At 37.5% G+C, this 144179-nt stretch overlaps 1 protein-coding gene across 1 annotated transcript; it reads right to left on the bottom strand.

The window, feature by feature from the left end:
• Window positions 1-27009: 27009 nt before the first annotated feature.
• Window positions 27010-140315, bottom strand: LOC124165930. Its single transcript, XM_046543468.1, has 7 exons — window positions 139775-140315; window positions 97212-97558; window positions 85810-86219; window positions 55192-55405; window positions 41239-41491; window positions 35031-35167; window positions 27010-28908 (listed from the first exon to the last, which is right to left on the bottom strand). The coding sequence occupies exons 2-7, from the start codon at window positions 97453-97455 to the stop codon at window positions 28796-28798; spliced, it is 1371 nt and encodes a 456-aa protein (XP_046399424.1). The 5' UTR covers window positions 97456-97558; window positions 139775-140315; the 3' UTR covers window positions 27010-28795.
• Between the last annotated feature and the right edge of the window lie 3864 nt (window positions 140316-144179).

The following is a 144179-nucleotide window of genomic DNA, read 5'->3' as shown; positions in this document are numbered from 1 at the left end:
GACTGGTGGTACCACCCCGATCCTTTTTAAATGAAGAGTGGGCATTAGGCAGAGTTCAGTTATCATCCTCTTCTCAATAAGGCTCAGTTGGGAGGCAAGATGTGGCGAACGGACCCCAATTCATTAGCATCGATTTCCAGTTCCCCAAAAGGCAGTGGAAGTTAAGTGAGGATGCTCAATCGGAAGGAATTTTAGGGTCCTCTCGGAAATGATAATAAAAGCCTCTATGGGCCTCAGGTTATGGGAAAGAGGGCTTCCTCGCAATTCCATATTCCACGTTCCGGAGGAATCCTTTTTTTTTATTTTAATATGCTTTACCATTGGCATTCCGAGGGGAGGCTCTTACTAGGGGGTAGCGATGGGAGAAGCAGGGTCCAGAGAATATGTGGAAGGGTGCCCTGAAAGTTTTGCAAGGCCCGTAACGTGTATCTCCAACATCTTTCTTTCTTTCTCCATCCTTGTTTCCGCATGGAAGCAATGCGTGCACACATAAAAGGCGTAAAAAAAGGAAATCTTCAGAGGGTTATCGACGGTAGGAAGGGGAAAGAATTGACAGTTATTTGCTCAGACTGAGACCCATGGGGAGGTATCAGCGAAGAGTCCGCAACGTAATGACGGCCATTCTGAACCTTTACGATCCGCTCAGGTATGTTATGCCTTGTACCGAGTGTATTTCATGAATTCCGTGGGCGCATCCCGAATTTATTCTTTTGTTCTACCATTATAAAATTCATGGCCGATAAAATGATATTCCATGTTCATGCGCTTTTTTTAGCTCACTGTATGAACAATCTTTATATCTAAGTGTTATTATCAACTAACATAGGTTCCTAAAAAAAGTTAAAGACATTTGTCAATAAAGTACCAAGGTAATAAGTATTGCTTAAAAATAGGTGTAAAAATGAGAAATGCATTCAATTCTCGTATTACAATGGCTGCGTTAGAGTAACTACCTGTAGTACAAAACTTCCACTAAGCTCTAATTACATGATTGTAAAAGTCTAAATGACTGACAATGCATTTCAAATAAAAATATTGTCAAGAGCTATTGATTGAGTGTTTTGTGTAAAAATTGGAAATGCGGTTATATAATATGTGGTATGATTTGTGATATGTTATGAAAACTATCATTGCTAATAACAATTAAACTTTTGAATATGTTCATCTAATATAGGTCATAAGTTTTCTCTTTAGTAATTTCAAAAGATTAACCTTGAAATTCATTGAGCTACATATTATAATATCTAACGCATTTGTAACATAGAAGAGCAATAAGTGAATTTAAACCATTATTAAAATATAGATCAAAAGGTGTTAAGAAATTTACGATAAAATTTTTACAATTATTGAATAAATCATTCATCTGTTGCATGAAAAAATCTCGAATATCCGTTTCAAAATAATTGTTTTTTTTTTACATAAAATAAACAAATTTAAGTGACCATTATGCAAGTGGAACGTTATTCATTTGAAGTCAAATTGCATGGAATGCCCGAGTAATTCAAAGTGTCATCTAAAATACTTCACTCCGGAGGCAAAGAATGCAGCCAAACAGACGCTTAATCGCGTCACAAAATAAATCACTGGGAAACGGGAAAAATATTAAAAATCCCTCAGGTTGCCGTTTCCGGAGAATTTGAGCGAGTAATTGGTTTTTGAGATTCAATCAGTGCGTAGAAAGAGCCTTGATATTATTTTATCGGTTAGCTTAGTGAAAAAAAGCGGTATTCTCTTTTCACACAGGAAATGTGCAGGACTTTGCTAAATGAATCCTTCATAATTGGAAAATCAGACGAATGCCGTAATGCCATTTCAGTAACTTCAATTTATTTGAATAGAGAGGTATGTTTTAGCGACTTTTTTTATAAATATTTATGACATTGCATGAATTAGAATGCAAGGAATTTAAAATTTAACCAAATATCAAGGATTATTTGAAAAAAAAGTAGGAGCGCAGGGTATCATTTTAAATGAAGATTGATATTTATGTTGTCTCCCTATGTGTGCAAACATTTTTCTTCTCAAACAGAGGAGTTACCGCATATGAATACAAAGATATTGCCTACCTTTGCAAAAATTATTCTTCTAAGACAAAGAAATTACCGCATTATCTGTAATAATAAAAACACGTTGGCAGTGGCAAGATAGATAGAAGCGCTATTTTAAGCCCATGTTCAATGCAGCATAGTTAAGAGAAGATCTCAAATTATGAAAAAGGTGTAGATTGTGGATATTTTTCCTTCCAGTAGCGTACTAAAAATATATTATTGCAAGAGTTACAGGGTCATATAAGTTTTGAGGCAAAAGGCGAAGAAGTGCAGGGAAAAACACTTTCAGTAACTAGGAACACGCTATGAATTGTTTACCCCAGAAGCAACCATCGTGTAGATCACCATCGCAAATTCAAGATTTTTTCTACATGCTACCTCGCAAGGGGATGGACTAGGGATAAGCAAAGGCTTAGGCAAGATAGACAAGGGATGTACAAAGATTTCGCTCAAGAATTGAACCTGGGACCACTTGAGCAGTAACCAAATGCTCAATCCTCTAAGCTACTCCGCTCTCCAAACTGTTTGCAGCAGATCTTTAGAAATTTAATAATCTGAAAACATTGTGGATGCCAAATTAAATTTTTTCCCTTTTTATCAGAAAATACCTTGGTATCTTACCGTGTATTTTTATCTTCTTACTTAGAGAATTTTATGTTTATCAAATTACTAGGTTGCCTCTGTAATATCCCGCGTCTGAAATGGACGGTTACATGTAATAGTCTTGATAACTGAGTTACCCATTTCTTATTCCACAAAGTGAAAAGGTTAGTTTTTCAAGGAACATTTTTCCTTTCAAATTTAAAAAATACATGTTGCTAACAGTTCACACATTATTTAAGCAATAAAATTACGACATTATCGTTTGAAACACGCCATTTTTACTAATTGCGGCTCATCTCCAGCACGATAATTCTTACTGTTTTACTCTGTGCTCATGTGCACTCATTCCCCTGTTTACCTCCTTACACTGCAATCTTCAACCTTTCCCGGCTCTCAACGCTTTATTATTTCTCCTCCAAAAGGCCTCCGGTTTAGTGTGCATTTCCTTCTCTGTGATGTCTTCCATCAACGCAAAAAATATGTATGTCGAGCGCGAAACAATGCCCCTCTTCTTTTTTTTTCCTCGATCTACCTCGCGGAGTAAAACGAAAGTGTCTCTTAGGAGGTTGATATTATATGCGGATGAAAAGCCACGCTGGGTCTGAATTAAATTCACTTTATGGGTGTCGTTTCAGTTAAGAGGCGTGGGAGCGAGACCCGTAAAGGAATGGAATGGTGGTGGGAAAGTAGTAAGGTTCTCTTTCGTTTCTTTGTTTTTTTACGTCTCAGGGAGATTGGAGGGCTCGGAACGATTTTCTCGCGAGTGTATTCCCCATTCCTCAGCTGGTTCAGAACTATAACCGCAACCAATCCTTCTCCGCTCCACATCACGTGTTATGTTTATGAATAATTCAGAACACCTTAAGAAGCTTGCTTCACATCTCTGGATGGAATACCGTGCATACCTGATATTTCAATGTGTACTTTTGGCCTCCGCGGTTAAATTCAGAAGGTTATTTTCCCCTTTGAATTTAAACGAGGTTTGCACCCAAAATACTCCTTTTTGAGTAAATGAATGTATTGCAAATATAGCCTGAAGTATATAGTCTGACAATAAGTGAAAGAGTCTGCAATATCTTATTGAGAAACTACATAAAATGGTCTCAAATGTACCTTGACGCTGGAAAACTTATAGAAAATATAATATATATATTTTTTATTTATCTGCATTAATTTTTTGCTACAATTTTTGGCTAATGTATACCACAAAATGAAATGCAAAGAACTAGGATTTTTTTTATGATTCTAGATGTTCCTTATTCAACCATCCTGGGATTGAATTCGGGAACAAAAATTTTACATGACCATGCATAGCATAGCACTGAGATAAAAATAATATGAAATATAGCATCAATAAATCCTTGAAATTATCATTATATCTTTAGTGGATACGGAATTTAAATACTTGAAATCCACTCATCGCGTCAAGAATGAAATGCATAGTTGCCAATGAAGAAATTAGGGACATTAACCGTTTCTACAATTGACTTCAAAAACTCGGGTCACACGCTTACTGCAACCAAGTCTAGGAAAATATTTTTTCTTACTTAAATTAGAACCAAATTATGATAAATATTAGTATTTAGCTGATTTCATAATACCTGAAGGTAATAAGTCAACGAAGAATCAAATTGAAGTAAGCATTTAATTCATAATTCATTTTCCATGCTTTTACACGGACAAAGAGATAAAACACAAGTATGGCTAACGTATTTAATCTAGGATTTAAGTTCGTGTATATCATATATACCAATAAAAAAACTAATCAAAGGTCGGGTATTCGACATAAGGTGACCTTCGCTCACAAGATTTCCCAAAATCTATATGATATTAATGCAAAATTCAATAAAGGAAACACCAATTTCCGCTTGCAACTGATGCAAACTATGATGTCTCCCAAAATTCATAGTGAAAGAGTAGAGATTAATAAACATATTTAAACTAAAATATATTTAAACGCTATTCAAATAACACCAATTTATGCCAAGCAAGATACTCGTGGGACCTTAGAATAAAATGTTAGGTAATATACTGGGGGCTTTCAATGGCAATATTTTATACGCGGATTACGTCTCCAATTCCGTAAATATAATACTGGTCAGGGGCATGTAGTAAATCAACCTACGCTGGAAATTCAATAGTTTTCCAAGATTCCATTAAACTGTAACTTCACTATTTACGCAATCGAGTTGAAATTTTAATAAAGATAATAGTTCAGAAAACTTGTTCCGCCCGTTGCGCAACGCGAGGACTATTTCAATTACGCCCCTATGAATTACACGTGCACTTAACACCCGTTAGAGAAGAAAAAACCTTGATTTGACGCTTAAAACGTTTCCACTTTCTTCCAGACCCAACGTCATTACTGCGAAGTAAGCACGTGCATTATGTGGGCGATCTTCATGCTAAACTCTCGTAGGCACCTACCCCCACGGAGCCGTTTGTAATTTCCTTCATGCGCCATCTAGCGGATTTTATACACGTCACTCTCTTACCAGACTCACTCCTGTCAGTGCCTCCCACTTGCTTCTGAAGTTGGACGGTTTTAGTTGCTAATTTTTATATGGCTGAGCGCGAGGAAATGAAACACGGATTCAAAGAGATGACTTCTAGCTTAACCACGGAGGCGTAATAGCCACCGAATACGCATTAAATATGTTAAATGAGTCATTTCGGGCAGGTTATTAGGTTATCTGAGAAAAATTTGACATTTTTATCGCTAATAAATTTGAAAGACCTCCAAGTAAGATCTTTGAATATTTTAGTCAATGCTTTATCAAAGAGTCCATTGCGGTTCACTGTTGGATATTTAAAAATAAAGTTTTGTATTCTGTGTCTCGAGAGTATTTTACTCAGAATAAAAAATGGTGGGTAATATGCCTATGTAGATTTTTGAGATCCTCTCACGCAAAGTTACTGCATTACCTGTGTACCTTTAGCCGCATCAGATCGTGATCAGACGTAAAACTTCGCGGAGTCAGTAAATTATGGCTACTAGAGCCACGCCACTCCATCAACCCAAGGGCCTTATATGGTTTCATATATTTTATGTCACCTCTGGTATCAAATTATATGTTTTATTATTGATAAATTTCGATATTGGCATTAACCTGACCTTCCTAAAAAAATAATTTTCTTCTGGAGTACTGCTGAGGTCACATTGACACCATCTAATTTTCACCTTTTCAAGATTTTTGTCTCTTCGTAAATATAGACTTTAGCCATTCAGACGACGAATTATTCTCGTAATGCCATATTATTATTTTCTAAGTGATGATATACCTTTTCCAGCGATAGGGGTCATTTTGACCCACATGGAAATTCGCTAATACATAGTCAAACTAAAATTATCGTATTGAGGGGAAATTTACTTTGTTCACATTAGGTAATGAATATCGTTGAACGCCAATATACCCGGAAATAAGTGGTTGATGAGTCTACACAACTAGACAAGCATTTTGAAGATTTGCAATGATCACACAATGCCATGAGGCGGCGCAGTGCTGTTTTCTTCCTGGATTAGCAGTCAGTAAAACCTGAATGTCTTGATAAGCAAAGGAGATGAAGACTCTTTCATAAGCAAAATTACCAAAAGAATACTTTTTTAGTATGCTCGAAGGATATTGTAACAATTTTGCTCAAAACTCCGTCTCTTTCTATATTTTTTCACTATTAATGATTATTTTATTAATTGCCTTGATTTTCTGGAAAGTTTTAGCTTTTGAAGCCCAAAAACTCTAGAATTATTGCATCACTGGGACGCTTTAAACTATATACCTAACACTTATTTTAGTAATTTTATTACGAATAATTTCAATTTAACTGGAAAGGATCCTCTTCCATTCATTTATCAATTTATTCTTAAAAATACCCACGAATTTATAGACGACAGTTGAAGAATCCTTTGTTGGTCAAAAACTCTGAATGAGTTTCATCATATTCCTTATGGAGTACCTTTTAAAAGACCTTTGTCAAAGACAGAATACGGGGAAGGGGAATTTTTTATGAGTCTGAGGCAAAGAGATAACGAATGAGGATAAATGAGCTTAAGAAATGGTTTTTGTGTTGACAGATTTGTATGCCAATGGATGCGGGTGACAAGTTTGAACCCCAGGCGATCTGTTTCCCGCAGTTAAAAGCAGGGCAAACAAATGAAGGAGAACGAATTTCGGGAGATGCCTGACGGGAAGGGAATGTGAAGAAAGAGGCGGACTAGGTTTCCTGAAGTTGTACCAATTGGAAAGGAAATGTGACTGATTGTGTTAGAATAGCTTACAGTAAAGCATAGCCAAAATGATGGCATAACCTAAAATAGTATCCCAAGATATTTTGCATTTTCCTTACGGTGACAAAATCCACTGTTTCATTGCTCTTATATGCTGAGAATTCCAAAAATATGATTAGAAAGTGCATATTCAGATTAAGGTCCATCAAGTCTAAATAGGTTCATTTCCATTTCTACATGAATTTTTACACAGTGAGGTAGGTAGTTTAATTTGTACACACATAACAAGGACTTCGATATAGGAAATTTTCCTCTTCAGAGCTAGTCACGTGTGTACTATTATTTATATATTGTTAGTGAGCTTGTAGCAGACATGGTATAAAAACAATTTTATCTCTTTTCTTGCGGAATGGCTTTTATTCCGAAAATCGTTGAGAAAAAAGAGAAGTGAGGGAAACCGGCAAAACTCAGACAGCCGAGTTACAATTATGTTGTTGAGGTTGAGGAGATGATGTTCCGTGGTGTTCCTTGAGTTACCCTTGAGTTGCTGGTACAGCCGATCTTTCATTGAAGCTCTTTCTGAAGTGCTGCAATGCCAGAGATTTGGGATCAACATATATTAAAATACAACTAAAATCGTCCTATATTTATATTCAATCTTGGCCGGAGAGTCTTCCTTGATCGGCTGGTTTGTGCCTTTTGCGGGAAAATTGGATTGTCCTCAGTGTCGGCTTCCAGGGGTTTCTCAACAAATATTTCGTGTCACGATTGAAGTTATTTTCAGAATTCGGCAGCAACGTTCACAAATGTAGGGTGGGAAATCCTCATCTCTTGTCCTCTGGAAAGATCTCCTCCTGCTGTTGATAATGGCAAAGGGAGTGAAATGAATTAACGGGGTAAAGGAGGAGTGCCTATTGTGAGGAAAGTGAGAATATGGGTAGCAGGGAAAATGACCAACACAAGCGTGAGAATGGAATTCTCAGCGTAATTGACTCGCCGTGAAATTGACAACGTCTCCTACGCAAAGTGATCTGAGAGTGAGCCTGTTTTCCCAATCGGAAATCGATATTTCGATTACGCTCCATGGTTAGAAAACAGTTTAAAAATTGAGCTAATACTCCATATAATAACTGAATTAATTAGGAATTTATGATGGCGAAAGTCTAACTGATAGAAGGGGAAAAAATTAGGTCTAATCATTTTTCGGAAATTTCGAGTAGTTTACTTTTTGCCTGGTGTCCAATTTTCAGAAAGCCTAATTACTAAGGAAGAAACGATCAAATGAATTAGATTAGGTAGACTGCAGAACAGATAGATTTAAGATGTCGTTTTTTCGGGATAATAAAGGACTGAAACAGTCCAAAAATCTACAGAGAAGAAATCATTCGCCTTCACCGGCAATCAAGTTCTTTAGTTAAACTGCCGAGGCAGCGTTATCCCCTGGGTAAATTTGAGGACTATACCGGACAAGCTGGTATGGACTGCTGAGCATATGATGCCACAAGCAGTCCAAATCGTGCGCACAGCACCGCAGCTGGATAGCAAATCCCTAACTTTGAGCACGAAGAGGTGTTCGCTCTTGACTGATTTAAGTATGCCGGGACCGTAATTTCAACCCGGAAATCGAGGGATCTCCGGGTCAAGTTCGAATCCCGGTCAAGGCGAATGATTATTTCTCTATGGGTTTTCTGCACAGTTCGTACATTGCGGGTGACTCCGTTAAGTTATCACAGTGGCTAGTCCCGGTATACTTAAATTGGACTATAATACTTGCGGTAGTTTAGCTCAAGGATAGCGGGTCGCCGTCAAAGAGACCAGCTCATAAATCCCCGGTGACAAAAGGCCCGAGACAAAACTCCCGAGACAATATCCCCCCGGCGACAAAAGGCCCGAGACAGAATCTCCGCGGCGACAAAACAGCCGAGATAGAATCCCATGGTGACAAAACTAACAATCAAAATAATAATTACAAAGAAAATATAAGCATTGATTGACAGGATACTGCGTGATACAATGCCGCTAAGGTTTATCGATAGTCAAAAGGGCAAAAAGTTATTAAGTTAAAGCTTTTGTCATCAGGCATTTTGTCACCGCGGGGATTTAGTCGCCGGGCCTTACGTCACCGGGGATTTTGTCGCCGGGGTTTTTGTCGGTAACCCAAGGATAGATTGACTAAGCCTAGGTAAAATAGACTCTGCTTGTATAGTAAATAAATTATTATATTTGTAAATAATAGCTTTCTTCATGAATTTCTTAGTATGCTATAACTCATGCACGAATCACTTACTACGATAACTTTTCGTTTTCCTATTGCTAACTAGCGGTTTTGTTATACGGCTCATGGTCTGGCTGATCTGCACTTGCGCTCATGCGAAGACACCAAAAAATGGCATGATTCGTGTGTAGCCTCAAAAAATGAACACTTTTACCGCTACGGTATTGGCCTCTGCCACAATGATGGGGAAAAATTGTGGCTAGCGATGGACAATACTTTGAATGATACATTTATAACCATTTCTTCACGATAAAGTTGTATTTTCGTTCAAAAACAGTGGGAACTTAGTTGTGCATCTAATATATTTTAAATTAACCAAAATTTTCAAATTTATATTTATAAAAAGTCTAAATTAAGCAGTCACGTGAGATAAAATTACGGAACTACCCGCGCCGGATCATATTGACCCATTATGGAAATATTTTAAGTAATAGCGGTCACATGATTTTAAATAAATCTGGGTTTTATTGAAAAGAAACATAAACTATGTCCCAATCGTATCACAAATTCTGGTGACGAGTCCTTGAGCAGTATTTTTCAAGACGAAAACAATCGCGTCGGGTCAAAACCCTTAATTATGGTACACAATGCACTAAAGGAGAATGGAAAGAATGGTAAAAGTATATTATGGGATTGAATAGGACGTAAGTTGCTAACATATTTAAATAAATATAATTTTTATTCATTCGAAAAAAAACTCTTCGTTCATAAAGATCCGAAACAAGTACTAAAGGATTCACAAATTATGTAAATCTATAAGTTTGGCAGTGGTGGAAGAGATGACGAAAGAAAAACACGCCATTTCAAGCTTTTAGCTTTGCATACCCTCACTCGTGCCGGCGTAATCTCAATTTTCCGTGATAGCCCGTCGGTCCCATTCACCTCGTTGAATGTGATCCTCCCAGAGAAGAGTAGCAATCACTCACGATCTAGCGTGATGAGGTTTTGCCCGTCGGACAGCGGCACTTTGTGTGAGCAGGCACGCGTGTAGTATGTGTTTCGCAAAACTCTCTCTCCACGTGAAACCGCGGCGGCGTGAAAAGCGTTTCGCAAACGACGATTCACTTTTGAAGGTCGTCCTCCAATCAGACGCCCTTTGGTCACCAACGCGTAATGTCCGCCACGGATTCGGCCGCACTGCGTACTAAAAATAGCAGTGCTCTCCAAGTGCGTGGGACCCGATACCAATACTACGTGTCAGTAACTCTGAAACCTAAATCCCCGTTTCCATAGTACCCTAGCGTAACTTGACTCCATATATCCCCCTGGCTAGTAAATAAAATATTCCACTAATAACACCTACGACTGTGGAAAAATCATGTAATAGATTTTTGAGAATTTACTCAGTTTAAATATTTGAAGATCGGAAGGTAGTTTCAATACAATTTTCTGCTGAAAGCCGTAATTTCCACTGTGGTACCTAACTGAAAAAGTGCTAATCACGTGGCACTAGCTTTATGAACGTGACTAACATCGAATGATAAGTGTTGATAGATCACAATATTTTAATTATTATAAGGCGTTCTCGAGTATAATTTATTTTCTTATAAAGATGTGGAGCGAGTAAGGAGGGAAATGTGGTCGTAATTATATTTAATAAATGATTAAATATTATTTGATATGTTCATTAATGCTTAAAATTAGTTCTGAGCAGCTACTTAGACTGGAAGGCTTAAGGGACAGATTTCAACGCAAGAAACATTTTCTTGATTATGAACCACATCTAAGTGATTAATACTTCAATTTAGTTCCGTAGAAAATAATTATGTATCGACTTTTACATTTTAATTTGTTGAAACTATCCCATTTTAATCTAAATTCAAATCAGGCTATTTCCAATAAAGATAATACTTGACCTTCATGTCATGAATGATGCAACTTGCGTTGATTTTCCCCCACTTATTTCGAGGATATGTATGTATTAAGGCCGGTGTATTGAAAAAAATAGTAGTAAATTATCCAAGGTGGACACCTCGCGGGAGATTCCAATACTCATATGTGATAGGCGGCGTTCATAGAAGAATTCGGAGGGGAATTTGGTCTAATATCCGCGGATACCAGCCAATTTGATTCATAAGTTGCATATGATTGAAGGGCCAACATTTTTTTTACAGCTAATACAATATTAAGAGAGCTAGAGGATATTACTGAGATTGACGCTAACTTTTCATTCAACGAACAATAATCAACAAAGAGACGGTGGAGCAGCTGTAGCTATGTGACCTGCCGACTTTGTTAAGCTTTGGCCAAAAGCTTACGAGGTAATCTCCTTAATTGCGGTGTGAGGGACAGTGAATTGCAGACGTATTGAAACATCAACGGACTTGTCATAGTCAATCAAGTTCAATGATATGGTGGTCGAGTCATTCTGCCTACTATGAATTGATCGCTTCACTTGTTAAAAGGTATGACTTAACTAAATTTTATGTGAAAAGCCCTCTCTTAAAAAATGGATGGTCCACATGATTTCATATATTTTTATCAAAAGTATCTTTGCGTACGACGAAAGAAGACATGGGTGGATCGCCAGTTAACTGAAAAATACAGTGAAATATATTTAAAGCCACAAAAATTTACACTTACAAAAGTCGACACAAGTGCAGTTTAGTAATTCAGCATCATCATCATTATAAGTCAGCAATTCTTAGGCTAGTTTGACGCAGCTCTCCATTCTTCTCTCCTATCCGCTATCCTTTTCATTACGACGCATTTTTCTCTTTTACATCCATTATAAAGTGTCCTATGTAAATATTTGGGGCCGTTCCTTACACTTCTTCCTTTCCTCCTGTCCTTTTACGTTAATTATATTTTTGCGCTCTCCGAACATTATTGGACGGGTAACTCGCATATTGGTTACTAGCTCTCACCTGTCCATCCGCCAACAATCGGGACAGAGGGTTTAGTATTCTCCATAATATGCACACGTTCGGAGAGCGCAACAATATAGTCATGCATATTACGGAGAATACAGCTCCAGCCTATATTCGAATGGCTTTTTCTCAGGAACGGGAAATCATAGAGAAAAAAGTGAAATGACAATTTTGTAGATAATTTTCTGATCTACAATTTTGATTTGAGCAATTTTCATCATGAAACTAACCGTTTGGCCAAAAAATGCAAAAAACTCATTTTTATGACCTTTGACCTTGAATAAAATTTTTTGCACACACGGGATCGATGTGGACTTTTCAGGATTTCATGGGAGTGGTATCCTTGAGGTTCATGCAAATTTTCAGCTTGATGGCAATTTATGTAAGGGTACCCCTATTTTTTGGGCTAATTTGACCGGGCTATAAGCTTCTAGACCTTTATATTTTTTTAACAATGGGGTATTGATCCATTCCTGCGATGGAGAAATATATTTTATGGAGCGCAGAGATGAGCAGTCTCCCGATAAGACTTCCCTTATGCCGTTTGCTCTTAATTGGGTATCCTCGCAAGGAAACATATATCATAACATTTTAGCATGCAGCTCTATCCAACCAGCAGCTTTATTTAGTTTAGGGTTTTAAGCAATAATGGGCAATGGCATCGCGTCAAATAGTTAAGTAATATTGAAGCAAGGATTTGAATTAATGAAGGTACTGAAATAGGTTTGGTGGAAAAATGAGCATTTGAGAAAGAGAAAATATTCAGCGTTTGGGAAAGGAAATCAGTATATTAATTGATGTAAATACATGCATATCAATGTTAAGACACTGTTCATTCAGTACAAACAGGTAGAGGAAGTAATATATTGTTTTTTTAAATATGGATGGAAAAATATATTACTTGTAAATATAGGTTTTATTAAAGGGTTAATCACGGAAAAACCAATAAATGAGGATGTGATCGGTAGATAATGCATTTGGATGGTACAAGTGATAAAGTACTGATAAATCATAAGACTAAACGTTTGTTTTTTGCCCAATGAATGGAATAGTTCTCTTTAGATAGACAGCTAGGTGAGAATTTATCCTAGAAATGTGTCGCGTATGAACAAGTTATGGAAGAAAACCAAATAGTTTGAAAAGGAAAATTGAAGAACATTAAGGAGATACGAAGTGAAGCTTTGCGCTTTGGATCAATACCCTAATCTGTCTGATAAAATGGGGTAAAGAGCCATTTCTGCGTGGGGGAAAAATGTTTTTACTGCGATGAGCAGTCTCCCGATAAATCACATTCAGATGCTCATACCCTTTCACAAAACGGCCAGAGCCCCAAACAAACGCCCGCCACTTAGGGGCCGACCCTACCTTTTCCCCATTCCGCCGCTGAATGGCGCGGCGAACGGTTACGCTGACGCCGGCTATAAACCACCTCCTGTCTTTCGGCAGTTCTCAATAGAGGTGGGAGTTATGGTTCATTTTGGGGATACAGTTCACGTGATTCGATTCATGAGAAAGATTGTTTTCTTAGAATCGTTCATATTGAACAAAATTTTAGGAACAAACGATTATTTACTCTTTGATCCATATCGCATGCGAAGTGGATACAAGTGATTTTAATTTCATCATATCAGGGTTGAAAATGCAAAGAAATGAGTTGATATCAGTTCACGACGAAAAAATTTATTCCTTTCGCCAATCAACCTATATTGCCAACATCCAACTCACATTTAAACTATCGTAAGCAAGTATATACCTCTGTTCCCACAAGAAAGTTCCTATTCACAGGTATTTAAATTCATATTCTGATACACTTTGAATATATTGCTAACATTAATTGTTCATTAATTACGATTAATGTTAGACACATCCCGCTGTTAGCTGCATTGCTCAATTCTATGGCAGGGCAATCATTCACAACCAACCCTGCCGGATTTTGATTCGTCGTTGATCGACTTCAAAAGACAATCATGATTGAATAAATAAACGGTCGTTAACACTTACGACTTTCGGGTGCAGCTGCGTGTTACGCGTTGTCTTGCAAGCTTTCGCGTCCATTGCAGGTCGTAAAAGCTTTCAAGACAACGCGCAACACGCGGCAGTACCCGAAAGTTGTCGATATTAATGAATCTCACTGCGAAAGCCTACGTTCCAAACCGTTCGTTTGGTGAAGAAAATCCACAAGGCTCTTTGTGGGAAAAAAAGGGAGTGGTAAAAGAAAAGTATTGAGTAGGGAAAAATAAAGAAGTAACCTAAATGCAAATAGCAAGAGGTTAAAACTAAAGGCTTTTCAAATTTATTTTCCTTTCCATGTTTTTCAGAGCCTTTTATTCTTCGTGTTTTACCGCTTCTTTGCCTTACACTCTCCAATAATTCTCTTGTGCCATTCATTTTATTTGCATGCCAGAGTGTACTACCTTGGGGAATTATTTTTACTCAAATTTTGAAGTCTATAGCCCATGCTTGGGATAGCGACCTAACTTGGGGCGATAGGGGACATTTAATTTAGTATTTTCATTCTAAGTTGGTAGAGGCATTAGAAAACAAGGGTTTCCCAAATAAGGGGACATCCCCAGCTTGGGACAAAACAAAAAATAAAATTAAATAGAAAAAAAAAAATAATAATTGTGGGTTAAAAATTCCTTATTTGGCATATGCAAGCACTCTTAAGAGTTTTGTTCAGCATTTTCGGTTTGCGGTTTTTTTCCTACGGAACTCTTATGTTAGAACTTAAAATCTGCCCCAATACTGACATTATTCAGTTTATTCCAATGAATCGTTCATTTTGGACGGTTCATTCGCGGACGACACAACTTCAATCCACTACAGCCCCCGGAACAGCGGCGGAATGAAGATTAAAACCATTTCACGCAATTGCCTCTTCTCCCCTCTGTGATATCTCTCTTTGCCATTCACGTGCGAACTTTTTTCCAACGGCTTTTCGCGATATCGTTTTAACGGGCGACGCATTGGCCGCCGGGACCCGCTCGTCAGGCTGATGCGTGACTGTGGCTGTTTATATATAAATGTTTATGCGAAGAGACACCCGAGGGGTTGCTCTGGAAAGGACAGCATAGAATAATTAAAAAAAAGAAAGGCCGAGAGAAGGGGTCAGTGAATGTGTGCGTTTTGCTTCTGGCGTCGAGTATTGTGGGCTTTGGCAGATGGCTCGACAAAAGACCCGCGGCGGAATATAAAATCGTGGATTGACGGAATTTCATAAAGGTTTGGCAACCCTCAGGCAGGTGTGTTCCCGCAGGTATAAGCGTATCCGGTTAAATGGCGCCTCTAAAATAGTTATTGCATCAGGAAAGTCCAGGTAAACTGGGAAATCGTGCCAGCACATTCCTGGGAATAAACAAAATAAACACATTTTGAACTGATATCAGTTCAATCTTTTCCCCAAATCCTTTCATAAAAAGTCCATAATATTCCTGATTGATTTCATTAATTTATTTAAAGTGCTTCTCTTCTCAAGTTTACGTTGGAATAATTTTCACCTCCCCCCATTCCGTTCTTTAATTAGTGCAAAATGAAATTTATATATCTATGTTTGATGACTCTATGATTTATCACTTTAACCTATTTTAAAACTATTTTTACATTAAATTTTCAAGGACTTCCTCATAAAATTAGAAGACAAGGAGAAAATTCTAATTCTATTTAGCATCAATTAAAAGACCTGTTGTAAATGGAGTAAGTAAGGGAAAAACTAAGCTGTAAAAATTTAATGCACCACAATGTGGAATGAATATATTATTATTTTTATTTTTAATTCTGTTTAGATGAAACCGAAAAAAGATTACCAACCATTGTAAGAGGAATATTTTCATTAAAACATGTTAAATAATTTTTCTGCATTCTTTTACATTTTTTCGTAAATGGGATTTCCGTCTGTTATAATTATTGTTATATCATCGTCTGTTATATTTTCCGTTGATTATTTATTTTACGCTTAGATACGAAAGTTGCATTATTTTTTTTGGAAAAATTAGAGAACTAAAAATTTCCAATTGGTTTTTTTTATTTTAATTTTCATATCTGGTAAACACGTGTTTTATTAAAATGGGTAATTATTAAGCAGCCTCTCTGCAATAAAACCTCAGAAAAATTATTTTACACAGTCGTAAATATTACTTCAATCACTAGGTTATATACTCGAAGCATTGTTTTTTAATTCTTATATTCATTCTTGTGTTTGCCCTTCTATGATTTTTATCTTATTTCTCTTACGCCTTGTTTTAACATCAAATTAAAAATGAAATATTTATTTGTTGCTTTCCAGTTTACGGAACTAAAATAGGGGTGATAGTAGTGATGATATAGCCTTCTGAATTGAAGGTTTATTTACCTGCGCAAAAGACATATACCGGAGGTCTCGCGCGCGCTCTCTTTCTGGCCTGTGTCGACTAATGAATTCTCCAGCACCTGTCCGTGAAACACGAAACGATTTTCGACATTGGATCAATGCCCTATTTTATGAAAATATTAAGTGGAAGCTCTAGCGCAGAGGTACATTTATTTTCCATTGCTAAAATTTTCTTTTTAATTTCTAACTGTTAGTACTATGATTAGAAATATATTGAGGCGATCCACGCGCAGAAAATATCATGGATCGGCTTTCTTTCTGAGGGTGAAAAGTCATTAAACTCATTGAGCAAAAAGCTAATCCTACAATATGCTTTTATTTTTTACTAATACCTTTCCTCTCTTATCCGATTCTGGCAACAGTTTCTTTTAGCTATCCCAAGAATATTTCCGGAAATTGCCATACAATTTGTTTTCCTAAAAAATATGTATCAACCACCAGTAGCTACTATCAATCACTAGTAAAAGTAACAGGGATTTTCTAAGTATTCCTCAACCCGTCAAATCATTCGGAAAGATTTTTGGATTGGTTTGCTCTCAGGTCCATGCCTTATTTTCGGGGTCTCTGGACCACTGTGCAGAGAGGCTACTTAGGCGATCGAAAAAATTTCCCATAACCTTGCCCCTCCCTCGCTCGTTATTCCGTTTCATTTGACTTCACGTTCTCCTCGGAGTGGCGAACGAGCGATATCAAGGTATGTTTTTTTCTGCTCTTGACTTTCCACTCGGAAGGGCGTGAAATCAATTCGATGAGTTTCCAAAAGTTTAACATTGCTTCCATCTCAGTTATTTCATGGCGTATTTTTATCGGGAATGAAAGTCAATTAATGACATCTGCCCCACCAATCGGGTATGCGTACGGTACGTAAAAATTCGGACGTGGATATTTGGAAGATATTACGTTGTTATGTTTGAGCACAACAATCGTTATTCTGATGAAAAACCATCGTACTTAATCAGTTATTCATCGTAAAATAAAATTTTATGAAAGCCTTCAAAACGATAGAGGTAGGTACTCCAAAATGTAAAATTAAAAAATGACTTTACTTTCTCATTATTACTAATAAAGAATATCTTTAGGATGGGAAAAGTGACACATTAATTTTTTATATAGATATTCGCAGAGTGGAATGAATTTTACGAGATGCGAGTTTCGTTTCTCCTGCCGGTAATATCGCCAGGGGGCTGAATTAAAAGTTCATTTTTCGCACCAGTACACGCGAAAATGGTATCTGTACGCATTAATATTTTGTGTTGTTTGGATAAATAAGTTGTGAAACGAAGGAGATGTTCATATCATGAAGAGCATATTAGGCATATCTTGAGGCATGAGGTATTCGACTTGATATTTTTTGTAAATTAATGCTACGAAGAGAACTTGGAATTATCTTCTGATGTGAGAATATATCATGGTTTGAGTTAAAATGATCAGCCGTCTTGAAAAATTATTTAAATTTGTGTCTAGCATTAGGATACTTGTAAATGATATCGGAAAATTACACCCTCCCATTTTAACTGACGTAATGTTTTGTATGAGTAGATGATAAAATATTGAAACCTTCTCTTTCGTGATTAAAGTGCAGCTACACTATAAAAACATGTAAGGGAAAGGTACGTGATTCGTAGAAAATTGCAACTATTAAATATAAATCATTAAACAGTTTTACACGGTTACTATAGAGCCATGCAGGACACGTGCGAGGTGTAGATTACTTGAGAAATAAAAAAATAGGTATCTTTTACAACGAAAAAACAACTTCACATTACGATGTCACTGTGCTACTGAAATGTCAATTGAGGAGAAATGTTTTGCCGAATAGATCGGAATGAGAATTTTAATCATAACCTAAACACGGATAGGCATAATAAAATTAAGGTCAGTGCGTTTGCCTAAGAAAATTATTTCTATTATTGTTACATCGTTTATCGTAAGTGGTGGGTGGGTGGGGTGGATTGGCATCCAACTGAACAATTTCTGGATTCCCGTTTTGAGCAGAAACTCTCCTCAAACTCTCCGACCTCCCTCATTACCCTAGCCACACCCAACCCACCGACTTGAAAAGTATATATTTCAACCTGCACTGGAAGCAGCCGAATCACCTTCGAAGAAGCGGCCAGCGGGGGTCACGAAAGGTTGGGAGATAACTTGTAGGTACTACGCGCTAAGACCAGGAAAAGTTTATTTAATCAACCATGCGCAAAAGCCTCAATAAAGAATTAAAACGGGTATCAGGTAAAATATTATGTTCTGTTAAGAAAACAATTTCCTATGAGACGCACCAGTTCAGTCGCTGAGGTGGTCACTGGGATCAGGGGTTAGGGATTAGGGATTGAGGTCCCAAGTTCAAATCCCGGGTGAAGCCTAAGGATACCTTAAAGCAAAATCCCCGAGAGAGAGTTGGCCCACTGAACGGAACTGGGCTTTCTACATTGAATGCTTGATATATTTGTGGTTCACTTGCTTGTCGCTTAATTTTTGTACATCTCTATCCACACCTTTCCGTGTGAGCCCTCGGGTTGAATAACTGATTTTGGATGAGTGATATTTAATTGACAAAAGTTAAGATTCAAAAATTCCGCATGTTCGCGTCATACGTTTTGCTGATAAATATTTGAACATTCTAAATATGAAAGATCGTAACACTGTCACACTCTACTCACGATAAATTCAGAGATAGAGTGCTATGCGTGGCTAAAAGTAGGATTGCAACCGCTCCACGTTCTTGTAGAAACAGGTTGATGCTCTATTTAGAAAACGGAAATAATTTCGGAAGAAATTAAGATATCGATCCCGCAATCCAATTTCTATCCTTATAAATTGAACACCGTCCATTTTGTTTCGAGGGGAACATCTTGATGAACTAGTTTCGCTGTATAATGGTCCGGGACGTGATAAATTCCTCTACGGGCGCCCTCACACATTACAAAGAGTTTTCGCGGAGAGAATGGATGCCGGGCGCGGCGGTCGGAGCGCGTCCCTTTAAAGTACCGATCGCGATAAATATGTCAGGTAAATTGCGGGACGCCGGCTGTTCAGGGGTTCATTTTGGGCCCTGGCGATGACAGGGGAAGGCGGGGATTGGATTGGGTCGAAGAGGAATGAGGCATAAGGCTCTGAAGCCTAGGTCGTGTAGTCTGTTCTCTTTTCGAAAAGAGAAACCCTGGGTTGGAATGTTGCACCTCGATAACGACCAAATCTATTGCACAACACATTCTCAGGCTTTAATTTTGTGGGACTAAATTGCGATATTTAAATATTCCTTAATAAAAGAGAAGGTCTCTTTGTCTGTCCGCCGTGCATTTCCATGCTTCTGCACGGATTGTAACCGAAGTTAGTGGATTAGGATCTCATTCTCCCAAAGCCCGTGGTGCAGGTTTTAATTGTGCCCAACGCGTCCTTCGCGTCGTTTCCTCACTACCTACCGTTTTTACGTAACGTAGCATTCCAAAAGATAACGCATGAAGTTGCCTATCAGATTCTCGGATAAGTATGAAATTATCCCATTCGAAAAGTCTTTGTAAACTGAAATCATTAGAAAATTGGTCATTACGATTCAACGGACCAAACTAATTATTGAAATACTCTGAATGCAGCAATAACCGATTGCATAACTTTTCATACTAATCATCAAGAGTAATTAATCCTATATTGTTAGTTTAATAAGATATTGAAATATTATCACTGAATTTTACGATATATTTCAATATCCTACGTTACTATTATTGATAACTCCAACCACATCTTGCCACATATCATCTATATTCATATAAGAGGGCGTCTGTTTGTCTGTCCGCTATGCATTTCCATGCGGCTGCACGGAATGCTGCACTGGCACACACGTACTGCTACTACTGGTTGTGTCCGACGCGTATTTTGGGTCGTTTTCTTATCGCAGTTTATTGCGTCACTTCGTACAACTACTGTGGGTACACATCCTGCCGGGTAGGCACACCTCTTGACCCAAATAGATAACATAACTGAAAGGATTCTACTCTTAGATATTAAACCTCTTGGTGCTAACATTTTTGCTTGTGCAAACCTTTTCGGATATGCATTTACACGACGTTTTTGGTCTATTGTATTCGGACACATATAACGATCAATGTTGTGGAGGGGGGTATAAGGTGAAGCCGTGCACGGTATTCAGAAATCATTTTTACATATGCATACCATCGGGTATAATACCTTCAATGTTCCTTTACCCAAAATTTTTGTCATTTGACCATGACTTCCAAGTTCTAAATTTCCTACATCTTAGGGTACTATCGTTATCCGGCAACGCCGGGTGGCCTGCTAGTATAGATATATATCTATTTCTCTAGATCCTCAGAGATTTTTATCACCACCGAGGGTTAAGTTTTATCCTCGGTTGGTAAAATGAATGTCTCTGAAAATTTGTAAAGTAAGTTTCTTTTTAAAAAAATTATGGAATTAAAAGGACTTGCAATAGTTAACAGGAAATCGATTTCCGATCCTGGGTGTTGACTGCGTGGCATTATGTTCTCGGACCTCGATATGTTAATTCTTGCTACTCCTTTAAGTATGGTATTTTGAGTAGATAACCTACACTGTTATTAGTAATATCATCCTGTGATGGCGAAAAAGACTTAAAGAATGCTAATTATTTCAAAATATCTTGGAGAGAGGCAGACTTTCGATGATTTCAGGAGAATTCTTGATCGACTCGTGAATTACTCAAAGAAAATTTTTTAATGTTGGACATGGTCATATGTGAATTATTGTTAGCCAGAAATATGCCGCTTTTCTCATAGCTAGCCACTGATTATTATGACGCTCCTGACATAATATTATTCCTATCTGTAATACTATTGTTATGAAAGAGATGTGGCATTTAAAATAATTCTTGTGACTATAAAAATAGATACGTTTCTCAAACTCTGCCATAGTAAAACTGTATGGAAGATCATTTTTTTATTGTGTTCTGGTCTTAATTATTCAAATTTCCGCCTCTAATAATGCTAATGCTTTCCCTTAGTGCATAGAGATTTTAAATTTAAATTCAATGATGTGAGACGAGATATAAATATTAAATTTTATTTAACACCTCCATGAGAGAATGACCGTATTAGGTAGGTATATTTGGAAGCGCAATTCTCGCGCTTCGCGTAGGCCGACCAAATAAAATAGGGAGAGGTCTGTGTACCTCTGACGTTACAGTTGTTAGTCGGAGAACAGCAGAGCAGTGGAGAGGGTGAGGGGACAGGGGAGGAGAGTGAGCTTTTCCAGACGTCATTTTAACGCCTCGGGGAAATGGGAGCCCAATTTCATTTTTCAACGCTCGTTCGTTGTTCTCTTGTTATTTTTTATTAATTCGCGCCAGTTTCATTAACCGAAATAATCCGTGTTCCTTCTATCATATCTAGGGTCTCCGACCTCTAATTCTTTCGTTTGGCCTTGTGGAAACCGCGATATTATTGCCTTACACGCGTGTGTACAAACATGTGTATCAAATTGGTCTGCTGATTTTTTCCGCATTCATTTTCGCACATTCAATCGCTCAAAGCGTGGGAAAAATAAATTTTCCTCGCTCAAGAGTTGCTGTAACTGACAACATTTATTGGATTTCAACGAATCTTAAAGTTACCGAGAATTATCACTTCCTCTAAGTTGTCCTCAAAAAGCAACCCGAGCATCAACATATCTATTTGTCGCTTTGATAAATTATTCCACCACAGAATGAAGTGTCATTTACATCCACGCGTTGTACGAAGACTTATTTCACCTTCATTGCTAAAATTTCAGTGCATTATTATTTTTTACTCTATTCCACACCATCCTTGATATTCTCCAATGGTATTCATGTATTTGTTACTTTTCTTATCACCGCTTTAGTGTGGATTATTACTACTTCTTTTTGGTATGATTCTATTTAGTTTCATGTAATTTTTTCATGAACCAAATGATCAACGTGGACTATGAGATCGATATTAACCGATCGATTCATTATTTTATTTTTAAAGCGAATACTGTGATTTAATTGACATGGCTCATGGTAATATATCGTTCAAGATGATCGATTTACTCATGAACGACACAGCCCTACTGCAATGATATCATAGAATTATATGATTGTGGAGACTCAATAAGCAAAGTTATTCAATTCATAAAATGAAGGGAACACAGATATTTATTGATAAACACCATCAGACTTTCCCATTTCCCCACTCTATTGTGGGATGTTTCCTCTAATTCATTTTATCGCGTAGTAATTTAAATGCTAGATTTCGTTACGTTACGTAACGTTACGTTACGTTAGTGCATGCTACGCATTATCGTGTGGAAACGTGCAGACTGGTTACCCAAAGGTCCCGGCGGCAATCAAAGGGCCCTATTCCTTTCTACTCCCTCAATGCCCTTCTTCTAAAGCATGCTTATTTTCTCTGTTTATCAGGTTTTATCACTCACTCTAATATTAGTGCGAATAAGTCTACTTTAGGCAATCAAATATTTATCGTATAGGCGTACATAGGATCGTAAATATGTGCCCTTGATCCATTTTTTCATCGTTGTAAGTTAAAGAGAACCTTTGAGTTAGCATATTTTAATGATAAACAAAAAACAAAATAACTAAACTTTTTAAAGTAAAATTCAAAGAAGTAATCTTACCAGTTCTTCGGGCGTCACAGCAAATATTTCAATAACCACTATCTTGTCTACCTCAAAAGCTAAGAGTCTTTCAAAACTGGCGAAGGTTAGTTAAAATGGGAATACTTAACTGAAAAGGAAGTGGGATAGGGCTGTCATCCCTGATAATAACAATGTTAGAGCGTTGGCGGAAGCGAAATGAAAGAAAGGCGGGCCGTCACTACTCCCGGTCCGTCGCGTTTTCTTTCGTTTTATGGTTCCATGTAATGGCAGGGTCCAAGGAGATTGGAAGGAGCTGAAAGAGCCTGCACGATGTCGTCCCGGGCCATCGGCCTTGGGACCTCGCAGGATTCTCATTGCAACTGGGCTAGGTTAGACAAAAAATTGTTTGGACTTTCACTATCATTTTTAATAAGACATGTATAGTTAGCTTTGTAAGCAAATAGGTTGCCCAAGGTCCCTGGTAGTAATGCGGCAAAAGGGGCTACTAAAGACATATTTCCCCTTAAAAAAGTAAAAGGATAATTCACGTGATTGAATTCATATTGATTCTAGCAACAGTTCAGTTCGATTTCAGTTATTATCTCGTATTTAAAGAAAATTCAATTACAAAATACTCGAGTACACAGAATGATCAGCACAAATGCATTATACAGATACTGGCCCTGGGCCCTAGTAAGGCCGGGGACCCCGGTGGGGATTTCCGCCCATCCACCGAGGCCACTCTGTCCCCGGAAGCATGGTCGTTCCAATGGAGCAGATGAAGATGTATTGCTTAAAAGCTTTCGTAAAGATGAATTGCCAATCGCTTCTGACCCGGGGCTTTGGTCCATAGTGTCTCCATGGGGCCGCACACCCAGCTCCAGTGACATCACTCCTTTTCAGTCGACCTTCTTCGAAATATCCGCCTCTTTTCCCGCTCGAAAAACTTCCGAATTCCGTTTTCCACTGGGGAAACTCGTGCTCCAAACTTCCGACTCGCTCCTGTGCGACAATCGGACTTGAGAACAGGTCTCCGATGGGCCATTAGCGGGCTCGAGGAACGCGTCACACGTGATACCTGTGACCTCTGATTCAAATCCTTCACGAACGCCAACTTTAGAGCTTGAGTCACCCATTTTCCAGGACGTGATCGAGGTTGCGAGCTTGAGCGCAGTCAGCCTAGTATACAGGCTGGTCACGATATTTTTAGAGAAACGAAAATTGGGAAATTTTCACCTTAATGCGTGTTAAATATAGACATAATATTATTTGTTGGTAATGCTGGGACATTACCTTTACATACAAAGTGGAAACTTTTTATAGACTAATGCGTGGAAGATAAATATATAATTATGGTAACCTAAATACAGATCCGCCTTCTAGTTTACGTAAAGCTCCTTCAATTTTGTAAATGTCGTTGTAGGTGATGAATATAAATGAAATATATGATTATTATTATTACCATTACTATTAATATTATCTTTTTTCCTTAAATTTTCTTCAGTTTTTACTGTGCTGTTTAAGTGTAAAAAGCAAGGGTTCTCACCAAGGTAAATCTTTACTGTTGAGAAATTTTCTCGTAACAAGTCAGGTTGAAATTATGGCAGCCTTTTGCAATTTGACGTATGTATTTGGATGAAGGTTGAGTATTTTGTAAATGTTTTGGGATGATACCGATAGCAGAGATGATAGTTGGAGCTATATAAACCTGTTCCATATTCTATATTCTTTCTATTTCTATTGCCAATTCTTAGTAATTATTTATTTTTCCGGCTGTTGTCTTTTCGATGTTATGCGACATTGATTCAGCACTATCAGCTATTAACAGGTTCTATATTACTTGTCAATCAACATTATATCTAGTGTATTATAGACTGTAGTTTTATCTGTAGGTACCTCATGAAGGTGATTTTATACCTTGAACGAGTTTAAAATCATATAGAATTTGATAGTAAAATGGAAAAAAAGTATAGCTGGATTCACAGTGATTTCTATGATAAAAAACTGGGATTCTGGGAGCCTGAACAGCATAGTGATCTTTCAGTGGATAGGAAAGGCAATTAAATGGTCCGTTGTGCGATTTTCAGTGCGGAGAGTATTTATAATGAGAATTATTGAGTATTTTCACCGCTGTTCACGCAGAAAGTTGAAATATTCAATCGAAGCGTCGCAATTTTTTTAAAGCCTAACCATAGCTTAGTGTGGAATTAAAAGATTTTCTCATTCAGGCCTTGACCTATGTAAATTCCTTTCTCCGACTGCCACTAAAATGAATTCGACAGATACGCGCCACTTTAAATTCACCCCTGTTAGTTTCTTCACTACAGCTCTCTCCCAAAACACAAACCTTCCATATTCCTCACATCTTGTGCGGTCTGCGATGACCAGTTTTCCTGCTAATCTGATGGCTTTCCCTTTCCCTTATAGCCGCGAGTCATTGCTTTCACTTTTCAATTATATGCAGCTATTCTACCTTCTCTTTGTAGTGATATTATCGCAAAAACGCTCCTTTTGATGAGCAATTGCTTGAATGTTGTGTCAATATTTATTCAAGCAACAGAGATGATTGAGGCTTGTATCACTTACATTAATTGATTGACAATTTGTGACCTTTACATTGGATAGGAATAACTGACGATACTCTAGATACAAATTAAGAGCTTAAATTCTTACTTGCGATCAAATAAAGAATAAGCGTATTTTTTCCAGTTACTGTGTAAATCGACTCAAAAACTAGGAGAAACCGTTTTTGTTTTCTTGATTTAAGATAAGGAGACGTTTTTCTTGGAAGCTTACCCCTCGAATGAAGCATAAAGACTTAAAGGCGTCATGTCCCAAAAATAAGTTTGTTTGGAATGCCTTAAAAAAACTATTTTATTAGAATTTACTGATTGTTGTATAGCGAAAAAATTTTGGTTATTGCGGTAAATCACTGATATCACTCGTAGTTATTAGGAGTCATTAGGAGTGTATGCTTCCAATTTTTCTTGCCCGTATTTTTTAGCAGTGCATTTTAAAAAATTTCATATTCTAGGACTAAAAGCCACATTGAGGAATGAATTAAGAGGTCTCATCTCTCCCTATTATGGTCCAAAATATTCTTTTAAGCTGGGGATAAGTTATTGGTGTAATTTTACTTGAAAAAAATCCACGAGAAACATGAGATTCATCGCATTATATTTGACCGTACCAAATCGTGTTTAAAATATTTGGCTGTATTTTGTTGTAAATTTTATCGGATACATCATCTACAAGGACCAAAGTTTCGCCAATAGATGCGCTCGCCCTGTCTTTCTTCTTATTTATGTAATTCTATATCGACTGGGTTGTCGTAGATTGGTGGTGTCTCGACCTATTAGTACTGCTCCTAGTGTGTTTGGTATCCATAGGTTTCCCTGGTTTGTCAACAAACATTGCGGTAATAAGTCATAAAACATCTTTGGCTTCAAATATTACTGTTACTAATGGAATTATTAAACTTCCTCAAATTCCAGTGAAGCATGTCTTACCTTTTGTAAGATCCTATTAGATTTCACCGAGGCCATCTACCAGGTAAGGCCTGAAATCTTTCAGCATAGGTCAGCAACCATAAGATTGGTTTGACGCTGCTCTCCACTCAACTCTCAATCTTTGTACACCTACATTCATCATATGTCTCACTTCCTTCTTATATTTCGGCCTTTTCCTTTCTGGACAACAACTTGTCCCTCGAAGGTTGTCTCCATCCGCCTTGTCTCCTCTCCGTGGTATGATGGGAAGGTATCCACATGCCACGATATCAACATGAATAAATTTTACTTGTTCAAAGTTTCCCTTTCTCCTCAGCAAAAGATTAAAAATGTTTAGTCCAAGCAAAACCTAACCGACTATAATTAAAAGTATAATATCCACACCATCAAACTCATTGGCTGACTTTTTAACCGTTTATGGGAAAGGGTTTATGGAAGTTTACCCTTTTCATTATCATGCTGGAAAAAAATTGAAAGTTTTTTCTTCATCTTAAAAGGTTCATTAGTTTAAAAAAAACTATAAACTCGTGATATTCAATTTATTTGCCGTAAGATAAAGATGACATTTGTTTTGATAATAAATACACATCGCTTCTTAAGATTGAATTTACATAAAAACCGTGAAATTTGATTTTTAAGTCGTTAAATTTATCTTTTTGTACCCACACAAGTGTAAAAACGTAGATTCAACAACATTCATTTTCTCTGTGACAACCACTCTCTCAGTAAGAAGTGTGGTCATTAGAGCTAAGAACTTACATAGTTTTGTCAATGTACAACACTTAGCGGTTGAGATATGTTGAGATAAATTGTAAGAAAGAAACGCATCTGAATAATCTGAGGCTTAGTAACAGTGGCTTTGAAACCAGAGAATGACTTTTTTCGGTAGAAATTATTTAACATATCCTCATAGTAAGATTTAAACCTTTTTGTTTCCTCTTCTTACGAAATTTAAATTCATTAATTCACTAAATTGAGTTTTCATGATCAATATTGAAGTGTTATAAAATCTCACACTTTTTGCTCTTCATTAGTCCCTAAATTTTTGTTCTTTTTCCCATAAAATCTCATTAATTTTTGGTTTCAATATTTCTTTTTTTTTGTACTTAAGGGCTGTTGCTAATTAGTTATCCTCTTCATTGAAACTAGTGAAATTGTATCCCCCACTCTCAGTATAAATGGTGCAGTTCCTTTTACCTGATAATGTATAACTAATCAGACTTATAATTCAGGCATGGTACAAAAATACACTTTCACCCAAACCACTGTTCGTTCTACACTGACCTTATTAAGCTACAGAATAAATAAAATCACATTCAGTTTCGTTGGCCTGATGGTCACCACAATGTAGGATTTCATGAATGAGATCTCTTGCCATATAAGTGGTCTACTTCCACGGCAGAAACGTTGCATCACATGAATATGTCGTACAAAATAAAAAAAAACGAAGCATCAATAGGTGATTCTTCAAAGAGTCCACAATAGTTTATTTTCTTCAATTCTGTCTCTTCTCAAATTAGTTTTCACTTTTGATGGAATGGACCCTCTATTTCAGTCGACTAATTTTAACAAATGGCATGACAAAGAAAAGGTAAAATAGAAGCAATTCTTTCCACTTTCATTCCCATGCCATGTATTGTTTGGCAATGTTTAACATTAGTTAACTTAAATGACGTTTTTTAGCACTATTTAACAGCAAAAAATTATGTGGAAACAGAGGAGTAAGATTTTTTTAGTGAAAAAATTAGTTCCTTTTTAAACAGCATCACTAAATTTCGACCTCCACGAATACCGTGGAAGCTGAGAATCTCTTGTTCACATTCTTAAAAAGTAGAAACCCGAACTCATTTCTTATTATATATCTAAATCCATTTCCTTCAATTTTTATCACACGTTTCAGATTTGCTTATCCAATGGGCTCTTAAAATGAAGTTTCTGTGGCAATTTTTTAAAATATCAAACTGCATCTCAGGAGCACAAAATTCAGGATTCAGAACCTTTCAATTCCAACAGAAAGGCATACGAAACTGTTGTCTCTCTATAAATAAATCAACGTGGCAAAACCCCGAAGAGAATACGATCAATACGATATTATATTTTTCAAACCAGCATCACAGGCCACACACTTTAATCATTTGGTTTAAAGGTACTTATTCCAACTATATTTTTTTTCTTTCACGTTTTCCTGATTAATTAAAAAATTTTCTTACTGAGTTGGCCACCAGTCCTTCAGTCATAACGCTTAGAGTGACCGTTTCTTGATTCTAATTTGATTAACTCTGCACCTCTAACATTCTGTTCTTTGGATGTGTCACCGTGTTAATGTACCAACTGACATAACCAGACACAAAAGATGCAACAGTATGTTCACTGCTCCAAAAGGCACGGTTGAGTTTCCATACTGCACAGCTGCCGGAAGCTCACCTGAGAAAGAAAAAGATAGAAATATTAAATTTGCACGGTTAAGGCTTAATCATAACTATTGGCGGCCCCCAGTCACCAAGTCACGGCATCTTCACAGGTTTTCGTATCATTAAAATGATCTACCTTACCCAAGCACACACCAATGCCCCCTCAGAATACCGTCGCTTTTTATCTACGACTGCTTATTTTACGAAAGAACCCGCTAACCTCTATATCTAGAGGTCGACCCGCCATCCGCAACCCCGTGGACGCACTCGGTGGCGTTAAGCTCCTTCGCGAGTAGCTCATTTATGCATTTAAAATTTCTTATTAAAATTTAAACGGAAAAATGTAGCATATCTACTATACCGAGTGACGTGCAGTAGGACACTGCAGGAAGCAGAAACGTGACCACTGTTTATTTTAAATTTTTTATTGTAATATTAAATACTCATTTATGATGATAAATAAAAGGGCAAGGTGTAATTTAATGAGGCTATCAATTAATTTTAACACAAAGAATGAAATATTAATAATAATTGCTACCAGTCCTTCTAGGTAGCCATATTACCCCGGGCCATTTAATGTTAACTCAACAATCAAAGCCTGAAGAGAGTGTCGGAAGAGATCAGCAGGGATTCTTAAAATATAATAATATTTTTCGACCGTGCGTCCCAGTCTGGAGGTAGCCACTGCAGTACTGGCCTTGGGAAATACCTTGATTGACAGATGATGGGATATGAGCCTTTATAGCAAACATATGGAATATGAGCTGCAATATCTTGTACATTATCTTTTTACCATTTTTATCGCCGATTTTCATTCCTATTCTAAGATACTTTTCGAAGATATAAGATAAAATGGCGGAGAATGATATTCACCGAATTTTTCAGTTTGTGTATAAATATAATATCCGTCATCAAATTACTTCGGGATATATTCAGCACCATTACAGAAAAAAATTATTTTATGAAAAGTATAAACTTTTTATGAAACTCTCAAATTGAAAAGTTTTGATTTTTTTAACTGTAGACTAATTTACGGTTGGGTGGATTTCTGGGTTCCATCCGAGTTGTCATTTTAATAATATTTAGTCATATTTCTACGTACTTTGGAGAAATTCATTTTAGGAATATAGAAAAATTTGCTCGACCCAATCAAAATTATAAGGTTTATTTTTGCCGGATAAATTGATCCGCTCAAATCCGTGTAACGAATGTACTACTTAAGTATTTATGAGCATTGATGTAATCTGGGTAATTGGATGATGTTTTTCTCCTGTGACTATAGCATATGGTGCCGAGAGAGGTTTACCAAAGGGAATGAGATATTAAGCGTATTTCACTTTTCGTTTGAAGTTAACGAATCTCTCTCCACCCCTTTGATGTACAGCCGTAAGTACTCAAAATCAGTGTGTGTTTTTCTTACTTCAGTCATACCGTAATTGCAATGCCTCGGAGTCAGCGTTCACCCGGCTCCATTCGTAACTATTTTCCCCGCTTCCTATGTGTGACGTGTGTTTTTCTTTCAGGTGGTTTGGAGTTAAGACTACACTTGTGAGTTCCTTCTCGAGGTAGTCAACCGAGTGTCAACGCTTTGGAGGCCTATTTCTAGGCCCCATGAATATTTATTTATGCCTCCCTCGGCTTTAATTTCTGAGCGGCGGAGGATAACTTGTGCTTCATTTGTAACAACGAAAGTCACTGAAATATGACTTGGCGCACTCACGGTGAATGATATTCAGGACTTTTCCCGGGTTTTCAACAGGTTTGATGTTTCCATAGTCCCCAAATTTTCCAATGAAACCGCAGCGCTGCACCTGGCTAAGACGTGTAAGTATAAATAAGTATAAATATCTTCCGATCTACCTTATTTCCCTGAAGATAATGCCCGAGTCGAGACATTGGATGCTATGGAGATACGAACCCTTTAAAGACCGAACTAACTTACATACTAATTTTTAAAGATTTTTTTGCATATCCTAATTATTTTGCAACTAATTAAGAGATATTATGAAAGAAAACCCGAGCAAAAATTTTTAAACGTGTTTTCAAGCATATTTCCAGATGGGAACACCCTTGGGAAATGGGAAAATAATCCGCAATCGACCAAAAAACAATGTTTAACAATGTAATATATACTCTTTTGAATAAATGAACATTTGTCACTGGAGGTCGAGTGTAAGGGAAAATATCGAATGAACCGTATACTCACTACAGAGGTGATGAAAATGACCAATTTTTTAAAGTTATAATTAACGACCAATATACACACAAGTCATTCGATTCGCTTTTAAAAATAATTCCATATTTTATTCATATATTAGAAAGCTTTAAAAGTAATCACAGATTAGAAATATAATTTTCATGATTTTTTATAAAGCTGTTCCCAAACGGGACCGCTAGGCAGAAAACGGGTAACTTGGCCGGAAACGCGATAGGAGTTCCCGAAACCTAATTCGCTTCTCGCATCACCAATATCGACTTCTGTCGGCTTTAACTCGTCGTTCTATGTTCGCCAGATATTTGATGCATGACGTTTTAAGTTCGTGTAACTGAAACTTTACTGGACAGTGCAAAAAATATTAAAAAGTTATCTTAAAATTTTGCATGCATTCAAATTATGACACAAGTGTGTACACGAAAAAAATTTTAGTACTTAGAAATGTATTTTATTAAGAGCTTCTGCAGTTTTTAATTAAGTTTTATTAAACTAAGTAATCCGCGTGCCACTTCTTTAGGCGTATGGCGGGAGGGGATCGTGATAGAACTCCGGCTGTTTTCAAAATAAATAGTAAATGCAGGTATAAAGTTGTGCATAGCATTCATTTAAGTTCTTAACTCCTATGCCTATGTCTTTGGAAAAACGTCTCTTTTAATTTATCGTTTCCATCGGACCTAGTAAAGAGGTTATGTTCTAAAAAGAGCCCTCTGTGTCGCTCTCAAAGGTAATTATTGTTAATTGCTCAATTTAAAGACGCTCGTTAGGAAACTCTTATTATTTTATTAAATGTATTAAATATGCCTTGCACGTACCCTCTGTGTTTTCAGCTGGATCTCAGCCTTTTTCGAGTAAAAACTGTGTAGCACACACTATTCGTTTGTAGCAGTTTTCGACCCACTGTGTACACCAACTACACCTTCCCATGCATTAGTGATAACTATGCGATATTAACGGTATAAGAAAATAGAATGGGATCCAGGCGTGAATATGCAATTTATTTATTTATTTTTGTACAATTTTTCTAATGAAAATGTGATACACAAGTTAGGAACCTGTGGTATACTGCTGATAATTTGTCGTGTCGGATACTTTAGCGGTGGCTAACAGGGAATTATGTAGATGTAGAAAAAATTAACCAGCATCGGTAACCAATGTAATAGAATGACGGTTGGTAAAATTAGAGAGTCAAAAATGTTATTATATTGAAATGAAAATCTTGCAAAATACTAAAATTTAAAACTTCAAATAGCATTAGCATTCTTGATTTTCGCAGCGATTATATGCACTAGTATGAACCATGCCCGGGAGTTCGTTGAATGGGCATTGAATACTCAAATGACAGACCGAACGTAAGATTGAGACCAGGCAGAAAGAGCATAAAAGGGTGCTAAAGGCAAGACAAATAGCAGTCTTCAAATATCGCTGATCGTATCATTTCGTGGCCAAGGCAGAACAGCCTCATGGAGGAGGCCAGTCTTTGTAAGAACATCTGCCTATTATCCATGGATAATTAGAGAAGCAATCGAGATTTCTAAACAGCCTCTACATTTCAATAATCACGATGATTCGAGCAATGCGCAGATCAGATATTTTCCCAAAATATGAGCGTGGCAATCAGCACTTGGTATATTTTCTGTTATTTTTTTAAATATTCGATTTTTATAAACCTGTTTTTTTACTTATATTTTTTAACCAAAGGCAACTATGGTTAGCATTCCAATGGTCCGTAATAAAGGGATGAATCTCATTCAGTCTCCTTACGACGAAATGAATACGATTAAGCATAGAAATTTCATTCCACGCAACAGTCCATCCCCAAGTGAACAAAATCCGAAGACCCAATCGTGATGGAGTGGAATTTTTCCATATTGCAATTACAAATTGCAATTTTCTACCGTTGGTAACATCGGAAACTAGGTCGGAATAAATTTTTTTAGCCGAAGAAAATTGCTAGTGTAGGTATACTCCAACTTCCGAAAATGGTTAAATCTAGCGCAGCACTAGTATCCATTGCAATGGGTTGATTCTTATCCCCAGCCCCTCACTGCAAAGGAAATTTCTACCTCCAACGCTAGACACAGCTCCAGGATGGAACTCGGTTTAAATTGTGAGTGGGGGGATATTAATTTTCGAGCCATCAGCTTTTCAAGGAGATTCTCAAAACCGAGATTTTGGGGCGATGGCTTCCATTACTCGGGGGAAAGTGGTTATTATGCATGCGCATTACGATGAAAGGCGAAAAAGCCTCTTCCCATACGTGGGCCTGCCTACTCACCAAAAACTGCTTTCCAACCCTCTTTAATTTTTTACTCAGGAGGCATTATCAATGCCTCGCAATTCCCTTTCACTTACGAAGTCCTCTTTTCCGTTTAGCAGATTTTTTTTTCTGTTTCGCTTCGCGATACCGGGATTTCCTTTCACCGACCACTCATGCCTTCCTCCGTAAAAATCATAAAAGGGGTAGATGCATGCCGCCCAGGGGCGCTAACACTTTTACACCGATACGACGCTTGTAAGTTTTTTAAAAAAAGGGAAGGAAAACGGGGAAGTTAGGCTTGCTTTATTTTTTTAGAGCTCTCCCGCTATGGCTGTTATCTTGGAGATGCATCACCTGAGTTCTCCCAGGTCTAAGACACAGGCGGTTGGGCTTATGAAATGCGTACCGTACACACTGGTGACTTTGACCCAATTTTTATAAATTATAGTCATCTAAAATTAACTTCATTTTGCAAAATTCCACTTAAATAATTATTACATTCTGTTTTGCTATGGCCTATCTGTGCATTCATCATTTTTTTTTAATATTCCGATCTCTGTTTTTTTTCTTCGCATTTTTGTGTTCCTTTCTAGAGCAAATGTATCTTTCGTCATTCAGGTCATTCACTTTAGTTGAGATTGAATGGGAAAACGTACTTAAAGTAAAAGTAAGTTAGTTCGTAAAAGTTCAATAAAGAGAAAACCTTTTTGTGTAATCTCTATAGTTTTTCTTATCGGCACTAGCCACACTTCATTAAGCATAGCCTGTAATAATTATTTGAGTGGATATAGCTGGACTGCTATAATTAAAATCTATAATTATTACAGTCGACTTTTGCTGCACTATATCATTATCAAGACTGGAATACATAGTGACCATTTTTCACCTTTATTACGGTTTATTTAGGGTTCTCCGTGGAATGTGAAAGATAGGGGAATGTTATGGAAAAGCGAGGTCATTAATAGTTAGTGCATTATTTTTAACTGCAGAAACAATATCTATTTGTTCTAAAATATCCATCCTGGTTCCTTTCTTGTCTTTGCGTACCATCTGGTATAAAGTCTGCCTGATATCCTTCTGCCAGGATGCGGGCTACAAACTATGTTTTCTTACCTTTTTTTCATAACCCTTGCAAAGTACTATTAATTTTCAGTTAAAATAACGGAAACTAACAAAGAATTGACCTTTACAATCAAATTTATAACTTGTATATATATGCCCCTTTGGTCCGTACTTTAAAAAGGTTTCAAACACTAATGACGGCTTACTCCGGAGAAAATAATTTTCTTGAAGCCTCAGGATTCATAATGAAAATTCATAAAGGTATTTCATGTGATTTTTTCTCGGGGAATCAATCCCTCCCTTCCCAATCTCTAAGAGGCAGCCTTGCACTCAACATGGAAAATGGAGATGATGGCATAACTCCCGGTCAAAACATACTAGAGGTTTAATAATCCCGCCATTGGCTCTTCTGAAGGTTAACCCAGCATAAGGAGTCAGTCAAATTTTCAGACTTAAAAAGTTCTGCCATTTCCGTATATCGTTGAGAAAGGGGGTTAAATTTCACGGCTAAAGATCACTTACCTCTTTGTCCTTGAAATAATTGCCGTTAAAATATAAATACTGCTAATAAAAATACTCAGACCGTTAATATTATGCTCACCATTTAAGATATGGATGGAGACGGTGGCAGATGCTTGGCCATCAGCAGAGCATGTGTAGTTACCACCATCGAACTTCTTTGCAGACGTCAGAGTTAAGGTGACGGATGCACTGAGCCCATCAGCGCTTGAGTTCATCCTGGAATACACGAATTCATTTTGATTAATTATGAAGAAGAATATCTTCTTTACTAATGGAAGTTATGTTGAGTTCATTAAGAAATATTTGTACTATTTCATTGCGTTAATGCTAGGGTGTCCCCGTCGTTTCCCGACCGATCCTGGTCGCGTACTCAAGGGAATAAAGTAATTAGACTGGATTCCCCTGAGAAAGAGAATCTACTGCTACACTATATTCCCACGAAAAACAACTATCATAGATCGGTTGAGGCCAACCAAACATTGACGCGGGTAATAAGCCCAAAAAGATTTAAACACCACCCGCGAAAGCTTTGATGACTTAAGTGATGGTATATATTAACCTGAAAATAAAAGATTAGCTCTGCATATAACAAGGTGTATCCTCTGTACGCAGTCACGCGTATGGATGCAAATTAGTAAGTGGGACGTTAGAATTTGCCGGGATTCAAACCCGGTTCTCTCGATTGCAGGTTAAGTATGCTACCAGTTACAATACGGTTCCTGAATAGTGACAAAGTAAGGTATGTTTAATGGATAGTGGCGTAGTCAGCACGACCTCCGTCTCGATAAGCGATTTTTTCATGCCAAATTTCATCCGGACGTCTTTGTAATAGCTTGTACGTTCCAGGGTTTTAGTAAAAAAGGATGACTTTTGAATTCTTAACATTTGATAAAGAGTAATGACCATTATTGTACAGAGTATATTTCGGTTATTTGGTCTACATTTCATAGAGACAGACACTCATTTTTTTAGTTTTCAAGATCGGAAGCCAGTTGAGGAAATTGAAGTTTCTTAGCTTAATTTCAACAAAATAACGGTTTATGTGGAATATAAATTATTTTTCTGTGATTTAAAAAAATGAAATGTATTCCATGGAAGTTACGACAAGTAATATGTTTTAAAATTCCTGGTTACTTGCGATTAAAAGGACATATAGTATTAACGTTACCCTTGTATATAAGTTAAATTTACATTTTATTAATAATTTTACATGTTCATATTTTCACAAAGTATTTACAAAATTGTTAATGAGCACACCATGCTGAGTTTTCAAGGAAAAGGGAGCAACCCCATGTGTCTTCCTAATTGATATGCATCGCTTGCTTTATTGTTCTCATTATATTGATTTAATTGGCTGCATTATTTCGCCATTTCAAATGCTTTGCTCGGTAAAAATAATATCACAGTTTCAAAACATACTCGGAAACCAACCTCCTGATTCAGTGGCGCCGACTCCATGGGGCCTGAGGGTGCCCGAGCCCCCTCAAAAATTCGTTATGGGTGTGGGGAAAAAATTGTCTGGCTTTTCGATTTTCCCCGGAGTGCCCAGATATCGAGATTTGAGTTATCAGGGTTCTAACGTTGATCATATGACTCTTCTAAAATGCTTAAAAAACTTAAAACTCACTACATATAAAATTTTCCAGGGCAAGATCCCCGTTTTACCCCCCCCCCCCAATATTTTTTGTAAGTCGGCATCCCTGTCCTGATTTACTTCCTAGGTATCAAATGTTTTTGTAAAAGCGAAATGGATATAAGGAAGGAGATAATGTAGGCCTTAACATGCGATGGAGTGTGCAAAACATGTCTATTGTCAACAGAGGTATTGAATAACCAGCGAATACTGCTAAAATCCATGAAGAGGGCGTAAATCGAGATCTTGATGTAGTTAGGCCGCCTCATTTTTAGGTCCATTGTAAAACCTCTATGTCCACCTCAGCCTGGTCCCTTATAGAGTAGTAGTAGAAGATTGATTTATGCTGCATCTTTGGGTTCATATTAATCGGCTGTCGAAAATGCCCGATGCGAGAGGATTAAAGCAAAGCGATCCATTCATTAACACTATTTACTATATTATACTTACAATCGCGAGGAATGATATTCAAAAGTTTTGCATTTGATGGATTAAATAATCGCAAATATTAATGTGGATTATCACCCTAGCTCTATTCTCTGTGGGGTTCGGATTAGGAAGCCCATCAGTGACTTTTGTGAACCCCTTCAAATGCGCGGTCAGTGGCAACACCGCTGAAGCCCGATTGGAGAATCTTTTTGAATGAGAAGACTGTTAGATGGTCGTACTGTTGCAATTAAGACAGTATTAGGAAAAGTTTTGTTTTTTAGCGATAAGTCTAGTTATTTCCAAATATTAATTGAAACTTTCGTGCTTCATTGGTAAATTAGTCCTGCAGTGGTTCTACTATGCCTCATTTTTCTGTAAATTTTTCTCCTCCGATGCCAAAGGCTAGGTGAAATGATCCCTTTCCACATTACGACGTATAACTATGAAGGTTTTGATGGCTTGAAGGTCGGGAGCGGGTTCGGTTATTCCTTTGAAAATTGTGAGTTTCAAAACTGGCCGCCATGCAATTCTTACATTTATTTTATCACTTTTTTATGAAGTGACATTCTTTTCTGTTTGCTTGCCTTTCCGGGAAAAAAATGAATTCTCTCAAATTTAACCTAGTTCTCGATTAGCTGCCTCGGCCAATTATGTTTTTTTCCCAATCTTGATATTTAGTGAATAATTATGCAGTTCTATCGAGAATATCAATGAGGAAATATACAAACGCGGGAAATTACCGGCATTGGTGGAGACCTCCATGGGTAGTGACTAATTGACCGTCATTGGTAATTGACATAGGTAGTGACCAATGATCGACCCTTCAAAAGTGACTTCCTGAAGTGAATGGTGAACAGAGATAGACATCACCGAGACGACTGAATTGGGCATTAGTAACGGGAGGAACTAACTCAGTTTCAATCCTCAAGGTAATAAATACTGAAGAAAAAGGCATCCATTTGCACATTGAAGTGAATATATTGAAATTACTTGTGGTCAAAAGCATAGGAATTGGCGACAAGTTGAATTAATAGCTCCGACCGCTGCATTAATTATTGAACATTGCCTAATTTACGGCTGAATTTATATAAGGGATGACACGAGAGAGAAAGTTATCGGGGAAAGCATGCGAGTGTTTTGAGGGCACAGATTCCCGCTGGGAGCTCAACTGCGTCATTGGAAAAAAGTTTGGAAAGCCACGAATGGCGTTAAATTTGCATGGACTGCTACATTGGGGAAAAAATATTGAATTCGGCTAGCCTACATGTTATTGTTTTCTTCTTGTGTCTGCTTCCGTTGGTGTTACGTTTCGACTCCATGTGTTCAGCCCAGCTTCATCGAAAAATGAGACAAATCTGAGATCCATAGTGATAAATATTGTATCACATACCACGATACGTGTACTTGATGTTCCTGTTAATTTTAGGAAGCTAGGCATTGTTTGCCATGCATTGGTGCTTAATACAGTTAATAAAATAGGATTTTTTTCTTGTGTATTCCTACGTCTGCTTTGCTAATAAATATTTTTTATATTTTTCAAATATTATGCTGCATTCTTAGATATCGATGTTTCATGTAAGCCTTCATAACGTTTGTAATTTTTCCGACTTTAATATATCTGTAATCAATAATGTACCTAAGGGAATGTATTTTTACCATTAATGTACCTACCACTTGCACTGGAATAATGAATTTTATTTTCTATTCCATTCCAATAGGTTGTAAGTTACCGTCAAAGCCCTTTTTCAGATCATATTTTATCTACAATTTGAATTAAATTTTGGATGTATTGTTATCGTCAAACTGCATTTATGTACTCATATTCTCGTTTAGGGTGCTATCTTCCCACCCTGATGGTCAGGGTTCAAATATCGACGGAATTAAAGATTTTTCAGAGACTGCCCTATCTCTGCTTTATGCATGGCATTTTAAGTGCACCTCTCCGTCTGTTTAATGGGTCACTGAGCCAAGGTCCCTCTTGGAACCTTTCGTTTAGAGAGTGCCAGATTTTTATCCATCCTTCTTACCTTGCCTTTCCCTCGTTGCACAAATGACCTTAGCTGTCCTTCGCCTCCTCTAATGTTCATACCATACTGTTAGAGGCTGAGCGTTGTGCTTTTTCAAATGAAAATTTGTATTCGTTAATTATATTTTAATTGCCCTACATGCCACCATGTTAATGTTGGAAGTGTAACGCAAGGAAGTTTTAAAATATACCTATAGCTCTTGTTGCAGGAGCAAATAATGAAGACAATATTCTTGACCTATGTCTTCCGTGCCGTGCGTTTTCACTTTCGTAGTAGTGAAGGCTTACTTCTGTTTTATTCCTTGCATGCGGTCGGCGTAGATGCATGCCGCTTTACCATGGCATGCTTAGGAGAAATGAACTTCATGTGATGGTGGACGCCAATATCACTATCCGTACTTCTCGCTACCACCTCCGAACCATTTGATTTTTAATGAGGTATTTTTTACGCTAATCATCGTTACAGCAAACTCGAAGAATTCACATGGGAATTCCAACAGAAGTGTTCCGTGCACTAGGTATTAAATAATATATGTATTTTATAGCTTCCATATCACCAAGATTTTTGTTAGCAGAAACAGTTGATACTACCAACTTGTCTCGACTCGAAATTTTTCTTTCCTTACCTCCGAAGCATGTTCTTCCCATGAAAAATATGGCATGAAGTGAACCATTTTTCCTAACTATAGGAATTGTGAGTGGAGGTTCTATTCGTGGGTGAAAAATATATATTCTATTTTTTCATGGATAAGGATAGAACTTGCGTAAAAACCTCTCGTAAGGGAGCTTCAAATCATTACGGTGATTCTGGCGATTTTTGGACCCGTTCTCCCCCTTAATGAGAAATCGTGAGATTTGTCTCGACCCCCTTCCCCTCCCTATATAACCGTCAGGGTGGGAAGATAACCCTCTATCCGCCACGCTAACGCGATTCTCTTAATGCTGCAAATTACCGTTACGCATCCTGCCATAGGTAGGAAAGCTCAATTCATATTAATACACGGTTACAATGAAAGATTGGTGCGGCTTTGAAGATGGTTTAAATGAAAACAGAATAATTATCATTCATGCTTTATTTTTAATTTTCGTCTAAATTCACGTGAGATTATTCAAAATGCGTATTTTCAGCGTAAATACGTTAATTTATGCTTCATTGCTTTGGATTTATTTAAAAAAAGTTGATTAAATAGTTTTATTTAAAATAAGTGAAGACTAGTATTTAAGATTACTAAGATTTGAATCTTACTCTGTTTCATGCGGAAAAAAATACGTTAAATTGCCGGGACCCTTTCTCTCCCCCACATGAGATTGGATAATAATCGGCTAAACGCCGCCCCTCTAAACGCCTCACGTAATTAATGGATATCCACTAATGTCTATTCTCATTTTGTAGCATTGAACTTAAGTTGACGTCGATGCAGGCTGTGCTGTATGTAAAATGGCGGAAAAAATGAACACAAAGCTCATTGGCGTCTGAATGCGGCCAGCTCAAGAGCTACCTGAAGACATCTGTCTTGCAAAATTTTGCCCTCTTATTATTCTAATGCAACTTGGAATTTTCCAACCTCTTGCAACAGAGAAATTCAATCACATGCTTTGTTTGGACCTTATGGTTGGGGTGAGTGGAGGTTGCGATGATGGATCTATGAGTGGAGGACTGGGTTAGGGGCCTTCGGTGGGGTCGGGGGTGGAGGCCCTTGGGTGACATGACTTAGTGCGAGGGCCGCACGCTCAGAGACAGAGACACGGGGGCAGTGTTCGGCGTGGCATCAGCCGAGAAGCATCTACTCTGTGATGTGAACCATTTCTATTTGTTAATACAGTCCACTAAGTATCTTTACGCGTTTTTCATTCTATTAAAGTTACCACCATTGGACAAGTAGATTTGAAGACGCGTATTTAGTATCTAACATGCTTCCAGTCCCACAATCTTTTTGGGATTGAAACTCAGCCAGTCATGAAGGTATTTGCGTATTTGCCCAGAGGCATTGACTCCACGCGAGGGCCTTCCGAGAATTCTATCTCCCTTGTCTTATCTCGCGAGTCACTATTTTGCACCCAACCCCTCCCAACCGCAAGGGGATGTCCTGAATACTGCCGTAAATGCGATCAAATCTGCCACTTCTCCCTAGAGTACCCAGCCCCATTGCATTCCGTTTCTCTGCACTAGGTCCTCCGTTTGACCCTCGGGGCGCTCACCAGATGCCTCGGCCGCTCGTGTTGCGCGTGATGGCTGCGTCACCGTGTCTCCACACCACTCGGCCCGCGGCGTTGGTGGCCGCACCGCGCGATCCGCTCTCCGTTCCTCCGTCTGCGTCCGCCGGAGGCTCTCCGCTACCCTCCTCGCGCTCCAGCTGCGTCGCCAGGCAACTCAACTCTACCTGGCTGCCCGCCTTGTAGTACCTCTCCAGCACCTCGTGCCCATCCTCATCGACGATCTTCACTTCTGGAGCTGCAATGAGAATCGAAGAATGGGGTGAGTGATAATTGCTTTAATTGACAACTTAGTCCAGTCCACACACTTTAATTATAGCCCTAATTCCTCTATAAAATAACACCGAGTGGTGACATTGGCTGAGGTGTGCCAAATACAGCGTGTTGAAAAGATAAAGTTGTTTATACGATACATATGTTTACGCGTGAGTAAATTTTGTAAAATCAGCTCGCATGCGGACGAAGATGTACCATCATTTTCAGTGATATGTAGACACCCACTGTAAAGCGATTGCGCAGCGACTATGTTTCTCGTTGTGAACATGTACTCTTTCATCAGTTAAAGGGTCTAGCCTGTTAAGATAGTAGAAAGTACACACAGATGTGTTGAAAAAAAATTTACAATTTAATCAAAAATTATGTGTTTCCCCAAAGTTTCGGGCCCTAAAAATGGATATTAACTCCAAAAAAATTGAAACACGGGTTTTCATTTTTTAACCTTATCTCCAGTTTTTTATTTGCATAATAGTTTTTTAAATTTTAAAAGGTATATATATCATTACATTCTACCATTCTGATTTTTACAAACATTTTTGACCAAAAATTAACTTTTGCATAAGTTTGAAATTTTGAAAATTGGATTAAAAATTTTAAGAAAGTTTCGGGCCCTAAAAATGGATATTAACTCCAAAAAAATTGAAACACGGGTTTTCATTTTTTAACCTTATCTCCAGTTTTTTATTTGCATAATAGTTTTTTAAATTTTAAAAGGTATATATATCATTACATTCTACCATTCTGATTTTTACAAACATTTTTGACCAAAAATTAACTTTTGCATAAGTTTGAAATTTTGAAAATTGGATTAAAAATTTTAAGAAACAATAGACACGCCAAAAAAAATATATGTTGTTACCCCTAAATCAAAGTATAATCCTAATTTTTATCGGGTTTTTAAAATTGGTGAAACACTGTCAAATACACGAATAACTGCTTTGCGCCATTTGCATCTACGTATTCCAGGAGAATATTTGATTTGATTGCTGAGAGCAACAATTGTTGATCAGTTTGTAATATTATTTATTAATAATAAAGATTAACATAAAAAATGCCTATTACACTTAGATTAATCGTAGTTATTGGTTAAAACCATACTGTTAAGCTTTAAGTTCGTCTTCAAGCTTCGAGAAATACAAAACGTTTACCACACCCACACCAAATGATACGTAATAATTTGAAGCTTGACCTTTCAGAAACAGTTGCAGGACGTAGTTAACTAAATGAAGTAAGTTTACGACCATAATGAACTGAATGAATGTTTAACGGCCTTCCAACTGCATGATTCAAAGCTGTGGAATTTGAAAGTATATCTCCCGGCGTTTCCCAGCGTATATTCGGACGTGGTAACGGCCTTCCCAATGAGTGGGAGTGTCGCCTGCGTGTTTGGACCTATTCGCTTCTCTATAATTCAGAAATGAGCGTCACAACGACGCATGAAAGGGACAAGTTTCACCTTCAGTGGCGTGATTAGGATATTGTTTCCGGGAGGAGGGTCATATTGAATAGAACTCCACAGGCCCCGAGTCATAGCAGTATGCATATGTTTAAAATTTTTGTTTTTCACAATTTTTTTATTTTTATAAATATGAAATCTTGAGATTTAGGTCCCTTTGTACCCCATCCCTCCCAACCGCAAGGGGATGTCCTGAATACTGCCGAAAAGGCGATCAAATCAGCCACTTCTCCCTAGAGTAACCAGCCAAATGCCATCTCCATGTTTTTTTAAAAAACATTTATCCCGACGTTTCGCAAATTTTCAATATGAAAAATTGAGATGTATCACTAAATATATTTTCAATAAAACATTAACTAATGGATTTAAAATTGAAAAAAACTAACTCATAAAAATGTATGAGGTATATATTTATGTAATAGTTTACTCAGTTAGTTCATATGCTATTGAATAATTAATATATATTTTCATTTATTGCATTATAATATATTTTACATAAAGCATCTATAGCAATTCTTTTATTTCAATTTTTTGTGTTTTTTCATATATATAATAAAAAAAATACATTCTGTTACTTAAATTTTGGTGTTATCCAAATAGGAAATGCAGTTTTTATGAATTAGGTGGCTAACAAGTGCACAGAATGCCGTGCATTTTTTAAATTACATTTTTTGATGTGAAATACTATTTTTTAGGTATTGAGATATTTGTTCTTTGCAACAGTCTACACAATCATAGTAAGGGATTCTAGACACTATCTGACATCTTGAACTAATTTTGCAACATAGAAATATTGTATTGTAGAAAAACATAACTAAAAATTCTTGTTACTGGAAACTAATTTTCTTTTAGTTCTTTTGTTCATGAAGCTGAAAGCGAATTATAATTTGCATAAAAGGAGTCATGGAGGGATCTACTCCCCCAAAACTTCTTCCCCTTGCTTTAATTATGCCACAGATCATCTCAGAAAATTAAGGAAATGCTCTTAATATGTACTGGTTTTCGAGAGTATTGTAGCCACAGATTGAATATTATTTAACGTAATTCAATGAACTTTATTACAAATATTAAAATTTTTCGAGGAATTAAACTTTTCAATATTGCATAGTTGTGTCTTGCTGTTTATCTAGAAGACACCTGGACATTTCTATCAAAATTTTGGGAAAAATAATTTACAGTTACAATGGCATACATTTACTGGAAATAAATTTCCAATAATAAAATACTGCAAAGAGTTAAAAAGTTATTTAAACGAAGTTGAAGGATTGCGTCATTGCTGTTTCTTGCTACCTAACTACGGCAGCAAATGTAATAAAAAAACGATTGAATTTCTTTAATTTAATATTGTGCTGTGAAATTTTGAGCTCAGTAGCCAGTCAATGGTCCCCACACAGCTAATGTGCGCAAATTGTTAGTTGAATTTATAGCTTACGGTTTTATTTTCTTTATTATGGTATCATAAGGTATCAACTACTACCTGGTTTGAATTCAACCTGCAGCGTCTGCGTTAATGTTTGTCCTGCTTCGCCGATCCAGACACGTAACCAGAGTAATTAATGAGTTTCAGCAGTGAATTACAACACATTTTCAGGACTTTTCTCGAAAACTTCATACGTCGGGATGGGGTTGAATCAATTACAAGGGTCATTTCGATTATTGACGCTTGATCAATCGTCGAGTGGATCCGTAAACATGACTAATTGCATCCGGTTTTGGACTTCAATCACAGTTGGCAGTTGATTCTTGAAATTGATAATAGCTGAAGAGATTGTTCGTGCTTAAAGGAAGTTCAGATTAAAAGTGGGATATTGACTTCCAGTTTCCATCTTTTTTAACCAATCCACTGTGTTTGTTTAACCAATGGGGAACTTGCATGAATTTTTTTTATTTCACAGGCGGACAGAAAATTATTTTCTGAATACAACAAAGAAAACCGCATGTATATCTGAGTTTTCCTTCGCGAGATATTTAATGATAAATATAACGAATTTTAAAGCGCGGGAAAAACTCCCTCACCCCCCAAGCCACTGCCGACGAAGCCTCGATGACGTCAAAGGTGCCTAAACATCACGCGAAGCTATTGTTGTGATTGTTTATAATAGTTGCCAGCAGTTGTGAGAGCTTCGTTTGTTAGACGTGTTGATTATTTTATATTTAAAGATAAATATCCGACGATAGAGGCTTGGAAGCCCTCATATTTTGCATTATTTATAATATTAATATCTGAGTAAGGGCATAAAATATAAAACTGGAGCAGTTAAGCCAAAAATTCTATAATACCTAAATAACATCGTTGTAGGAGTCTGAGCCACGGCCATTGGAAGGGGGATACGTTAATTGTAAGTTGATGTTATCGACGGCATATCATTCATTTAAGTATGTAATTAGAACAATTTTGATGTTTACTAATGTCCGCTTAGCTTTTATATACAATAACTTCATCCGTTTATTCGTAGGTACCGGAGAATTCGTCGTTTAGGACTGTCTGTGCTTGTATTATGGGGTGAATTCCAGTCAATGCAACTTTTGCTCGCTGATTGGAGACATCTAGGAACATTTTTGTGCCAAAATAGTGTTATTTTCAACGTGACATCTCCCGTTAAGCTACTGCTAATAATCACAGTGCCAGTGGTTGTAATGCACAAAGTTTGACAAGGTTGAAAAATATCGGCCAAGAGTTATCAGTGTTCCATCTTGATTGAATTGTAAAAAGTGCTATTACGCTATCGATAAATGTCTAACAGTAGTGTAAAAATTGTCAGTGGCGTGGCGTCAATTAAAACTGACAGTGAAGTTTGTTATTCCATTATTTCAATGAATAGTAGTGAGAAAAGTCACCGGTGTCACTTGTGTGGGCTAATTTAAGGGTTTACATCAGTGAATAAATAGTTGTTTTCATCATAACGAGTTCTGTTATTGTAAGTTGTGCGTAATGAATATAAGAATGTGACAGTGACTTCCAGTTTTTGATAAGAGTATTTGCCTAATTCCCACTATATTTTTATGGTATATGCTAGTATATTGTTTGTGGATTTACCTATATTATTGAAATAGGTTGTAGCTTGTGTGTATGTTGGCAGCGGAACCGATTCGCGATCTCACATGTGGATTGTGTGTAGACTGTTTTGCTGTGAATTCGTACCGTAGGACGGATAGGACTACCTTCTCCGCTAATTCGGCGTTGCCAAATTCAACAGCACAGATTACTCTAATGTCAACAGCACAGCTTACGATCGTTATCCTCCAGTATTACAAGTTTCTTTTACATCTCCATTTTTCGCCGACGTATAGAAATAATTTGTCTTAACAAATTCCATCAGGGTCGTGGCATCAATTTTTGGTGTCCTAAAAAAAGGCTGGTGTCCTAACACCCCATGCCACACGCCTTTTAGGCGGCTTGCGGGGTATTATGTAGATATAGATGTATTTTAGGTGTACTATTCGAACGAGTGGCAACGTTATCATCCATTTTTCTGATAACTAAAACATACGAAGTGAAACGCTTGTACTTCATCATCCCGATGCCGCATTATTAATATTCCAAGTAATAATGTAGGCACAATAGCAATAGGAAAACTTGCCCAAGAATAACAGAACAAAATAAAGTGACGATGAGCGGCTAAATACTCACTCAAAACAAATTTTACACCATGCGCTCAGCGTATTTCCCAACTCCCTACGGTTGTTTAGGCACCTATGACGTCACGCCTGGCCTCGGCAACGCTCGGGTGTCTTCGCGCAGTGGTCGGCTCAGAGAAAATTTTCTCGATTTTAAATGCAATTTTTTTTATTTATTTTGATGTTGAATGGAGAAACTGAAGGTATTTTTGCGAGCTAATGTATCCATTTGACTTATTCAAAATAGTTTTTAGAGCAATCTACGACCCATGCAAGTTCCTCATTTCAACCTCGGTTGCGTTTTGGTTTCATGTAAAAATGCTTGCTGCCTCGAAGAGGGCTGAGGTTAGTGTGGTGGCTAGTGTTAGATTCCCAGTGGGTCCGGGTTCAATTCTTGGCGTTGGCGGAGTTTATTCAGAGATATCCGGTTAAATGTGGCCCCACCCTTTCCCGAGTGCTTTGTTTTGGGCACATAAAGCGCAGTACTTAGTCCGCCGGATAGGACGCCGGGATTTACTCCATCCTACCTTTTCTACCCTTACCCCAGAGCGAAATTTACCTGTCGGTCACCTCTTCCAAATACTTTAACATACCTTTCGTGTTTTGTCCTTTTTGTGTAGTATTTTGTTTAAATCTTAAACTGTCGCCAGGAAACTTTCGGATTCAGTTCACCCCCATTAATATGTTCCAGTATTTCAATCACGATATTTTTTCATCAGAGAAAATACTGAGGCAAATTTTAAAAAATTTAAATGCAAGAAAGAATTTTCAAAGACTACTAACCCAGAAATTTTCCAGGTGACAGCATTATTAATAAATATGTACCGCGTCGTAAAGTACCAGCCGAGTAGAAATGATACGTCCTCTTTAAGAAATGACATGACAGGCTCTATCCAGTACGTGGGTCGCGAGTCCGGCAGTGGCGGATCTATGGGGGGTTCTAAGGGGGCTATACCTCCCCCTGGGGTATCCAATTTACACTAGATGGAATTGTAATTTTTTCGGACCCCCACTTAGCCCCCCCCCCCTTGTCCTTACACTGTATCTGCCACTGAAGTCAGCTACCACTATAATAAAAGACACTTACCTCCCTTATGCCTGTAATGACACTATTTCAATCAACGGAGACTCACAATGAAGAGCGGTAATCAACTCAGTCATCCGCAATCACGGACGGAATGTGGCCATTGACTTAATTGTCTCGTAAAAAAAGGGAGAGCAATTTTAGCGAAGTATTTTAAGTCTTTCTGCGTTACAAACATCATGGCGCTCTCCTCTCCATCCCTTTCCCCGCCCGGGGCTGTTCAAAAGCGGCGCGTTAAACCTGACAGTCATTGAGAATGTGACGGAACAATTAAAGCAGTGTGACGCACGTTACGGGAGAAGCCACACTCACGCGAGAGCGAAACGTAAAATGCCTTTCCTCCCTTTCACCAATCCTTCCCAATGTTTCATTCCTCACTCCACCTTGAATGCCATTCTTCCCATGAACCAAACTCCTATAGCCTCGCCCTCTCGCATCTACGGTTCCACTTAACCTCACCTCGCACCCCGCATTCTTGAGGAAGAGGCAAATTTGCCCACCAGTGTTTAAAGCGGGCTGATACTCGGTGCTTTGCCGCCTCAGCCCTCCGTGGGGGGCTGATGGAATAACCCGAGAGTCGCGGGCGGAGAGGAGGGAGGACGTTTGCCTGTTGAGGGATGTTGAGGCGGGGAGGAAGAGAGCTATTCGGCGATGAAGGCAAATGCCTCGGCCGCACTAAACGTTGATAGGCGCACAGGAGGATTAGGTTGCCACCGGGCGACATACAGTGGTACTCACGCTTGAGACCTCCAAAACGGTTTCCGTGTTCGGCCACCGATGGGACGACCAGGAGCCCTATTCAGTAACTAAGTCTCCTCGTTTCCGTGATTTCGGAATCGAACTTTCCGTTTCCGTGTCCGATTCCGTTTCCGTCACTCGGAAGCGTTGTTACGCTATCCACTATGCTTCGCGGAATATATTCCGTGCCCTCCCCCCTTCTTGGGCAGAAGAGGCGGAGATTGCCGAAGTTACTGATGACGTATCCTCACGGAGCCAATGGCTGATTATCGTCCGGCAATTGTTTATCATACCTTTGAAAATGGAACGCGGAGGAGGTAAGTGAAAATATGCTAATAATATGCTAATATGAGAAGAAATATTAATGTAGTATGGTATATTCAAAGTTTATGCAATTTCTTGCTGATCAAACCATTTTCCCATCAAATAAAATATTTTGATTTGGTTTGTTAACCGAGGAAGAATTAATATGCCTTAATTAATTGGTATAGCATATTTTTAATTGACAATAGTAGATTTAAATATGTTGACTTATTGAATAAGAAACACATTTTATCAATGTTCAAATCTAGCAGGTCGAAATCCAAACACAACGTCAAATTCGAAACAACTGACTCCAAAACAAATTGATTAAGTAACTTAATTAATGCATTGTTGAAAAGCGTCAATGCCTTTAAAGGCATTTATTTATTTATTTCAATGGGATAACACCATTTCCCAAATTGGAACTTATTAAGAAAGTAACTACAACTTGAACAAAAACAGGCATTGACTTCTTCGGTTCAACTGCAACTTTATTTAATTCCAAACTTCGTTCATAATCATCTATTTACCATTGTATTTAGTACACATACCGTGCCAGTATTGCAAATGATTTGAGATTTCTTACCAGCTTCTACAGCATCACTTTACTGGTAAAAATATTCCATAACTTACCAGCTGGCATATCACTTTCCGTTTCCGAGAAACGGAAAGTCACTTTCCGACACCCTCCGTCATTTCGGCCGCTCTCGGACGAGTTCCCGTGACGGAAAGTTCGGATAGACCTTAGTGAATAGCTCATTCCGTAATGATGACGTCTTTCCGAGAACCAACCACGAACTATCCGAGAGATTGTCTTAGTGGATAGGGCCCCTGGAGTAGGCCCTATTCCGTTCCGTTTAGTCTTGATTTTCGTTGCTTATTTGGGCGTATTTTTATCGGTTTTCAAAAATGTACGAATCGCGAAGATACATGGAGAGCGATCCGTTTGTTACCAGTACAGTGGCCTTTTGGTAATCCGGCAAATATCGAAAAGAGCTCGGTCGGATTACCGAAAACGTTGGATTGCTGGAAATCATTAATAATCACTAAATCAACAGCTATGTTTTATTGTATTAAAACGTTTTTATAATGTATTTATTTTACATTGCATTAGTACATTCACGCAAATGTAATGTTAAAGCAAAGTAAAACTACAATTAAGGAGAATTAAACTTGCATTTAAGTACTGCATTATTTTGTATCAACTCTAAATCACCAAACTACCCGCTAGGTGGCTGCATGTATAAAAAAGCCGGATTACTGGCTCATCGGGAGAAGTAAAGTGCCGGATTATAGAGGGAGAATTGTATCTATTTTACAGTATTTGCTGTGGTGAGGAATAATAATGAAATGTTGCGAATTTGGTAAATCTTATATAAAATTTGGATAGGAGCCCTAATTGTGGCTTTTATCTTCGTGATATTCGGATGGCTTTATCCGTCAGCGACTCGAGTGACGACTTTTACTAATCCATTTAAATGCGTGGTGAGTGAGAACAAATCTAGAGGCCGCCATGACATCAAATCTGAGGAGGCTTGAGGAAATTCCGAAAGATTTGAGAGAGCTGCTGCTTTAATGTCGGCAATGGAGAAGAATCAAACACTGGTCACGGACGCAGCTCATCGGAGGATTGAAATCCTATCAATGATATAATAAAGTTTCACCATTTAAAAAACGAATTAATAGATGGCCTTCGTTACTTTTATTCCTTTCTATTCTTTTATATTTTATGCTTCCATATAAATTTAATATGTAAATTTATTTCCTGGATATAGACAGTTACTTATACCACTTATTTTATAAGAGCGCGACCCGGGTTTCAATGAGTAATCATCATCATCAGGCGCTAATTATAATTTGTTTATCTTGTTGTTAATCTTGTTGTTACCTAGTTACTTGATGAATTTTAAAACGGACGCCAGAATAGGTGAAAAGGATGGGTAGAGGTATTCATTTATAAGGGTACTATCTTGATTTTCAATAATTTTTAAAATTTCTAACTGTTCCCTAGAATCCAGTTCTCGGCGGTCATTGCAAAAATTTAAAATATTCATTTTAAAATCGCTTCTGTGGCAGTTACATATTAAGTGCTTAGCAAAATTACTCTTTTCATCTTTATTATGTTTGTAAGCACTTAAATTTTCTTTTTTCCTGATTTCAAAACTTCTTCCTGTCTGTCCCACGTATACACCATTGCAATCGCTGCATTTCAAAGAATATACTCCACATCTATCCAATCGGTCTATATGGTCCTTGCATTTAACGATCAGTCTCCTTAAGGTGGAATAAGGTTTAAAAGCCAAGCGGAATTTGTCCTTGGGTAAATGATGAGCCATTTTCAGAGAAAGTGCATCGAGGTACGTCACTGTGCACCACTGCTTCTTTTTATCCTCGTCCGCCGAAAACATTTGGTCGATTGCCAATCTTCTCTGTTTTTTTTAAATCAGTTTATCTATTAAATTTTGAGAATAACCGTTGGCAGAAGCAATTTGTTTAATGGTGATGATTCCTTTCTTAAAGTCTTCTTTGGAAAGTGGTATGCTTAACAGGCGATGAATCATGGAATGAAAAGCCATAAGTTTGTGTGAGTAATGGTGTCTTGAACTTGCTGGGATGACATGATCGGTATAACAGGGTTTCCGAAAAATGGAGAAGGAATGCCGGCATTTATCGAGTTTGATTGTAAGATCCAGATAATTTAAGCAATGGTTGGAGTCTCTTTCACAGGTAAATGAAATTGTAGGATGGATGTCATTCAAAAAACTCAAGAACATATCCAGTTGCCGATCAGTTCCATTCCAAAGCACAATAATATCGTCAACGTACCGGTACCAGTATACCACAGAATTTAGTAGGCTATGCCCTGAGCTAAAAATTTTCCTTTCCAAACTATCAACAAAAACATCTGCCAGCAACGGAGAAAGTGGTGAGCCCATAGCGAGGCCACTACTTTGTTTGTAAAATTTACCATAATGGTGTATACGTGGGACAGACAGGAAGAAGTTTTGAAATCAGGAAAAAAGAAAATTTAAGTGCTTACAAACATAATAAAGATGAAAAGAGTAATTTTGCTAAGCACTTAATATGTAACTGCCACAGAAGCGATTTTAAAATGAATATTTTAAATTTTTGCAATGACCGCCGAGAACTGGATTCTAGGGAACAGTTAGAAATTTTAAAAATTATTGAAAATCAAGATAGTACCCTTATAAATGAATACCTCTACCCATCCTTTTCACCTATTCTGGCGTCCGTTTTAAAATTCATCAAGTAACTAGGTAACAACAAGATTAACAACAAGATAAACAAATTATAATTAGCGCCTGATGATGATGATTACTCATTGAAACCCGGGTCGCGCTCTTATAAAATAAGTGGTATAAGTAACTGTCTATATCCAGGAAATAATGGAATACCACATAGTTAACCAAGAGTTAGTGAATTTTGTATGTAAATTTAGCTGATATCGATAAAACCATTGATGCTATTTCATTTTTTTTAATTTAGCCATTCCTTAACGTATTTAGTATGCAATAATGAAACTAATTTTGAATTCAATGGTACAATGTGATTTTGTATTAGCATTTATCAAACATGATGCCTTGTAGATTTTTGTTTCGATAGGTGATCGAAAGTGAAATTTTCCATGATCAATTTAGCTCTTAAATTAACATTTTATAATAATATTTGATGACGCGCTTAAAATTACGATTTTCGTTACCTTTCCCGAAAAAATGCACCTAGTGTACGTATACTGTCAAATTAATAAGGAAAAGAGACCCCTCCTGGAAGGACTCGTTAAAGGTCGTCAATGGCTGTGAGAGGTCATGAAAATTCCCTTTCCGCGCGACCCAGCTCGAAGGAGGGTAAAGAGGGTTTGATAAGGATAAAGGGTATCTGTTGTTACCTTTCCCGGAAACTATATTTCTTTCTCTTTTGTATACCCACTTAAATGAGTAACTGCACTTCAATAACCGAAGCATTTTCTTTTACGTTTATGGTTCCGATAAATATCCAATCCCTAGCATCTGCACTAGCGTGATGCGTTAAATGGCCGAGTCGATCTATCCATTATACTGCTAATGTCCTCAGTGTAGTCTTTTCGGGCAATTATGATTATATGCTGCGCTTTAAATGACGATTTTAAGAATAAATATTAACAAATTTGAAAAGTAGACCGCAGTTTGAGCCTCAGGGTCCCGCGTCATGAGTAGCTGAGCCTTATCGCAAATATCAAAACATCCGTCTTTTCCGAAGACCCGAACTTTTTCCACGCTATATGCTCATTATTCCTAAAAAAAACAATGTCTTATATACACTTTGATGTAAAATTATCGAATTACATACTTCGTAAACGGAAGATAATGTCTACGTTGTCAAATTTCAGGTGAAAAACGAGTACACCATTTTCAGTTGCATAAACAGTCAAAACCTACAAAAGTCTGGAAGTAAATTTCCTTTCCGTTAACTTCGCCCCCTTCATTCTTCTCCACAGGCAGATCTCGAACGAATTTTATTTTAATCCGCATTTTCAGAGATAATTTCCTTCTCAGTAGAGGTGGTTCCCCATGTCTGTAACGTAGGTGTTTTTTAACAGGACACCATTTCGTGGGATACCTTTCCTTTGCCTCCTACCCTTCTTCCCATTTACAATGGACATCTCTAAATATCTAAAGGGGTATCTGTAATCTTTCGAAATACTTTTGCCAGTTTAGCTCAAGGTGTTATTTTAGAGAGAAAGCCTTTCTGTTCCGGTAAGGTTGTAGACCAAGGGAAAACATATGATTACAACGCATGATTGTAATTCGGTGTGTGGTTTTATAATGAACTTTATTTGATTTAAACAACATAGGAAACTCACAAAATAGGGGACAAAATTTAGATCGATCTAGAAGAATTTTATAAGCGTCTTATTTACTGGTCCTCGGCCTTGCCGCCCCTACTATGGAGACGTGAAGTAGGGCCGGGCGTGGTTGGAATAATTACTTCGTCGCAAGGGCGGAAAAAGGCAGAAGTTTGGCCGTGCATCTTCCCATATCTTGTTTCCCAACTTTCGAAAGTGGTTCAACTCCATTTAATGGAGCGGACGAGTGGCACCCTTTCCGGACGGGGTGATACATTTTCGTTTTTAAGGCACAAGTTGCTACGTGTTTTCAAGGTGGCTCGTAAAAAATGGGATGTTTTGTGTCCGTCTGCTTTGATTCGTCGGTAAGAACATGATCACGAACATTCATCTTCTTAAAGGGAAGGCAGAGTATATAGTACTAGCATGGTATTTTTTCCTGAGATTGCCGCTCAGAGTGAGTAAATTTTTAAAGTATCTCTGGACTTGCCCTCTTCAAGTTGGCAACTTAGCATATTTTTTTCCAACGCTACGTGAATGTATCGCAAGCTTCGGGATTTTATTTCTCCATGTCTATTTTAAATATGTTTTTTTGTACTTAAAGCACACACTTAGGTCATCTAGGGTCATACTGAGACCTTTTTGCTCAGTATTAGCATGTAACCATTGGCCTTTTACGAAATGGTTCGGTTACAAATAGCAATTGATGCTAACGGCCATCCATGGCCTGAATAGGGGCCACCCACCCTGTTAGGAAATGCGCGACCTTCAGATTAGCAGGTGATGACTTGACTCCACTGCCGGAAAAAATTTCTAGGGGGTGCTGAGATTTGAACTACGGACTTCGTGCATACGATTTTGCATTGTTAAATTACTCCAAGAATAAGTTAGACGAAATTTTTCACAGAAAATTCATATTAATTACAAATACTTATTATATGTGACAGTTTGATGGCCATTTTTGGCCATCACATCACATCAAAGAATTTTCACATTCATTGTAAGCTGCTGCTTTTCAATGCTTAAAATATTGCCCCGTTTTTTTACTTGGTTAAAATTTGAAGCCACAATTAAGTCTCGACATATACCGAATCTGCGGCTACGGAAAATTTACTGTTTTTTTTTTTGGACCATAATTTAAGAAAAAGTCGTATGTATACATTTGTTTTAAGTCTCCAAGTATAAACACGCTCGTTACGAAGTATTTCGAAAGTATTTTTAATTAACGCTGTACCTTCATGATTATTTTTATATTTACTCATTTATTTTTTGCTGATTATCTTAGGGTCTTGTTCATTCTCAAAGGTGAACAAAACTTTAATTTTTGTGCGCTAAATGACAAAAACTTTATCTTTACTTATGCTTGGCTTTGGAGATCTGTATTATGCATAATGCATGATATGTTATAAGTGTGCCGTCAAAACTAAATGCCGTCTATATGCCTTCTTTCTCGTTCAATCAACTACAATTTTAACCTAGATCTACTCGTTCGCATACAACATAAGCTTAGATCAGAAAATGCATATGGCACTACTCAATCCCTCTTCCAAGTTTTCTGATTAAATTACAAAAATATTTCTTCAAAGCTTATAAAATAATATGGAAATTTTCTCTACTCACCTGTGACTCGGAGAAAGATCTGCCGTATCCGAGGCGGGTGCGTGGCAACTTGACATTCGTAGAGTCCTTCATCCCTCCTGGTTACAAACAATATTTGAAGCCGCCAGTTGCTTGGGTAACGGTAGGCTAGGGAGAAACGCGAGTCACTGCTGTAGGCCTGCAGGCCCACGGTCAGCAAGTGGATGGCATCATTCCTGCGATGAATCCAAGTCACCTGCAATGAAAATAGGCCAGCGTCGAGAAATTGGTACAAGCTCGCCTTACATGTTGTCATTTTGGAATATAGAGCTTCTACACATTTCAATGAAAAGAACAAAATAAATAAAGGAAAAATCAAATTAGAAAACTATGCATTAGATATAATTGGTAAATTTCTTTTTTGGCACCATGAAACAAAAATTTCAACCAATACCTTTAGGGTAAATAATTATTTAAAAAAGCAAAATAAATAAGACCTGCGAGGAATTCAATACTTTTCTTGCGGAATAAAAATAAATGAGATACACACAGTCCAAAAATTCTTCCTTGAGAGAACTCATTGTGATAGATGATGCAAAGGATGGTTCTCGGAAGTTTCATGTCAGTAATTTGGGCTTAACGTTGATGAGTGAGTGTATCAACCAGTCAGTCATGACACGTTGCTTTACATGCATCACTGACTCGTTCCTGTTTCACCCAAAAGGTTGTTTTGATTAAGTTGAGAACACCTCTCTGAGAACTCTCTCTCTGATACAACACCATAATAATACTAAGGGTAGGGCAGGCCACTTCCTTTCCGTAAGCCACCTCGCGATTCCGGGATTTCTCGTCAGGGGCCTTCAAAAGGCTTAAGCCGGATTAGAATAAGGGATAGTCAGCTATTAGGTAAGCTTTAATTAATTACTTAAAATTTGTCAATAACAAGGCATTCCAGGAAATTAACGTCGAAAAAGCCAACGGTGTAACGTAGACTCCGAACAGCCCCGGCAGGGACTGTACCTCCATCGCATATTTAGATGCGTGACTAGAAGCGCGGGAAAGGCACTTACATAGAGTGATATTTTTGTGGCAGAGCTAAACTCAGTCTAACTTTTATATCTTGTTACTGTCCTAACTTATTGTGCCAATTCAATTATTATTTGAAATTTTTAAGCATTTGGAATAACATTAGTATTATTTGAAACACAATTTCAGTCAATTATTACCAGATAAGAAAAGAAATATTTCGTCGTTATATACAGATTAATTATGGCAGCATTCGAGAAACAGAAAAAATATCATGCTTATTCTCACGGGTTGTTATACGTGCAATTTCTCTTTCATATAATCAAGTTTATTACATTAAATGATAGAGAAGTGGAAAACTATAACCAGACTAATAGTACGTAAAATCATTCCAATCGACGAGTATATAATAACGACAGGCTAGAATATTAAAGAAAGTCATGAAAAAGGTTTCATGAGTCATCAGTAGCGATAAATTGAAACTATAACAATAATTATAAGGAAATTTTCGGTAATGACCAAACGTATGACTTAATTAAAAAAATGATCATAGTTTGCCATAAGAACATTAAAAAAACTTGCCCTCTAGTTTCAAATAGATGACAATCGAAATTCCGATTTTCCTTCTTTTGTACTTCTTTTTCTAGAATGGCCTAATCCCTGCGGTATTCTTAAGGAAGAAACTGCTTACGTTTACAGACATGCAATACCACAGGGAAGTATAGGAACAGACCTTTGCTCCATCGGGCTTTATGATAGATATTGTTCAACGAAATATTTTTAATAATATCTGCAGTTGACGATATTCGGGAGAAATAATTTCTAATCCCGGTCAAGGTATAAGTTTTTTATTCCGTGAAAATGTAAGGTTATTCCTCCAAAATGGTGTGAGGGTTTAGAAAATGGGCTTAAAAAGTAAAAATTCTACACAAATAAGACACGATAATGCACATTATATATCAGCCTGAGTTAGCCTATCCTAACAGCATTCTTATTCAGATTCATTTGCAACTACGGAATGAATATATAAGGTTAATATTATGTGATTCTTAAGCCTTAAATTTGCTATTGGGCGATGCTTGGTTAGTATTAGTTGACTTACTTGAAAATTTTCACCAAGATCCTTCGCGACGGATGATCATAAATTTTATTAAACTAACCATAACCGTTGTATGTAGAATTCTAGCATTAATTGTCATCGTTAATTTTTATCGTTACGGCCACATTTATTTAGAAGTGGTCTGTATAGGCATTTGTTTCAGAAATCTGCCTGATCATTAGAAAAAAAATTAATAAAATGTTTGGGTACTGCCGGCCGTAGTTATTTTTAACAGATTTTGATAAAACTTCACAATTGAGATTCCCTCATAAGTCCACACCTTTTAATAGGTTTTAGAGAGATTAGGCCGTTTTATAGAAAAAAAGCATCAATAAAATTAGATGTTCACGAAAAAAATATCTCGGCTTTAGGGTCTTAAAGAAAAGCAGTTGTGTTGACTAAAAATCAAATGCCATTCTTTAAACGAACTTAACTGTTGCATATATTGTATTTTAATTGGGTGGAGTTTTTTGTTAGCCACATTAATGTATTTTTAGGAGTTTTCTTCTCAATGTCTTATTGTATCCATGATATATTTCATTCTTCTGTTATGATTCACAGCTTGAATTAACCAAACACGGCCGAACATTGCATGAAACATCTGAACTAATGACTAGGAACTATTCGCTCCAAAAATTCCACACTAAAATAGTAACTATAGTTTTTTACATATAGTTTAATATTTATAGTTTAATAGTAGTTTGGCTGGTGGAGATTTTTAAAAACACAATTTACCAAAAAAGAGCAATTACTCTTATCATGTGAGGAAGACGCAACATATTGTCTGCGGCATCCTACCCTGGCAGCATTTTCCTACTGCTTCGCTCGCAACTACGAAATGGGGCCATTTGAGACCAGCGAATACGATTTATAATGTATTGTTTCACCGTGGGTGCCCATCAGTTATCTTTCCATTATTCTCTAGACGTCTGACCCTCTCATTCTCTCAGTCTTGTGCCCGTCCTCGCTATATATACAGCCACCATTAGCGGATGGCGTTATTTATTTTCCTTCGCTATCGATTCCTCCGTCTCTCCCAGCTAGAGCTCGAGGGAGTCGGCTTCAAAAGCAATTAGCGAGTCCCTCTAATGATTTGAGAGACGTGGGCAAAGGAAGGAATAGTATGAAGGGATAAGCTTAGAGTAAAGGCTTGACGAAGGGATGGAACACACTTATATACATTATTTATGCCGCAACCCAGTCGGACTCGGCGGAGATAAAAGGGAAAGAATAATGAAGCCCCATGCAGGAGAACACATTTAGAGTGGAGTGAATGTTTGGTATTGTGTTTATTTTCTGACTCGAGACAATCAGAATGACTTTCTTTCTTCATGTTTCTCTGCTCGTGAAAAATGCATGAGACCCTGGAGACTTTAATTTCTTCCACAGTCATCCCTTCGCGAAGACTTCATAAGGTGTACCGCCAACGGATGTGATACATTGCACTAAGGAAGTACCTTATCATTCATATTATTATGACAATGTGTACCATCCCATTTATAGGATAATATGCCAATGTTTCTACTTCTAAATCCGTTTACTATCCCGAAATCCGCCTCGATAGGCAGGTTATGGGGTGTGTCAGGACCCCAGCCGTAAACAAAGAAAGGAAATTTGTGCATGTAGCTACGCCTAGCATTTATTATTTAAAATATCATTACGTAATGCATCTATTATTCACTGATCAAGCGGTCTAAGCCTAGCCCCCAGCCTCCTTTTCTCTGGTGGTTCACAGCCTAATTCATATAATCAATTCCTTGTAACGCTTTCGAATTGCTCGTAGCATTTTTTGAAGAATCGCGCAATTATTGATGTTTTATTAAGCTTACGGATAAATTCATGACATTTGAAGGAGGTGAGCGACAGCTGAGGTCATTTGCGCCATGAGGGAAGGGCTGGGAAGGAACGGTGGAGAGAAACCCGGCGATGACAATTGTCTGCTAATATCGAAAGGCGCCAAGTGGACCACTACTCAACGTCTCATGTGACGGATGGAGTGCTATTCTCGAAGTGCTCTCCTCAAAGCACTTAAGAAAGGATCGGGAAGCCCATGATAAATTTCTGCCATCACCGGGTAGTGAACCCGAACCCACAGGGTGGGGAGCGAATACTCTAGCCACCACACCAGCCCTAACTCCAATATCATTGTTTCTTGCATAGGCTTTCGCAATATAGGGCTGATTAGATCATGTTTTCTGTACTTCCAACGCGTTTTTTCGCGAATGATGACGGCAGTAATGCCCTCAACCCCGCCAGCATCTACAAGTCAGAAGTAATCCAGGAGAAAATCAAGACTTCTGACCTGAATATGATGGCAGAGTTTCCGGTGAAACTGTTCTCATCAGATAGCTAAAAACCGGAGCAGAAGTCCAGAAAACGTGTTAGCAATATCATCGTTTATCTTTTATTTAGTTTAAAGGCTGCCGTTGTGTTCCAAATGCGATATAAGCATTCTCGTAACTGACATGTCTTTTTGCGCAAAAAACACAATAGCAGCCAAGTGCTCTCTTGTGAAAGAAATAGTCGTAATTTTAAGTTCTCTTTTGTACTACATACATTAAGAAATAAATATTTAAAGCGCCCATGATAGAAATAAAAAATATGTATTTATCAATTTTAATAGGCAATGGATAATGAATATCGTAGGAAATATTTCCTCCCTCTTTTGCCAGGAGTCAAAACGAGGATGATAATATCAATAAGATCTCGTGGAAAAGCTTTAAGCCACTGATATTAAAATTAAGAACTCGTACATTATTAAAGGGAAACAAAATCTGGAAGAGGCGGATGAATTCCGTTATTTGGTAAGCGGGATAACTCGCGTTGGGAGAGGCAAGTAATAAATTATCAGCAGAATGGCTAAGGTAAAGAGAGGATCTACTTCCACTGGATATCAAATCTAACAAACAAAATCGTCGGAAATATTTCTTACGATATTTGCGATGTTCAAATGAAGTATCAACGTACTACCTTTAGATTTTTACCTTATCCATTTCATTTATTGCTGTTGACGAATTGTTGGTATGTAACGTAGCTCCCTCACTCGGTTTAATACATATTTTTAAAACGGGGGGGATTTTCTGGGGTTGTACTTCGGGTCAGGCGTTCCATGCTGACCGGCGTGTCGTTATAATTCTTTTATAGTTCCCTCAGAGCTGAGATATGATGTAGCAGGGCTGAGATGATGAACCCTGAGTTTGATAAAAAATAACTCCAGCGGAACGTCGATAGACATGGGCCCGGCATCTGACCTGTTGTAAAATCTCGTGTAGAATTTTCACAATCCATCAACCGGGTGATCTTCAAAATATTTCATCACATTTTAAGCACTTCGTTTGGCCTTTGTTTATCATTATATTTGCAATTGCATGTAACTGACGTATAGCTGAAAGGTGGTCTTTAGGGTTGTTAAAATATGTATTAATTCGATTTTAGGTACTGAGTTGTGGGAATGAAAGGGTATTCTAGCCTTTCCGCATGTCCCTTCACTAATGGGCCCTATGGGCTTATGAAATAGAACTGTAATTGAATGAGGCAGGTGAAATGGACTTCTATTCGCAACTGCTACCTGATCTTTGCTCTATTCACAAATCTGATGGCCGGTGATAGCAGCACGATCACTGGGTCAGTGGCGATTGGTTAAAAATTGCCATATGCATTACTAATTTACGACTCAATTAATTAAAATTTAGCGATTACCACTGACCATACTCGTATTAGAATTGGTAAAATACGTTACTTTGGCCAGCAGCCCATAGTAGAATGCATGGTATCGTTCAATTGCGGTCAAGTAATAAATTGCTTGCGGTATTTTGTAACTGATACCTCATCATTTGGTGTATCTCTCGAAGGTTATGTTCTCCAGAAGGTCAATATTTATTGGAAAACGGGTGAATTTGAGTTTCCGTTCTTTTTAGCGCAGGGCGTGAGCTTCAAAAACATACATATAATGAAACATTACGTGCCAGTGTGGTTCCGGAAGGTGTAAAAATGTTTTAGATATCCCTAGGGTGTCCCCAAATTTACGCGTAACGAATTCCTTACAGGCATAACTTTAGTCGATATAAATATGTTTCAGTTGACAGTGATTTATGAGGTCATATATATTCAAAGTTATCTAATAAAATATTGATAACATATACCTCAATTTTCCCGGTCTAATTGAAAACAATTACGAAGAAATCACCTACCCTCAAACAGCTTTCTTCCCTCGATTATACTCCGAATTTTCAATTTTTGCCAGTTAGTTATTGGGATTTCCGTATGAATCCGCGAATAGTTATTTTATGGCAGTTTAAATGCCCTGCATGTTATCAAGTGCTTTTTTTGTTGCACTAACTGTTTTTATGGCGACCATGAAAAATTATTCGGGTTACGAAAAAATTATCGATAAAATTTCTTCCGTCTTTAACCCTTCAACTGCGCAAATAAACTGAAATAGAGCTCCCCACAGGCGCAAAAAATGATAATATATTTTTTTATTTTTGCATAATTTTATAAATTATAACTTTTTACTTAAGGAAAAAATGTTTCAAAAATATTTTATTGACTAATTTTCTGCTGGTTTTACTTCAAATGATGGACTTTAGGACATGTATTACAATTGTGCAAAAAATAATTTCAAAATATATTAATAAATGAAAATCGTCAATAGACGATTCGAGCAGTCTGCTAAGGCGATTGCTTATTGACGATGGGAGCAGGTTAAGGGTTAACCAATTGACAAAATAGACATCGATATGATATTTTCATTTATTTAAATTTTTATTTTTTTAGATTTAACTGCACATGTTAGACATTTTGTTTTCCTTTTTTGTTCATTGCTATTTTTCAATAAATTTCCCCATCTGTGCTAGTTTAAATTTAACCAGAATGCTCAGCTTTTCCATTTACGCGTTATTATATCGCAATCAGCGGCATAACCCACAGGTGGTTTAGAAGGAAGGTATCATGTATTACAAATTACAGCCTGAGAAGCGTATCGTGTATTGTTGTCAACTAGTTAAACTTCGAAATATGCCTTGCAGACGTTTTGAGTAGAAATAAATTATTAGTTCAAAGTATTTGAAGTGTTTAAAGAGAATAGGTACACCAAAACTATCCAAAACTATATAAGAACTATTAGGAGAGTTGTCAAGGTATATTACTATATTGCATTGAGTGTGATTTTCGTATTTAGGAAAAGAAAGTGCATGAAGAAACCTAAAATTTTTGAAAAACATTTTGTCACTCTTATAGTTAGGTGCATAATATTGTTATTTGTCGAGTAATTGCTTCATTGAAGGAGTACTGTGGAAGACACATTTCCCCTAAACTGTGGTAATAGGACGTCTAGCATGTTGTCCTGAGCACTGACTGAACCTGGCAGGTGACTCACGCTTCTATTCGCAATTGTTGCCTGATCCTTGCTCTATAGATGATTGCACGGCTGTTGGAATGCGAGGCAATGTCACGCATCACATCAACCGTGGTCAAAGTAAGTGCCCCCGAGAGCTTTGTGTCGCGACCTCTTTGCTGTCATGGCCGTGCAATTCGACCTGAGCGCGTCGGTGACATTTTAGGCTCAGGCGGAGCGGAAGTAACGCCAATTTCCTCGCTGAATTGGCGGGAGTTAATGACGTTAGGCTCTGGAGAGAGTTTGATAAGGAAACTTGGTAAGCTGTGGAACTCGCTGTGACGAAACCTCCGGGTGAACGCGAACCCAGCATCAAAATCCAAGGCGAGCGTTTGACGCGAGTGGCGATAACTAGCTGTCCATCGTCAAAAGGAATAGTGCATTCGGAAGCAGCTTCAGCTGGAATTCTTTGTTTGTTGCGGCACATTTTCGTCAGTGGATCTCAGTGATTCACATAGAAGCCGTTGCGATTTGAACTCATCATTTATTTCTCCACATTAGCTAAGAAGAGTAGATATATATTCTGTGTTGCATACTTTTTACGACGTTCGCTTTTGGTAATTACAATAAATAAACTCCTGTGCTCAGCATTCCTGACAAGAATTATACTGTTTTATTATTTTGAACAAAATATTTTACTATCACCGCTCTGATCAGTCAAATTTAATATAATAAAGTGATTGAAAATGTTTCGTATTATATAATTACCAGCATAAATGGAAAATGAATGCATAATTTTTATATAAATCCCCTCTACCCTTTAACTTCAAACTCACCCCACTAATTTCCGTAAGATAGATAGATTTCGTTACTGTTGTATTGGACTTAAGAAACAAGGAGATGTATGCATGATATATGCGCATGACGATATTACCATGCTATGAAACCCGCGTCGTGTTTTTTCAAATATACTAGTGAATCATACAAAGCTTAACATTATTTGATGCTTTCCCGGGAAATGATGAGGGTAAAGTCTTCTCGGGATTCCCACTGGGTTAAATTATCCATCGTAGCCAACGTGTCGAGCGCCGACTTGGGACTTATCCTCAGGGTTAGTGCTGGCTAATACGTACCATTTAACCCGGTGGGATTCCCGAGAAGAGTTTACCCACTTAAAAGCTTATTCTTTCATTTCCTATAAATGTAATGTTTCATAAAGTTAAGCCTGAAATCATCAGCTATACCAGCATAAAATTTTATTATTTATAATCTAAGGGCGATTTCTTTATGCGGGTACTCTTTTGGGTCATGGTTTTTAGTAGTAATTGAGATAGTGGCCGCTAGGTGTCGGCTGCCTTTTGGCAGGAGGAACTTCATCTATTGAGGGGAGTCAGGAGTGAGGGAGTAATATGGCTCACGGCAACGGGGTAGTCGGGTGTCTGGGTAGTACGAACACGAATTTGTCTGATTTTTCGAGCAAACGATTTTTAATCGGAAAGAAAAGCCCGACTTTTCAACAAAAAACTAAAATTGAACAGAAAGACCGTTTGATTGCAAAAAAAATCAAGTTTCATAAAAAAATAGTTTGTAGAGAAACAGCTTTCTTATGAATACGGAATTTACTCAAAATGTATATTTAAAATGAAATAAAAATCCTTTTAAAATGTAGTTCGGTTACACGAGTGAACAAAGAGTTGTTAAAATTTACAAATGCACGAACATGAAAGTTTTGGATCACCACTTGGAACCATTCGGATTCACTATTAATTTTAAGAAAGATCAACTAATTGGGAAATTTTATTGATGATAGGGGGCGTGCTTCTTAATTTTAACCGCCTTAGATTAAAGTCTTTCTCATGGGACGGATGACGATTTCATATGGTGGTAACGCTCCTGAAATTAAAATAAATGGCCAAGGTCGATGTTGAAAATTTGAGTTTGGGTTGATCTCGATTTTATCCATCCTTGCCATTTAAATTCGATTTTCGATCAAAATCAAAATCGATTTTTCCATCACTGCATGCATCACTCGACGATAAGTAGGAGCGACAACTGGGCGTTCTCTCTCTCCTACTCTCTTTGTTATGGAGTCCATTTAACCCATTTTTGTGGTAAATAATTAATTTTCAACTAAAAAAATCGACTGCCTGTACACGCGGATATGCATATTTTTTCGCTGAGATTTTCAACTTATACAAATTATAATAGACCTTAAAAGAAATAATTTTTTCATCGAGTCCATATCAGCTTCAACTATCCCGAAGTTTGTGATATCTCCCCCGCCTACATTGTAGATCTTAACTCTGAATTCACCGTTGGATAAATTTAATCTGTTCAAATGGAATGAATGAATACAATTCATGTCTCCGTTTTTTGGTGTTAATAATAAATTTTCGACAAAGATAATAAATTGTCCATTTATATGGCGATTTTTATGTTTTTTCGCTCCGATGTGGGAATAATTCAAATTTTAATAGACGTAAAACGCAATAACTTCTCATCGAAACGTTAGTAGCTTCAACTACCCCGAAGGCTGTCATATATCCCCCGCTTTTTCTTGTAGCTTTTAACTCTTTGAAGCTAAAGTTACCGATACATTATGTTTCTCTGCTCTCTTTGAAACTACCAATGTCTTATATTATGTATCTATCTGTTGTGCCACTCAGTAATTCAACCCGATGGTTTGTTTTGGTAGGTGAGGGTAGAGCTCGGCCCAAAATAAGCAGTAGGCGTGTAAATTTCACGTATTTAGGGTAGGGGCCAATTCCTTTCCCTGGGACACCTCGTACTTCGAGGATTGCAATTGAACGTGTCCGATGGCCTGTGTTGGGGAAGGGGCCGTGGGGCTTCTCCTGGAACTCCTCCATTAGCAGTCTAGCGCTCTATTTGCTTGGCTACCCTGCTCACCGTCTATTGCGCATAGGAAAAGTTTGTTCTTCTAATAATACGAGATTTAGTTATAATTTGGAAAATATATGCTATTTTATTCAATCATTGAGGTAATTTTAAAAATATTTTCAATTAAAAATAATAAAAAAATCTCAATATCCTTGCAAGTAAGCATCGAAGAGTTAAAAAATAAGAATAATACAAAATTTTAAGTAGAAAATGTAATTCTAACGAATAGGCCAACTGAGGGGGCAGCTTCTCATTGTATCACTCTGGGCTAATCCAGGGTCCAACATGCGACTCTCCCTACTAATTAACATTGATGGAATAGATTATGGGGATTTCCTCTTACTCTTTATCCGACCCTCGGCTATGGAGTGGGCTTTATAGGCTTTATATATTCCCTCGCAGAGATCGTACGAGTTTCCTTCAGCATCACATTGATCTCTAGTGGATTAATTAAATGCGCCCGTCCACTGGTCCACGATGGCAGAGTATGCTTCGAATGTAGCTTGACGGAAACGAGAGATACCATCTCATGAACGTGTGCACATAAGGCCATCTCCGGTATCCTGCTCAGTACGCACGGGCCAGGAGGCTCAAGCGATAATGGAGACCCTCTGTTAGGGGTTGGGCAAGGGAAATTTGGACACCAGTTTTCGTTTCCCTGGGGGCTCTAAGAGCGTGGCTACTACGATTTCTTTATACTTGGCGTATTCAGATTATGTCCGTACGGATTAAAATCGTAAATATTATAGATTCACCGGTAAAATTTCTCCAAAAACATTCTCTCTACAAAAAATCAATTTTAATTCAAAAGGCTGGAGTGGCGTATCAAGGGGGAAACCGAGGAGTCGGAACCGCCCCTCCCCCATTATGAAACAATAAAAATTAATTTGCTTCATCATAGAAGAAAATAAAATATTGAAAAGTCATGATTTTTTTCAAAATATTTCGTAGAAAAATGAAGTTTTTCGATAGTGAAAAATGTGAAAATTATTTTAAAACCACTCATTACCTTTTTTTCAAAACTTTTCCCCTAGCTTTGGACCCCCCAAAACGAAATTCCTGGTTTAAGGACGCTGAGTACTGAGCGGGTAGGGGATTTTGAAAACAGTGTTAGAGGGAAAAATGATAAGTAAATGAAGGAGAGGAAGGATTTTAAGTTAGAAAGAAAGGGAGGAGGCTTTGATATGAATCGAATGCTGAAGTCTATGAAGGGAGGGGAGACTACCAGAATACTTTGTAAATACTCCATGGAGACCTACATGAATTAGTAGAATACTACACTCATAATGATTCAAATAATAATGAGATATTAGTAAAAATAAAATTACCATCGCGCACCGAAGGGGCTTTGGCGATGGATACTTCGCACAAATCTTTGCCGTGAAGCGTCTGTTGCCGGCGACAGAAGACCACAACTGACGCTTAATCACCATGTAGCCCACAGGTAGCAGTATAAAGATCTGAGAAAAACATATCCTAAACGATAAACATTTTAATTAAATTTTAGTTGCGTTTACATAATTTTTAAAGGGGCAAATATTCAACACCCCAGAGAATAAGCAGTTCATTATAAATGTTGACCTTACTACAAAGGCCAATCCATTCTATTCAAAGCATATTTTAATACGAGCAAAGAAAAACTTTTTGTGATTACATTGGATTTAGAATATTTCAATCAAAATGGAATTTATAAGAGGTAAAATTAAATAAATATTCACTAATTGTAAGCAATGGATCGTATTTTAAGCACATCATTTCCAATGCCTTAATTTTACCAAAGGATTTTTACAAATTTTACTTGAGAAACATCTCAAATAAAGACTTCGATTAATTCAAAAGTATTGCCTCGTCATCATCAGCAATAAGTCCTAAGATTCGTGTGACACAGCTGTCAAGAAAATTTTTCAATCAGATAAACTATTAGCAATTTCCGAGATAGTCGTATTTAACAAACTATTACCAATTTTATTATTGCCGGCTTCGGTAGCGAAGGGATTAAGTTCTCGCCTGCCAAACCTAATGTTGTGGGTTCGAGTCTCGTTTGGGTAAGTTAACCTTATACAATAATTGGACTCCTGTGCTCAGCATTCCTTGTAAGAATTATTCTGTTTTATTACTCATTTTGAACAAAAATATTTTATTTTCACCACTCTGATCAGTCAAATTTAATAAAATAACGTGATTGAAAATGTTTCGTATAATATAATTACCAGCATTAATGGAAAAGGGAAGCATAAAATTTATACACCTAAATCCCCTCTGCCCCTTAACTCCCCCCACTCATTTCCGACAGATAGATGTTGTCACTGTCGCATTGGACTTGAGAAAAAAAGGAGATGCATGCATGATAGATGCGCATGACGATGTAACCATGCTATGAAACCCGGGTAACCTTAACCGGGAAACCCGCTTAAACTTATCCAGGGAATGGTTGTTTGTGCACATTTTTATTGCTTAATCTTATATTAACGATGTTAAGGCCGAATAGTGCTGTTTTCGAAGTTATGGAAATAAATGTATGCTCTATGCATCTCTTCCATGGCCCACCTCTGCCGTTCCCTTGGATTATTTTAAGCAAAAACGGCTCAACACAAGCATGCCCCACCAACGATTACACCCTTTTATGCCCGAATGCGTCAATTTGACCCAATGTGACCAGGTTTGCATATTTTACCTAAAATATTAATTTTTTTCCAGTATCTTTGTTAATTTTGTTTATAAAGCATTTGGGAAGGCAGAAAAAAATTTAATTAGACGAAAAATATAAAAATTTTAGTTGTTCAATAATATCCATGGTGTTATGGGAAACTAGCTTCTGCAACTTTGTGAATACCTGTCACTTTTCCTCTGATGTGTTTGGGAGGTACAATGAATATCAATCTTGTCAGGATTAAAAAAAATACATATTTTGACAAAAAAATGTATAAAACACCCAGTTACAATGAATAGGTACACAGGAGCAGTAGAAAGGCTTCAAATAAATTTGAAGGCCAGGGTCAAAATGACCCATCCGGCCACGGCAGGTGTAAGTGATGAGAAAAAATAGAAAAAAATAATTATATGAGGCCTAACTTTTGCGCAGTGGTAATCCAAACTAAATTATTAAAAGTCACGAAATATGAGTGTAAAATTTTTCTTCGTTTAAAAACTATCAACATGAATACTCTCTAATTGGGTCAATTTGACCCAGCCGGGCATTCTAGTGTTAAGAACTGCGGAAAAATGTCGAAATGGTTATTACATACAATTTGCCCACATGTGATTCCGGCGCCTAAACAAAGACAAATAGCGTCCGAATGTGTTGGAAAGCCATCAGCTGAAAGCTGCACTCCCTTGCCCACCCTCACAGGTTTTAATGACCAAGATGAGAGAGTGCATAGAGGAGGCCCCGGTTCGTCTCATAGGCATAATATCTTTGTTGCGACTATTTTCTTGCTAATTGTTTCGGTATGATAATTGGTTTACAAAAATGTCCTATGATGACGATGAAAACTGAATGTTTTCTTATGTGAAAATTTGTGAAAATTTATTCTCGATATTTAATAAATAATAATTTTAATCGTGAGTGATAGCGCATAAAAGTACGGTATTTGATACATCACATCAAGAACATCATATGGCTTACGCCGGGGTTAGCTTTAATTTCACCTAACCAAACCAACATTTGGGTTGAATTACTGAGCAAGAGTTATCTAAATATAAGAGTCCTATAGCTTACCTAATTATTACTATGCAGGGGAGCCGTCACGGAATACCAATGTTTGGCATATCAATTCTACATCTATATCTACATACGACCTCTGCTACCTCAATAGGCGTGCGGCAGAGGCTGTGAAGTCAACAACCGTTCACAAATAAAAAGGAAATTGTCTACCAAAATTGCGCCTGTCACTTACTTTAGTCGTTTATCGTGCGGGATAAATACAAATTCCGTTCGGAAAAGAAATCTCACTAAATTTATCGATTTTTTTCGGACCTGAAAATGAAGTGTGGTTCTGATATGATGTCACCATGGCTCTCTAAGCATTCTATTCTCAAATACTCGAGCAATCTAACCCTAGCGCGAAGCCTCCGAGTTGCTAGCGAGTTTGCGGGGTATTGTGGTACTCTGATAATCATTTTATTTTATTTTTATTTTATTCTCAAACCACCGGATACAGCTCTTATTGGCCATTTTACACCGGGGTGTTCAACCAATCTAACAAGTAAACGTACACAAACGACCCTGGACTGGGGAAACCTACCCAGGCGGGACTCGAACCCGCGACCTCTTGTTTGGCAGGCGAAAAAGTTACCCCGCCGCCACCGAGGCCGGCACTATGAGGTATTGTTGGACTTCTCGGATTTGTTACCAAGTTAGGCTGTTTAAGCTCAAGCTCAATGTTTCGTTGAGAAATGCTGTCCTTGAACAGCCTTATCCGGAGCCCAATACGAGATTTTGTCAGTTTTATTCGCCGGAAAAGCCTACCGTCTTTTTGAGTTTAAAATTGAGAGAAACGAATATGTCGTCACCAATAAAAATTCTATTAGCTTAATATTTGCGTTTTTGGGTTTTCACTTCATTTTTGTCGATCCTGTAGTTGTCACGCTTCGATGTTAGGTACGTTGTTTGATTCTTATAGGCTCCGGAAAAAATCTATTCTTCAATGTCCGGCATCCGTTCAATAAACCTCTAAAAACATGATATCATGATGAAGATAAAAAGGTGTTTTTTTCCAGGGATTTTATATCTTAACCGACCTATGTTTCGACAATATCCATTGCCTCAACCTCTTAAAGATTTTATTTAATAATTATTACAGATTTTAATGCACATAGATCAGACTTTATTTTCTGACTGACCTAGGTATAACAATATGCACTTTTCAGCAGGTTGATAATGACAGTTTATATTGCGGAAACCTTGGTCGGTTAATAAATACTATCTATGGAGAAAAGAGTACTGCTTTACCTCATCGTGATATCGATTCTCAATTTTCTCAAGTTATCGCCTTAAACTTTAAATTCTACTCTAAAAACATGGTATCCGTCCCTCTGAAACCGTTTTTGAGCGAACGTATTTTGAACAGCGATAGTGCGTAGGTAATGTTTTTTTTTATTTTGACCAAATAGGACAGCAGAAGTTGTAAATTAAAGGAGGCGTTTAGCCCAACAATGGTGGACACGGCATCTCCCATAGCGGAAGTGTATGCGACTACTCGACTCGGTGACGGAGTTGGTTTGAGAGTGCAATGCAGAGGGTTCCGAGGGAAAACAGTCCGCCCCGCCCCTTTACGGTGGATTTTGGGAAACAGCGCGAGAGAGTCCGACGACCGAAATGGTCCGGGGAGAATGGGAATGGTTTCCCGGATAGCGTCCGTCCACTGTCCCCCGCAGCTTTCCTTTCCGAGTGCAGATTGATTAAATCGACGTCCCCTTCCCCCTTTCCGTTGCTGATCCCTCACGTGAGAGACTAATCCATTGGAGGCTCAGAGCGTGAGCGGTCCGGCCAAAACAGCAGCAGCGGCGGGAGGTCGTGCAGGGTTTTTGTGTGGGAGGCAACTTCATCCACTTTCGCTTTCCTCGTCTTCATTTATATTCCCGCGTCGTTGGCTGGAAATACCAAGGGGTTAGTCGAAAGGAAAAATGTCGCTGGGGTGAGCTTCGCTAGAAGTGAAAATAGGTGGTAGTGTATTTTCTACTTTGGTAAATTATCCATAACCTTTTTGATCTTTTATTATAGAATACTCCGTCTTTACGTAAAACTAACTTAGGATTTAGACTTGACTCATGCTTAATCTGGTGAAATTCTAGCATGATTATAACTTATGGTGAAATTATTATGTGACGCCAGGCAATATTAAGAAATGTATTGAAACCGGTCGTGTGAGAAATTTTTTTGTCTGGGAAATTTCTAGTAAGTATTACATTGCCATGTGCAAGGATTTCTTGAGAAGGTAAATTTGGTTGCATTGAGAATCATGAAAACCGAAATAAGGCGGTTCTGTTTCGCTGGAAAATGGTAAACTGTCATAAAAATCTCCATCTTAATTGATATTCCTAAATTTTTTGATATAATTATCAAGGATTTTTCATTTTAATTTATGCTAATCTGTGTTGACATAGGCTTAACTTAGAGGAACTCTAACATGATTTTATTAGGGGAAATATGATATCCTCAGTCCCGGGAAAAATCTACCGTTATTTTTGGTACACCGTTCACTCTATCTTAACAAATACATGTTGGCGATTTCTTTGATCCATACTCATGTCCATTTCTTTGATCCATACGAGTCATGGTTCAGTCACTGAGTGGGACGGACGTGTTCGGCAGCTACCAGAGCAGCGAAGGGCGAGTCCCATAGGAATGGGCTCAGTTTATTTTACGTTGTGTCCGTGTGTTCCCTGAAGTGTTCTACCTATGTTGGGTTATTATTTATTCCTTCTAGTGGCAATTTATTTCTGTTGTGCATAAATTATAACTCGTCAATTAGTCCAGTTACTCCAATTTCCATCATGGCAGAGTGTGGCACTTGTCGTAAAGCCATTACCGGTCGCCAACCTAAAATTGTGTGTCACGAATGCAAGAAGACCTTCCACGCTAATTGTGTAAACATCTGCAAGGATGACCTGGATTATATTAATGAAGAAAAGCAAATCTGGCGCTGTCAACCGTGTACTGCATTGCGACGACAGTCCATGTCAGCTGTGTCGACGGAATCATATGAGCTCTCTCAGGTCATTACTATGCTGGAGGAGGCCAAAAAAGACCGTGAAAGGATTGAAGCTGACCTTAACAAATCCTTTGAGTTTGTGCACCATAAGATTGACGATAACAAAAAATTACTAGAGGATCAGTATGCGAGAATTAATCAATACCTGGAAATTATTGACAGGTTAAGTGCAGAAAATACGATGCTAAAAAATCGTGTTTCCTTACTAGAAAGTCGTTTGGAGGACAACGAACAAAGTGCTCGTGCTAACGTCATTGAAATTTTTGGAATACCTCAAGAGACAAATGAAAATGTCCTTGACGTAGTACAAAAAGTTGGGGCTGCCCTTGACTTCCCTATATCAAGTGAGCTTATTGACTCATGTCATCGGATGGGGAATAGAGGTGACCCAAATAGAGTGCCGGGCATTGTGGTCAAATTTGTTCGCAAATTTGACAAAGAAGAACTAATGAGGAAGAGAAGGTTGAAGAGGAATTTTTCAACCCGCCATATGGGTTTGAAGCTCGACGCACCTGTTTACATTAATGACAGCTTATCTCCAGGAAGGAAGAAACTCTTTGCGACAGCGCGTGAGTACAAAAAGACAAATGGCTATAAATACCTATGGATACGCAATGGAAAAATTTTACTTCGTAAAAATGATAATGATCCTGTGTTACGTATTAATTCTTCTGATGATTTATTGTAATTATATTGTTACGAAATCAGTTTTCGTTGGCCAGAACTCAGATTTCTGTTCTTTATGTTCATTGTCTTACTATTGTCAAGGTTTGATTTATACTTTGATGGGTTATAATTTTGTTTGCCCGCTTCTTGCCCGCAGTCTGTTCTTATTTGATTTAATCATAAAGTACAGTATGTTCAAGGGCGCACATGTTACATTCAGTAGTAAATCCTCATTTTATGTTAAATATGCTGGATTCCAGGGTTGGCTATGCATTCAATGATTTTTTAGTAAAACATGATAATGAATTCATTGTTGTGCATCAAAATATAAGAAGTCTTCGGGCCAATTTCGATAGTTTTACAATCGAACTTCAAAATTTGGATGTCAAACCACACGTGATAATACTTTCCGAAATTTGGGTAGGTGACAGTGAAGTAAATGCTTTCCACCTCCCGGGATATATATCTATTGCTTCTTGCAATAATTCCTACAGAGCTGGTGGAGTGATAATCTATATCATGGAAAATATTTCTCATTGTTCTAATAAATGGACTCATTTCACGAGTGCTGATGTTGCTTCTCTTACTATTGATATTGATCCAAAAACGAAATTGACTTTAGTTGCCGTTTACAGACTGCTTGCCCAGCGTGTGGCAATATTTTTAGAAGAGCTGAAGATCTTATTAGATAGGTCGACGGAAAAGAATTTATTAATCATCGGTGACATGAACTTATGCATTTTACAGCAGGCAGGATTGGCATATGATTATTTAATTTTAATGGCTAGTCATGGGATGGAATAAATGATAAACACTCCAACTAGAATAACTTCTGCTAGTGAATCTTGTATTGATCATATTTTTGCTCGATCAAGAGATAACTTCCCTATGCACTGCGACGCGTTTGATCTGGGACTTACTGACCATCACTTAACAATTTGTTCCATGGAAATAAACCTTAAACTTATTTCGAGTGAAAACGAAACAATCACATCTAAAATCGACTTTAACACTCTCAATAGTCTACTGCAAGACACAGATTGGTCTGCAGTATACCGTCAAAACGATGCTTCATTAGCTTACGAGATATTTCTTCATCAACTCACTTTTCATATTAATACTTCCACTGTAAAATTTAAACTAAAAAAGGATCATAGGAAAATCAAACCGTGGATAACTAATGATCTTTGTGCACGTATTTCGAAAAGAAATTTCTTGTATAAAAAAATGAAGAAACAACAGTATAATGATAAATTGGTGCATTACTACAAATCTTATAAAACGAGATTAGATGCTGATATTCGCAAAAGGAAAGAAAATTATTTCTTGCGCACTTTTGAAGCCAATCGTAACAATATAGCCAAGCAATGGAGAGTCGTGGATGATATTATAGGAGCAAAATCGTCGAGAAATAATGTTGAAAATATCAAATCCTTGGAAAAAGGTGAACTTATAACGAATTTGCAAGGTATTGCTAATGAGTTTAGCAAATTTTTCAATCAGATCATAGAGCAAAATACGGCCCGTATCAATGCAGTCAATTATACTCTTCCTCCTGATTATAATAGTTGGTTTCCTAGAAACTGCTCTCAGCACTCTATCTTCCTTGCTCCGACATCTATTGAAGAGGTGCAGAATATAATCAAAAGTTTAAATTCCAATAAGTCTAAGGGGTTAGATAACATTTCCACCAATACTGTTAAGGCTATTAACGAAAACGTGGCACCCATCTTAACTTATATTGTTAATTTAAGCCTGCAGCAGGGCGTGTTTCCTGATAAACTAAAATGCGCACTTATTGTACCAATTTTTAAAAATGGTGATCGAAAGGATATTAAGCAGTATCGTCCTATTTCTCTTCTTCCGGTTTTTTTCTAAAATTCTGGCAAAAATAGTTAAATCTAGGTTATTAAGTTTTTTACAAAAAAATAATTATTTCAGTAAAGCACAATTCGGTTTTCTGAAAAGCAAATCTACTGAGGACGCCCTATTGGAATTCTGCTCTGATCTATATGAGAGCTTAAACAGAAATAATAAGACTGGTGGTTTATTCATTGATATAACAAAGGCTTTGACTCTGTTAATCATGAGATATTGCTATCAAGACTGTCGGAGGCTGGAATTAGAGGTGTTGCAAACGATTGGTTCAAGAGTTACCTGATGGGAAGGTCGCAAAGGGTAATAATTAACAATTGTACTAGTGAGGAGGTGTCCTTCACATGTGGTGTCCCTCAAGGTTCCGTCTTGGGACCAATTTTGTTTTTAATTTATGTCAATAATTTTTGCAACGGGGCATTTCATGGAAAACTTACTTCCTTTGCCGATGACACGGCATTATGTTATTCGTCATTTAATGTCTCCGATGTTGTATCACAAATGCAAAATGATTTGAATAGAATTAATTATTGGTTCTTGTGTAATAATTTTGTTCTGAGTGTAAAATCAAAGTTTATGTTGTTTGGCTTGAAAAGTATACTGGTGCCATCAGATGACGTTTTCTATAGATGTTCTCATTGCTTGACTTCAAAAGGTAGAGCTTGTAACAATTGCATAAAAATTGATCATGTAAATCATATAAAGTACCTCGGTTTAATATTAGATAACCATTGTAACTGGAAAATGCACATTAACAAATTGAAATCTGAGCTGATTATTTCCTTGAGAAAATTTTATCTTCTCACGTATAAATGCCCAGTATCCATTTTGAGGACGGTGTATTTTGCTCTGGTAAATTCAAGAATTCAATATGGAATATCTTGTTGGGGAGGCACATATCACTCTAATGTTAAACCAATTAAAATTATTCAAAATAAAATCCTAAGGGTGATCTTAAGAACCTCCAGGAATGAATCATCCTTCCCACTGTATGTAAGGTTAAAAATCCTCCCAGTTAGACATTTGTTTGTATATAAAACATTAAGAATTTTTTACAATCGTGGTGGACATAAAAATAAACCTTGTCCCTGCACAAAAACTTTAAGATTCCACGAAATTACTTGTATTCCTAAACCAAAAATTGAAGCTTATAAAAATTTCTTTAGTTATTTAGCACCAAAATTGTATGTAAATCTTTGGCAAAAATTACAAGGTTGTAATAGCGAATCTGAATTTGCCAAAAAACTGAGAGACTGGTTGTTTAGTCATAAAAATATTGAATTTTTATTTGAGACAATTAAATAATCTGTTCGTTTAATTGCTTAAACTTATTTTGTTACAAAATTTATTATAATTTCATTTCATGTTAATTTTCCTATTACTGTATTCTAATCGTATTCTGTATGTTTTCAAGATTGTATACATGCACATGGACAAATGTTTCTATGAAGGACTCATAGAAGAGCCACTTTTGTTTAAAAGTTATTATAAAATGTACTGCCGAGCATTGCCTTATTTGTATGTAATGGCAACCCCTAATCAAGACTCATCTTAAGGGGTGTCTAATTTCACTGTTAATGTATGCACATGTTGTAATATTTTGGGGCAGTGAAATAAATATCTTTATCTTTATCTATACTTCAGTTTGATACTGCCAATTGTCAGGAACCACGGAACTAGCAATAATGACGTTTAATTTTGCCGGGAAAGTTTTAAACGCCGATATATTGTATGCAATACACCGGGATCGAGGAAGATATGACACCAGACGATGGAAGGCAATCTATTGAAACCGATGCTGTGAGTAGAATTACTAGTGGAAATTGCTAGTAAGTTTAAAAAATAACAATATCTAAAGAATTCTTGAAAAGCTGAATTTGGCCTTTATGAGACTCGTTTGGAGCAAAAATATGCAGTTCTATTTCGTTCAAATTTGTAAACTTTTAGAATCGTTCTCGTTTTCATTCATTAAAAAAATTATAAAGGGATTGGTTAAATAGGAAAAGCATTGCTGTTGTGAGTCCATGGCGGCACGTACTTCAGATGTGGGTCATTCCATGCCAAGTGGTCCGGTGGTCCCCTTCTGATCATTACCACTTTTGATGAAGTTATCAGCAAGTAATAGTACATTTTTTTCACTGAGTATTGGTAAATGTTACAGTCGTTTATACAATATTTGATTAAATATGACCATTTTTTACCATGTGCCGCGGCTTCCTATAGCTCGAGTGGACGTTTTTTGACAACCTTGACCCGTATCTCAGGAAATATGTAGTAAAGAGGAATATAATTCCACTCAAACGTACAAATTATGCTCCCCCATTGGTTAAAATCAAATTTTATTTTGTTGCATTAATGCTGTTTCGCAACATTCACCCAAAATGGCCTCATAAGCAAACTTTGGGAAATAAGTTCAGGTTTTTATGCATCTCTAGAGAAAGGGGTTGCTATTAGTTATAATTTTTTCTTGGTTATAAGTAAACATTAAGTGTAAAAATGTGACTTATTTCAAATATTGTAATTTGCATAGCTATATAATTTGTGAGTAAAATTGGAAAAATAGTATTTAAACACTTTAATCTTAATTTTCATTTCGGAAATATGAGGATCTTGAATTTGGAACAAATTGAGAGGCATTGTTAGTATATTTTGTTCATTTTAATTACTATTTTGGTCACCATGCGTGACGTATCACGTCAACACGATCTATTTTTGACCAAATCCGAGATTTTATGCATTGCAACATAATAATATAACATTTTATGCTGTTTCAGGAGTTATCATATAATGTACAATTTCATGATCCTGTAGAGACCACAAATCATCATAATTTGACGGAAACATTTCAGTAAATATCATCAGAAAAACATTCATTGTATGCTATTTAATCACAAGTTGAAGAGGTAGATAAAGGAATAGATGTCACTGCTGTAAGAATTTTGGAAACTGGACTGTATAATTTATCAATAAGTAACATTTGGCATATTCGGTCATCATAGTTTTCTGCCAATTGATTCGTCTTTGGTGGCCATCAATAGAGATTAACTAGAGCCATTCAGCCTATTTAACCTGTTCTCATGATTCGTTTAGTTTTTTGGCCAAATTTTTACGAATACTGTTTATCCTATTAATTTTAAAATTACAAGATTATTCCTCTAGGGTATTGTTACTTTCATCTATTAAAGCGAACTGGGTAGAAGAGAATTTTTAGTGGCTAGAATGATGAGTAAAACATCCTATTGTGAAATTAAGAAAGAGGTTAAAAATGATCAGAGTGATTCTGAAAAGTATTCATATTTACCTGCCAAAACTAAGAGAATATATTTTTAAATGAAATTCAGCTGACTTCTTGTGATTTGGGAAGCCGTAACACAGTGCTAAGTCTTTGGAGATGCATGATTGTACTCGGGCGTCATTTTCACTTTAGAAATGTCTGAGATGCTACCCAATTGCTTTAATAGGTGGTAGGGGAAAAAGCATAGAGGATTAGTTTTCCAATTTTAAACCTATTTGGGTGAACAGTATTTGAAAATTTGGCCATAGAAGTATAGAAAGGATGTAGAATGGCGCGAATGAAATCATTTGACTGAGCCAGAATTCGAACCCGGCATGAGATTCGTCATGGAGGAAGATGGCTTGATTGTGTGACTGGTAGTGTAACTGACCAGCAATCGGAAGATATAATCTCGAGTTCCAGCTTGGCCAAATGACTTTTTCTACAGTGAAATTCATCATTGTATCATCAGTCGTACTCGCGATTAGCTGCTTGTTTAATGCTGTTCTCTGTGGATTTGCAATGTTATTTTAAATAAACGTATGGATATGAAAAAATGAGGCGAATATTTTTCATTATCAGCGATGAGGCCGTGTGGTTCGTGTAGTGAAGAGCTGTAAATAAGGTTACAAACCTGGGAATTTCTCGCATTTGCACAATTTTTTGGACTCCGTGAGATGGTGGCTTTGAGCATGGACCTTTTCCTATTAGTAGTCATATTTTGTTTCTTTTTTGTGCATCGACGACATAGGTAGTTTAGCACCCTCAATATAACATAAAATCTGTATTGCTGTATTTAAAATCTTTTAGGCTATAAAAAGTGTGGTAATGCTAAACCACATATTTACATTCTTGAAAAAATATCTTCCTCCTGAAAGATCACTAGTATTTTTCTGCTTTTAGGATCATTTCTCCGGGTTTGTTTAAGTATATTGGATGTAAATGAACTTTCATAAAGCGTCTGGCGGTGTTTCTTTCTAGGCCCTAAAGTGAAAAAGAGTGTGCTAATGAGCCATGCCTAATGGTCAATCTAGAGGTTACCACCTCTACCCGTTTATTTGTTCTTACTGAGGACAACCTGGTTTTTGAGCCTGTATGAAATTCCTCATGGTTAATTTGCTCTTACTTCCTGCCTCGCAGTTTGACAGGACTTACGGACTGAATTTGTTGTTTGTGATTTCTATTCACTACGAGAAATCGCGTCCAGGAACACTTCGCTTTTTTGAGGTGCTTCTTTCGCTTCTCTATCCTCCATTTCATTACCTGGAATCCCTATACGTCCAGGGGTCCGGGAAATTTTATTTAGACTTCTCTCCTGCCTGAACATTAATGACGTGCATATCAACGTTAAGAAGCTAATTAGCTCTCCGTATTCCGGCCCCGCTCCATTGCTCCAACCTTGGCTATCTGTTCCTTGCTCTATTTTTTATTCGGTGACCTGGTGTGTTTATGACTCCGCGAACGGGGACTCCAAAGCGATACATTTCTGCGCAAACGTTCCTACAAGGGCTACCAGATGAGCGGATTTGATTCGGTGGGCGATTGTTGAGCGTTTCTGCAGTGGTATCGATAGTGCCCATTTCTCATGACTCCATGGAGGTCCTATTCGTCCCGTTGTTGGCTGATTTTTGTCGTCACTTTGGGCGTACTTTAGTTGGTCTCATGATTTCGCCGGCTAATTTGTCCCATTTTCTCCTTTGTTTTTTGTTTTTTCTCTTCCTTGGGCATTCTCATCAAGTATTTCACCACTTGCGCTATTAAGGCGTCACTTATCTCTGTGGCAATTTACTGACTTTAATCATGATCATCACGAGTCTACAATCCTAAAATTGGTTTTACGCAGCTCTACATTCTGCTCTTCTATCTACTAGCTTTTTCATGGCGGCGCATATCTTCTCTTTTCCATACTTCATTACCTGTCCTGTGTAACTCATTCAAGACTGCCCCGTGACCTTTTTCCCGTCCACCCGACCTTACACGATTATTTTCATGAGGGCATCATGCTTCATGGCAAGGCCAACTAAGTCGTCCCGTCTTCCCCTTAACGTTTTTAAAATACTTCTCTTTTCTCCCACTCGTCTTAGCACTATATTATTTTAATCATTATTCGGTAACACCAAATTTCTTTATATTATGAAATCGGTGGAGTAGCTGCGACTCCTAGGGTAATAATGTGGTGGAGTCCCCTAGCCTTCCTCATGGCATTACTACTGCAGGTCTAAAGACGTCCGCAGCGTGTCGATGAATATAGAGCGATTTATTTTTTCTCAATCTTTGCTAAATAATACTTAAAATTGCGAGTAATGGCGCTGAAAATTTATAAATTTGATAGATCAAATTATCGCGAATATAATTTCATTCAACGTCCCTAGTTGTACCCTATTTCTCCGTGCAATTCGAAACCTTTTGCCCGTCAGTGACGCTAGTGGCAACTTGTTTAAACCAATCTAAGCGCGTGGTGGGTGACAAAACATATAGAGGTCAATTGGAGAATCGTATATTGTTATATTCGTGACTCCGCACCTGGGTGTGAATAGCTCTTTACACATAATCACCTCACGGCTATTTTTGCTTCTCATCCTGTAGGTGGCATTGCCAGTAGCCAACGTTAGAAATAAATTAACTCCGTAGGCCCATTTGCATATTCTGGAGTGTGTACACTAGCGACAGCAGTTTCTCCTATCACGTACAGGATATTTTCGTCAAAACTACGGCGGTTTCAATTAAGCTGTGATAGCCGGTGGCAGTTTTGCGTGGGGAGGTTATGAGGAAACACTTCTGGCTAGGTGAAAACTCTCGAGAACATTTTAATGCACGAAAACAGTGCCGTGACTAATGATTGGGGTCAAAAACTCTTGTTAAATTTCCACGAGGCCTATACTTACGTTTGGAGTACTATTAATTTTAATGATTCGCAGAACAGGAGAAAATATTTTTTTCATTTTCATGAATACATTAGTTTGAATACGGCATGCTATTTATATTCGACATCGATTCACAAACCTTTGCTTTGGCCAAGAGAAATCATTAATTTGGAATTATGTAAAATAGGAGAAAATATTGGATTGATTTTATGAATGTTGGTCTTTGAGCGCGGCGTAACACTTGTGCTCGCCATCGTATTCCATACATTTGCCGTCGTTAGGAGAAATCATTATTACGGACGATATATATTGGCAATAAATTTGAAGCTCGTGACGTCATCATCTTTATGCATAGACCAATACCTTTTTACAAAAAAAAATGCTATTCGTTGTAAATTGTCTATATTAGAGTTAATAACTTATTTTAATGCTTTGCCCTAGAAGAAATTTGGACAAGTTCTATGTTTTTTATGCTTTACTTCTTTCATTATATCCTATTGTTATCATAAATACTATCAAATTATTAAAAAAAGTGCGGGCGGAGTAACTTGGTTGGGCGGGAATCCCTTCCAGATACTACGAACTTGCGAGAATCCAAGACCTACGTGAGTAACTTTCAACATTTTTGAAACAAAGATTGTTGCAATACTTTTCTCAAGAAAGTTTAGTTTCCCTCACTCCTATTGGAGTCCTTTGTTATGCACCGCTAATAATATTTTGCTTCTTCGTGAACATATGAGCGCTCAATTGGAGGCGTTTCTTTCTTTATTGAACATTTATTTATTGTATTTTTTGCATATTTACCATTATTTTTCGCTATCTGCTGAACTTAATCATTATTCCGAGAGAATATAATGCGTACTTCCGCCGGTTTTCATTGTTCATTTGTATTTTGCATATTAAAAGCCAATCACTGTAAAGAATTGAGGGAATTATGTACTGATGAGGAGGCGATTGATGAGGGTTCGTGACCCATCCATGGCATATTTTAATGTACATGTTTAATACACGTTTTATTTTTAATTACCATTTCCTACTCGTATAATTCCGCCGTGAAATTAAATTCAATTGATTTGCTTTCAATTTGATTTGATTTGCAATTCAAAACTTGCGGGGTAATGAGACATACACAAGGTAGGAATTGGGCAAGGGATGACGCATCCTTTCCAAAAATGACTGCATTTTTAAGCTTAGGAATGAAGAAAATAGGGTAATCCGAAGGTAAAGGGTGGAAAAAAACCCGGTGTTGGCATTAAGGTACAGGCTAAACATAAGCACAAGGAGTCAAATATATCATTTTATTCTTTTACACTTATTATTCGTTTCAATTATTGCTGGTTTTCGTTATTTTCTATCACTCCTTCACTACGCTTTTTCTTCCTTTTTCATGTTGTATGGTAAGCAAAATTTTCCACGTTTATCATTAGACGTTAGTGCGTCTATTTATCAATATGGCGCTCCCTCAACTGGTCAACTGAGCTTAATCCTGCTTTTTTGCGACATAAGTGCGATATTGCAGTATTTCCTTCAGAAAAAATTTAGGTTATTACGCATCACTTTTACTATTTGCGATTTAATTAGATTAGTGTCGAAGATTCCTCTCGTTTTGCGTGGTCCAAGTTCTAATTCCAGGTGATTAAGTAAAAATTTGGTAAAATTAGGATGATATGCCACAGTAAAGTAACCACTGCACCCCAGTATATTATGCAGCAGCATTAATTACTTTGTAAATATCATAATCTTTGTGCATAGACGAATGCCTTTTTACAATATAAATGGAAAAAATTGCTATTCGTTGTCAATTGTCTATAGTGAAGTTAACTGGAAGACATTTTGTCTGAAATGGCTGGAATGAAAAATAGCGTTTTATTACCCTGTCTGTGGAGAAATATGTTTTCCTTCCAATATTTTCAAGGAAATAAGATTTTTTCTCCAAGTAATATCTGCACCTCGTAAAACTTATTTCAAACTATCATTATCCGTCCAGTGCATGTGACGCATAAAAAGTCCAGCCAAGTCAATCCTGGAGTTTCTGATGGGGATGAAAAAAAGATTGGGCAGCAACTCAAAAAGCCCATTCGCCAGTGATGAGTGTTGTCACGACATTCAAACGGCCTCGATGCACGACTTCAATTTATCCCCATCAAAATGTCTCCCAACCCAGAGACTCAATTTTAGTGATCGTGAGTTTTGATTGCCGTGTTCCCTCTCTGCGTTATCCTTTTATTCGAGCATAGGAAAAAAGTCTCAAAGCTGTAAAAACAAAATATGGATTAGAGTATCACGACTGACCATTGGTACAAATTTGGCAGACCTAATAAAAAGGGTATATGGTTTAAGGCCGGTTTATATAAATAATAGCAATAAATTATCGGTAGGCAGAGCTTAGCGTGAGATTCCAGAAACCACGTGTCGTGGTGCCATCCATGGAAAAAATGAGTAGAAGTCTTACGAGCGCATTTTATTGCAATTTAATCCTTGAAATCCAAGTATCAAACAACGCTATTGTATTTGTTCACAAAAAAAATTTTTGCCAACAAAAGTGTGGGAGTAAAATAGGCAAAATAGGATTATTTCCCGAATTTTTCCCACCATTTCCCGAATAGTAGCCATGACTTATTTTTTTAGAAATGTAATTTAGTTCATTAATAGCACCCTTTTCTAGTTTGAATTAATTGATGATGAATACATAAAAGATATTTCATCTCTAAATCTTCATCTACAAACTGCCGTTAACCAATAAGATTGAAATGTGTAGTTCTCCCTTGCATTTATTAGTCCTTTATTGTTTTGGGGGCAAAATCGAGTTACCATATTCATTCATTCGGCAAAATATCCGTCTTAATATATCTATTCGGTCGGACTTATAATTCTCTCTTCAGTTTGCTTGTAATGATACCACAGAGGGATTTTGGCAATTTTATTTACGTACTAGAAAAACATAGTGAGAAACATCTTTTGACAGTTCACACTTGGCTCAGAATAAAATTCGGTGAGGGGTAGGAGCCCCTTGGCAACTTTTAGTAATAATGAGATGACTTGAATGTACCGTAGAAACAAGAAAATCAATGTTACCTAGAGTAGAGAAAATACCACACGAGTTTTCCTCTAGAAACAACATGGCGATCTCCATGGCATTCTGCTGTCCCGACGTAAGAACTTACCATTTCATATCGGTAGGGGAAAAAACTTCTGAAAATGGTGGAAAGAATAATGAATATGAATGAAGATTACGGATTGAGTATAAATATAAACAAGACTAAGGTAATTATGATAGCAAAGACAGAAGGACTCTTGGCTGAAGAAAGAAAAATCAAAACAAGTAAAATCCTTCTAGTACTTTGGAATCATAGTTATCCAGAATGGCAGTTGTACAGTAGAAATTAAATCCAGAATTGGGCAAACAAAAACAGCACTAAGCAAGATTAAATAACTGGTGAAAGCAAGTGACATCATAATAGATATAAGAAACAGATTTCCGAAATGCTTCATAGGAAGCATTGTATTGCATATATGCAAAACGTGGACGTTGGAAAAGGGAGGAGAAAAGTCTTGGAAAGATTCGAAATACGGCAATGGCGACGAATGGAGGAGATGGATGGAAAGATAAAATAACGAATGGAAAATTTCTAAGGAGGAAAAGGGAAGAAGAAGTATGCTGAGAGAAATTTAAAAGAGAAAGGCAAAATGCACGGGACATATATGTAGGAGTAACTGCGTATGGAAGCTAACAAGGAAATGGAAGGGAAAATAAGAGGGAATAGAAGAAGAGGGAGAAAGAGGCACTGAATTCTGACGGGCATCAAAGAAGGGAGGAATTATACAGCGATGAAGAGAGAGGCCCTTCACTGCACTGTGGACAAAATAATTCTATTGAAACTGGTCTACGGATAAAATCATCAATGACGGCGATGATGATTGCTGGTAGATAACATGTTTTTAAGGTATTTTAATAGGGTAGTTTCCTTCATAAAACAAAACGAAAAACATAGATTACGATTTGTTACCCACCATTTCTGTATTCACGATGTACAAATTATTTGGTTGTAGAAATCCCAGATTAGACGAATGTTAATGGTAAATTTTAACCCCATTTGAAAAAGTCCAGATTGGCGCCCATGCGATGCCACTCCACGTGACTTCACAAGGACCTAGGTTCTATACGAGTAGATAGGAGTTATGCGTCCCTGTCTTCAATTCGTTTGATAAGGTATTACTAATCCTTATTTAAGCCAAGCGCTACCTGCTAGCAGGGTACTCTGCTACCTGCTAGCAGCCTGCATCATATCAGTGCTCAAAGACTCGCCCCAAGGTCACCTCACTTTGCGGCAGCGGGAACCAGAATGACGTCACACGGTCTTTTCCCATCATTCATACTTAGCCGTCGTGTTTTCGGGCGCTTGAAAATTTTCACTTTTCATTTAATCGCGAAAAATAGATATCGTCATTAAAAAATCTAAAAGCGTGAAATACGTACTCCAGGAGGAATAATATTTCGATTTAGGCAATAAAAAAATAAAAGGAAACCACCCTATTCTTCAGAAAAAAGTGAAGCTAGTAACCCCTTGTGATCAGTGGCGCAGCAGGGGGGGGTTTTGGGGGATAAAACCCCCCAGAGCTCAGGGAAATTTTCAAGTTTAAACCATTTTACTTAATTGGATTAATATTACTAATAGAATGGTGTAAGAATCAATTAAATATCCCTCAGAAGGCCGCGAAACTCACCATTTTGAACAATTTATCTTAAAATTCCGCAATTTATTAATCTAGCACCTACCGCTTATCCTGGTGGGTATTCCATACCCCCACACACCCCAGAATTAGTTGCACCTAACCCCCCCCCCCAGCCTTAATTCCTAGCTGCGCCCCTGCTTGTGATAGACGTCATCTTCGCACAAATCTTGCCTTACCGTCTTGTCGCGAAGCATTCCTATCTTGCAGTCGAGCAGCACTGTCGAGCCGAGGCGGGCCGTCACGTTGGACCCATCCGCTCCCTCCTCGAAGTACGGCCCGGAGCGCGTCGTCAGCGAATTGGCGGCGTTGGCCACTTGGGCGTAGTCCGCGTTTCGGCCCGTCTGGTACCAAGTGCTCGGCGGGAGAGGGTCGCCCGGTTGGTGGGGGTGCAAAGGTGCGGCCAAGGACCCGGGTGCGTGGGTCGTGGTGCGGAGGAGGACTCGGAGGAGCGGCGGCAGGGGCCGGGTAGTTGGCATCGGTGGTGCGGGCGTGGTGGTGGTGTCCAAGGCTTCTTTGGGACCCTTCATCGACGTCAGAGCCTTCAGAGGGCCTCCTCCCAGGGTGCTGTTGTGGGAGTCAATCAGCTCTGCGAAAAAGAAAGAAAGTAATATGCGAAAGAATAATATTCAGACATCTTTTGCGTCAATTTTGAATCCAATTTGAAACATATTTTAAGTATGCCGGGACTAGCCGCGGTGTTAACTTCACGGAGTCACCCGTAATGCAAAAATTGGCACGACGCCTCGGAAAGCTTAACTGGCTAAAGCACTAGAACAGATATCGCGGCATTCGGGTTCGAATCCCGGTCAAGGTGAATATTTTTTTCCTCCTTGAAATTTTCGCTAAATTAGAAACATTTTACGTTAACATCAATATCCTCGTCTTCCGGTTACTCCGCGTCGGTTGCTATGTGACGACAAAAGTTTGAGATAACATGTTTCAAGTTTCCGGGGTAATATATTGAATTTACCCCTCTTAAAATTATAAAATGCATAAAAATGAAAATTTCAATTTTGTATAAAATAGTGTGGTTAGCTTCTCGTATTTGAGGTTCCAGGGCATGAAATGCAGTGACCATGCTTCCATGAAAATCTTTAGGCTTTAGAATTAATTTATAGCAGCTAAATCATAGCTGTAAACACAGATGAAGTGGTAGTCGTACTTCCTTCAACAGATTCTCACCGGATGGTGTTGTTGACACCAGTCAGCTGAGTAGGGGGTTGGAAAAATTCTATAGGTGACGATAGTTTCAGAAATTATTCTAATGGTGTTAAAATAGAATCCGGAGTTTCTCAAGGAAGCGTAATTGACCACAATGCCCTCTCCTCTGCCCCGGAATTAGCAGTAAAATAGTACATTTTCTGACGAAGTTGTTTTATATCGCCATTTAATGAAAAGAACAAGTGTTGGGCCAAGAGTGGAAACTAGAACTCAATCTTAAAAGATGCACTGCAGTACAATGGACGTCTTACATCCACTCAGTAGCTATTAACATGGTGTGGATGGAGTCTATATGAAGGCTTCAAAAGAAGTCAAATACCTGGGATTTACGATTACCTTGAACCTATCGTAGTGAACTCAAAAAAGAAATATTTTTGGCAGAGCTAGGGTCCGTAACGCAACGTAGGGTTCAACTTTGTACTCGTCGGACCGCAAAAGGAATGCGCTACAAACATATGGGACCCTATACAGAAAGACTTAATCGTGATATTAAAAAAAAAACATGCGGCATTCGTCAAAAACTACAGCTAACGAAGATAAAGCGTCAAATGGGTTTAACCGGACCTTGCTTTACAACGGTGCAGAAAGACTTAATCCGTGAACTGAATAAAATACAACGGTAAGCTTTGCGATTCGTCACAAATGCTTCGGGCATATAGACAGCGTAACCCATATGTTAAGCTTATTAGGCTGGGAGCCGCTAGAGACTAGGATGTCAAGCGCTCGGTTTACATTGCTTGAGCAACTTAGAATAAATATCTTTACGATCGACACGAAGAACATCATATTAGAACCCCGCTCTATATCTAGATCCGACAGAAGCGATAAATTAAGAAAGATATTTTGCCGAATGGATAGATATGTAAATTAGTTTTTCCCCCGAACCATAAAGGAGTTTCATAACTGCTAGCCGTCATTTTTTGAGCATTTTCTTTATAATTATGTAAATCGCTGGTGTCCTAATCCTCCCTGCCACACGCCATTTTAGGCTGTTTTTGGAGTGGTATGTAGATGCAGATGGTTGGTGACTCTACATCTCCCGCAACAGGTCTCTTTGAGGCAGCCTGTGGGTTTCTGCATATAGTAAGCAAGGACGACGGAGCTAACGATTCTTCGTAGTAGCAAAGATTTATTTCTTGGTTTTGATCATGATATTCTTTTTGGAAAATTCTGTGTTGCGTGTCTTCAAAAGGCCTACCAGGGTACTGTTTAAAGACGTCACTCAGCTCCGCGGGGAAGAGTAAAAAATAAAGAGGATATATAAGAAAGAGTACCTTGAAAACTTTTAGCTTCTCCAGCTAAGGAAAAGAACGGACTCCTATCACTCTTCCTGCTTGAATTCCCACGTGCGGAATAATTTATCCAGAGAGAGTTGTATTTCCTTCACAGACTGTTTACCCATTGAGTGATGTATGAGTATAAATCTCAGTGCATTCTAAATGCTGAAATGTTAGACCATTTGAGAATACCTAAGGTTCCCTCGTGATGTTCGTGACCCACATTCTTTTTTTCTAATTTATGAGACGTTTTTACCAGCAACTTTTTTAGTACAGGAGACTTTCGTGTAGAGATGGTTGCTGAGAAGTTCACCGTTGCAAAACTTTCCAAGGTTTTGTGAAAGTATTTAAAGTATTTTAGAATCCACAGGGAAGAAACTTAGGGATAGCAACGTTAGTTTCCTTTAAAAAAATTAAATGTTGCGGTATCTTTTCCACGTCACCAAACCTGAATTTTTCGTACCGTGCAGTGATTCCCACGATGAAAGTAATACTGTGGTACGTTAATCGTTAATCACATTTTTATTCCCTTTATCTTTGGAATCACCAAGCCAGTATGCCAGTCAGAAGTGTACTCGGACTCCCGAGTCTGATTCTGTACACCGACTCTCCTAGTAGGCTATTTTTCCATTTTTACCGAAAGCTTAGGCCAGTATCAGTCAGTAATCGTCAGCAGCCATCAATCCGAAGATGATTTAATTTTATATAGCTCTTCATTCAATTCTTTAGTCAGTTAATATTCAAACACATAAGTATTTCATGCACTTCACATCCTTCATTACCTGCTCTATGTAAGTTATCCGTCGCCTATCAATTCTGCTGTTCCCTTGCTTCTGTCCTTCATCGATAACATAAATCACAACTGAAGTGAAGTGCTGAAAAAGTTCTCCGCAAATCATTTTTTATCTCCATTCCGCATGCTTAATTACCTATATGATATTCAAATTTACTTCAGGAACTCAAAAAGTTTTGTTAATGTTGCCAAGTTGGCATGGTTTGGTTTACTTCTCCTGGCTCTAAATAATACAATTGAAACGCGATAATAACTACTGTTGGTAAATTTAAGTATACCGGGACTAGCCACGGTGATAACTTTTACGGGAGTCACCCGCAATGCACAATTGTGCGAAAAATCCACAGAGAAAAAAATCATTCGCCTTGACCGGGATTCGAACCCGGATCCCCGGAAATCGAGGGATCCGGGTTCGAATCCCGGTCAAGGCGAATGATTTTTTCTCTGTGGATTTTTCGCACTACTGTTGGTAGTATAACTGAGAGATTAAGAAATGGGTCATAGTAGAAGTGAAATTTGTCATCATCACTAGTGAAAAAAATCCTAAAATTGATTTGACTCTGTCCTCCATTCAATACTCCCTTCGGGAAATCTTTTTACAATTTGAAAACGTAGGCTATCACAAAGGGTATAGTATAGTTTCCCTTCGAAATGAGGAAAACAAATAATACATTTTTATTACACCCTGCTTTATTTCTGTAAATAATACACGAGGAATTTACCGGGGCACGTAGTGCCTCTACCTAATGCATATTTTGTAATGAAATAAATATTATGAGGTTGTCTTTTGAAAGTTGTTGTTCCTAGACTTAAATCGATCTTGTCTCCCCTTACTATTATGAATATGCCTGGACAAGGGGAAGAAATTCAATGCCACGGAGCGACGCTTTCGCCGACGAATTGGTGTAATTGTGAAGGAAATCATTCAAGGTATTTTTATGCAGTTTACGCACGAGAGACGAAGAAAAACAAGCCTTAAAAGGCCGAATTCATATTAGCATTGGGTTGGTGTGGTGTCAAAAAAGTGGACGTCCCATCCTGAGTTTGTGGGTTCATAGTTTTCCGGGTTTTCGACGGTGGCGGAAAATTTTCTGGGACTGACCTATTATTTGCTTTAGCGATGCATGGAGATACTTTCGGCTTAGAACTTTGTCCTTCGAGTGGGACATTAAAACGAAGTCCCTTTGATGCCTTTTCTTATGAAAAGACCAATTCCGGAGCCGGTTTCCGCTCCACCATTCCTTCCCTACCTTCTCTTATGGCGCAAATGGTCTAAGCTGGCGGTTGCATCCTCCAAATGCATACCATACAAAATTACCAATTTGAATTTGATGTATATTCTCTCTCCAAATTTCCTGACAGGTGCAATTGCCTCTCGTCTTCGACGTTACCCTCTCCATTAGTGGCATGAAAATATTATATGCAGCTATTGCTATTATCCTCATGGGCGGATGCGAGATTGGTAGCCCAAGGGACTATCCTCTGAAGCGAGAATCTATTTACGCCGGAGCACTAACAGTCTGAAATTTTCAGTAAAATGAAATAAAACCATGTATAAATTTGCCTATTTATCCAGTGCAAAGTTTTAAAATAAGGTGAAATAATACAATATTATCACTTAAATATAATATATGTTATCATGTACTTTTATTTTGCATTAAAAAACGACAGATTGTTCACAGAATAAATGAGATTGCTCAATGAATAAAAGAGTTTTGGCAAAACACACGGAACAAGGTACGATAGAGATGAATAAATTCAATGAAAGTGCGACGCTTACGCCCACGAATCGGCGTAATTCTGAAGGAAAGGATTATTAAAGCGCCGCACGAAACAAGTTACTTTGCACGCAGTCTCGCTCACAGGTGCAAAGTTAAATACACCAAGGATGAAGTTCGAAACTGAACTGACAAAAAATCGATGAAGTTCTTCACTTAAGCAAAATTTTCCTTCCAAAACATTTTGGGTAGTATTTTGATCTTTAGATTTTAAGGAAAATTTTGAAAAGGGTTTCTTCCTGTTAAACCTAGAATTTTTAAAATGACAGTGTTACTTTAAAACAAGTTATAAGTGGTGTATAAAATTTTACATCTTAGAATAGAGGGAGGAAATGGGCGGGAGTGATGCGTGATTTTAAAATGATAGTATCACTTTTGAACATGTACTAGTTAATGAAAAGTTTTACATCTGAGAAAAGGGAGAGGAAACATTTTACTATCTGAGATATTGGTTAAAGACTGAAGAGTCTATACTGTATTCTGTGAAAAGTTCAAGGATACACAATCCAATCATTGCCGGCTCTACTTTTTGGAATATCATTATGTTTCCACACAAAGTTTATTAAACCCACTAGGTTTCAGCACTTACTGTGTCATTTTCGAGGGTACAAAAGGGTCAAGTAAACGTTTTGTTGGGTTGAAAATTACCGATTTGTCATAACTCCTTTTAAGAATTGTATGGTTCAATCTTTACCCGTTCAACTTAGTGGAATATACCCGTGGTCCAAGGAGAAATAACGTGTTACTAGTTTTCCATAAACGTTTTATTTCTTCTAATCAATTTCGACATTTTCTGTGTGACTATCAAGGGTCTGACAAGGAGCTGTACTCTTTAGGGAGTTTTAATATTTTAGGAAGTTTAAAAGAGTTTTAAAAGTTTTTTATCCACAGAGAAAAAATCATTCCTCCCTGTGGATATTTATGTCACGGTAGCTTAACTGGCTGAAGCACTCGACCGGAAATCGGGGGATCCGGGTTTGGATCCTAATCAAGACGAATGATTTTTCTCTCTGGGGATTTTTCGCACAATTTGTGCATTGCGGGTGACTCCCGTAAAAGTTATCACCTCGGCTAGTCCCGGTGTACTTCAAATAATAGCTGTCAGTAAAATTACTACGCCATATTACTCCCATTAAAATTCTATGCTGTTATTCTAAGCCTAAATATTGAACAAGTACAACGTTACGAACATATTACGGTCGGTCTTCTTGCTGGTATCGCACTCACTACTGTGTTAGAAGGCGCATAGCTACAAGTGTTGCATGAGCGGGGCATCAAATTCAAGGACACACCGCTTGGCTTCCCTTGCTCGTGTCTCCTGTCATGCATTATACGGAAGCCGTGCGCAACGCGCGTTGAGTCGACGCTGGATCAAATTCAGCCGAACCGAGGAGAACCTATTAGCGGTTTGTCGACAGCCAGAGCTTTAAGCCAGCTCCTAAATTTACTCTTTCTTCTGCGATACTTCAAACAGCCAGAAATGCGTGACATGCTGCAATACCCTCCTAATCGTTTAGAATCCTTGGTTACGTACTAACTTAAATACTTTCCGAATGATAGAATAATAGTGGAGCTACATTTCACTTACAATGAGAGTAAAGTGCAACCTTCCACGACCATCAACGAAGATTTCAACACGATTTCCTTAGTCCAATTTCAGTAAGAGTTTAAGGTAAAGAGGGATTAGGACGATAAATGTGATGATGTGGTGGCAGAGCAAGTTGTATAAAAAAAGCCTATGTTTCTCCTCTTTCTTACCTTTCCCAAATACGTAAAAAGCTTAAATTAAGATTCTGCTGGATGGATTTTCATGAGGAGAGTGGCATGTGATCATGGGAATGGAATGCTGGAAAGGTTAAATGGAATGACTGTGTTAACTTTTTGTTACATCTACGTAGAGAAAAATAAATAAAACTTCCGCCTAGTTCCGCCAAGTGACTGACAATATGCTGCTCTAGTAAGCTCTTACCTTGTGAATCAAATGTACTAATATTCATTAAATAATATCTTCTACTTAAAAATTTATCTTTATGATCGACGTAAAATTAATAAACATTGCTACGAGTGCAACCTACAATCAAATTACAGGGCATCGCAAAGTATTTGAGTGAATCGAGAATAGAGCCCTGCAGCTCGCCTACTTTCACTCGGCTTGCAATGGAAACGAATGGATACACTTCGAGGAAATCCACACTCGAGTTGACCGAGTGTGGATGTCCTCGACCGCTCACTCGCCTCGAGTCCGCGGTCAACCACCGAGTACGAACGGAAACTGCTTGGGCGTTCGCTTTCAAGTTTGCTTTGCTCAAATACAGCGCCGGATCCAGGGTAGAGACAAGTAAGGAGCTAAGTGGTTGGGTTGGGGGAGGGTGTATTGCATTGGATCCGCTAATGTCCAAATATGTAGCTAGATAGGAGCTGCCTGAAGAGCTACGAAAAAATAGGCTACGATTTCTCTAGCGGTTGGTTGAGTGTGGCTGTACTCTACAATCTGTAGTCGAACGTAGCTGCACTCGGCTGCAGGTTTCAAATTACTCCACCAGAGAACGGGCTCCTCGTCCGTTTCTCCGATGGTAGCTGAGTACGGAAGCCGTTTTGCAAAACTCTAATCACAAGTACTGCCACGCGGAATGCATAGCAGGAGAGTTGGGAGGAAGGGGGAGTTAGGAGAGGAAAAGGGTGAAATTTTGCCGTTGGCTGGGTTCCATTTCTACCTTATCTTTTATCCGGTGCGCCTGATGAAATTCTGTTACATCGGGGAAACGAGATGCTTTGCCGAAACTCGGCTAGAAGAACACTAGCGGGACATTGGACCGGGGTACACGACGAAGTCGCCTGCTGGGGAACTGGAAGCCGCAGGACACGCGATTGATAAGTTGGAAAATACCAAACCTCGACTCAACCGTGAGGCCTTAGAAATCAAGAAATACGGACGGAATTTCAATGGAGACACCGGATATAACATAAGCAACGCATGGAACCCAGTCATACTCAAAAGGGTTCCACTTCCCATCCTAAGCGTTATTGGACTCTGAGAGGTAAGGGTTGTGCGAGGCGTGAGGCAACGTGAATGTACTTATATTTTTAGCTTTCCAGGTTCCTCTTTTGCCCTGTGCTACTGCACTTCTAAAACTTCGGAAAGAGTAAGCTGAAATAGGAGGAGTACCATATATACTATTTTAATGAAAGAATATTGAACGGATGGAAGGGCATTGCCGTTCAGTGTCGTATTCATTATACAATGTTTAATTATCATTCCATGAATTTTCGTCCCAACTGAAAATCAACTTTCACACGTATATTAATAATTCTAATAAGACTAATTCGCTAAGGAAGATCATTTCCTATGAATATTTGACCTGGAATCACTATAAAGCGTGATTCTTAATTGGAAACACGCCACCTTATCCTAAAATTAGATAGCAACAATAATTTATATATACAACTAACTCTAAGGTAAATATCCTTCTTAAAATTGTGTCGATTTTATTTAAGTATCCTAATTGGTGTAGGTGCTATACCCTTATGTAATTCTTTCTTTTTAGCCCTAAAAATGGGCTTCCTTTAATTCCGAAACGTTGTCTTGCAATGATTTATTTAATCACCCAGACTTGATGACCGACACTCGATACTTCGTAACAATACTCGATATGTATAAATGAAGAGGTTGAAAAGATATATTACGTCAATGTAAATCACTATAAATAGCCCATTGCTCACCAACAACATTCTGCCATTCTTACCATTTAGAGGAGGTATGTATCACGCCGCTAGATCTGTCTTCGTTACTGACAAATTACACTGTCTTAAACATCAGCTAAGGCCTCTAAAGCTTCAGGGTAGATACCGTATATTATAATGTACAACGGGCATTCCTGTAGAACGTGCATATTGTCTTGTGGGCGGGGGAACTGAGCAACCAGGTCGGGCCTGCGGGGATTACTCCTATCGAATTCGGGCATATTATCCCGAGAATTTTAGCGCCCATCCACATCAAAAGGGGGTGGGAGAAAGGGATAGAATAAAGGAAAGGAGGCACCGCGATTTGCGCCCGAGGATACATCCAGGGGCAAGGATTAAAGGACTTTGTGCCTGCTGTTCAAGGTATATTGAAAGAGTCTAATTATTTTGGTAGAAACGATCACATAGATATGATTAGGGAAATAGACTGAAAAACCGACATACTGGAGATGTCGTTTTTTTCCGCGTACTATAAGGCGCCATAATGCGTGCGATACTTTAACTCTAGGATTGGTAAAATAGCCTATGCATGTACGCTGAATATTTTTTTATATTTGAAAATACCAACTGCATGCATTTTTGGCTAGTTAAAATTTAAGCATTAATCATTTTCTGAGCTAAATGTTCGTTTTTCTATTGCTAACTAGTAGTTTTATCTGCATGGCTACATTCTCCTCTCCTTAAAGGCAGTGACATCATGGCAAAATTAGTACTGCCGGAACGCATTTTCCTGAACTTTTTTTTAGATGTGAAATATTCCTCTGTGTTTTTTCTTACAAGTTATTATATATATTTTAATAAAAAGATTTGTTTCGAAGGTATGTACTAGAAATTTTAGGCACCAAAATTGATATAAATATTATTTGACTATTATGTCTTTTGTATCGGCGCGTTCCGGCACCATGACACCACTGCTTAGAACTCTCCTAGTTTCTGGCCTGACCTTCGTAGTCCTGCGTTCTTGGCCTTGTCCGGCGAGCGAGCGCGTTTCTTATTAAAGCTGGGATGCTTGCATGCTTGTTGTGGACTCACAAACCCTGATGGTGGCTTCTACGGTACCTCTTAGATGTAAGTGAAGATAGGGAAGGATGGGTTTCGTATGGGACAATGTCATTGCCGTTATCGAGGCAACGTGGGCTACCGTGAGAGAAAATAGATTTTGTTGTTTCTAGAGGAATGTCGTATGGGGAGATTAATACAGAGATTTTTCTCCAGGTAAAATAGATATTTCATAGTCTATAGATGATTTTTAGGCTATTTATTTAGGAAAATATTAATTTAGAATAACTCGGCGCATAATAATGTATAATGTAGGAATGGCGGATGGGCTGATTTTGGGACAACAAGGAATATCTCTGGAAATCAAGCAATTGTTTTTCCGGAGCTTTTTGATTAGCATCGTCGTTACGTGCATTTCTTATCGATGCCATTAAAAATGGAAAAACTTCGTTAGACCGCCCATCCCCAAGTATGACGTGCACCTCTTTGTAGACATCGCTTAAAACGAGTAAAACGATGCACGTGGTACATGAAAAAATATAATAAATGAGACACCCACGTCAACACATCTTCCGTAGGTCAAATTTCCCCCCGTAGGAAATATCGATAGTTATTTCCGAGATAAAGAAAATGTTGATAAAGCTCTTCTCTACACCCTCTATAAGATTCATGATAACGTGATCTTTTAACTAATAATACTAGAGGATAATTGTGATCGTGAAGAATGTGATGCTTTATCTTACAATTTGCTGATTGCATGGTTTTTCTGTATCACCTAGCAATTATTTACATTAGTCCTCCACAGGTTTTCCAGCGGATCAGGTTTTCCATAGCCGACGTTTTTATGGTTGACACTTGTATCTTCACCAGGAAATACGAGACAACATCATATCTCTCATATCACTTGTCATCTCTGATGACAATGCACAAGTCCTGGCCCGGTGGAGTACCTCAGAAAAATTCATACGAATTGTTCGCCTTAAACCTTACCAACAATGAGAGACCACGTAACTTGCTCCGGCTTTTTCAATGCTGTATTTTTTATGGCATCCGGAATGGCGAACACATATCTGAGCTGGTAATGGTTCCCTTGGATGGGCGTTAGTTTGGCTGTAAGTATTTAATTTTCAATTTAAACAAGCCTTTTATAAGTCCATAATTGCGCGCCTCCTAACAGATGGGTCGGCTGGTGTAATGACGAGCATCGTCGACTGCCACCCAGGGGGCCCGAGTTCAAGGCTTTGTGACGGCAGTAATGCAGAATCTTAATTTTGATCATACGGTGACAAGTATTTCATTAATTTAATCGCAGTAAGCATATGCATGAGAGAAATTTTCTATCGCCATCATGGAGTTTGTATGTATAATCAAAGACACATATGGCGTAATTGTTGATTTACAATAATAAAGTTTCATTTCATCCTCTAAGTTAATTGAAATAATATTATGGCATGGCTCTTTTTGTGCACATGTACTTTTTAATTAACTCCCTTTGGAGTAATGTGAATTACACTTACATCAACACGCATATTGCTGCTCGCCGTCAACCTTAATGGCATATGCTCTCGCAAGAGGTAGTTTTCATTTTTAAATTTGAGGTTGATCACGATAAGCAATGAGAAAAATTAACATTCTAGCGCACACCAACCCTTGCTAGTAAGTCATCATATCTCCGCGCTCGAAATGACACCGCTCAAATAAATTTATTTATATGTAAGTTAGTCTAAGCCATTTATCTAGCTGTGGTTATGCGAGGAGATTTTGCTCACCATTTTCTATCGAGTTATTCCGTGGCCATTGTGACATGATGTCAGAACCGAGGATATTATGTTGTCCAAGGTTGCCCGCATCGCCTCCTGCGGTCGCGGCTGCGTCCTCGGGCATCAGTGCAGCAACTGCCGCGGAGGACGCCCAGCGATGCCTCGGTGTGAACTGGGCGATGGCGAGAAGGAGTCCGAGGCAGTGGGGGAGGAAGAGGGCGGGGAAGGAGCGCCGACGGCGTCTCGTGGCCATAGCTCATGTCTCTCCCTCCCTGCCTCTAGCCACTAGCTTCCTGAGGGGGTCGCGGGATGCCCTCAACATCTCCACCCCTCAAGGTCACGACGAAATGAGGACTCTGGAAGAAATGAGAAAAAGGACATTCATTGCTCTGCTGTTAGTTCCCTAGGAGCCCTACATCATATACTAACATACAGCATCATATACAAACCGATATGCTGTACTACTATTAGTACAGTATATCGGTTTATGGCGAGATAAATTAATCGATGAAGGCTCACTCTATGGCTTAGGGTAATTATGCAGGGCAAACGGATAGATAAATCGGTTGAGGAGAACAAACCAACTATGAACCGTTGTTATTTTTTACAAGTTATACTTTACAACACACCTTATTGAGACAGATCAGTATGACAGTGATTTAAGCCCGTTAATATATCGTATGTTCGATAAAACTCTTAAAGCAAATTACTTACAAATTGCGTAAATTTAAAAAAATTCCATTTTACCAAATTCTTGTGGAATAGAATGGTTTTAAACTTCTTTAAATCTTCTCACATGGTATATTATAACTAGCTAACATGTGTAATGAACGGATCGGCATTTGTAGTTTGTTTTTAAATAATTATTTAATACCTATAAAAACTTTATAATGGTTTTTATAAATTTCTTTTAATATATATACCCATCTTCATTTTTAAATTTCATTAAATATTTTCTGTGATGTTAGACTGTTTAATAGTCTTATTAATTGATGCTGAGTTATAATATTTGGGTAGGCTATTTTGTTTTTCCTTAAAGAAATAGGACTCCCACTTTCCTCCACACAGCCTCCTCGGTCCTATCCTAAATGCCCCCTTCCTCTCGGCTTGAGCCTTCTCCTACTCCTCATGGAAATACGTAAAAGCCTTCAATGAAAGATGTATGTTGTTTGGATCTCCTACACTTGAAAAATGACACATCTGTTGGAATTAATCGAAATAAGTAAAAAACCGTGAGGAAAATACGACGTTGTTTCATTTACCATGCTGAGTTTATTACGAATTTTATGGTACCAGTCTAATATTTCGCTACAAGTGGGATTCCGCATACCCTTACTTTCTTTGGTTAACGCTAGTGTAAAACGGTGTCTGGGCATGAATTATTCCTCTTAGACGTAATATTAACGGTGCTACCGTGACAGCTTTAATATGTCTGCAGCTTGGTATCATTCCTAAATTTTTTCAGGATGTAAAAAATCCCTTCTTGTCAACTTTTCCCATTAAAAAACAGTAAAATACAGCTAGACCAGTATAATTGGGCTCATTATTACGTACAATTGCAATGAAATGGAGAGTAGTCGAGATATCTACACTGGAAAAGTTTTGCGAACAAAAAGAAAAATGCTTTTAAGCTCCTAAAACACGTTCACTAGTTCCTACATTTTGGAGCCTTTGAGCTGAGATGTTCGCTTCAAACGAGTGTCTTTGCCTGTTCTTTGAGACAGCGGCAAGGCTTATAAGAAGGCCGTAATTATTTTTATTCGCGTCTTTCGGAGTAGAGACGGAAATGAGAAAGAGCCGAAGGGTAAATGTTAGAGAGGGTGAAGATAGGAGCTGGAATGAGGTGCGCCCAAGGCAAGAGGGTTGGCTTATGGGGCGAAGGAGTTTGGGCCAGTTTTACGACGCGAGGGAGACATCGCTTTAAGGGTGAAACTCTTTTAAGGTTTCAAAGGGCTCTTGACGATAAGGGACCAGGAAAAAAGAGATACGGAATGACTTCTAAGAGGGAGTGAATGGTACTAAAAACGGGCATTGGCTGTAAAAATAGATGCTCATACAGGCTCTCTATGTATAATGGGCTCATGAAAACAGCGTGCGGATGGGATACAGTATGTATAAGGGAAAGAGACACGGTGGACAATGGTTCGTTCCCTCTTTTTATTTATCAGCTGCGCTCCTCCGCCATATTGGGCCCCTTTAAAGCGCGAAAACCATTACGAACGGCCGGAACGGCACTGCTCAGCGCGACACGACTCGGCTTGATAGAGTAACGTGGAGGGCAATGGAGGTGGGTAGCCCATTATGAACGACTGGAACTGAACGGAACGTCTCGGATCAGTACGGCAACGGATCGGCTCGGATTGGTACGGCATCGGAACGGCCGGGATGCTCTCCCGAATTTAAATCCGTTCATACCCAACGGTGTCTTGTTGCCTGCCGCGCGAATCTGACGTTTAATCAATCGCTTACCTTCCTGTTCTTGCTTTTTTTGAGTAGATGAATAGATTAAAATAAACAGTGGAAAGGCTTTCTCTTTAAAAGTGAAATATATTCCTTTTCTCAAGAATATTTCCGATCAAAGTTGGACCTGGATGAAATCTGGAAAGTGGTATTACCGCTGACCATATTACCATGGGTGAACTCTAAAAAGTCGGGGTCAGTAATTCTGCTTGGGTCTTCAGGGTCTTTGAAATAGGCCCCAGTGAAATTGGGGGGCTCCCCATGGAAAAAAATGCTAAAATTTGCCCTTGGAAACAGCATTTGAAGTACTATCTAAGACTAAATTTTATTAAAACTTTTAATAATTTAGTTTTCATTGCACTTGAAGTAACTTGCGTCTCAGAAGAGACAGCAGCTGATATATCCGAGTTCCTCCCAAAATAAAATGCCCATTTCTGTCTCAGGTCGGAATCACAGGCTACGGATGCATTCTATGTGCACGGCTAACGGCGAATTGTGCCGTTCAGGCCGTTTACATTAGGCTGTGTGGTACCGATCCATTGGCATGTTGAGTGGAGTCGTGCGAGTAGCTCGTAATGGGTTTCCTGCTTAAGTTCCTCCCATAGGGACTGCATATCTGAGGCACCTTTTCGTCCAGAAGAAGCTTGTTTTTCGTTCCCTTTTTGGGCATCTTATAACCATTTTTGGAAACTGTCGTCTGCGAGTCGATGAGGTGGGTGCAACCCTCACCTATCCGAGCCAGCCTTTTTTTGGAATCTCTTGAGTGAGGTGTTAGTAAAATTAAATTTCAGTTCTAAATTGCGCTACTTTTGAAGTTAAATCACTAATTGCTGAACTAGAATTTTAATGGGTGTTTTATTAAAGGTATATCTTCGTTTGTTTTCTCCGGGTTTCAAAAATATTCCTAAATATTTGTGGCTAAATTTTCTTCTTATCCTCGCGAGAGGCGAAATTTTATGAAGAAGAATAATGAGGCTAAGGTTATATTACAAGCGCTCTCGCATTAGTGTCGTCTGAAGTGCTTGATTAGACAATAATAGGGCTGAATACAAATTCTCAAAAAACCTCGCCGTCAACAATCGTGATTTAATATTTTCTCAAGCCTGATTCACGTGGTTTTTCTTTCGTCCTTTTCGAGTGATAACTCTAGCGATTACTCCAATGATGGCAGAATAATGAACGTATCAAGAAAATATTTTCCGCGATTTCTTCAGGGAATAGGAGTTCCATTCATTTTTCCATTCCTTGGCACGTCTTTATCTCCGTTGCTGAAACCATCGCTGGCACCGTCTTTTACACAATCTGAAATAACGGCCGCTAACACTGATTTTAGCGCCAAGTTTGCCTTCTAATGGAGTGGAAGTTGAAAACACGGAAAGCGACGGAAGAAGTGAAGGAGACCGCATAAAGGGGGCCCGATTCCACCCCGTAGAAGGCTGATTTCTGTCGTCGCTTTGGTCGCATTTAAATTTGTTTTTCAAAAATGTCCGCGGCGCGGTGATGAGTACAATGCGATCCTATTTTTTCCTATATTTGGAAAAAGCCAGAAATCTACCTGACTGGGACCTTACTGATCCCAATCAGGTAGCATTTTTACCCTCTGATTTCTGGCTTTTTCCATCTACCACAGCACCGTTGTCCTCGTTCTTTTTCTATCATATGTTCCTATGCCTTTCTTTCCTTACCTCTGAATTTATTTGAATATGTGTTTAATTTAAAGTTGATACCCGTAGATATACTTTATTTTCCCGTGAAGCTCGGATCACTTCGTCCGACAGCGACGCTAGCGGCGATTTGTGTAAACCCTTTTAAATGCGCGTTGGGAGACAACACATTTAGAGGTCAACATGAGGATGCTCCTTTGTTTTATTCGATGGAAATAGAGATAGCAAAATGACCGAGTGATTCAAAGATGGGTCGAGCCATCAAGTTTTTTGTCCCTGAGCAGCTATCGCTGTAGATATGGCTTTGAAGGGCGGAAAAAAATGATCGTTGGATTCAGTCTTTACTTTACCTTCGGCATGGTGAATTTTAATTTTTCAGTACATCCTAAGTTAAGGGTGAATTTGTGCGGTAAACTCAAAGTTGAAAGGTGTGCATTATCTCTTACTTACCTTAGAGAGACAAGTAAACGTAAATTCTGCTCTGCATAAGCTTTCCTCTGTGTCAGCGTCGCAGGGGAAAAATTGACAGAACACTAACGTTTATCCCGTTTTGCGACAAAAATCCGTGTAGTTTCGACCCCAAAAATCGGAACCCAAATGTATTGCAATGACTTAAAATTTTGTATTAAATTGGCAAAACACAAAACCCTTTACTTGATTGAAACAAGCCGCACAATTTAAAATGCTCACGTTTATTTTAGCGATTTTCCTTGATAACGATGCATGGCGTTACCAAAAAAAAACTCAAAATAAGCGTCAGGGAAGTTTTTTTAAATGCATTATAAAATATAGTCTTTTACAAAAATCGAAGACCAATCGCTGGCAATAGTTTTCAAGAGTTACGTTTTCTGCGGAAGTGATATCAAGCCTTAAAAATTTGAATGTCTATTGGTTCAGATTTTATATAATATGTTGACAGGCGTCTTCACAAACGCTATAAAAATTACATTTTGGAAATAACGCAAGCCTACACTAGTGCTAGCTTCACAAGGAGAAACTCTCAACAAATAGTAAGGACATGGAAATGAGTGAGATGATTTTTCGAACTGTTGTTGTATTATGTCTCGATAGTAATTAGGAAAAGAGACGATATCGAAAAGAACAAGGAAATAGGTGTACGTGCATCTCCCTATAAATATATTTCTCCAAGCAGTTCGGAGTGGATGTTTTCCTGGTGATAAATGAGGATCACTGCTCGTAAATAATTGCTGAACATGAATTAACAACAACGCGGGTGTGCAGTCGTTTGCAGGTGATTAAAACGACCTGCCACGAGGGTCAAATGATTAATTCGACCCAAATACACGCGTTTAGAGCTGCAGACGAATGTGATGCATGCGTGCTATTTGGGGATGAAGCCTTATACTGACAGGCATTGGAAATGGAAGTGAAGGGAAGGAGCATAGAGAACAAGAATATAGGATGAGAAGGAGAGACCACTTTTGGGGATTGCGTGTTTTGGATCGCCTTGAGGCGAGGGAAGAGGACTATTCGGTGATAAAAGGATTGGATCAAGAGGAAAATATATCAGACAGAAAGAGCCTAGGCAGAAGATGAACGGGGCGTGTTCATGCTTATGTAATGAATGAGGAGTTTTGGTTGGTTGGTTTGCTATAGTGTTGGCTTGCCACCCTTGGGGGCCGGGTTCAAATCTAGGCGGTGTCAGTGATTTGTCAGACACTTCCTTATCCGTGCCTGCTTGAGTATGGGGGACACCTCATGCTTAAAAATTTGTCCGTCGGATGGGACGTTAAGTCGTTGCCCCCTTGCCGCTTTTCGTTATGGTCGAATTACAATGTACGTTAATCCGCACTAGACAATGCCAAAATGCATGACATTTGGATGAATGCAAAAATGCAACTTGTAACCAACCAACTTTAGGGAATGGATAAACAGAAAATAGAACATGTTTTAATTTGGTTGATGCGATCGTGCATTTTCCGTTGTGGTTCCCCAAATCCGAACATGCAGCAAGGAATTAATTCGTATGGATTATGTATCGTGTGACCAGAGCTTTGAGAGCCGTGTAATGCCGGCGTAGGGTTTCTCTTCATACTTCCTTCCTTACACTATCTTATTGGATTTACTCCCTAAAGGATTGCATCAGGAGAAAAATATGTCATACTGAAAGGGACTAAACAGATGATGGACGGGCCTTTTTCCTGATTATGTAACGAATGAGGGGTTTCGGTTGGTATGGTTTTGTTTGGTTTCTATAGTGTTGGCTTACCACCCATTGGGCTCGGGTTCAAATCCCGTTGGTAGATGTATTCAACGGTGCTCGGCGAGATGTTGTGGAACATAATGATACAATGATAAATGAAGAGCAAACTTAGTGCATGACCACAGTAATTTTATTTAGTACGACGCGTTTCAGCGACCTTACTTCGCTATCATCAGGTACAAAATGCCATATTTTCGTCAAGAAGTCATATATATATACAATCATGCAAATGGGAGGGGTATATTTATGAGTCGGCGGAAATGGGAGAGGGGTTGGGGGGTAAAGGATGGGGGGAGGTGGTTGGGAGGTGGTGGGGTCCCGTTGGTAGCTGAGATTGGTCAGACACTTCCCGATGCCTACCTGCTTGAGTGGTCTACGAAGGATACCGCAAGTTCAACAATCCGTCCGTCGAATGGGACGCTAAATCGCGGTCCGCTTGCCGCTTTCCTTAATTAAGGTCTACCGACAAGGTACGTCAACCTGCGCGAGAAAGTGTCAAAATATATGCACGTTTGAATTAATGCGAAAATGTATCTTGTAGCCTCAAAACTTGTGCTAGAATATGAACAGAAAATAGAAATTGCACTCCTTTTCATGCCACCATACATTTTCCGTTCCAGTCTACCAAATTCGTTTACGCGTAGAGATATTAATTCGTACGCAATAATGTACCGCGTGGCTAGGACCTTAAGAGCAGGCTAATGCCGACGCCGGGTTTCTCTCCACCCTTCCTTTCCTATTCTTTCCTATTGTGAAAATGATCTCAGATTTCGGACGCCTCCTCTAAATAATATGCCATACAAGTAAGAAATGGTGACGGAAAACAAGAAATGTTCGGTTGGAGTAGCGGAGAAATTACAGAAAATTCGATAAGGCTGGAAGGAGTTCGAACTAAAAGTAACAATTCTGTCGGGTAGGACCCTTTTAAAGCTACTACTATCTATGTGAAATTAAAAACAAATGATTATGAAATGAAATGTCAGCAATTAAAAAAACATTGATCGGAACTATTCACTTATTTCTATTTTTGGTAAAAGAATAACGTTAATTAGCTCGGTGGTTTTAAAAATGTAGATGATTAATGAATACAGTTTCAGTTTTGAATTTTTTCAGCCGACAGCTTCATTATTTCCATTAAATTGACATTAAAGAACATATTTTGACTTTGAATGTGACATTAATTAGATAATAGCTCATATAAATTTTTTAAAGGAATCTAAGAGTAATTTTAATGAGATATCATTGGGATGTTCACTTCAATTAGCAATATTTTCAATGGATGCAAAGGCTATAAAATAATGACAATTTATTTCCCACTTGAAGAGTGGAGTATATATTTATATGATATTAAAATGGTAAAAAATTTTTAAAACGAATTATTTTTAAAGAAGTCCTAAATGGATGCGATTTTAGTAAAATAGGATATGAGACCGCCTCCTAAAATCCGTAAGGACTTACAGTCAATCAAAAGACAGCAACCGCTTTTGGCCGCGGTGAATTGTATGTAAACCCGATTTACGTCCGAATGAAATGGCATTGGATTCTTAAAGTCTTGAAGGCAATGGGCCAGTCGCTCATCGAAAAGTTGTAAGTAAATATGGAAAACTTCCTTGTAAAACCCGAGAAAAATCACTGCCAATTTATACATGGAAAAAAGTCCAAAATTTCATCATCTTAAGTAATGGCTGTATTTTACTGCTTCGAGAGAATAATTTTTTTTTATGAGATTTGCAATAGATGCGTCTGATTTTTAGGGCTGCCTTAGCTGATGATCTTCTGAAGAAACCCGAGAAATCTTCATTGCCATTGTTTGCCGGAAAAAAATTACATCCCTTATAGTTCACGGTAAATTCAATTCCTTTGCCTATCCATTCGAAAATTTATGCACCTGATTTTAGCATTTCTAGCTGTAATGATATTGAATATAAGTCCCTATACCGTGCGGTTCTTAAATAAGAACTTCCTCCGAGAAACTAATCACAAATTAAAGTATTTCTCTCATTGATAAAGCAGGTGTCGAACACGGTGTTTTTGAGATTCATTTCATGAGGTTCATATTCCGCTTCTTGAGAGACAAAGGTTTTCTCCAGCATGGTATCAGCTTATGAAATAAGTAAAGTTGGGATTATATAGTGGGAAGTTGAAAAGTGGAATATCTCGTATCTGAGTATGGTGCATTGCAATTTGTGTGCATGAAAACAGAGGGCGGCTTTAATGAGAAAATACTATGTATCAAAACGCGTTATATATGTATATCGGCGTGAACGCGCATACAGAATCGAGTTTTATACATATTTGGTTCACTAGAGTATGCAGACTCATGAAACTGGATGCAAAACACGCTTGCATTTTGTATTCATATGCCACGAGGTTATCCATTTAAATGTCTGCATTCCCAAATTGTTGTATGAATATAACATTTTACTCTCCGTCTTTTTGTATATCTATCTCTTTGCTTCCCTCTCCCTTGGGTGGTAACTGGGTTAAGAGATTTCAGGCAGTTGATCTGTAGGAAGGAAAAAGTGGGAATTTTTGGCTCAAGAATACGAATACAGAGGAAAAGGAAAAAGAGGAAGAGTAGAGAGAAAGAGACAATTGGGGAAAAGCAACTGGAATAAATATTCAGCTAGGAAATCGGCTTTGAAGTCACATGCAATCACATTACCACGTGATAATCTCTTTGAAATATTATAGAAACAATAGACAAATAATTGTCATTCTATCGTGTAGACGTAATTTTAAAAACGTTAGTCTGTCCATCAATAGATTTAAATTGTGGACGAAATATTATCTTTGACAGACGAACATAAGGATTCATTTACTTCATATCAACGTAATTATTTGCAAGTTATGCGCCTTACTACCTGTTTTAGTATATTAATACATATTTACATAGGAGTTCTCGAGGTAACAACAGCATATAAGATACACATAAAAAATATTATCAATGGGTACGTGGTATTAAATGTTTTACAAAAAAACATATCTTCTGTAATTGGCAATGTGGCCTTGGCAGTTAACAATGATACCTCGAAAATATTGTTGAAGAAATTTGTCAGCACAAATTCATACAAATGTTAGCGTAAATTAATTATAGTGGAAGACTATCTACCAATGATTTTAATCTGTGGACATAATATACCATTTGGCACTCAAATCAACATATGCTAATTACCCCGCAAGCTGCCTCAATAGGCGTTTGGCGGGAGAGTAAAGTTGGGACACTCTCCGTTAACAAAGAGAAAATAAATCTAGATACGATGTTCTGCCTAGCAACTAGGTATTGAAGTCCGTTATTGTTCTGGAGAAAAATGAATCTCTATGTGTTCGGCAAAATGTCTCTCGTAATTAATAGTTTCTGAAAATCTGGATATAAAGTGGGGGTCTAACATGTGTTCTCCGTGTCACTTTGAAAGATTTATATTCTCAATTGCTCAAGCAATCTAAGCCTGGCGCGCAGCCTCCAAGTCTCTGGTGACTCTCAGCCTAAATCTTTTAACATCTGTGTAACGTTTTCTGTACGCTCGTAATAGTTATTGACGAATGGTGCAGATTTTCTTTGTATTTTATTAAGTTCGTGGTATTAAGTATTAAGTCTCCTAAGGGAATGTGCCGTGATTGGTAAGAACTAAAAGTGGGTACTTTCATTTCGTATAAACGAAATGGTCTTCCGATATTTTTCATTACGGTTGTTGATTTTTGGCAGTGTTTGATAAATGCGTGCGCATCCAATCACAGTTATGACCACCCCTCCCTCTTTTTGGTCCATTGTGGAATAAAAATGTCCAATTCGGATTAATGTTTGTGTTCGGGGACAATATGGAAATTTTAAATTATTAAATAGATACTATGTTTTAATTTTTTCTGTTTTTCAAGTTACCTTTTCTTAACGAAAGCAATAATTTAACGTGGCAACATTTTTGACGCTTTAGACTAATATTTGTGCTTGAATAATTGAAAAATTCATATAGAGAATGGAAAGATGGCTGTAATTATTGCGTACTTTCATTTAAAAATTACTACCGTAGAAATGCAACTTAAGATAATGTTTATTGAGAGGTGAAGCTAATTGTTTTGCGATCGACCATGATTAACGGTTCTGCATGAGTTGCGCAGAACTCTAAAATCTCTCTACCCATAATAGCAATACCTAGTGGGAAGAGATTACTTAAGAGGGCGAAGCTTTGGAACGCCATCTAGGGAGAGTATGCAGAGTGAATGAAGTGGAGGAGGAGAGGGGGTGGAGGAAAGTTGGGCTTGAGGCGGGGAAAAGGAAAAGTTTATGGGGAGGAGCAACCGCGACCCTGTCCCGTTGATTCATGGCTCGGAGAGGATTCCCTAACCTTTAATGTGCGTCTCTCCGGGATTTAAGACTTTTCCGCTCGTCTCTTGAGGGGTTTGAGGGGGTGGTCGGGTAAGGGGTGAGGCAAGAAGAAGGAAATATATATATATGTAGGGGAGGTTGGGAGGTTATATATAGGGAGAGGTTGGGAGAAGATTGTAGGGAAGGGGAAAGATCGGGGAAGGAGAAAAATGGGTAAAGCGATTTGGAGAAATTTGGTAGAAGTGTGTTCATAAGCGCACGGTTCGGAAAGATCGAACTTCGCGTCGGAGGAGTGTGGTAAGTGGATGGGAATTAATTTGCTCAAGGAATAGTCGGAGAAGGGATGGAGGACCTATTCTCCTGGAATGCTTAAAGCTCAAGTGGAAATAGCTAAAATCATATCATGGAAAATTAAATTTTGTTGCTAGTATCAATCAGACAGTAAAATTTCATACGAGATGACTGATATGATGAAAATATATTAGCGTTAAAGTAATCCTACAGTGAGGTAAAGCATAAATGGTATCTTTGTGTTACTACGTCATGTAATTAATATGCTGAATCTGGTAATTTTTCCCCTCTGTAGAAGTGTGGTATTCGTTGAAAATTCGTCCTTAGGCCGGATTATAGATTGAATTTGCTATAAATTATCCTCACGGAACAGTTAGCGCCATATCCTATTATCGTTGCGTCTATGATTGGCGTTTGAAGAAAATATAACGCAGAATCTGGAGAAATTAACTTAAAATTAGCTTTGGGGTTGGTCGCTTTTTACGTAACGGGAAAATCATCATGAGATTTTAGGAATGCACAGTGTCGTTTTAATTTAAGTGGTTCATGTGCTTTTTTCCCACGCTTTGTTAATTCAAGCCTTTAATCTTGGAAGAAGGCATCTTCAAACAAAAATTAACGAGCATACAATGTGGAATGCAGAGGAGAAAGTCGAGAATAGACAACGCTGCAGCTAATAAACCACTCAACACAATTTTAATACAGTGCTTGCGGTAGTTGGCGGTTAGTTTTTCAGAAGAATGACAGATGGCATACAGTGCGCGATAATGTTATTATGAACGACCGAAAGCCGTTAAGATCCTTTTCCGTTAAGAGATTTATTTAATTTTTCCAAAAATGTTTTTATAATACGGCCTTCCTTCGTCGAAGGGGCAAAAATAGCTTAGCGCATATTGTTATTTCTATCATTAATCACTAATTTCTATCACTATTTTTATCTCTATTTAAATTAAGGAACAGGTTCATTGGTTTAACAATAACTCAAGACCCGATTTAATGGATTCTTATAGTCTGTAGCTTAAAAATTAAAATACTAAAATGATCTCTCCTCCATGACATCATTTTATTAGGAGAATACAGTAATAAAGACTTCATTGTACGAAGGGAATTCAAATATTCTGGACGCTAAGGGGGAAAGTTAATTGTGTGGGAATTTTAGTGTTGTTAGACGTCCATGCTCTATCGTTTGAGTGTTACAATGGAAGTTTTATTGAGGGAATTGGAAAAGAGATAAAATGATGATGAATAAAGAGAAAAAATTACAGAAAATTAAAAAATCAAATTTTTTAACTACATTGGACTCAGAAAAAATATTTACAGAGAAATTATTTGATGTGAGATGTTGTAATTAAGTTTACCACCTTTTTTGGTTTAGAACATGTACTCTCCAATTTTTTTAATTTAAATGTGGGATTTTGGGTCATGGTACGATGGCTCATTTTAATTTTTTTCAGTTCTAATAAAATGGTGGTTTAAAATATTATTTTCCAATCGATTTTCATATTTTCTTATTTTCAGTTTAAATAAAAACATGATTTTGGTCAATTACTTAGCCCATTGTAATATTTGAAATGAACTAGGTCGTTAAGATTTGCATAGCGCCAAACATCGGGCAACAGATTTAAATTATCGCTAATCGTTAACTTGTAAACCGCAGATGAGCGATTAATAGGAGTTTTAAAAATAGTGGTTCCTATTTCCGCTGAATGATTAAATAGCGTGGAAAATTTGCTTTGTCATCTGATTCTGAGATGTGCAGAAATTTTTAAGCTATTGCAAATCTATTAGTGCATTAAATTTGGGCCCCATGATTTTATCCGGGAAGAAAAACAGACTTGAGAGAAATGACTTAACACTGGAACCACCGATGGAGTCATTTTGACTCCTCGCGATTGTTTTGAAAAACGTGTACTATTTTATTTTCTAGAACTATTGTAATCGAAAAGCCTAATTTTGTGTCAAAAATGAATAAAAGGCACGGAATTTCAGGTCAGAATTCGGAAAATTGTAGTCAGGGCAGAGAAATAAAAACCGCGAAGAGTCAAAATGACTTTTATGCCGGTAGTTCTAGTGTTAACCAAACGTCATATAATAGAGAGAGTGATTTGGAGACATTTTTTGGAAGCACAGTCCATTAGGTCGCCACATCCCATGAAATTTTCTCTCTGCCGAAATACAATGCGCCGACTAATGACCTGTGGCGGTGAGCGAGTGTAACTACAGAACAGCATATGTATCGTATGTTAATTTGGGTCATTTCAAATCAAAGTTAGGTTTTTGATGGTTTTACTTTTTTCACAACATAGATATCTTATTTCAATTTTCAAGTTTTCGAGTGAATCAGCAATTTTTTACTAGCTGCAGCAGGAATGATATTTGAGGTAATGCATATTATAAGAGTTCGAAACATCTGCCTCACATGTTGGTCCCAATTATTAATATTGGTTGATATAATTTCTAAAAAATGCTGTAGAATATTATTAATTGTAGAACACATAAAATCAAAGCATTTTCCTATGATTACATTTGATTTGCCTCGGGTATTAATATTGGTTGTTGCATTTTTAAATAAATGTTGTAGAGTATTAAATAACAATGAAAACATTAAATTAAAGCTTTTTTATGTTGTTATGTCGGCTCGCCGCTCGGATGGCTGCTAAAATCCGCTGCACAAAAATGGTCACTCTCGCTGCAATAGAAATGGTGTAAGTGTTTTCATAAGTGCACTTTTTGGGAAGATCAAACTCGGACGACTGAGTGTGGTAAGTGGATAGGAATTAATGCGCTCAATGGGGAAATGAGGAATTCTTGGATTCCTCCAGGCGCTTCCCTTTTCCCGCTTTTCTCTCGACTATAGTATCAACCAATCCGAAAAAGAAACACTCCATATCCTCGGGCTAAATTTTGTGCGCTATGAATTTCGCTTAGCTCCCGGAGAAGTTGAGAGGTTGTTCCTACCTCTTTTTTGTGGCATAATATTTTTGTTTAGATGACTCATTTTTCCCCTTCTGAAAGATTTATTTAACTTTCATCGGTTTCGTCGCAGCCACTGTGGTTGACATTTGCAGTCAAATTAAACGCCATTGTAGAATCCTACTATTTTGTTTTCTGACATCCATCTCTCTCAGGCACTCTCCCAATTTTCTCTCTCGCAAGAATCGCTTTTTAGCTTCCTTTTTTTTTTTGAGGCCCAATGTAATATATTTCCATGAATCGTCGTGAGATTCTTGTTTGGCAGAAATGATGTAGCGTATATATCCCTCATTTTCCTCTTATAGATTTGGAGGAACATTTATTATTCTCATTGCCTTGCCATACCTTCAATTTTTTACCGAATTCATATATTTTAGCCTCTATTGTTTTATTTTCATTAAAAAATATCGCTCCTTGGGGCTTATCTCAGAAGAAATGACTTTTTTATTGGGAAAAGCAAAAGCTGTAGGTTATAAAGGGCAGACTAGGTAGCACGTAAAAGTATAAACTAATGGAATATGGATGAATAATACTCACATGAAGAATAGATATATTACTAGATTCTTTTTGCGGTGAAATAAAGTGTTTCAAGCAGTATCAAGTTTCATTCGTTGGTTCATTTCTGTAATAACCTAGTCTTATTTAATATTTTCCCAGGATTCCGCAATCCTTGTTTATATGTAACATAAAGTACATGATTTCAGTGTCTTTTTAGCATCTTCAAATATATTTTACATTATATCTTGCATATTCAAATTCGTCGTTCATTTGTATTACCAGTAGCTGTCGCCTTCTTCATTCTCAAGGAGTTGATCTACCACTTTATGATAGTTAATAATATCTCATTCATCTAGGTTTATCAGTAAGCTTCATCAGTAAATTTGTAACAACTGGTATTTCCATTGGCTATATAATTCCTGCCCAATTCTATCTCCATTTTATCAACTGTTCAAGTTAAAACCAACATTTATCCATTGAAAAAAATATTTTTGCAGATAATAAAAATATCCCAGCATTTTCTATGCATTTGCGGGTAATTCCCCTACAATTCCCCTTCTGCGGGATACAAAAATTCTAATGAGGTATCTCGATAATAACAGGAAGATATTACGAAACTGAAGAAATCAAGAAGAAAGTCGCATGCACCGTGTTTTCTGTTCTATAATCAAGAACATAAGTGTAAATAGATTGAATTGGAATATTTAGGGCATCATAACTTTGTTGAACCTGAAGATAAACCAAAAATTGCGGATATTAATGAACTAAGCATTTCACGCTTCCTTCCGATCATTATTTTAAAATATTTTTTTTAATAAATCGGAATTCCCGAAAGAAAGAAAGGCGAGTTAAATATACTTTTTCGAGAATGTTTGTCAATTTATCCACGTTATTTCACCTGTAAACATATTTAGCAGAAAAATTATAAATTTATGCAGTGATTATTTCCTCTAAGATGGCACAATTTTCATGACTTCTAATTATCCATAGGTACTTTTATGGCTAGAAAGCATATTGATTCTCAGATTATACGCATTATGTAAGGATATATGATTCTTTCCATGTTGCTCTAAAAAATTAGTTTATGATATACCATCAATTAAATGTTGAAGATAATATTAATGAGCCCCGGTATCATCTGGAACAAGGAAAAAAGTTAATAGAGGTACCTCAGGGGGCCTTCAACTGACTACGATGGTACTGAAAGAAACCTAGGCTTAGAGAATTAGTAGTTTCAATGCGGATTAATTAAAATGTCTTTTTCCTTTCAACTCGTCTAATTCTTATTACACAGCTTCTTGGGTAATACCTTCTCATCGAATTAGTAAAATATAAATAAATCGTGAAATTAATGCGAACCGATCACATAGCAAGTATATTGTGATATGGCCGTGTGATTACCGTGGTTGAATTTCTTGCCTTTGATGTTGCAATTGCTTCTCGCTATCATTAATAATTAAGCCATATATAGATTGCATTACTAAAGAGGGGAGGCCACGTACCTTGCTCCGCCTTTTTCAATGCCGTATTTTAAATGGCATTCGGAATGGCGAACACAGCTCTGAACTGATAGTGGTTCCATTGGATGGGCCTTAGTTTGGCTGTAATTAATTAATTTCCGAGCGGTATTTTTAATAAGCGATATATACTTCCAAAATAGCGCCCTCTCTCCAACAGGGTCATTTGGTCTAGTGGTGAGCGCGTTCGGCTCTAAAATGGGGGGCCCGGGTTCATTACGTTGTCACGATAGTATATTTTGTAGTTTTCGTTTTGATCATACGGCGACAAGTTTTTCACTAATGTTAATTGCAGCAAGTATAGGGATAAGAAAACAAATTTATCATCACAACGGCGTTTAGGTATTTAAAGCAGTGTCATTTCGAACGCGGAAATATAAAGACTGCAATTGCTGCAATCCTCAAAAACATGCGGAGAAATGAACTGTGGGCAATAACAGTGAGTTTTTTTTCCAAGAAATAACATTTGTAGGTGGTCCTTTGTTATTATTTTGTAGAGCTGCGGAAGATTTTGGGAAGCGGCGAGCACAATGCACATTTGGCGTAATTGTTGATTTTAATTAATCAACTTTTATTCCATCCTATTTGTTAATTGAATTAATATTTCGGAATGACTCTTTTTGTATGTAGGTACTTGAAGTCAACTTTGGAGTAATGCGAATTACAAGTGTTCGAGAGATATGGTAATTTATACTCGTTTTGTCTTCTGATTTATTACATCTGTACGCACAATGCTGCTCTCCGCGGGCCTCTCGAAAGAAGTGGTTTTTATATTTAATCTGGAAGTTGATCAATATAAGCAATACAAAAATTAGCATTTTAGCGTACACCAAACCATGCTAATGTAGTCCTCATATCTCCGCGCTCGTTATGACACTGCTTGAATACCTAAACGCCGTTGTGATGATAAAAATTTTTTCTCATGCCTATGCTTGCTGCAATTAACATTATTGAAACACTTTTCGCCGTATGATCAAAATGAAAACTACAAAACATACTACCGTGACAACGTATCGAACCCGGGCCCCCCATATGAGAGCCGGACGCGCTCAAACACTAGACCAACTGACCCAGTTGGAGGGATGATGCTATTATGGGATTATATAACACTTATTTAATATACCGCTCGGAAATTAATTAATTACAGCCAAACTAAGGCCCATTCAACGGAAACACTATCAGTTCAGAGCTGTGTTCGCCATTCCGAATTCCATTTAAAATACGGCATTGAAAAAGGCGGAGCAAGGTACGTGGTCTCCCCTTGTAAGTTAATGAGTAGGTCCCGGCATCACAGACTTCGGAGCTTTTCGTATTTCCAATCTTACCTCACAACTCTCGCGTAATTACTTCAGCAGTTTTTATCTTCAAAGAGTTGGATGAAAATTTGAATTAAGCATAAATATATTTTCGAGATACAAGGAAAATCATATGATGCGCATGAAAATAGAATAATTGAAATGAATGGAAAGAAGTTCAACGTTTAAAGATTTTACAAGTCATGCATGACTAGCTACCGCATGTATATAGATTCTTTGACGTCGGTACTTGGGGTCGTTTTTGGAACCAAATGACCCACTGGTAAAGTATTTATGCGAAAGGATTTGACTGTAAACGATCCAAGTTTATATACGTGAGAATAAGCAAGTTAACCCGGCAACACTTGCCCCAACCATGTATTTCATGGTATGCATTGTTTAACACTAACATATCCAGTGCAGTAGCTGGAATAAACTTCAGCGCAAATGACACCAAAAGTTTCGGATACACAACGTAAACGGTCTAAATGGTAGGCTTCAAAAGTGGGTCATGTTCGCGTCACTCAATTTTCTGCAGCCATTTTCTTCAAACCGCATTGCTCTCGGCTACAGATTTTTTGTATTTTAGATAATTTGGATATAATATGAGATTTGGTATCGCTTTTTACGATATTTGCTGAAAAACGCTTCTCGTATCATTGGCATCTTTTTCCCTCCCGACTTTACACGCGAGGAGCATTCTTCAGCACCCCATTCATCCGTTTGCAGGCATGGCAGAGTCATCTCTTTCCCCATCAACGTAAACACAACGTTCAATGCATAGATTGAAGTAACATTTACGATTTTAAAAACGAAATATTTTGTTACAAAATGCACAACAAAAACTTAAGTTACAGTATCAGGAATACCCTACACGAGTTGACTTGATTGCGCACGAGTGATGTCGAGTGGAATCTTAATATTCAAAATAATAAAATAAAGTTGTTTACGGTCATTGATGTGAATTTTCTCCATTGAGAAAATCGATAAATTGGGCGAATTGTACTTTTTATTGGTATATCTTTTGCATAAAAGCATGATAATATGCCCCTGATTAGAGGGAAAACATATCTAGAGTATGAACATAGAAAATTAAGAATTAGGAATGCATGGATAGAAATGCAATGCAAAAATATTTTACGTGCTTGAGGGCTGGAGAGGGGATGAAAGAGGTGCTGGCTAGTGAAATATTTGGGAAATGATTGCATAGACTACATTTTTGATTTGAATATGGACTGTATTTAAAAAATGAAAAGAAAACAGGTAAAGTCCTTATATTGGGACTATATAAAAATGCTCTTTTTAGTTGCTATTTTACATTAGCAACTAAAGAGTCTTCTTATCAAAAATACCTTTGTCTTACTGTCTAAACAAATGTCACACCTGGCTACAAAACGTACCAGGGGCTGCACTGAATGCAACTCCGTAACAATTTTTCTACCATCAACAATGAATAAAAGTATACAATACATAATTATTCAAGCATCAAAAAAACTCAATTGTTCAATCACAAATCCTTTGGAAGCACGAAAAAAGTGAGATGGGTGGAAAAAGTGAGGAATGAGGAAAAGCTGGAGAGAGTTGAGCTGGAAATAAAATTATTGAGGGCAAAGAGAAAAGGGAAATGAATCTGGCATATTTTAAGACGGAAGGCGATTTGAAAAACAGCAGTCGAGGTAACAGTGGAAGGAGAAAAGGGAAGAGGAAGAAGAAAGCTGAAGATGACATACGAAGTTATTTTTTACAAAAAAGGAACAAGGAAACCGTTAATGTCTTGGACAAGTGGAAGTGGAGAAAACTTTGGTGTTTGGGACCTACCAGCGGCCAGAACACCAGTTGCAGCCGATGAAATATTCCTGAGAAATTGGTGATAGATGATAGAAACCAACCTTATCGTAGATATACCAATCGAAAGTGTAAATCACATAGTACTTCATCTGTAGAAAATCAATTATTGTTTTCCTAAAGAAGAGCACAACCCTCTCCAAATCCACGACTAATATCAGCGTGGAATAATGAACGCTGAATTCAAAAAGAGGTCTCGGTACGTCAAGAATCGGTGACCAGATGCAAAGTGCTTCCTCTCATTATTTTTTTTTTCGTTTCCTTTCCTCTGGATGGTGTGTCTACGTGTAAGATCGTATGCGGGGTTAAGATAAGGTTTACCCACATCGGAAATGGGAATTCGAAAAACAAGCAGGCAAGCGCGCTGCCGTGGGCCCGTGCGGACGGCATCGCATGTACGTGCTGAGCAAAAGTGTGTCCGCGTTTCGACGCCGGCGTTTCCGCCCTCGTACTGGTGCCTCGGGGATGACTTCCGGATCGGAATTCTCGGAGGAGACAAAAGAGGATCGTGAGGCGCGCGATAAAGACTGGCATGCCTTGGCACATCCTGGGAGGAGAGAAGGGAAACATCAATTCGTGTAAAATCGCTGAGTGTGTTTAAGTGGTAGTGTTAGTGTTCGCAAAGATGTTAGGACGGTGGAGGAAAATTTCGTTTGCTCGTGATGTTGCGAGCGGTGCCTAGTTCGGAAAGATTAAGGGAAGATAAAGATGTAGGGTTATGACATAGGTATGCAGAGTTTTCTCCTTGGCGTAGGCGAATAAGGGGCAGCCAAAAATCCACGTAGCCTCTTAAGATTTTCAATAATTTCCGCTGAACAAAATCGGGGTCCGAGACTGCACCAAACTATATTTTAGGAGAAAATATGAGCTTCAGAAAGAGACCGTTACGAAGGTTACGATAAAACATGTATTCTTTATGTTGGAAAAACTCAAACTATAACTAGTTGTATATAAAAAAGTTGAATGAGTAAACCAACTTCAGAATTTCAAAATTATGAATTCATTCCGTAATATTCCTTGACAAATTTTCTCACTCCTGAAAGTTTTACGTCATTACGGTGAAGCTATGTGATCTAAATTTCTACTTTATTTATTTCAAGCATTATTCTGGTAATGGAGTAAAACGTCTATATTATGTGTATTTTAAAGGAAAATATTTTTCCCTCATTGTGCTGTTGATGAATCTAACAAGAAGCTGATGAGTAAATATAATATTTGAAAATATTCAAACTCAGAATGTTTCATGTCATGAAGACTTTTTCAGTTCGAGTGTGTGAAGGCAGTTGCATTTTGTCCGCGGCATTTTGGGGAGTTGCAAAGAACTACCAGAAAGTGTAGTTTCTATTTCTATTTTCCTGCACATTTGCTCAAACTATGGGAAAAAATATGAATGCTAAATAATGGGAAGTCGACTGAAATTACAGAGAGTATATATCGATTGAGAAGATGGGTATAGTGAAAGGAAATGACTTCGTTTTTTCTAGCTTCTATATTACATTTTTCTGAATTGAATCGAGATTTACCAGCGTAAGAATGCAATATTCATTGCTAATTTTAAACTATTAGTAAACGATATGTTGTTAAGTAATAGCATGAAGAGCGATGCAATTTTCAACAAGTATGGGATGTCGCGTTCTTCGTAACGCCTCGGAAGAGAGGCTTCGTTTCTTTAGACTATGGCAAGGGACGGCTGTGGGTTGTTGACTGAGGCATGCAGAGATTCCGCTTGCGCCGAGGCAAGGAAACGAGCTCCATGTGCTCCGAGAAGACTTTTCCTCCACACCAAGGAGTGGATGGGGTATGATTTACGCATAAAAATATTTGCATATTTTTAAATTATGTAAATTTTATTAACATTATCACTTTGCGTGTTATGGGCGTAATATTACGCCTCGTGATATCCCTCTATTTTTGCTACGTGCGTAGTATTAAAATCCATCTTTGGAAAAATCGTAGTTTGCTACTTTTTAACAGAGTAGAACTAACTTATTTTTTAAGCAAATAAAAAAACAAAAGCAAAATGCATCTTTAAAATGATATTCTTCACATCAAAGGTTGGTTGCTAAGAAATAACACAGAAGTAATGAAAATTGTCAGCACAGGGTTACAAATCCACAGTACTAAGGTCAGCTCGTCAAGTGTTAAATTCTTCTTCAAGAAGAACATCAATTGACATTGTAGCCCAAAGCATTACAGATGTCTTTCTAACATTTATAGGAAAGATTGAACGCGGTGGTGCAGTTGTAAAGTATGGTATCCAGGAAAACTATAAGTTTCCCTCTGCACCTCTGTGACAAAGCCCTATTCCCTTATTTTGCTAATAGCTGGCTCAATTGGTGTGGGTTTTTACTTGAACTCCTGATACTTACGAAGCTGAATCGGAATGGTATTGAGTTCATAACCAGGCAAAGAAGTTGGAGATGAAGGTTGACGAATTCTGTTTGTTACTTTCGTCCGATACAACGGTAGGAATTCGTCGCTTTGTTTTAATGAGTGCTTTGCGATTGATATCTTCCTCATCAAAAAAGGCTTCAAATACTGATTAATTCTTTTTAACATGTAAGTTACAAAGATGTGTTCACAAGTAATGACATGGAAAAAGATTTGATTTTCCTCGTGAGACCTTAGAAGGGAAGCTTGGCTCGGTTAAACTATGTTTGTTGAGCGTTGAGAGAGGCATGCAGAGATTCCGCCTTCGTTGAGGCAAGGAAACGGGCTCCATATTCTTCCTTGTAAGAGAAAGCCTTTTCATCCACACGAAGACATGGGATGGGATATGAGGCTGCATGGGCCTAGGAACGGGATGAGGGTTTTGCTGTCAATGGGGAATGGGGAGATTGGGTTATATAAAGGAGCGAGTGAAATAGGGGGTTTTAGACGGCTAGGGAACTATGCCAATGGCACTCTGCGTGCCGAAGGGAGGAATTCGCGCATTACCAGAATACGTAACCGGTGGAACGTGTTATGCGGACCTAAGTTATTGCTCGGGAACGTCTGAAAATCGATCGATGCAATACGTGAAGATGTAATGTTTGAAATTCGTGGAGACCAACGTCGCTTCGCAAGTGAGTAATTTCGAATGTCTTGAATTCCCCGCTTGAAACTATTCGCTCTGCGTGAAGACGGTGTGGAGATTCATTGATTTGACCAGACACCTTTTGGCTATCTTCGCTTCCTTCAACGGATTGAAATATTTTAGAGGTGGAGATCAGAGATTAAAATTTATAGCACATATTTATTATTCAATAAATAATTAGGTATAGATGTTGGTGTATTTAATTAATTTAACCAATTTGTGCTAGTAGTCCGCCTTCGATTACCAGACACCTTAGGAACACTATGCAATTTAATGACTACGACTTTGGCAATGTGGCAACATCTCTGCCTGTTTTCTATGATGTACAGCAATACTTTAAGAACAGATTTATTACGTTTTATCGACCAATCGTAGATCTTCAGAAACATTAGTATTTTTTCAACACCATTTTTCTGGGGCTATATTAGGCTACAAAAATAATTTCCTTTTGCAATAAAATAGTGTTATTTTTTATAAGTTCAGTGATAATCATTCATTATTTCAAAGAGGTGAAAATTTTGAAACACCTGTCCATCTACCATTCCTTCATTGCATCGAAATCTTCTAGCGGTGAGGAATAGTGATTAAAATTCACCCATTCTTAAAATTAAATTAATATAAGAACATCATTAAATTATTTCACTTGAAGGTACATTCACCTATGAATACTGCAATTTATATCTGACAATTATCGATGGAATTCGGGCAAATTTCGCAAATGTTTGCCACGAAACGGAGCCAATCCATTGCGCCATCTCGATTTTCTCATCCGAGCGTGTTCAAAATGCAAGTGAAAATAATTTCATACAACAGGGTTGTAAATGGGTTCTTGAGGCCATATAAACGGTAACTGTTGCTTCAACGTTTGATATAAAGAGTGAAGTGGCTCTAAATTGATGTGTGTTTTTTTATATTTTTGAGCCCAACTTCAAGATCTATGAACTTTTCGATGTGTTATATTAGTGAATATTAATCAATTTATTGCATGAACCATAGTGAAAATTTATAGCATCTTCTTTCAGATAATTTATAGCTTCATAAGCTATAAAATATTTGAAATGTGTGAGATTTCATATTTGAAAATCATGGAGCCCATTATTGCTCCACAAGTGATTATTTATATACGACTTTCTTCAGTACTTCCGTTTAACCTAATTTTTCCGGAGAGATCGGCTGATCCGCGTAAAGTACATTCAGTTACCAGTTGACTAGACTAGACACATTTAGCTCATTTACCATTATTTTTATCAAAGCTTCTTTAGGTGGGAAATAGTGACAAAAATTTATTCATTCTCATTAAAAATTCTACTCAAGGCATTCGTACGCATTAGGATTTGAAATGATTCTTGAACCCAAATGCAGGGCAACTGCTGATATTGGAATCGACGTAAAAAGTGTCGTGCGCGTTAGTTGAAAGAAATATTGCTGTGTATTTTTTCTCGCATCATATCGTCTCGCATCAATTTTAATCAATATTTGATTGGTATCCATTCACTAGCTTTATTCAATCATCGCGTAAATCAGGGTGAAATTTTTATGCTATTCTCCAGCTATGTATGAAGTGCAGTACCAGAAAGCATAATTATAAATTGTGGTGCTAGTGTGACTTTAGTTAATAGTCACAAAAAATATAGAATATCAAAGAAACATCTCTTTGTTCCGGATACCAATTGACTTGGCCAGTCACTTTCAACCCGTTTGCTATGTCTTCGCTTAGTTAAATTGTAAATGCTTTCCTTTTTTGAGGAGTGGTGATAAGAAATATGGCATTGATACAGTGTGGTTATGGTAATAAGTTTCAACTTATTGAATGCAATGGCGTAAACTATTTCTTCCGCATATACGTAGCTAATTTTTATCTAATAAAATATTTTTACCTATTTACTAGCTAGGTTGACAAATTTTTGCTGATTTGGAGTCTTCTTGTTTTGTGGTGTAGTGATTTCAAACTTTACACCCTTAAAATAAATAATTATTCGTTAGAGTATGATTAAGAATACACTAACAAGCTCGAATACATCGTTCGTGATTCTGTAATATCTTTCTTCTTTAAACTTAGCTCTTCATGGTATTTGGTGAGTGCCGAAGGTAATGTGTAGGTAAATAAAGATCAAGTAATTGAATTTTATCTATTAATTCACCGCTGAATCAACTAAAGGGAAACTCCAATTCCGTCATTCTATGATTTGAAAATCTCATTCAATTTTTCTTTCTTCTTATATTTTCCATAATTTGGCATCCAATTTCATGGAAAAAATATCTGTTCTTTGATATTGCATGAAAAGCATAGCGCATAAAGAAATTTTGAATCAGTTTCTGGCTTCACGGCAGGAGCTTTTTTCCGCACGGGTGATCAAGTTTTCTTTGAAACCGACGTTGGTGCCAGAATCTTTCCCTTGGATGACTAAGTTTTTTTAATTCCCTAATTAAATAAAAACTCAACAACGCCAGAGTCAATAACTTTTAAAGGAGTAAAGTAGTAAAATCTGTTATTTGGACAGATTTGCGTTTTTACGCAGTATTCCTTTGTATTATGTCTAGTAATTAAAAACACGCTAGTTGGATCAGACAGCAGTGTCAATTTAATTTTCATCAAATTTGCGTTCATTGATTATAATTGTTTATTACGAAGAAATAATTGACTCAAAGAAATAATTGACTCATTATAGAACCCTTATTAAGCGTTAAGTAGTGAGTGTAAATTATTGCAAGCCAGAAAAATACTGCAAGTCACCTACACTCTAAAGAAATGTACTCTGGACCTCACTTCATGCCTAATTTTAAGGAATAATTTTAATCCTTTTTTAACTAAAGTCGTTAAAACTTTAATTTGTATAAGATAGAAAAAACAAATATTGTTAGCGGCATTTACTGTGAGAAACGGGATTTATTTTTTAGTCCACTGTTTGAGATGAAATGTTTTTTGCTTTCCATAATCGAATAAGTGTTGAATGTTTTCTTTTATAAATGCAGTTGTTTGCTTTGCTTGACCCAGTCTCCATCATACAAAATTTCCATTTACTAGACCATATCTGTTCTAAACGGGCTTTCGCCGCGCCCTCTCCCTACGGAAGTTAATGTTTAGCTCCATATCCTTGTTTTATGGACCGACTTAGCTGCCCCGGGCAGAGGGAAGCTGCTTGATGTTTACGTAGCCACCCGAAAATAGTAGTGCTTCTGATTATGAATGCAGCAGCGGGTTCCGCAGGCTGGAGCGCTTGGTTTAATGCCGCGGAAAGCAAGTGAAATGATGACATACCGCGGTGCACTGTTGAGTGGCTTTAACTTGCGCGTCATGCGAGGGCGTACCCGGAATGTGATTATAATGCGTGCTTCTCACTGGATGGGTAGAGATCACATGCATGGCCACACGCGATGCACTTCGCGTCATCAGTCCCCAAAATCCGCGCTAATTGTCTCATCACGCCCTTCGCCCTGCAGTCGTGTTTGGAGGAGACACGGGAGCTCTGGGTTCAGTTCAATGCCTATCATCACAGGGTCTCTCTGTTCACCACCCTTCCGTGTGCATGCATGCCTTCGCCTTTGGCTCAAGGCAATACCCCGATAATTGTGCGGTTTATATTGACGGCAGAGTATGAAACCTGAGAGAAGAAATCACTCCCGAAAAGCCGGTCTGTTTTCGTTTACATTTTGCGTTAGCTTAAATATGTAGATTGATTTTTTTCTACGTGTATTCATTATTTTTGTTAAGATTTTTCCTATTTTTCTAAGACTCGTATCGTCTTTACCTATGGATGAGTCGATGCCTTTTTTTCGATACTGATTCCAATTCCACAGCTTTCAAATTTCCAATTCCCGATGCCATCGATTATTGTTCACACCAATTGGTGGGATATTGATTTGACAATAGCATTTCCGCCATTAAAATTTAAGAATAGAATGAAATGAAACGCCAAAGACAATTAAGTGGCCCAAAAAGTGTATTCATTTAAAAATAGCGGATTGGTATAATATTAATTAATATATTCTCACCTTTAATATGATAAAACACTTTAACTGTTTAAGACATACATTTTTAACTTAATGATGTACAGTTCACAATGGCACAGGTGTATGGCAGCCTTCACGCCTCAAGCTTATGGTCAAATTTCAAAATATTATCTTCCTGGAATCGATGGAATCGGAATCGATTTGAAATGATCGATTCTTCATTCCGATTCCGTGCCCAAGAATCGGTGATACCAGGAATCGACATTTGGAATAGACTCATTCCTATTTTAATGCACCTAAATTAATCTGGAGTAGAATCTGTTCCACTTTCACCTGTCTCTCAAATACCCTGCCCTACCTTTGTATTCTCCCAAAACCCCCTTCTCCTTATTCCTTGGCGCATATAGGATGTTTGAGAAGGAATCTGCAATCTTTCAGGTGGTAGGGGAGACAATTTTAAGCCTTTTTTGTCCATAAACATGGGGTCGCAACTCCTTAGTTACTACTCAGCTATGGTAAAGCAACCTTTGATCTTAATTAAACGAGACGTAGTGCCAAAAACACGATTGCGCGGTCTCACACATTTTGAGGTTAATTGTTCTACGCAATTGCTATCTCATATTTTCATGCAGCCTAAAATACTAAATCTCCTTAAAAATCCAGAGCATTAAATAAATATAGAAAATGCGGGAAAGCCAAGAAAAACCGTGTTTGTGGTAGCTAAAAGTGCATTTGCGTAAATTTTTGCGTTGCCATAGCTCAGTAACTATAGAGTTGCAACCCCATGTTTATGGAAAAACAATGCTTAAAACTGTCTACCTTCCCACCTGCTTAAGTATTGTAGATTCTTCCTGAAAAACACTTTACACATGGCTCGTAAATTTGTGTTATCTGTTTAATTTTGATAACGACATTATAGACGTCGGAGCCGGTCTACCATATAAAAGTGTAGTGAAATTGCACAAAATGTCGAACTGATGTCAAATATGTTCAATGGAGATTTAAAGAGAGGAGACAAGAACATTTCCATCGCTAGTTGAGGTATTCGGTGTTATTCGTAGAGCTGAAAGCAAACCATCCGCTGGTTGATGAGTAAACGACCTCGCCTGGCTCGGAGAAATTGCTTGATGAGGCTCTAAAAACATTTACAACACTTCCATCCATGTCCGTTTACCGTGGTAGAGGATTAAGTTCAAACATCCCTCAAACAGCGGCCATGTCCAGAGGTGATTTTTTTGGTGGTAATATGTAGATTAAGGCTCTACTGCCTGAACTAATGAACTCGCCTAGTATAAATGCTAATTTTATGCATTCTTGATCCTCTAAAGTTATGCAGTGTTTTGTTCCACTGGTGGAAATGGGTTTTAATCAACCCCTTGGGCAAGTCGTAGCACGAATGTAACGGTGTTTCTGCTAGTTCTAGGTTCAAAATAGGGTGTGAATACTAAAATTGTGAGCAGAAGAATGATTTTTTCTAAAAAGGATGTTTTTAATTTTGTAAGATGGATGTAATCAGAGTGCATGTATAAGATTAAGTAAGTATAGGACGAAGAGGATAAACGATTGTGATTAGGGAAATAGTTTATGACTTTGTGGAAATAAGGTGATGTTTTCGCTCTCCACCACTTGCATTTAAAACGATAATTTCTTTATTTACATAGGTATTTCAATGTTTTAGTTTCATTGCCTATTTTTTTATTAACTACTATAATCGGTTTTGAGATCAAATAGTTCAACTTGGATGACAAGAAGATAAAATACTGAATATTGGTACAGAAAGAAATATTTTAGCAGTTGGTCAATATTTTTTTAACATATAATAATTCATTTTATTTGCATATACGAAGTTGGTCCTTCTAAGCTATATGGCATGTCAGAAGTTTCCAGTTATTCAATGCAGCATGTGGCACATTGAGAGCATAGAATTTATATTATAAGTTTCAACTTCAACCATAGGGGCTTTTGAACAAAGCTATGATAATTTAATATATTTAGTGCATATGTAATTTAATGTATTTTTTATATGTAAATTTTTACATAAATTTGTTGCACGAATAGTTAATTTCCAGTTTTAAAGGACAGAAGACGTCATATTGACCAGTAAAAGCTACTCTCAGGGTACCAATTCCAACGGATTTCATTTTACCACCTCAATAACCCATAAAACTCACTTAAAATTTTAAAAAGCGGTCTACGACTACTAAAAGGTTATGCGTGCTGCTTAAAGAAAAACATGGGACTTTGAGAATAAAGTCAGTCGTGGTAATTTTGCAGGTAGGTGCTACATTTTGTTTAGCGGTTATATTTCGACATTAATAGCCAACTTCTTCCTACACATGATGGACATGAAAATTTTGACGTGGCCACACAACGAATCGTGCGGAAAGAAATTCAGTGGAGATACGATTTAATCGTTTATTAATTACAATGTCACATTTAGCTAAAATCATCATCAGGAGACAACAATCGGAAGATTGGTTTGACGCAGCTCTTCATTCTGCTCTGTTAACTGGTAGCCTTTTCATACATAGACATTTCTTCTCTTTTGAATCCTTAATAACCTGTCCCATGTAACTCATTCTGGGCCGTCTCTTGCCCCTCGTCCTGTCCAACTATCCTTCCACGACTGTCTTCATCAAGCCATCGTTCCGTATGATGTGGCTGCTGTTATCAGAATAATAGGAAAACTAAGTTGTCCTGTCATCTTCTGAGGGTGTTTATAACACTTCTCATTTTTCCCATTTCATTAACACTTCCACATTACTAACCTACTCAGTCGATTCCATATTTTCTTGTTCATTCTTCGGCAGAACCACGTTGCAAATGCTTCCCTTCTTGACATTTTTGCTGCTGTCACAGTCCAATCCTCGCCCCAATACAGAAACAAGTTCCGCATTGACATTGAAGCGGATGTTTCGTTTTTTTTTTTTAATTTCGTAATATCACTCACAATTTAAAAATACATTAGAAAGGGTTTATGCCATCAGAATAATAGGATTCAACATGACGCGACTTATCAAATTATTTGGTAGCGAAGACCTTTGTTGCAATTTAAAAAAATAAATAAAAGTTTAAATTTTAATTTTAAAAATACCGACTCTTTTAGATTTGATATTCTCTTCTATTTGAATTCATTACTGTGCCTTCACACTTAAGTAAAATGTTTTTTAGCGGGCTGTAGATGTTAAACTACAACGGATGTTGGCATCGTGGTGAAGATTGGGGACTGTTAGGAACGTTATAAGCTATTTTTTATTTGTAGCTTTACGCAATCGTTTTATTCATATTACTTGTCCCATCTCAATTCAAATTTGTTTTGCAAATACATTGCTGGGATAATGATTATGAATACCTAACACGCATATCACACGAATTCTGGTTCATTTGGAGGAATATAGCAAAGCAATGCTTCTAACAACAGCCTTTGCATGCAAACACGCTCACGGGCACAAAGCTGAGCAAAATATTTATTAATGGAGATTTTTGCCCTTTGTGAAGTAATGTAGCCTTAAATAATGCAAATATTCAAGCTCACGGATCATAAATGATTCAATGGACCAATAAATGTACACAGCTCTAACAACCTACGAGTGTTTACAAATATTGGAGCGATTTTAGCATGCAAATTTTTCATCAGCTTAGAAATTTCTGCGCATGATTTTGGATGTGGAATATTTAAGCTTTTTCAAGGTTCAAGCGAAAGCAGTTCAATTAAAAAAACACGGTCAATGAAAACTAACTTTATATGGCTCGCGTAGGAACTCTTTTCAACCGAACTGCTTTTAGCTATGCAAATAAGTACGCGTTCGTAATTGCTGGCACTTATGCATTCATATTTATTTATGACTAAACTATGCTTTGGTGTGTTACCTAAATAAAAGGATAATAAAATAATAACTTGTTTTAGGACGAAATTACTCATCGCTATGTTACATATCATCCCTAAATAAGTCAATGATATTTCAAAACTTTCGGGCATTGCATAAATCCGAAATAATTTTATTGACAAACTTGGAGAGAAAAAAATCATTTAAATCTATTATAACGATGTAAATATGTATACACATTGAGGTTCTCACAAACCTCAGATTTCACGGTTTGCTACAAAATAATGTGATGATTCGCGTCATGCTGAAACCTATTGCTCTGGCATAGACCCTATTTGATATATTTATAAATTTTGAATGATATTACGAAACCAAAAACGGGAAACGTCAACTTTGACATGCGGAACTTGCTTCTGCATAGGAGCGAGGATTGTACGCTGACAGCAGCAAAATAGTGAAGAAGGAAAGCATTCGTAACGTAGGGCTACCATAGTGCTAACGTGGTCCTACCATTTAAGATAAACTGATCGATTAAAGACTTAATTAAAATTCAGGTGCACAGCAGAACCTTTTGATAGAAATGGAGTGCCTACGAGTAACGGTGAAGAGATTTCCAGGAACTCTCAAACCCTGATAGAATTAAACTGCAATACAGTGGAATACAGGGCAGCTGATATATATATTAGCCAGGGCAGTTATCCATCCACAAGGGGATATATAATCGACATGTCACTTAATTATCGGAATTCGTGAACCAGGAAGAAGTACCTACCTTCGGAGAAAAGTTCGAGGAATCGCTTAAGCTGTAGTGAGGACTTAAGTGCACGAGGATAAAAAACGTTAATGAAAGGCAGACGTCAGGGTTTATTTAGGGAATTCAGAATTTACTTAAGGATCGGCTGGATGCTCGGTAGTGACGGCAAAGTTTCCCGATGGAACGAGGGAAGCAATTAGATTTGTTTTAATGATGGAAGAGGGATATTGTAAATATCTACAATTCCGAAACTTCGTTCTTAACATTAACCTGATAAAAAGACTTATAATGACCCAGGCACACGACTTAATTGTAGCTCAAATCGCAGCCCTATCAGTGGATCTACCAAGAAATCGATAATAAATTTAGATAGTAGTGTCTATTAAGGTCTCTAGAGTATTATCTCTTTTTAAGCACAAGCATTTCGTAGCTTCACAAAAATGTAAATTCAAGAGTATGATAAAATCAAATTGGTCCGGTGAAGCCTCTACATTTTGCTTGCCTCGTTAATTCATGCATATTGCATTTTTTTTAAGTAAAATGTCGTGAAAAACGTTTTTAGGCGTAAAAAAATCTGAAATATGACAAATTGAACATCACAAAAAATTCCCATTTTACTAGTTCCCAGATGGTATTTTTTCTAGTTACATTTCTAATAATTTTTGTTATTTATTTGCCTTTTAAAACGGCTAACTCCAGGTGAAATAATGTTAATAAAGCAATATTGAATTGTCTACTGAAGTGTACCACAATGGTCAGGTATCCAGGAATCACCACCACATGGCGTTCTTTCTTCACAGGGAGATAGAAAATCAAAGAATTGTTTTTGCTTAAGCGTTGAGTTGTTCTTTCTTTTTCGACATATTACTAATAGAAAGTATAAACCGTTAAAATGCTCACATTATATTTATGAAAACTACGACTCAGCATTACCACAATACAAGAACAATATTGTGTATTGCAGAACGTCACCTAAGTTTTGAATTCGACTCAAACTCTACACTGTATCCAGGTCGGATTATGAAGACCTCACGCGAGTGATAGATTGTGTCCAAACTTAATCTAAGTCCCAATCTTCTAAGATGTCCACGCGATCCACTCGCTTTTTTTTAATTAAATCGTAATCGTGAAAATACTTCCACGCCTAATGTTATGCTAGAGAAATACTGTTTTTGTAATGAGAACAAGATTGTGAGTGAAAATTGTTTGGATAAATGCATTATTTGTAAATTTTAGGTCTGAACGCCACCAAATTTGCTCTAGCTCTAGTGAGTATAGCTGAAGCTAGTCACTAAAGTAAGAATTCTCACTCAAGCTTAGCTAGAGTCTGTAATATTAACTCCCAAGGAAGACTTGAGAACTATAACTTAGCAAAGATATGGAATAGGGCCCGACACTCTTCTTCTCTGTTGCTGGTATAGAATGGCGTTGGTGGCCGTTAGATAAGATAATATTTACCATCATGGAAGGGTAGGGAAAGCAGAGAAGAGAAAAACCCGGCGTCAGCATCAGTCTGCTCATTAACGAAAGACACCAACAGGAGCACGGCTTAACGTCCAACTCGATGGACGGAGTAGTGTGCATTAAGTGCCCTCCACAAAGCACTCAAGGACGGATTGGGCAGCCTCTGAAAAATTATCTGCCATCACTGAGATTTGAACTCATATCCTCTGGTTGGGAAGCCAGATCCGATTCCTACTCCGTTGCTAGACTGGAGGAAGAGGCGGAAGGAGCTGTAGCAACATGATATTCTACTGTTGGATCGCGATGTTAGTACCGGTACTTTCCATTGATAATTTCTCGAACTCTAAGTCCCACCCGGCTTCAGAGAAAATACATGCATGATTCCAAATCCGGAGTGAGTTGATAGGTTTTTCAATTTGAACCAACCTTTTTGCATTTGAATGCAATGAGTTAACATAAATGAAAATATGAAAATTAAAAAAAAAAAAACTTTTTAGGCAATTTTAAACAAAATAAAAGTTTTGATCAGTTTGCAGAGACGTCTTCTTTCCTTTAAATATTTTCTCCTAAACAATAACAGCCAAATAAAGGATCTACGGGTCATTTTCTTAGCAAAAAATTCAAAATAAAATTGGGTTCCTAGTTTTACAAATTATTTACCCTTTTATTATATTTATTTAAATTATTTAACCTTTGTTTCAATTTAAAAAAAAATAAAAGTTAAAATTTTAATTAAAAAAATACCGCCTCTTTTACATTTGATATTCTCTTCTATGTCAATGCTATAGTGTGACTTCTCACGTAAGTAAAATGTTTGTTAGCGGGCTGAAGATGTTTTACTGCAACAGATATTAGAATCGTGGTGAGGATTAGGCACTGTTAGCAACGTTTTAAGCTGTTTTGTATTTGTAGTTTCACGCAATCGTTTTATTCATATTACTTGTCCAATTGCATTTCAAATTTGTTTTGCAAACACATTGCTACGATAATGGTTTTGAATATCTAACACGCATATCGCACGAATTCCGGTTCATTTTAAGGAATATGACAAAGCAATGCTTCTAACAACAGCCTTTGCATGCAAACACGCTCACGGGCACAAAGCTAAGAAAAATATTTTTAAATGGAGATTTTTACCCTTTGTGAAGTAATGTAGCCTTAAATAATGCAAATATTGAAACTCGCGGATCATAAATGATTCAATGTGCCAATAAATGTACACAGCTCTAACAACGTACGAGTGTTTACAAATATTGGAGCGATTTTATCATGCTTATTATTCATCAGCTAAGAAATTTCTACTGATGATTTTGGATTTGGAATATTCAAGCCTTTTCAATTGAAGTTTAATGGAACGAATAATCAATAAAACAAATCTAATTGCTTCCCTCGTTCCATCGGGAAACTTTGCCGTCACTACCGAGCATCTTGCCAATCCTTAAGTAAATTCTGAATTCCCTAAATAAACCCTGACGTCTGCCTTTCATCAACTTTTTTTATCCTCGTGTACTTAAGTTCTCACTACAGCTTGAGCGATTCCTCGAACTTTTCTCCGAGGGTAGGTACTTCTTCCTTGTTCACGAATTCCGATAATTAAGTGACATGTCGATTATATAGCCCCTTGTGGATGGATAACTGCCCTGGCCAATATATATATCCCTTGCCCTATTGCCCAATCCCTCGCAGCCTAATTCTATCAGGGTTTGAGAGTTTCTGCGAAAGCCTTTCTCTTCACCGTTACTCGTAGTCATTCCCTTTATATCAAAATGCTCTGATGTGCATCTGAATTGGAATTTAGTCTTCAATCCATAAGTCTGTCCTAAATGGATCAATTCGGTCTAGATCAATTGACTTTTGAGCTTGGCTTGTGAATATGCTTTTTGTTTGCAATATATCTCTATCTATGAACGAATAAAATTGATCGATAATTTTACAATCGATAGAAAATAATAAATCTCAAATTCTTGAGTGAATACCCGCGAGTTAGTATCACTGATGGCACCGTTCTTAGAGATAATATTCAAGATGTCATTATCGGATGGAAATATAGCAACACGCTGGATAATGGCAAAAGTTACACCGATATTCAAGAAGAGAAAAAGACAACAAAGGATTTTAACAATCCTTTGGTGTATTTGATTTTAACAATGTTCAGGTGTGGTGCCATTAGTATGGAGCATGAACTTAATCGGAAAAAATGCAGGACGGTACATTGCGTGCGTAGATCGTCCACGTATTCCCATGCATATTTGTTGATGGTTTCACCGTAAAGGCGACAAATGAAGTAAAATATCTGGGAGTCACGATAACTTCGAACCTATAGTGACAAACACTAAGAAGAAATATGTTATGCAGAGCCTCTATGAAGCTAGGATTCGTCAAGCGTGTTGTGGTAAATTTTCGAATGCTAAGGTAAAAGAGAGGTACTATTTCGCACTAGTCCGGCCACACCATGAATATAAAGCAAGCATATGGTATTTAGAGCACTAAGAATTACTCCGTGAACTTAGTTATAGGCAAAGGACAGCTGCGCGATTGTAAAAGACTGCTATGGGTGTACAGAAAGCGTTGCACGGTTGTTAAATGAATTAGGCTAGGAGCCGCTGGAGACTAAAAGGCTGCGTGCTAGGCTTAGACTGCTTGAACAATTGAGAATAGATGTCTTTCAGACTGAAGCGGAGAAGATAAAATTAAAACTTCAATACATTTTCAGGTCCGATAGAAATGATAGATTATGAGAGATATTTTCCCGAGAGGATAGGTATGGGCTTTCGTTTATCCCCCGAGCAATAAATGACTTTTATAGGTGGAGCTTCGTAACATCACTTCTTTCTTATTTGTTAACGGCTTGCGACCCCGCCACGCACCTTTGAAGGCGGCAGGTGGGGAAGTATGTAGATGTATGCCGGCCTCGGTGGCGCCGGGGTAAATTCCCCGACTGCTAACATAGAGGGCGCGGGTTTGAATCCCGCCTGGGTGGATTGACCACCATTCAGGGCATGGATGTTTGTGATTGTCAAACAAGTTAATTGTAACAGAGGACAATGCTGTCCTAAATTCGCTTGAAAAACAAAGACCAAATTATTATTACCTATTTAAATTTAGTTTTTTAATTTTATTCTTCTTAATTTTTTTTTAACCACTGGATTTGTTTATTTATTTATTCCCTGTTTCCATTGACACCTTGCTCAAAAGAATTTCACTGAAAATATCCCCTCAGCATTGATTTACTCCTGTGGTTTTCTATTTATTGTCAAAAATATTGCTTGTTAAATCGATAATTAAATTTTAATTTACCCTTAGCTTTAGGTATTTTTGACTCAAACTATGTGCTACAATTAAACAACTATTTTCATGTTTCATGAGCAGTTTGTTTTTCTTTTTTTTTGGGAGTTTAAGTTAGACTCTCTCATGAAATGAAATTTAAATTACATTTTATTTCATCATCAAATCAAAAATAAAATGAAATCAAACAAAATAAAATAAATTGAAACCTTGAATAATATAAATACGATAAAATAACTAAAAATAGAGCTGAATCCGGTTTAACATTTTAGAATCTATATTTTATGCTTGCTCTACAAGGATAACTTCTAACTTTTCATAGGATTATTTGATTTCACAACCATGGTTACGTTACATTGTCCACATCGTCAGGTTAGCAGTTTACTGAAAGTTTTAATAGAAAAACCAATGTAGGTGTAGCAACCTTGTTATCTAAGCTAAATATGTTCCATAAATCAATCACCTGACGACGTGGACGACACCATTGTCGTAAAAAAAAATCATCCTCTGGAAAAAGGGTACTGCGTTCTTCTTGGTTCAATATGAGTTAGGTAAAAAAATATTTATTGCTTTGGACATGAAATAGGGGCCAGCCAGTTCCCTGATACGCCTGTTTGAAAAAGAAGAAAAATCTGAAACAATATTATCATATCTCTGCATTTAGAGTGCGCGAATAGTTTACTCACAACATTCTTTTTTCCGAAATAAAGTTTCTTTGAGGTAGAGTCTTTCCGCTTATGAAATACTTAAGGTGCCCATATTGTATGGCAGAGGTAGTCGTAAGGCATTTCATGTCTGCGGAATGGAGTGGAGGAAGTAGCGCCCCGGAGCGGCTTAAGGGTACATTATTTTACATTATTTCCGCAAGCCGTTGTTCCGGAGTTTTCTCTCTCTCCGATGCGATGGGTCGAAAAACACTGAACGAGAAGGCTGTCGCGTACTCCGTGACTCGGTCATGGGCAGGGCTATCTTATGACTTTCTTTCGAAGTTTTTTCCCTTCTTTATTATCACTCTTCCTACCCTCCGCTATCTCCTCTCCTTTCTCCCTTTCCTCCCTGTCCATCCGCTACGTGAGCCTACTTCGACTCTCGCAGCTGGCGCGGTGCGGCGGCGTGTTTATGCAACATTCAGCGCTCAAGAATGGGGGCAGTTTCGCCTTTGACCTTTTTTTTACGTGCTCCCAGAAATACGAAATGGCGCACATAAGAACGGCAAAGCATCGCACTCTATATAAATACAGCATCGTGCGAAAGGGCATGTAATGTCCACAGGTTGGTGCAGGCATTGTGCGGCAAATATTTATTCAAGGGATGGGGTGAATGACCGTGGTACACAGCTCGGAGGATGTGCTTTCCCACAGACATCGGTAATTAGATTTTCTGTATTTTTTTAAATTAAATTTCGCAAGAGAGGGCTCTATAACCCACGTGACAATTTCCTGACGCCTCGAACTCAATAAGAGCCAGCAATTTCAGATGCTTCCTATCCTTGATGCATAAAAATACAGGCCGAGAGCCCGGAAAACTTTGCGAATGTTTCCAATCAAAATTGGCTATTTTTTTAAGGCGGTAAGAAAAATACTAAACGCTGTAAACTTGAGAGTATCGAAAATGCGTTTCATATTGTAACAGAGTAGCAGGAAAAGTTTTTGTCAAATGATCGTTGATGCATAAAAACGTGATGATCCTTTTTGTCCCCAAAAGGAAAATGGAAGATCCATTTTAGGAAGTATACTATGTATATTCTAAAATCACATGATCTTATGCTAAGAAAATTTCAGCTTTTTGTTTTCACTATTTCAGCAATTGCATATGTATGTTTGTGGAAGGCAGTCTCAACACAGGTGGATTAAAATTTTCTGAGCATAAGGCTATGTAATTTTAGTTACATTGTTATAATTATATTAATATATTTAATTTTTGTTACATAGGTAGTTTTGACTTGGATTTAGTAAAAATAATTTTTATGTTAAGTAAATATTTAAAATACATATATTCTGAAAAAAAATTACTGAGGACTTCAAGTTGCTAACAAGTGCCAGCTTCAAGCCACTTATAGGGGAGGCTTTCTATCCAGAGAAATCGCGTTTTTCAAGTTTACGTTGTAAATCTAGTCATTTCTGCGAGGTGCTTTACGCCCGGGTTCCACTTTCAACCTATCGCAACGCTGAGCTGTTTACGCTGAAGTAGCTCGTAAGATGTACCCATCTCCTCGTCCGATGTACCCCTCTCCTCGGTGGACTACTGTTTTCGCTCTTTTTTATATTTGTTATTAATCGTTTACCAGTTTTTTCCCATATAATGAATGTATTATAACTAATATTAACGCGCGTGTAACATTTTATCCTTTGCCATGGCGTGATAAACTAAACCAATTGATGAAAACTGTTCAACTTTTTAATTGAAAAATATACGGTAATTCTTTTAATATAAAAGGGGCTGAGTATATGTAATGATTCACTGCATGTTAAAAACAAGCCTTAAAAATAGAAAATCTCTCCTACGGATGGATACGAATTTAAAAATTGAAGAGAATGTGATGGGGGCATTAACGAAAATGTATTTTTTCTGTTAATTTTCTGCTAAAATAAGTACCCAAAAGTGTTTCATGGGCTCCACTTTTAATGCGCAATTAATGATTCATGCATTGTAATAATTGACGTAACGCCTTGCTATGAGTTATTGTACCTGTAATTTCAATGTTTTCCAACAGTTTTTATACTCTACTATGAGGGGATCGTGGTAAACTAATGGATAGAGTGCTTGGCTGATGTTCGAGGGGCCCCGGGTTCAAATACCAGTCGCTGCCTTCGGATATACCAAACCTAAATCCGAGAAGTGTTGTATCTACACAAACCTTAGGGTCGAATCAATGAGTGATTTAATCATCTGTCTTCCTTTGTTCTAATTGCAATTAATTCTTCAAACATGTTGAACATTTCCGAATTAAAAAAATATTTTGCGATCGAAACTAAGCAAAACAGCATTGATTAATCAACTTTGCCTTGTTAATTGTCTAATACATTCAATTTCCAGGTTTTTATCATAGGCCATTTAAATATAACGTACGTAGATAAAGATGTTTCCACAAAATCTGCTATCGGCGCAAAAAAGATAACGCTAAACCTTAAGCATTTGCATGAAATTCGGCCTAAGCTTCATAGGGTGGGGTAATATTCCATCGTACACATTGTTTACTCGACTACAACAATAAATCATTAGACATTATTTCAACATAAACGTATCTTCTACGGTCGGACAACAAGGACACGCGAAAACCTATAACGGCGAAACCATCGTTTTCTTCATCTCGTCAAGGGATAAATATTTGATTAGTGAACCTCATTGTTTTGACAAACAGAGATACATCTTCGCATAACAAATAGCTTTTTAAAATTTAATATTACCCATTCTTTGTTTTTTTTTAATGGCCTAATGGTAGATTTCAATTTCAGATTTGTGGAAAAGTACATGAATTTCGAAGTTACGAATACTATATGGAAAAATATTTCCAAACTTTCCATGTAAGGAAATGTTAATATTATTCCTCTTACTTAAAATAAACCACAAAGGAAAAAAATTGCCGCGTTGCTATACACACTACCAAAATTTTGCTCCGATAATAGTCAAATGGTGTGAGTTTTGTAAATAAATTCCTATTGTGCAGTAAAGATTTCATTTGCTGTTCCAAAGTAAATATTCACTGACTTTCAATGCAAATACTATGTAATTAAGCTCGACTGGAACTCATTAAACTCTCAATAAGCAGGGTTTTGTTGGAAGGACATAACACTGACTCGTGTGCAAGTGCCAACCAATTAGTGGGAGATGGCTTTTTTCCTTCATTAAGACACGCTCAGAGGTGATAAAAAATTTAACGACTGTCTGTCACAAAATCAATTTCTCTGGTCTTTTGCAATGACGTCTATTTCCAAGTCGGTTATTTGCAGTTGGCGAAGGAGACTTTTCGGATGACGCTAATTTCTTCGAAGCCCCATCAAAGTCCAATCATTTCATATTATTCTCCTTCCTCTGTAGCTACTTTACGTGGCATTTTTCGTCTTTGAATGACGAAGTGCATGACGTGAGAGCTATATTAGGATTTTGAAATTTTAATTGCGATGGGTATTTAAGCTCTGAAAACAGTTTCAAAATTCTCATATTGATTGGCAAAATAGAAACTTTTCATGAAACTTGAGCGAGGAGTGATTTTCACTTCCATTTCATGGAATGCATGTCGCTCATTTCGGTTGAATACCACCACTTCAGATGATATAAAATTAGTTTTTCTGCACCACGAAACATTTGCAGTACTTTGGGAAATATGATGACATTGATGATTCAATGAGTTTATAATTGTCATTGAGTAAATTTTCCCTTTGTGGAATCAAACTACAATTATGAATTTACGAAGAAATACTCATTGTATTATAGAATTTTTGAGTTTGGTAGGTTGCTGTCCTCGGGTTCTCTTGGTCATGATGTTTCAAGTTGCAAATTAATTGTACGATTAAGTTTTCCATGAAATATTTAAACTCCATGCTTTTATGAACAAGTGGCTTGAAACCCAAGGAAAGGGGTTGAAATTTAAATTATAAAAAGCTATTTGTAATGCGAAGATGTCGTCCTCTCTATAAAACGCAATGAAGAGGTTGAATGGTATTTGAACAATTTAAAAATCATGTTTATTTTGTTGAATGACATTTACATATGAAAATTATCGTTACGTAACTATGGTTTAATTTCTACGGATTCTCTTCCATCTTGACAAAAAAAATTACCTCTCACTGCTGATTGCCACCGTCATTTGGGAAAGTGATGGCTACTATTTTCCTTTGGCTTAGCTTTTCGTTTATTTACTACCCATCGCTGATAGTATTACTCGTTAGCTATAACGTGAAATCTTTGGAAACTTAGTGCTCCTACAAATGCATGAAAAGAAAATATATGTATGTTGGAGTAATTTTTGTAGTGGCTATAGAGTAAAGAAAAAAGATGATGATTGATGTATGTGTACTCCAAACTAGTGGAAAATTATATCGTCATATTAGTTACATACTAAAGTAGATTATAAGTTAAGAATCAACATGAAAATGTTGGAATATGAGGTTTTAAGCGGCATCCAGTACCTCAAACTGTAGCTTAGTTCAATTGGAACAAAATTCACTAACTCTTGGTTAACCTTGTGGTATTCCGTTATAAGTTTTTCCTGGATAAACACAATTACTTATACCACTTATTTTTTATATAAGAGCGTGACCCGGATTTCAATGAATAATAATAATCATCATAATAAGCGCCTGATGATGATGATTTTTCATTAAAACTCGGGTCGCGCTCTTATATAAAAAGATAAGTGGTATAAGTAATTCTGTATATCCAGGAAAAACGTTCAATTGAAACATTCTTTCAGACTAATTCATTCCGTTTTCAATTGAATAAACTTATCTTTCAAATGAGTTCTTCCAGCATCTTCAAATAAGTATCTTTCAACAATATCCGTTTTTTTTTTTTTTCTTTTTGGCAACCCGACACGTACACAAGGTATTGTAAGGCCTTAAAAAAAACATTTTTTTATTCGTGTAAACAGATATTATGCTCAGAATGTTGGTGTGAGTTAATGGAGTCTTCTAAATTGAAGCCTATAAATTTAATACCACGAATTGCCTGTTCAACTAACGGTGAATTATGATGGGGATTGTAATCCTTTTGAGAGGCCCAACAGTGGATAATCATCCGGAGAGGCAGGTACATTTTTAATAGTCTTCCATCAATTCATAAGCTTGCTCCCTTTATCATTTCTCCGAGCATTTGTTGCATTCAGGAAGAGAATTTACCTTTCCAATCTAATCCTTCCCTAAAAATGTATCAGTAGGTAATGGACACCATTTGATAGGCAATGATTTCTATTAATGATTTTCAGTGGCTTATGTCGATAAAAACGATATATTATCGGCCTAGATAAAGTTATGTTTCCTTAATATAGCACATGATTTCTGTCTCAATGATAAATATGTCTTAAAAATAATTTTAAGAAGTATCAAACGCATAACTTACTTTTAAATTTGACGAAATTAAATATTTAATTAATCTTAAAAAAAAAAACAATAACAGTTTTTGCTACAAGAAGTAAAAAATTACTAAAAGAAGTTTTCTCAGAGAAAATGGCTTGGTGGTTGAACTGGTTAACACGCCTGAACGGCAATCGGGATATCCAGGTTCGAATACCGACTAAGGAAAATATTCGTTCATGGCGAACTTCATCCGTTGGTGTATTTAATCTAAGGTATTAAGCTTCACTGACCAAAAAAATTCGCAGATGAGAGGCAGATAGTAATAGCTAAAGCGTTAAACACGCTCAAAAAATATTCTTCCTTTGAAAATTTTAATCCCAACGGAAAATATTAAAAAAGAAACAAATTTTAATGGGAAGAAACTAACATTTACTGTTTTACGATGGCGGATGAATTTATAATTTTTTAACGTCGAGGTAATATTTTTTTAACTTGTGTAGAAATCGGTAAAAATTCATGCCTAATTATTTCCGGTAATTGTCATTGTGGTAATTGTGTTGATACTTCTTGATGAATAATTTTCAAATGGTTTATGGAATGTATTGAAGCCATAAAATCAAAGTGAATTATTTTTATGTAAATTTGTGTGACAAAAAGAAGTAAGTGATGCATGTTTCTTATAAATTTAGCTCTTCATTAAACTTAGCTCCTCTTTTATTTCTTCTATGAAGTTTCACTAAGCTGATGAATATTACTTTCTTTCGATTCACCTACAACATTTCAACTTTTTCGCACATCTTCACACATCACAAGAGTGCTCAAATAATTGCATGGAAGAGATATTTCCGAAAAAATTACAGTCATAAATACGAAGTTCTGTTTGAAAGTATGTATTTATATTTTAAAAGCTTCAAATACCTTTTAATGCTCAAAAATAATTGTTGTGAAATGTATGATAGGAAATTTAAATCGCTCAGAAAATATTTTCTTATTTCTCCCGTTAATAAATTAATCTTTTTATGTGAAAGACATTTTCATAATTAAAAAATGAATTGTAAATTACTATTTTTCTGAGGATGAATGTTATGAAACACATAAATGTTTTCTTACCTTTGTGATCAAATCTCTGCTTTGAAAGCACATCCTCTCTGCCTTGTGTAGACTGCTCCGGGCAGGAATTGATCACTAATGTTCAGTATCCTTGAGAGTAATCGTACTATCTCTTTTTGATATTCTGATATGGTATTTGGGATGTATGTTGATGTTGCAATTAAAGTTCAATGAATGAACTAATGTGATAGTTAATTATAGTGCAACATAATGTAGGGTGAAAACGATGAAGTAGCACAAAATTGACTGTTTATGCTTTGGAAGTTTGATAATAAGCTAAAATATATAATTAGTTCAACCGATTAACTGTATACGGTTTGTTGGTTACATGGGAATATATGTCGTTACTTAAACCTTTGATTAACAATGGATTATCACTAATGTTCCAACCCAGTGCTGAATTAAATGCAATCCTATAGTCTTGAGAATATTAATCATTAATGTTACTTTTTCCCGCGAATATAGTATAATAGAATTTATTTTGTACGTGTCATTGAAACAATTCTTGAAGAAACCTTTACATTTTGTTAAAATCCGTAGGTTTCCGTCTGCTTTCTAATCAATTGATATCCAAGTTCAAATTTGTATGCACAAAAAATGGGAAGCAATAATTTTAATAATTTATTACAGTTCAAACAATTTACAGTCCGCTTTTATGCACTCAAGAAAATTGATCGTAGATTAATAATTTGAAGTTGTTACCCTAAGTTTTCTTTGAGAAATGAATTTTGGGCTAACGTCAAAAAAAAATATTGCAGAACTCAAAGTATTAAGCATACATTTTACAGTGACATGTTATTTGCTGAAGATTTTCCTCAAGAAAGCAGAGTTGCAAATAAATCACTTTCACGAATAGTTCTCTCCTTTGTAATGCTTAACAATTTTCATTCCTGCGTTTGCATGGGACAAAGGGATGCGTCATTAAACTAAATTGGACCTTAGCCTAGACATGTGAATGAGTTTGGTCTTTTAATACCTACTGTCAACACTTTGTGTTCTCCTATTTAACAGAGATCGTACAATGTTTATTAACTGATAAATTATTTTTAAACACTCTCATTACGTTAAGCCGTTTGTTCACTGCAGCGTCGTGCTTCGAAAACTTGGGTGATTCACTTTCAAACACCTGCTTAAAATTTCGCTCGATTTGCAACTGCTGTGCCGCGTGGTGAAAAAAAAAATATATCGCAATTTCTTCGTGTGAGAAGGATAAAATGGATAAATCCACAATGGAGCGGCGACGGGATACCGGAAAAACCGCGACGACTGGAGCACACCACACGACTCCCGGAAATCGGCGTCGACCGGAGGAATCCGGAGAAGGGAGAATTTCCCGCGCGGGGAGTGAAGGGAAGCCGGGGACCCGATCCGGGCAGTTTTGCACATCCACACGAACGGAACACACACTATATATTCCTTCACGCCACCATAGCGGATGAGTAAAAAGAACGCGTGCGGAAAAACTCGCAGAATAAATATTTTAAAAATGTCCGATAAGGGGAGGGGAGGAGTAGAGGAGCGGTATGAAAAAAAAATATATATATATAAACTGCCGTCTCTCAGTCAGGGTTCACTAGCTGGGAAAAGCCAAGCGGTACGGTGGGGACGGGGGAAAGGTTTGTCAGTCTGCTGTGGGAAAGCGGAAAAATCCGAAGAGTAACCTTGTGCGGAAGGAGAGTTTTTAAAGTCACCCCTGTGGGATAAATGCCGAGCTACGGCACGGGCGCACACCGAATCATGACTGGCAGTCGTAAGGCGCGGCCGGCCGGGGTATATAAGGTCTGTGTGGTGGGGGAGGGTGGCGGAAGAGGGAGGGTAGCCGAGTGGAAAAGGGGGGAGGGGCGGGAGTCATTGCGGGGATTGGTGGCGTGGGAGGAGAACTACTGAATGAGAAAAGGGAGTTGAGGTTTTTAGCGCAGGAAAAGGGAAGCCCTGGGTATATAGTCCGGCGAGATATCCAGGCGTAATGTATCTGACGTGTCTCTGTCGTCCGAAGGATATCACCACGAGAGATGCAGGGATAAACTCGTTAGGTATTCAGGCTGGCGACGTAATTTGATGACAAGGAACCCGAAGAAAATGGTTTCATTGGTGCAGGCCCTGTGGAATGGGTAGAGTTAAGATTGCGATCTTTTCATTTGCTACTTCGAAAGCAAAGCTTCAGTCTTAAAGTGGTTGCCTAACAAAGGCCTATTTACCCGATATGTATTAACACGTACTGGTTACTTTCTAAATGTCTGAACGATTTTTGTGGACCGATAAGGAACATGCACGAATTGATGAACCAAATTGAAGCAGGTTCTAATTTCCTTTCATGCATTCGTGGTGGTTACACGGTGCATTATTACGCTCATTCACGCATTTATCCTCTTGCATATTTACTCGCACTGGTGAGTGTACCGTTTAACCAGGCCTTGAAACATTCGTTTCACACTTACGTGCATTGATACCTAGCATAATTCGTGATAAAGTGTACGATGAAAAAGTAATTTGCATTATTTTTCTTGAAACATCAGCTTACGCAAGGAGATTAATTAATTATAGCGGAAAATTGAACCTCAAAACAATTATCCACTCCTATTTTCTGCTTTCGCACAATTGGGATGCTTACATGGTGCGTTGTTATTTTCATTCAAATTTTAAAATTTACTCACACGGGTAAATATTCCGTTTAACCAGGCCTTTACGCATTTGTTTTTTCGATCACCAAATTTATAGCCAATGAATACAATACTTGGTCAAAATAAGAAGTGTAGGGATTTTGACAGAATTAATAAATAAATATTTAGTTTCCTTTCTTTCCCTTCGTTTACTAATTGTATAAAGATGTGGTTGTGCGCACCGCAACGCCCTTTGGTTGCTGCGTTAGCAATTATTTATGAAAATGCTTAAAAATGCTGATAATCCCATTATAGGGGTAGAGCTAAGATTGATTGATTTAGTCCTAAGCTATAACATGGGCGTTTTCATTGTAATTCAATTGGAATCGCATGAGGGGATTTACGAATTGACTTGTATCGTGTAAAGAGTTCATTATATTTCGGTTTTGCCATATTATTAACAAGTCATTTATCCTTTATTTATTTATTCTAAAAACTTCCATCTATAAAGCATTGATTTTGGCCTAATACAGCCCTTTTCATTAAGTCTTTAAGTCACATGAGTTGTAGTTTGTAAGGTATGGTAAAATAATAACTTTTTTCGCTTAAAAAGAAAGACAACATCATTGAATAAATAAAAAATTGCAATATGTTTTACATTCATTTCCGCTCGACGCTTTTCGTAGTCACTATATCTTCTTAAGGTGCATCTTGTATAGCCATGTTCTTCCTTAAATATGGCCTCTTGGTTCTGAAGTGCGGTTGCTGAATGTAATTTTCTTGTTTTCATTTTACGATTATGTTTAGCAGTTACGAAGCTATGTGGAGAACTTAGGTAAAGGATATTTAAAATATTTTCATGTATTTTTGGTATTGCAGCCGCCAATTTTGGTTTGCTTTTTTTTGCACCCTTTTTGCCTGTGTTCCAGAAATGTGCCACCCTTAACTTCAGCATTAATTTTTCATAAATATTATAACGGAAAGAGGGGAAGGTTGTCGAAATGGAATGTGTTAGGTATTGACGGTATAATGCACGTAACTGTGAAGCAATTTGTGCTCGGCTAGTACCATTATTATTTTATCTAAAGTTAATAGTGGTGCCTAATTTGGACCAGTTCATTTTAAGAGACTTTGGAATGGTGCCACGGGAAAATTAATTTCTTTTCAGCAATTTAAATTTGTTTTAATTGTTAATACATCATGTCGATGGCTAAGTTCTCCAACACGTATCTCAAAAATTGCCATTACTCAGGAGAGAAAAAAAAGCGATTAATTTCTTTGACTTTTACACTGAAATTAAAAATCAAAAGTTCATAAAACTGAAGAAGAAGCATTCAACTTCAAAATAAGCGTTGTTTTTTGCTTGTATTATATTTTTAAAATGATATTTCACTTTTTTTAAGATACCTGTCTCAAACCGGCCGAATTTGAGACACGTGCTGTTAGAACTTAGTCATCGATATATATACGTATATGAATTTTATTTATGGTTCTATACGTACTGTGATATAGCGTGAGTTATGTCAGATTATATCACTATGAGATGCTGTGGAAAAGACCATCTGCTGAACGAGGAGGAGCTAAATGGGGAGAGGCTTACGCCGGCATTGGCAGTGGCAGAGAGGGGTGGGATCCCGGAGACAGGTAGGCAGGTGTGACACTCGCGTGTAATGGGTGTGACGTGCTGCCCAGGGGGCTATCACCAGGAGATCGAACAAGATGCCTTGGTTAGATACACCTTTTGGCGACCCGTTTGACGAGACGAAAGGATTCCAGTGACACAAGAAAGGCGAGACCAGTGATGC

The sequence above is a fragment of the Ischnura elegans genome, chromosome 9 (assembly GCF_921293095.1).
Source record: "Ischnura elegans chromosome 9, ioIscEleg1.1, whole genome shotgun sequence".
NCBI lineage: Eukaryota > Metazoa > Arthropoda > Insecta > Odonata > Coenagrionidae > Ischnura > Ischnura elegans.
Note: the sequence above shows the minus strand (reverse complement) of the source record. Positions and strands in the feature narration are given on the sequence as shown.

Excerpts from the sequence above, each read along its gene's own strand:
- LOC124165930 (XM_046543468.1), bottom strand. The coding sequence starts at position 97,455 with ATGGCCACGAGACGCCGTCGGCGCTCCTTCCCCGCCCTCTTCCTCCCC. Across the intron at positions 55,406-85,809 it reads GAATGCTTCGCGACAAGACG|GTGACTTGGATTCATCGCAG; the intron begins GTAAGGCAAGAT and ends TTTTCATTGCAG. Across the intron at positions 35,168-41,238 it reads ACGAGCGGCCGAGGCATCTG|GATGAACTCAAGCGCTGATG; the intron begins GTGAGCGCCCCG and ends CGTGTATTCCAG.